At 53.4% G+C, this 140,888-nt stretch overlaps 1 protein-coding gene across 1 annotated transcript; it reads left to right on the forward strand.

Moving 5' to 3' along the window:
- The first annotated feature begins 7,356 nt into the window (after positions 1-7,356).
- On the forward strand, positions 7,357-92,044 carry GFRA2 (GDNF family receptor alpha 2). Its single transcript, XM_026519064.4, has 9 exons — positions 7,357-8,112; positions 13,282-13,596; positions 19,301-19,384; positions 39,059-39,413; positions 75,470-75,579; positions 76,340-76,480; positions 78,584-78,756; positions 88,179-88,232; positions 89,182-92,044. Exons 1-9 carry the CDS (start codon positions 8,073-8,075, stop codon positions 89,302-89,304), a joined length of 1,395 nt encoding a protein of 464 aa, XP_026374849.1. The 5' UTR covers positions 7,357-8,072; the 3' UTR covers positions 89,305-92,044.
- The last annotated feature ends 48,844 nt before the right edge of the window (positions 92,045-140,888 follow it).

Here is a 140,888-nt window from a genome sequence, read left to right on the forward strand (position 1 = left end):
GACCCCACTGAGTCCGGCAATAGTCCAGTAAAAGAAGGGCCTTGACCCAGGTCAGCGATCCCAGGTCGGAGCCTCTGTGCTGAACTTAAGTCAGGGAAGGGGCATCATTCATGCACTCATTCATTCATTCAACAAGCACTTACCTGAACACTGATTATGTGCCAGCCTCTGACCATATGGGGATGAAGAAGCTACAGGTCCAGTCTGCATAGAGCTTTGAGTGGAGCGAGGAGTAAAGACAAGAAAACGAGCATTTTCAGTCGAGTGTGGTAAGTGCTGAGCTTTGGAGGCCTTGGCTCTCCCATCTGTGAAAAGGGGATATTCCTCTTTACCACGGAGCTCCAAGCCACTGGAGCAGCCAGAGCTGTCCCAAGCAGTGCACCAGGTGTGGGGGACTCCTTCCTGAAGCAGATGCGGAAGGGGGGCCCCAGAACTCGCCATGGGGTGGCGGCTGCCCCAAAGCATAGTGACTGTTTCTGTGAAATTGTCTTAGTTCTTACAATTAAAAGATATTTTATTTTTATTTTACTGAAGTGTTTGAGCAGAGGCCACCTCACAAATAGGAAATTTGGAATCAGTTTGGTCTGGGTCCAAGTCCAAGGTCAGCAACTCACTATGTGATCATGGATAAGTCACTTGATGTCTTGATTTCAAGTTTTTTTTTAATCTGAGAAATGCCCACCTCAGAGGCTGTCTGGGAGAGCCCAAGGGAGATGAGTTTACAGAAAAGAATCTTTGTAAGCTGTTGAGGGCAATGCATTTGCTGGCTCTTTGGTCTTGTCCTGCAAGTTTCCTTCAATGCTGAGGGCCTGGGGGCTCATGATGATTGAAATTCTACCTTTAGTACTTCATTCTTTTGGGTTAAACAGGGCCCCTTCCCTTCAGACTTTCCTACTGGGGCGAGAGAGAGGGTAGTAAGAAAGCTTAGTGCACCAGGACAGTGGAGGTAAGGAAAGAACATTCTGGATGATGGGATGAGAGGTCAGGGTGAGGAAGTGGGCTGTAAAGGTAAATGTGCTCACCTGTCTAAACTCTAGGTTGGGTCTAGGAGAGGCATGTCTGCTCAGAGAGGGATATTCTGCTCTCCGTTTTCTGTCCAGAGCCCCTTGTGAGTTGCCTTCCAGCTCCCTGGAGACCTTCAAGTGACAGTCCATCTCAGACCTAGCTCTGGTGCTCCACCCACTTTGCCAGGCTTGGCTAAATAAAGACATAGTCCCTGTGGGGAGCTGCTGGGTCTGAGAGCTCTCCTGGGGGGCACCGGGCAGCAAGAGCTGGCTCCCCACAGCTTAGTAGAAGCAATCACTGCCCCCTCCCTGGATTCTGCCTCTGACCTTGGGCAACCTGGCAGATCGCCAGTGCCTGAGAGCTGGGGAGGGCATGCGTGCTCAGGGAAGGCTGTGGGGTTGTTCCAGGCAGCTGGGGTCTGCCGACCGGCGCTGGCACCAGCACAATGCTGGGGCGTGGACTGGATGGTGCCAGCACAGGCGGCGAGCTTCGTAGTCAGGGCCTTTGGGGAGGAGGCTCGACAGTGAGCTGGGATATTTTAAGCTGACAGTAGCTCAGAAGGGCCGTTTACCAGCTCAGCTCCTGCTGCCTTGGGGAGTTGTGTTGGGGCAGAGGAGAAATGGGTTTTACAGTTTTCTCAGGATATCTGTGACTTCGGGTGAAAGAAGAGTTCAGAGAAACAGTCCTTCTTAGACCTGTCCTGGATGAAAGAAAGGCACTGCCAAAAATTATTGGATGCCTTCTCCCTCTCCTCCATGATCTCCTATGTGGGAGAAAGCAGCGGAGAGGCCCGGTACCCTGGCAGGATGAATGCTTGGTTTCTGTGTTAGAAGGGGAAATCTCAGTAGACCAGAGCATGGGAGGACCTACTTTTGAGTCCTGGCTCTGCCACTTGCTGATTGCATTGTGACCTTGGCCACAGAGTGGGACATCTTCAAGCCTGAGTTGGTTCCCTTGGAAGGGAAGCTAATCCTGCCACACCCCCTTCTCAGAGATGCTGTAAGGGCTTCAAGATCAGGGAGGAGGAAGTGGGAAACTCTGAGGTGCTAGAGCCACAGAGGGTGGTTCTGAGCTCCCTGCAGGATTAACGTCCCATCTGCATTCCTGCATCCCTGGGCAGCAGCATCCTCCCCCTCTAATGGGCTATTCCCCCCCCCCCCCAAGACGATGATAAATCGCAGAGAACACTGACCGAAATCAATTAGAGAAAACAATGCCCCCAGTGCAGGATGCATTTCTTCCCTGCTAGCCTGGTCCCACCCACCCTGCCCAGCAGCCTTGTTCACTCTTGGGGATCAGATGGTTTGGTTGAATCCCTGCTGGTCCCCACTCCCAGACTAGTTCTCTCCTTCTAGGCTGGGCCTCAGGGATCGGGAGTGACCCTGTGGGGAGGGAATGTTGGTAAGGGTGTTCAGCCTGCCATTACAAGGGAGACAGAGGGCTGAGATAGGGCTGGGAAAGCCCATGGTTGAGCTGGGCGCTGTGCAGCTTCGTCGTGTTGGACAGGATCCTTGCTAGGCTCTCTACTCGAGCACCAAGGATGAGGCCAGACAAGGACCACAGGAAAAAGAAAAAAGAGATTTCAGTTTTTACAATGTCTTCACACTGGTTGCTAGGCAGAGCAGGGAGAAAGGGAGTATTTAAGATGCTCTGAATTGGGACATGAAAACTTACAGGCTGGAGAGCCATCACTTGCTTATTTATTTAGGGCACATAGGTTAGCAGGGAGGAACCCTGGATCCCAACTGCCAGAGTTCGAATCATGATTCTGCTACTTAAAATATGACTTCAGCAGAGTTAAATCACTTTTCTTGCCTCAGTTTTCTCACTTATAAATGGGGCTGTTAAGTACCTATCCCACAGAGTTACTGTAAGAATTAGAGACATAACAACATGTATCTTGCCATAAAGCTGGTTACTTTATTTTTTCCAATGACAAAGCCTGAGAAGTCAGGGCTGGTCATCTTATCCTGGCTTGACCACTGTCTGAGTAGAAGGCAATTTCCCCCCTCCCAGGCCTCTGTGATGAATCTGTCACCAATAGTCTGCAGGTTTATCTTGATATTGCCTCTGACACTTTTTCCTGTCCACGCCCACCACCACCTCCTTCTCCGTGCCCACCACCTCCTCCGGTTTTGGGCCCCTGTTACCTTGGGTGAGACTGTTATAACTGCCTCTTAACTGTTCTCCTGTCTCCATCCTTCACAGAGTTGTCAGATCAATCTTCCAAAAATACAATTTTCGTCCTGTCACTTGCCTGTTCAGAAACTTTTGGTGGCTTCTAGGGCAGCAAGACCGAAGCCTTCGCTAGCTTGGTCCTCCACTGTCCATCCCAATGGGACTTTTCAGATCTTCTTCCACTAGCCCGCCCCGAAGCTGTGCCGTGGTTCCTCACTCTCGGACTGTTTGTCAAACCTTTCCTACCGCTATGTTTTTACCTACGCTGCCCCCTTCCCAGAGCTCTCTCCTCTGTGTTCGGCCAAATTCTACCCATCCTTTCAGGTCCAGCTGGAATCCTGCCTCCCCAGCAAGTCCTGAAATCCAGTGGTACTCTTCTTTTCTCTTACTTGGCCCCAGTGTGCCTTTGGGTTGCTCACTCTTTTCATGGGTGCGTGCTCTAACTCTATCTGTAAATGTTTCCGTGGCAGGGGCAGTCCGATACTGTGCTGGCGACAAAGAAGGGGTCCAATAAGTCTGTTCTGGTTGATTGATTGCAAGAGACTCTGGGGTGGGCCACTGTCCCATGGTGGTTTCTGACACGTTAGCTGGCACCTTCTTTTTATTCCTGGTTGGTTTTTATCTCCAGGGCAAGGAAACACTCACTCAGCCTTCTTCCCTCCATTGAAGGAGAGGAAGGGATGAGATTCTGCTGGGGACAGTGCAGGTCTGGTCAGCTGAGCTCTGTAGCTAGTGCGTGTGTACACACGCCTGTGTGTGTGTAAGCATGCGTGTGTGTGGACATGCACATGTGTGTGTCCTGCACGTATGTGTACTTCAGTGGGGCTGCAACCCCCTCCCCCAGTCCTTCTTCCCTCTCTGCTACTGCTCTTGCTCTCCAGAGAATCCACTCCACAAGATGAGTAGGCCTAGAGAGATGAGGCAAAGGCAAGAAACTAAGGGCCTAAGTGTTCTCTTTCCCTCCCCTTTGCACAACGTAACTTCTGCATCTTTGATGATGGAGGGACAGGCAAGGTGGGTGGGTGGGCAGGAGGCTTACCGGCTGGTTAGCTCAGGATAGCTGGGATGGGCCCTTGAACCCCTGGGGCTTTTGTTCACATCTACTGACTCTCTCTCCCATGACTCCCCCTTGCAAGATCTCCTATCCTCATACTCTACAAAGTGGTTTTTGAATCCCCATAGCCTTTTATCTTCTCTTCTCATTTCTCAGTGAGTTTTATGCCTCGTCATAGGTTCCGAATCCTTTTTCTGGATCCCAGAGGTAAGGGGTGACATTTTGTGAACAACTTCCTATGAACCAGGCATTCAACTAGCTGCTCTGTGTACAGTATCTCATCTAATTTCTTAGAGGTTTTTTTTTTTATTCCCATTTCATAGAGTAAAGATTTTATCGATTCAGTTGCCTATGGTTAGTGTGTGTTCATCTGTATTTCCTCTGCAGATCCTGGCCGAGGGGAGTCCTACATACAGCACGTGTTCCGGAAATAATGGTATGGCACTTGGCCTCTGCCTTATGTAAGGGCAGCTCAGGTTGAGGGCTGGGGTCAGCAGAGGGTGGGCTGTAGTGGGAGAGGCTTATTTAGATAGGGAGGAAGAGAGGGTCCAAGGCCAGAGTGCCCCACAGCCACAACAAGCTGAATGTTGATCTGGCGGTGTTGTCCACCGTCCTTGTGAAGGCCTGGTGACCCCAAGTCCCTAAAGGGTCTCAGCCACTCACCTCTTGCTACAGATTCCACCCCCGCCAACAAGGTAAGCTAGGGGGAGCCACTCCTGGGTGTCCATCATTGCTTTCTCCGCCCCCTTCACCTGAAAGGGGGCCAGGCAAAACTTCCACATTTGTTTCAGAGTTGACTTTCATATACCCACGGGGGTTAAAAGACAGTTTAACAAATTTTTAGAGGAGAAAGAGGGATGTGCTGATTTGGGAGTCTGGAATAGAGCCGTTGGAAGAGGGAAAAGCTGCGACAGATACCATAGTGTGGGGATGGTGGAGGGTATTTGGGCGACCAGAAGGTCCTGAAGTGGGGGAGCTGAGCAAGCAAGTTGAGTTATAGTGGGCTCCCAACCTCTGGCTTCCAGTCCAAGACTCCCCAGCAGTATAATTCCTTTCAGTTGGTCATCCTTTCATCTATACTTTTCTGAAGCTGGTTCCTGAAGTTCCCGAATTTTGGAAGAGAAGCCCGGAGACCCTGTCAGATGTCAGAGAAGTCTTTCTCTAGAACTAGAGAGGCCCGGAGTAAAGGCAGGGAGGCCTTCCCGGAGGAGGCCTTCTCCAGCTCCAATCCCCAAGCTTTCTTGGCGCAGGTCTTCCGCGAACTGGTTAGGGCTGCGCCTCCATCGAGCATAATTCAGTGGCGTGGGGAGGGGATAGGGCTCATGCCAACGCGCCAGGATCAGCCAAACGAGAGAGGCATTCGGTGGAGACCCGCGCGCTGTGCTTCCAGGGCTGAGGAAGCCGAGTTCCCGCCTAAATCCGCAAGATGGAAGTTGCTCCCTCTAGCTTTTCCACTAGCGAAGGCTGCTGGTTTTGTGAGCGACCCCTCCCTTCGCGCCCAGGTCGATTTCTAACATTCACACTTTTCTAGAGTCTTGTTCATTTAAAAATGCATGGTAAAAGACACTACCAAATACACCGTAGATCCGGCCCAGACCCGATTTTGGGTAGCGCGGAAAGTTTCCAAGGCACTGGATGTACCCCACCCCAGCGCACGGGGTGCGCGCCGAGTTGAATGCAGGAATGTGTGCACCAACGCCGAGGGACTCAGGCAGCTCTAACGTTGCTGAGGATGTGTCGGGAGGGAGAGTGAAACTGGGGTGCCTGGCGTGCGTAGGCGTGTGCCCCCGCGTGTCCACGGCCGCGCCGCCTCGCCCCCTCTTGCCGAAACGTGCCAGCAACCTCAGCTCTCTTTCAGCCCTTTTCCAGCCAGACGCTTCCTTTTTGGTGCCTCTGGGCGTTTACTGTAAATTCCGTGACTAAAACACGCCGGTGAGCCCGGCCCATCGACAGATGGATCAATCGCCCCCTTCTCGGCTGGGGGAGGGGGACCCCACCCGGAGTCTCCGAAGCGGGTAGCTGCCGGCTGCCTTGGGAGAGCTCTCGGAGCCCAGACTACCGCCGAACGCGGGCCGCCGAGCTTGGCACGGAGCCCTGGGCCGGGTCGGTCTCGGGCGCTCCCGCCGGGGTGGGGTGCGAGCCCCCGACCGATCCCTCCAGTGCGGTTCGGGCAGGTCAGCCGGCCTCGGAGGAGGCGGTCAGGGCGCCCGGGCACCGCGGCCTTCCTCCCGCACCAGGGGAGGGGAGAGGAGTGGGGAAGGAGAGTCTCGAAGGGCTGCAACGCCGGGCGTGAGGGGGCCCGAGGGCGCCGGGGGCGTGTGGGGAAAGTTCTCGAGCTCCGTGTGGAGAGCACACGTGTATGCGTGCTAGGGGCGAGACCCGGCAGGCAGGCTGCGCGGGGACGCTGGGGGCTGGCGCTGGAGGGGGTCCTTCTTTTCTCTTGCGCCTTCGGGGAGAAGCTCTGCTTGGACTCCCCGGCCCAAGGACGGATCCGCCCAGTGAGGCCGGAGCCCCTCCCCAGACCCTGGCCCCCCAGCCGGGGATTTTCGAGCGCCCCTCCCCTCGTGCCCCCGGTATGGCTAGGGTATCCTGGACTCCACGCCCTTCGGCCTCAGCTGAGCCTCCCCAGGCCTTCGGGACCCGTGGGCCGAGGCCGCGGGGGCAGGGGCAGGGGCAGGGGCAGTGGGGATTGGAGGGCGCAGCCCGCCCGCGACGGCGGGGGGCGGTGGCGCGCTGAGAAGGGAGGAGGAGGGTGCGGAGGCTCTGGTGGGTTTGAGCCGTAGCTCGGAGAGCCGGTCAGTTTCCGGCCAAGGCAGTAGGTCAGTCCCGGGAAGGGCGGGCGGCAGAGCAGAGGGAATCAGCGGCGAAACACTCCTCTCGTCCAGCGTTCTCCGGCGCCACCGCCACCGCCGTGTCGCCGCCGCCGCTGCAGAGTGTCGCTGCTCCGCCGCGCTCCCGCGCCCCGCGCCGCCAGCCGCCTGGGAGCCTGAGCGCCGAGCCCCGGGCGGAGAAGAGGGGCGCGGGCGCGAGAGCCGCGGCGAGCGAGCCGCGAAGGGGGAAGGGGGCGGGCGGAGGGAGGAGCAGGGAGAGAGGGAGAAGGGGGAGGGAGAGAGGAGAGCGAGGGAGAGCTGGAGAGAGCGAGAGCAAAGAGCGAGAGCCAGGGAGAGGAGAGAGAGGGAGCGAAGAGAGACACACGCACGCAGAGACACTCGGTCACTGGAATTCCATTAGAAAAAAGTGAGACGAGCAAGGGTTAGCGGGAGAAGATTTTTTTTTTTTTAATCTTTTCTTCGTCTGGGTGCGAAAGAAGCGACTCCGGGCTCTCGTCTTCGAAGCTCCCACTGGATTGTTCCTTGGCGCTAACACCCGTCGGTGGATTTTTCTCCTATTTGCATTTTATTCTGACCCCCACCCTCGCTGCTTCCTTCCAGCCCTTCACTCTCAAATCGCCTCTTCCCCACCTCCCCAGTCCGCTCCTGGGAAGCGCAGGGGCATTAGACCCGCGGGGACTCGCGCCTTGCCGGACCGGCGGAGGGAGGACAGAGAGAGGACCAGGCTGTCGGCTTGTAAAGCAGATATACCCTCATTTACGTGTATATTTGATTTTAGTGGGCAAGGGGGGCGTCGAGAGGCGGCCCACCGCCCTCCTTCCCCCCCACCCCCTCCAGCCAGAGGCGAGAATCGCAGGACTCAGGATTTTCATCCGGTGGACTAGCTGGGATCTCCGCATTGGATTTGAGGCTGATTATCACTGCTTGGCTATTATTATTGTTGTTATTATTATTATTTTTTACCCAAGGGAGAAAGACACAAAAAACTGTGGGATTTATTTAACATGATCTTGGCAAACGTCTTCTGCCTCCTCTTCTTTTTAGGTGAGTACCTGCGGGCGGGGAGGGCAGCTAGTCCGCCGGAGCCTGGGGGGCCGCGCGGGACCGCGCGTTCGGTCGCCGGCGAGGAGCCGGGAACGCTGGGGGCGAGCGGGGCGCGGGCTGGAGACCGGCGGGGAGAGCGCGCCGCGGAGCGAGCCGGGCCCCGGCGCTGCCGAACCCAGCGGGGTCGGGCGGCGAGGCTGCGGGCGGAGGGACGCGAACCGCGGCTGGCTGGTTACGCTGGGGGCTCGGGAAGGAGACTTGGAACACCCAAACCATCTCCGCACACACGCACACTCGCTTACTCACACACAATGCTAGCACTCATTTCTCTCAAAATAATGGGTTCAAATTGCGGCAACTTAAGAAAAAAGAATCCCAACTCTTGATCTGGAAGAGAGGAGGGTGGGGAGAGGCTCTGTGTCGCGGAGAGAAAAATCACGCCAGTTCCATCTTTCTGGTCGGCTCCCGGATCGACTCGGGTGGACGGCATGGGTTTCTCCTGGATCTCCTGATTGGACATCGGTGGGGGCAGCGCTGCCAGCCATCCCCTCACCTGCCGATCAACCTTTGGGAAATGCATCCCTCTTCCCGCTCCCGAACCCCTTTCTAGTGGCCCCACTCCCTGGAACACTTTTCAAGTTTCTCCCCACCCTTTGCCCGCCCTCCCGCCCAGACCCAAGCCAGATGCGGGGGCAGGAGTGGAGGGTTGCGAGCAACCATTCACTACCTATCCTTCACCACCTCTGGCCGCCTGGGGACCCTGTAGCTTGTGGGAAGAGGAGGGAGGGAGGTCAAAGTTTGCTTCCTTGGGTGAAGAGGGAGAGGAGTGATGGAAAAAAACGGATCTGAACAAAGACCACTGCTCATTCTATAAGCCCTCTCCTCCAAGGGCAGGGAGGAAGGGCTGCCTAGTGCCCCTGAACCCTGGGCAGTCTCTTTCCCACCCAGAATTCCCAACCCCTCGCCCCCTTTCCTGCTATGTGACATCTCAGCTCCTTGGGAAATGGGTATAGAGAGAGCATTCTGGGAGTGGAGGTGAGGAAGAAGGTGTTTGGGAGGCCTGGTGCGGACCTGGAGCCCCTGGCAAGGCTGCTGCCCCTGGGTAGGTGCTGGGGGGGGGGGAGCTGGGTAATGAGTATGTTGAGGGTGTGCACATCTGCTTCGGTGTGGATGCTGTTCCTGCCACCCCGGGGCCTGCTGTTAGCCTGTGGTGAGCTAGGCGGCCTCCCTGTGTCAGAACTGTGCCCTTTCTCTCTTGGAGGAGGGGAGGGGGAAAGCCTGAGGGGGTAGGTGCCCATCACAGAAAGATGTGCGTGGTCTAGTAAGGGCCCTCCTGGCTTGAATAGGGCATTTGAGTCAATACTGGTTGGGCCCTAGACCCTTTGTCCACCCCCTGCCTCTACCCCCTCCCAGAAGCTCCAGTTCCCCAGGGTGCCTGCCCTGCTCTAGGGTGTGGCCTTCACAGGTCTTGCCCCCCTAAGCCAGAGGCAGCAGTCTCAGGGTAGGAGGGGCTGCGGGAGGAAGCTGGATAGGTGCCCCCGGCCCACTGTGAGCCTGCAGCCCTTCCTGGCAACCCACTGCAAGTGGACTCTCATTCTGGAGGGGTTGTTACAAAACCTGACCTTTTCTCCCACTGCTGGTTTGAAAACCCAGCTTTTGGGACCTAGAAGAAAAGAAAATTGTATTTCAGGAAAAGCAGCCAGATTGCCCGCTGCTGAGCTGTATGTATGCACCCCAGAGGTGCCTTCTGATACCCTGGGATGGAGAAGAGCAGTATGAGCCCCTTAGTCCTGTCTAGGCCCAGAACCCCATGTTGCAGGCAGGCTGTTTTCAGCTGAGAGGGGTGCGGAGTTGACTTTGTTCTCGATACAGGGGTACGTGTGTGTACGTGTGTGTCAGAGATGCACTCGGAGTCTGAGACCCTGGGGGCAGTGGTGAGAGGGGAGTAAGAGCAGGGGGTCAGCAGTCCTTTTGGTCAGAGCCCTTCAGTTCCCTTCCCTTGAGATGCCCCTTCCCAGAGCTGGGGGAGGGGTTAACTGAGTGACCACCAGATAGTAGAAGACTCTGGGTTAGGCCGGCCAAGGAGGAAGGGATAGGTTGGTATTAAGGAACCTTCAGCCTCAGGGCCACTTTCCTTGGCAAGGAGCCCCCCTTGGGAGTTGGTTGGAAATTCCACTTGGGGGGAGAGGCTTTCGTGGAGCGTGAGACTGGGTAAGCAGCTGCAGTGTGTGTGTGGGCCACGGTGAAGTGTGGTGTCAGGAGCGTGGGTCTTCAGCGTGCCCCCCCAAGGCTCTGAGTGAGGCCTGGAGGTAGAGAGGCCTTTCTGGCCCAGTCATCCTGACCTCCAGGGTTGACATACCCAGGGAGAGAGTGGGATGGGGCAAGTCACTTGGGGGGCACTTGCCACCGGCACGCTAGCGTGCGCTCTAGCTCTTGTGGGGATGTTTAGTGCGGGAGGGTGTCTGCAGCTCCGCGCAGTCTCTCAGTCCCCCTTGTCTCTAGGTGCTGCTCCACATGCCTTTTCGTGATGGATCTGAGTTAACCCTTCTGACCTTTACTCTTTTCCAATTCTCAGCCCAAGGCTCCCAGTTGCTATTTCTTTCTCTGGCTGGGCTTCATTGGTTCTGGGGGTCATGATGCCAACTAGAAAAGCCAAGGATGGGTGCAGCCAGGGAGTTTGGGGAGAGGGTACACTGGCTCTCGGCAGAGCATCTTCCTGCCAGCTGGCAGGATGGGGGAAGCCCTTGCTTTTGGCACAGGAGCCCAGGATTCTGTGAGGATTGTGCTGTGGGGCTCTAGACCCCACCTGTAGGGCAGGCAGGGTAAGTGCCCTTCTTGCCCCAATCCCCTAGGCCAATGTCCTGACCTTTAAGCCTGCCCAGGATGCTCCCCACTGTCTCAGACAGTGCACCCTCAGGCACAGTCAAAGTGGGACGGGAGAAGGCTGCTGGGATGCTGGGGGGAAGTCACTGGAAGTCCTGGGGCTGGGTCATTCTTGAGGCTCTAGCAGGCAGGCTGGCCGGCTGGCTAGGTGGGGTAGCAGGTGCAAGTGAGCTGGGTCAGCTCAGCTGCTCCTGGGTGGCCCAGACGCAGAGTCCTGCTCTTGGACCTAGGAATTTGCTGAAGCCAGGAAATAAAGCTGCTGCCTCAGCTTGGGCGGAGGACACCTCTCCAGTTGGTACCTGGGCAGATGCCCCACTGCTCGTGCCCACATCCCATGCTGGCTTCTTCTCTGGTCTTGTCTCCCCCTGGCCACAGCCCTCAGCTCTTCCTGTCCTGAGGCAGAGGTATGGTCAACGGGAGAAGGGAGATCTTTTGCTCTGGCCCTTAAGGCCTTCTCCACTCCAGGCCTAACCCTTGGTCTTCTACTTGCTCTTCTTGCGGGGTAGGTCTCCTCCGTCTTCAGTGGTGGAGTCCTTTCCCCTCCATAGCTGTCTGGAGGGACAGGCTCATGGTGCAGTGCTCTGCCTCTAGGTGTCGCTGTCTCCCTACGGTAGCTCCCCCCCTGAGCAGGGCCTCCGGGGGAAGGAGTGACAAGTGGCCATTCTGGGTAGGGATGGGCCGGCGGGGAGAGAGCAGATTCTATGGGATTCCGAGGAGTGGACTTCTGGCCTAGGATCTTAGTATGCTTTGGGCCGGATGAAATGGAGGGTGCCTCCCAGGTCACTCCTGGGTCTTGGAAAAGGCAGTCTTGGCTCTGGTGTATGGAAGGGCTTTTTCTGGGGCAGGATCTGGAGTGGACAGGAACACTGGGAGGATGTCTGTGTCTGGAGGAAACCATTTTGGGAGCTTGATTTTGACAGGACCAAGTGGGCTTCTCTCTGCCCTTCACTTCTGAATCTTTTTCCCCGAGCCCCTCCTTCAGAGGACTGAGGGTGATGGGTGAGAAGGGTGGCTGAATCCTGCTTGTTCACTTTTGGAGAGGTGAGGCTCCATGTACGAGGCCAGAGTCAGAGGAGGGAAGCTCTTTCCCTTTTGCAATTGGCTGCTTATTAGGCTTTTGGAAAGAAGAAAAAGAGGAGGGACCGAGAAGGAGAGGGTTTCAGAGAAGGGTGGAGAGGAGAGGGAAGAGAGGAGAAGTAGGAGGCGAGAGAGAGAAAGAGAGACAGAGACACAGAGAGAGAGGGCACAAGACTATTCAAAGAGCAAAGGTACTGGAGAAATAGACCTTAGAAGGAAGTCAGGGAAGTGTGAGAGAGGGATGAGAAAGACCCGTCTCGAGGTACACACACACACACATACACACAAGGAGGAAATCTGGGTGCTTATCAGGCTTGCCTGCAGCACTTTCTTTTGGCAGGGCTGGGGTACAGCTTGGCCACAGAAGGCATGTTTTCATGTCTCCAGCCAGGGTGCAGTTGGACTGGAAGGTGTGGAGGGCTGGGCTGAAAAGGGGTGGCTGCCCCCTTCTGGGCATGCCTCAGGCCGCAGATCAGGCTTGTCTCTCGGGGTCTTCTCTTAGAGTCTGGGAGCTCAGGATGGACAGGCCAGGAGTCTGAGGGGTCCTTTCAGTCCGTGCGTGACCTTGAGTTGCCATCTCCCTTCTTTAGGTCTCAGTTTCCCCAGGGTAAAATGGTGGGGTGGGGGGGCTGGATGCTGTGGTCTCTCAGGTCCTAACAGACTAGGAAAGTAAACTTCTTTCCTGCCGCTTTCCCAGTTTAACCCAGCAGGTTGGGTGGAGCTCTGGCTGGAACTGAGGTGGATGGAGGTTTGGGCAGCAGGAAAGCGAGAGTCCCCCTCTGCACATTTGGGCAGGCCCTGCAGCTCCCAGCTCTCTGCTGAGGCTGTGGCATTCTGCTCTGGCCTCCTGGCGTTTTCGACTGTCTGCGGTCTTGCTTGAGGGTCTTCCGGCCTTACTGTGCTTGGCTCCTGGGCCCAGGGCTGAGGGGTACGGAGTGGAATTGGAGGAGAATCTGGTTGAGCCAGGGCACAATGACAGCTCGAGGTCTCCTCTGGGTTTGAGGAGGGATGTTGGTGTCTTGGGATCCTTCCACGGCTCTTCCTCTGACCCTCTCTGTGGTGGGGAAGGCAGCGTGAAGACGGCCTTGGTGTGCTTTGGAGTCAGATGGGTGCGAAGTTCCCAGAAGGGCCCAAGCCCCCAGGCCTGCGTCTTGGGTCGGAGGTCGTGGTGGCCCTCATTCATGCTTGTCTTCCCTCCCCACCACCCAGACGAGACCCTCCGCTCTTTGGCCAGCCCTTCCTCCCTGCAGGGCCCCGAGCTCCACGGCTGGCGCCCCCCAGTGGACTGTGTCCGGGCCAATGAGCTGTGCGCGGCGGAATCCAACTGCAGCTCCCGCTACCGCACGCTGCGGCAGTGCCTGGCAGGCCGGGACCGCAACACCATGCTGGCCAACAAGGAGTGCCAGGCGGCCCTGGAGGTGCTGCAGGAGAGCCCGCTGTACGACTGCCGCTGCAAGCGCGGCATGAAGAAGGAGCTGCAGTGCTTGCAGATCTACTGGAGCATTCACCTGGGGCTGACCGACGGTAAGCAGCCTGCGCCTCCCGGGGACCGTGCGTGGGGGGCCTGGGTGCAGGGGAAACCCTGGTAGTGGAGGCAACCGGCCAGCTCTCTATTGCTCCCTGCCAGGGGAGCCTGGAACACAACGTAGCTGGCCCACCTAGGAGGGCGGCTGTTGGAGGAGGCCGGGGGAGGCGAAAGAGGAGGCAGAGTGGGAGGAGAGGGGGCCAGGTGGTGGGAGAAGGAGAGCAAGGCTGGAGAAAGGAGGGGAGTAGGGTCGGGAAGAGGATGGGGGGGTGGGTGGATGGACAGGCGGGCGGACTTGTGACGTGGTAACAGAGAAGGGGAGGCAGGAGGACCGAGGCAGGTGGGCTGGGTCAGTGCAGGCAGAGCTGGGCTTCCAAGCAAACCAGCCCCTGCCGCTCCTGGAAGCCCCGGGCTCTGAGCTGAGGGCAGTCCTAGTTTCACTCTTCCTGCGGCCGGGAGACCTGCTCTTCAGGAGGCGTCCTGACCCCGGGGCTGGCCGAGGGACCTTCTCCAGGGCTTGGAGCAGGTTGTGGGCAGCAGGTCCCCCCAGCTCCCATGGTGGACCCCATAACTGCCCCTCCCCTAACACCCCACTCCCCGATGTCGCCCCCTCCAGACTATAGTGCGTGGGATTTGCACACAGTGTGGGGGGGTCGGCCACCTTGGTCACACGTTCACTTACTGTTTCGACAGCTGTTCGTGGAGAGGTTATCATCTGCTAGGCATTGTGGGAACCCTTGAGAACAAGCTGGGGTAGCTTCTGCCTTCATGGAGCTCAGACTTGGGGGTTGCGGAGAAGTGAAGGGCTTTCTGTCATTTGGTGGCGGGAGTGCTGTGGGAGCCCCAAGGCAGCTTCTTACAGAATCTGAAGAGCCTTCCTGGAAGAGGCAGCCTCTGAGCCGAGACTGAGGAGTGAGCTGCAGTTACACCTGGAGGGACATGGGAAGAGTGTGGGAGGTGGAGGGGGAGCTTGGGCAAAGGCCCACAGGAGGGAGTTGAACTCACTTGCAGACTGACAAGTAACTCAGTGTAGTCAAGTGGGGAGCTGGAAGTGGGCATGGAGCGAGGAGCGGGGAGGGGTGCGGGCCCTGCTGGGCCTCAGGTTGCCTGCACGGGGAGGCCACGTGATCTCTGCTTCGGGAACGTGTTCATGTGGTGCCAGGGGAGAGAGCAGATTGGACGCTGCTGCTGTGATCCGGCCCAGGGGTCGTGGTGGCTGGCCGAGGACGGTGGCAGGAACGAGGGGTGGCCCACGGATGTAGAATCAACAGGTTTTGGTGAAGGGAGAGGAGTCAGGGAGGGCAGTTTTCTGTTTTGGGCAGCTAGGTGGATGATGGGGCCCCCTTCACGAGAGGCAGAGAAGTTTTCATGTGGGGGGAGGGCGGAGAGATGGTGCCTTAATTTGGGGGCATGCGGCTCTGGTTGGCCATGGCCTGCACACAGCCAGCCGTGTAGGGCTGGAGCCCAGGTGGGGAAGTGGCACTGCACATAGAGACTTAAGAGCCTCCGTCAGCCTGTAGGTGTAAGTGGGGCCAAGGCGGCGGGTGTGCGCATGCGGAGAGGAGGGTGGGGACAGAGCCCCTGGGACCACGGACATTTAAAGATGGGTGGGGGAGGCAGGGGCACCTGCAGGTGTGCCAGGAGAGAGGTGGGAGGGACAGCAGGGGCCTGCGGAAGGAAGAAGGGTCAACAGACTCCAGTACGTGGGGTCCAGTGGGAGAGAGCTGGCAGCGCGGCCCTGTGCCCTTGGGGTGAGCTCTGCAGGTGGCTGCTGTGAGCAGAAGCCTGGTTAAGGAGTGAATGGAAGCTGGGAATGGCGACTGTGGACCACTTCTAGAATTTTGGTGTGAAGAGGAGAGGACAAAGAATGACTCTTTTTAAGATGTGAGAGGGTGGCGCGGCTTGAATTCGAAGGTAGGCCCGTAGTGATGGAGGTGTTGAGGTGAAGAGAGGGGCACGCCGTGGAACCCTGCCCTGGCTTAGCCTGAGATGGAGGAGCAATGTGGCGTCGGGCGCAGGAGCAGAGGGAGGGAGGAGACCTGACTGGGCGTGGGGGCCGGAGAATGACGGACTGCTGACCAGGGGCCAGGATGGTTCCAGTATGCCCTGGATGTGGGAGTAAAGCAGGTGTGTCATCGTGAACAGTGTCACCACCGTGAATAGCAAAGTAATTCCTCTGAGTCTCCCGTTCCTAGCAACCTCAAGTCCTGGAGCTAGAGCTGCGCAAAGAGAGGGAAACAGTGCCCCGAAGCCCATGCCCCTATTCCCTGCGAGGTGAGGCGCAGTCTTCACTGGGGGGAGGCCTCTCTAGTGCCGGGAAACTGAGGTCCCTGAGCCCACAGCTGGGTTCTGTAGTTTCTTATCCACCCCCCCCCCCCGCCAGGCCTTCAGTTTCAACCCAGGGGAGGTGGGGCGGTAGCTTGGGGTGGGCTTGCTGAGGGCTGCAGGATGCAGGGGGGAGGGCACAGAAGAACTGCCAGCTGGAAGAGCCAGGTGGGCCACCTGAGAGCCTTGTCCCCCGGGCGGCTTCCTCGGGCATTACTTCGTCAGGGCGCCAAGGCCCTTGCTGGCGGGAGCCAGGCAGTGGGGTGATTGGATGACGATGGTATGCGTAATGGGCTTTATGCTGCGTACTGCCCTGTGGTCTTCAAGGTCCTTTCAACCCAGGAATGCCAGACTGGAGAGGTGAGAGCAGGCTTGCTGGTTCTCTTACTCAGCAAGCATCTATGAAGCCCTGACTGTGTGCTTCGGATGGGAAAGCGCTCATTCAGCCGTGGTCTCTGTGCCGGCCTGCGTAAGGGCTAGGAGAACCCTCCCCTGGGCCAGTACTACGAAAGTAGACCCCCTGCTTTCTCGTGCCTCAGAACCTACCCCGCCTGCATTCTTGGCTCTTGGGAGCCACAGGTCCTTTCTGCCTGGAGCCAGCCAGGGGAAGCTGAGAGGCCTTTAACAGCAGGTAATGTTCCTGTGAGTGACAGGATCCACCCGAGAGTTAATTATTCACGGTGTGGGATGAGTGGTCTCTCTGAGGGAGGCTGCAAGCACTTCCTCCCTATTCCTCAATAACACTTAATAACCTGGCTCGGGGCTGGGGCGGGTGGGGGGTTGTGGAGAGGAGAGATCTGTGCTGGTTTGGACTTTGATTGTGGCTTCTCCTTGGCCCCTGCTGGTCGGTGTGATGGCTCTGGAAGCTTGGCCCCACCTTCTCCCTCCACCTGAGGCGGAGCTGTGCATAGTGAGGACCTCAGCTGTGGACAGAGCTGGCGGTGCCAGGATTGTGGCCTCTGCTGAGCTCCTAGACAGTCCCAGCTGAAAGGACCTAGAGATCGCTCCGTCCCACTCCCACTTGGTTGGGGAAGCTGAGGTGCAGGGAGGAGGGTTGGTGGGACCAGAGCCCCCGACTCATTATCCAGGTCCCTTTCCAACTGCCCTGGGGAGATGCTGTGGCCTGGGGCTCGACTTTCCCTTCTGTCACCACCACCATAACCACCAGTATTTACATGGTGGCGCTGTCCCTGAGGGCTCCACGGGGCACTTGAGAACCAGGCTTCTTGCCTTCTCCAGAGGAGGCCCTGAAGTTCAGGGTCATTTTGGTCCTTCAGATGTGAGGAGCAAAGGTCTCTTCCACAGGCCTTGGCCGGGGAATCTGACACCCTAGATTTGGGTCAGTCTGGTGGCCAGGATGCCTGAGGGGCCAGGTCTCCGATCTCCCACTGGTGAATTCCGCCACTGGAGCAGGCAGTAGACTTAAATAGGATGGGCCTTTCCCAGCCAGCCCTGGAAGAAGCTGTTTTCCCCGACACTCCCCACCCTGCAGTCGGTCATACTAGCTGATCTGTACCCAGGGGCCTAGCTTGGCCAGGTACAGGAGGGAAGGACAGGCCCCGGGCTGGGGGAGCATTCCAGCCGGCATAAGACTGACCCTGTGAAAAGTCAAACATCAGCAGTACTTGTTTAAGAACAGTCTGGTTCAGTAACACTTTTAATTTTGGAGACTGTATTCGTCATGGTAAAGTCCTTGGATTCTGGAGCCAGCTGCCTGGGTTTGAAACCTGGCTCTGCCACTTACCAGCTGTGTGACCTTGGGCCAGTTACTTAACATCTCTGCACCATCTCAGGCCAGTAAGAGTTACTGTTCCAGCAGTAAAACATGGAGAGGAGTAATGCCTATCTCACAGAGAAATTAAGAGGATGAAGTGAGTTCGTACACCTAAAGCACTTTCAGTGGTGCCCACACATAGAGGGCTCAGTATAACATCATTTTTATTACAAAAACGCTTCCTAAACTCTCGTCTTATTTGGCTCTAACAAATAGCAGTGTCTGGTAATACCACCGCTGGGGGTTTCTTCAGTGTCTGTGGGTAGAGAGGACACTGAGATTGTACAGGCCTGGACAACACCGGGGGAAGGTGGGATTGGAGACTGGCCCGAAGGGATCAGTACCGTTTGGGTGTCAGTCAGCAGATGGCACTCGGGCCCTGCTGTGTGTTGCAGGGCGTGAGGGGTGCTCACTCCTGTGACGTGAAGTAAAGGGTGGGGCCAGTTCTCCAGGGGGAGAATGACATCTGGGGGTCTGTACCATTTTTGGGGGGTGTCTGCTAGCAGACAGATGTCTTGCTCTGTGAACCAGCAGAGGGCTGGATAAGCCTCGAGTGCTGGCCTCTGGGGGACCTCATGGGCCTGGCTGGATGAGCCCCTTACGGGCAGATTGCAAGTCCTCTCTTCTGGATGGCTGGCCCCTCCTGCAGGTGGCCCCGTGGATGCCACTGCACACGTGCTCTTCAGGGGCTGGACCCCGGGTGGATGGGAAATCAATGTGTGAGACTGTGGGTCATCACCTGTCTCCCCCGCCCCTTCAGCACACACACACAGTCTGAGTGATTATCCATTGATTTCTCCTCACAGTAACGTCTCAAGAGGATATTTCCTCTCCTGCCGAGGTGTTGGCGGAGGGACGGGAGTCCCGATGAGGAGGTGGTGGGTCTCCAGGGCATCCCTGTGCCATTTGTCTCCTGTCACTCACTTGCTCTTCCATTCACCAAGCCTCTGATGCACCCCAAAGCCTGGAGGAGAGGTCTGAGAAGCCAGCAGGTGGTGGGGAGGCCAGGCAGGGGTATAGAGGTGGGGAGTCGGTCAGACAAGCTGGGGGTCAGGCCTCCACTCAGCAGACCTTCAGCCTCTCCAGTCAGACTCTTCTGGGGACATGATGGGAAGCGAAGAGGAAGTTCTATGCCCTTAGGTGGCCCAGACAGAGCCAACCTGGAGTGATGGGGGAGAATGCCGGCGTGAGAGCCAGGGAACTGGTCTAGCTCTGCCACAAGGAGCTGTGTGATCTCAGTCAGGTAGCTTTGCCTCTCTGGGCCACCTCAGAGTCCTCTCTTGTGAAATGAGGAAGTTGTACTGAACAACCTTGGAGGGCCTTTGGCTTCAAATCCTTTGATTTATGCCTGGCCTTCCATAGGCTGTCCATCTCCCCAGTGCTTTCTTTCCGGAAGCATTTGGAAGTCCTTAGAAGAGGGCTAGACATGCAGGGAGGTCAGGAGAGGGAAGCGCGAGCAGTACTGACCTGCTGTGGGGGACTTCCACTCTAGTTGGAGAGTAAGGACTCACCGTATGAAATGCTCAACATCTCATGCATCACTCGCTGCTGTCTAGCACCGCGGCAGGGGTGAGCCTGTGCCTGACGCCCCTTCTGTCTTCCAGGTGAGGAGTTTTATGAAGCCTCACCCTATGAGCCAGTGACCTCCCGCCTCTCAGACATCTTCAGGCTTGCTTCAATCTTCTCAGGTAAGTGGGCTCGTGCTAGAGCCTCCCCAGTCCTCCTAGGCGCCCTGGCCTTCGGTCGGTTCTGCCTTCCACCAGCAAGCCCCTTCGTGTTTCTGAGCTTCGGGTCCTCATCTGTGAAAGAAGAAACCATAGCACTCGAGGTTGTGTGTGGAGTGGAGCACTTATGGGAATTGCTTAGAATGCACCTACCGTACAGTAGGTCTTGAATCGGAAACCTGGTGTCCCTGTCCTAGTTTGTCTTGCCCTGCGGGGTCCTTCTTTCCAGTCCCCAACTCTTGCACTTTGGAATTCTACTTCGGTCAAGTTGTTCAACTTTTCTGTGCCTCAGTTTCCTCACTGGTGCAGTGGGAGAGCACCTACCTTGGATTGTCGTGAAGTCTAAACAAGCCAGTGGTTGTAAAGGGCTCTGCGAGCACTGGGCTGCACAGCCCGGGCCCGAACAGGAACCATTAGCTGTGGCTGTTGGCAGTAGGGTCACCACTCTCCGCTCCACTCAGGGACTCCCTTCCCCTGGGGGCTCTTCTTGAGCGCCACCGAGAGGCCTCCGAGTCCCCGGCTTCTCCGGCCCTGGCCTGCCCTGGGAGGTGAGAGAACTGTGCGGAGCTCTAGCTTTGCTTGCCATGGTCCTTGTGTAGGAGTCCGATGAGTTTGTTGGTTCCTTCTTGGCCTGTTCCCTCTGGCGTTGGGGAGACCCGTGCGCCCAGGGCAGCCGCCCCTGCTCCGCCACTGGGGAGGGCCTTCCAGCGTTGGGAACCGCCCTGTGGGGGCTGCGGATGAGCTCCTCCCGAAGCTACCACTGGTGCTCAAAGGTGGCCAGGGGGGCTGTTACGGTACAGGGCCCCAGACTTCAGGTTTCTAGGAAGTTCTGTGGCAGTGTGTCTTCTGAAGTTTCTTTTGCTCTAAACCATGGGTTCCCAACAGCAGCACCGTCGGGGTCTTGACTTGGGTGGAGCTGTCCCACGCATTGTAGGGTGTTTAGCCATCCAACCGTTGGACGCCAGGAGCAACGCACTGAGTCGTGACAACCAAAAACGTCTCCAGACATTGCCAACTGTCTCTTGGGGGCACGGTGGCTACCAGCTGAGAAGCAGCTCTCTAAAACTGTGAAATGAAAGACTCTCCAGTGAGACACTAAACCCTTTCAAATGAATAAGTCTCTAGGAGACTGTTTCTCAAACTTTCTTTTTCCATTATCTGCGCCCCCTCCCCCAGCCCCTTAGCCGGGGAAAAAAGTCAATTCTCTGTAGAGAAATCCTGTCTTAGTCTGTTTGGGCTACCGTCACAAAATACTGTGCTGGGGAGCGTTAACAACAGAAATGTGTTATCGCGTCGAGGCTGGAAGTTGAAGATCAAGGTTTGGCAGGTTTGGTTTCTGGTGAGAGCTCTTTTCCTGGCTTGCAGTTAGCCTCCTCCTCACTGTGTCCTGGCAGGGTGGGGGGAGTGGTGGCAAGGAGAGAGGGAGAGAGGGAGAGAGGGAGAGAGGGAGAGTGAGAGAGCTCTTCCCCTTCTCCTTCTCCTTCTCCTTCTCCTTCTTTTTTAAGGACACCATTCCTGTTGGTTATGGCCCTAGCGTCTCACCTTTACGACCTCATTTAACTTAATTACCTCCTAAAGTTCTGTCTGGAAATACAGTCACGTTGGAGATTAGGACTTCAGCATAAGAATTTGGTGGGCACATTACAGTCCATAGCAAATACCAAGGAATACTTACTTTTTTTTTTTTGGCCTACCCAAGAGCCAATTTTTGCTGGTTTGGTCCCATTGGGAATGCATGGAATTGTATCTAAGGTATTGATAGGGGAGGATACATATGTACCTGGTGCGAGAAATCCTGGAACCCCATGAGAAAGGAAGCATTGGTCAAAGGGTGACCATCTGGATTTCCCTTGGGCCCTGGTGGTGGTTGGGGGTGGGGGTGAATGAAATGGAGACTTCAGAGATGATCCTGATTGGTTGTGGATAGAACTCCACTTTGGGCCATTCCTATGGAGACAGCCTGGGAGCTCAGATGCAGGTTCAGAATATTCTCAGCATGGGATGCTATAGTGGGCATGCCCTGCAGCCCTGGTGTACCCATTTCCCCCCCTGCCAGCTGAGTACTACTGGGGGGAGCCATTGGGTTTACCTCCAACAAAGAAATAGCTGAGGCTTGCTCCTGGAAGGGTGAAGGTCAGAGGTCTGCTTCCCGGACTCCCACTAAATATCCTTCTAGCAGAAAATCTTTATGTGATGGACTTGATGCTTCGCGAGATAAGGATATTGACAAGTGAGGAAGATATCGGGTCTCAGATCACTGAATCAGCTTCTTTTACCTGCTGCCCAGATGAAAATGGGTCCCACGTGACCCTGTGACAGCTCCCCCCTCATCGCTCCAGTTGACCCCACTCCACCCAGTGTAGCCCCAAAGTTGGTGTATGGGTGGCCCCATCTGGGAAGCGTGGGCATGGAGCTGGGTGGAGGGCCCTGGCCAGACCACCAAGAAACCGAGCAGGTCAGGGTGGGGCGCAGAGCCAAAACAAGGCTCGGTGCGGAGCTGGGGGCCCGAGCGAGTGCCAGGGCGTTCTCTGCCACAAATCAACTGAGGGGCTTTGGGCAGGTCGCTTCCCTGCTCCAGACCTTATGTTTCTTTTCTGAAGAAGGAGGACATAAGCTTAGAGCGGAGCTCCCCAATTTTTCCCCACCCGAGCACGCCGATAGTTCGGCCTCCTAGGGTGAAGAGAGCATCTTGGCGCTCAGGGGAACCTGGGCCTCTGTGTGGCTGCCCTGGGGGGTCAGTATCTGGGCACACATGTGGCTTGCCGGCTGGAAAGGCCTGGCCTGCGGGACCCAAGATCTGCACTGGCGCTTTAGGATGACGAGGCCGCCGCCCCGGAGAACGCCACTCGCGCACACCGAGCTGGCTGTGCGTTGCCTCCTCCGTCATCGCTGTGAGGAAAGGCTGTGGGTGGGGAGCATGGCATCTCTGTGGCCCTCCTCTAGGCTGCACCGTGCCCAGTCAGGGCCCTAGGGACTCGGAAAAGAATGCTCTTGTATCTTTGGGGTTCAGTGCTACTATCTCCTTCACATCTACTAAGAATTTGGGCCCCTGTTGTCGGGGCCTCCGGGAACACGTGTTCTTCTTTATCTCTGGCCTCCTCTCTCTGTTGGGGTTCTCTGAAAGTCCCACTGGGAATCTGTTGGCAAAAAAAGCTGCCAGGATTCCTCCAGCACTCTCTGATGCCAGAGGCCCTAGGGGAAGGACCAACCTCCCCTCCTCTCAGTCTAGTTCAAAGACGGGCCCTTGGGTCAGGGACTACGTCTGGGATTACTGGTGTCCCGTTAGGCCTGAGTCCAAGGCTGGGAGGAGAACGGGCTGGCTCTGCCCTGAACCGTGGTGCCAGTGATGTTGGAGGCGTCCAGCTGGGAAGGGAGCTCACAGGCAAGTGAGGTTCTTCCTGTTTCTAGCATTCAACTGCCCGTGCAAGCATGAAGCACAGTGGTTAGGCAGGCAGCCTAGTGCACTAGACGAGCATGGGCCTTAAGGCAGACAATCTAGGGTTTGAGTCCCAACCTTAGGGGTTGTGACTTTAGGCCACTTAGGGGACTGTGATCTTGGGCCTCGCTGGGCCTTCTCGAGCTGTGGGGCCTGTGTTTGCACAGTGGGAGTGTGATACCTACTGGGAGGGTTGCTGCAGAAGATTTACCGAGGAAGGATGTAGGCAGAGTAACAGAGTTAGTCATCCCCCCTGTGCCGAGGGTGCTCAGTAGGGGACAGGGGTTTGGGGAGCTAAAGTCGAGAGCCCCTCCACCACCAGGTGTCCGTGACCCCAGGAGTACTGTACCCCAGCTGGTCGCACGTGGGGAGGCAGGAGAGGATGGAACAGGCAAGGAGAAGAAGGCCTTCTTAGGGAAGGGAGAAACTGTTCAGGCTGTGCAAGGGTTCCATGCTCGGTCACGTGGAGCGTGGAGCGAGGCCATCAGTGCGAGGGTGAAGGGTCTGGGAGGCCCAGGCAACGGTTTCTCTCGTAGCCACGGGCATGCCTGGGGGACAGATGGCCTCGGCTGGGCTGTGCATTCTTGGTGAGGGGCGGGAGCCCCCAGGGCCTCTGCATCCCTGGAGGGCCTTACCAGATACGTGGGCAGGGAGCAGGTTTATGCAAACATGTCTTTTCTGTAGCTGGAAGGGAACTTAGAGATCACCTAGGCCCACCCCTTCTCCTGACAGAAAAAGAAATGGAGACCCTGAGAACAGGAACAGACTGGACTGGGATTCAAGTCCCTGTAACCACCCTGCCCAGGGTCTGCCTCAGGCAGGTGTCTCTAAGTCCTGGTTTCCTCTTACACGGCAAGGGACTGATAGAAGCACCTACCTTTTAGAGTTTTTGAGATACTGTAGGTAAGTGCTTGACTCAGTGCTGGGGCATATTGCACTAAAATATTTAGCTATTTAGAATTTATGACGGAGTGGGTTCTCTAGGGGCAGATGGCCGGCTGTGGCAGAGCTGGCCTGGAAGCTTGCAGCTGGGAAATGGTTGCAAGCTCTGTGGTGACATGAGGCTGCCTCCCACCCATGCTGGTGCTTGGTGGGGGCTGGAGTGGGAGGTGACTGGGCAATTTTCACAGGACAGTAAGACCTGGGGACTACTGCTGAGCCACCCTGGCCTTGGTGAGCCACACTGTGGAGGGGTGGGGACACACGGAGGCTGGTGAAATGTCTGGGCCTGAGGCCTTTTATGGGTGGGAGGAAGAAGCAGTGGGCAGTGTCTGCCTCAGTTGGCCAGTAAGCCTCTGGGGTGGGTGGGCCGTCTTGCCTGGATAGGGGCAGGAAAGGCCTAAGGATGTTTTGGGCTCCAGTGGGCCCCTTTCTGGGGGCTTAGGCGTGGAGGGAACTCTATCCCTGCCAAGAAGCCTGGCAGGTGGCCCTGACAGATGAATGCCACCCTTCTCCTTGGTGCCACAGCACTCTCATGCGTTGGGGGCACGTGCGTGCTTGTGGGCCGTGTCTGTGCACCCATGCCGCTCCGTGTTCCTGTGGGTGCCTCGCGCTGTGCTGTGCTCCCCGTAGGTATCCAAGGGAGATCCTGCAGTACTGGGAGGGCCTGCTAGGCCTCGTTGGGATCTCGGCCTTGCCCTACCAGCCGCGTGGGTCACGACCTCTCCGACCTGTCACATGGAGCAGCTGGGGCCTGCCCTGCAGGGATTGGTGGTGGTGCAGGCACAGCTCCTCACGTGGCGTGGGGGCACCCTGGGTGGAGGACGCGCGGCACTGCTGAGGGCGGGAGGAAGCTAAGGGCTTCGTGTGCGAGGGAAGGGGGCGAGGCGGTCCAAGCAAGTGTGAGGGGCCTGTGTGTGCTGCATCTTAGGGGTGTGTGAGGGTGAGGGAAGGGCGGGGTGCTCATGTGTGCTCGTGGGAGAGACGGGCCGGGCCGCCCTGTTCAGTAAACACCGAGCTTGCTGTATTCCCGATTCCACATCAGACACTGCTTTAGACTGAGGCCCACTCTCGCCCTCACTGTCTGTGGGGTAAGCAGACACCCCCTCAGACACCCACTAGGAGGCTTCTTGGTGGGGGAGCGGTGTAGACCAAGGGCTGCTCAAGAGTTCAAGGAGCCTGGGTAAATCAGGAGAGTCTTGGAAGGGGAGAGGGGTTCTGGGAATGCCCTTCCCGGCAGCGTCATGGCTGAGAGGCCTGGCCCAGCTGGGGTGACGGAGGAACCACACATCTTCTGGGCCTGGTGGGCTCCGAGAACTGTGAAGAGAGACCCTTGTGTCAGATGGGAGATGGGCCTCGCTGTGGTCTCTGTGCTTGGGACTACCTGTCTCCTCCAGGACAGGGCTCAGCAGGTCTGCCTGGCTAGGGGGCCTAGGTCCCTGGGGAGGGGCTGAGCTGCCCTCAGGCTGGGGAGAGGCTTAGGTCCCGGGCTCCAGAGCCAGGCCTCCGAGAAGGTCGCCTCAGTGGCCAGAGTGGTGGCCTGGCTCAGCTCCGCTAGGTGCCTAGGGAGCCCCTTCCTTCCCCTAGCTCCTCTGAGGGGGGCTGAGCCTTTGTTCCCGCAGCCCCTCCTCCCCTCAGGTTGCTTAGCAGAGGCTGGCGAGCACCGGCTTTACCGCCTCAGCCTCAGCTGGTTGGCTGGTGCCTCTCAGAAACCCCGTTCTGAGGCAGCCCCTGTGAGGACATGGTGGGGGAGGTTTGGGGATGGAGGGCAGGGGAGGAGCTGAGGAAGCAGGCAGCCTCTCTCCCTGCCCCCCTGCATGGTGGCTTAGGCGATAAACTGCTTATCCTCAGGTTGTCTCCCTGAGCCGAATGCAGAAGCGTGTTATTTAAATTTCAAAATCACATTCTTCTTCTAACAGCTGTCAGAGACTCTGAGTGTCAACGAAAATTGGGCTTTAGCTGCAGCTCTGTCACCTCTTACACCTCCCCTTTCCCCAAGAGCTCGTCTGATGGCCAGGGAGAGAGGATGTGGGGTGGGTGGGACGGGGACTGTGTGGACAGGGAAGGGAGGTGAGTGGGTAGATGGGGTCAGGTGCCTAGTGACTCTTGCCATGCTGGTCAGCAGTTGGGAGCAACTGCGAGGAGGCAGGCTGTGCCATCAAGGGGCACTGAGGTGTTTCCCCTTCTGTTTTCTTTCCTGTTCTCTCCTATCAGCGCGGGTAACCTCAGGCTCCTATCAGTGGGGGGAGGATTTGCTTGCCTAAGGTGTGAGCGGGGTGTTGGTGACATCATGTTTTGTTGCCTTTGTGTCCAAAGAAGAAATTGCTATGAGAAAAAAGAAAGGAAGGAAGAAGCAAAGAATAGGAGAAAACAAAGTTTAACCCCAAAGAAAGGCTTTTTAATGGTAAAATTTGAGATGTCATGGTTGGGGTGAGGTTTTTGGGGTGAAGACATTTTCTGGTACTTTTCTTAGGGGCGGAGGGGCAAAGGGACAGAGAGAGAGTCTTAAGCAGGCTCCACACCCAGTGCAGAGCCCGACGAGGGGGCTCGATCTCATGACCCTGAGATCACGACCCGGGCTGAAATCAAGAGTCAAACTCTTAACTGACTGAGCCACGCAGGGGCCCCTTATGGTACTTTTAAAATAGTATCTGCTAGGGGCACCTACTTGTTTCCCCTTGGGTAGGTAAGACGGGCTCTGCCAGTGGTGGCGGTTAGGGGGCAGTTCCGGGCTGGGTCTCTCTGCTCTTCAGAGGCTCCTGAGATGGCTCTGCAAGATTCCGCCACCCTGAGCATGCTCCTGGTTTAGCCAGGAACTGTACTCACCTTATTTACCCTGCTGTAAGGCAGGGTTTGGGTATCCGCCCTGGGAGTGCCCCTTCCAACCATATCTGTTGATAGACTCCTTTAAACCCACGGCTATGGAGGAGAGAAAGGAACAGGTCTGACTGGGGTCAGAGTGTGTGGAGGGTGGTGTGTGTGTGTGTGTGTGTGTGTGTGTGTGTGTATGTGAGCTGTGAGCATGTTATGTGTGTGTGGGATGGTGTGTGCGTGAGCTGGTGTGTGCATGTTATGTGTGTGTGTGGGGTGGTGTGTGTGTGTGTGCATGTGTGTGTGTGTGCATGTATGGTATGTGTGGAGGGTGGTGTGTGTGTGAGCTGTGAGCACATTATGTGTGTGTGTGGGGTGGTGTGTGTGTGAGGTGTGAGCATGTTATGTGTGTGTGTGGGGTGGTGTGTGTGTGTGGGGTGGTGTGTGTGTGTGTGTGTGTGTGCTGTGAGCACATTTTGTGTGTGTGTGAGGGCGGTAGGTGTGGTGTGTGTGGTGTGTGTGTGTGTGTGTGTGTGTGTGTGTGGAGTGGTACGTAAATGTGAGGGTGTGTGCATGTGGCGTGTATGGTATATGTGGAGGGTGGTGTGTGTGTGTGTGCTGTGAGCATGTTATGTGTGTGTGGGGGGGCGGTATGTGTGGTGTGTGTGTGTGTGTGCATGTGGCGTGTATGGTATATGTGGAGGGTGGTGTGTGTGTGTATGTGCTGTGAGCATGTTATGTGTGTGTGTGAGGGCGGTAGGTGTGGTGTGTGTGGTGTGTGTGTGTGTGTGTGGAGTGGTACGTAAACGTGAGGGTGTGTGCATGTGGCGTGTATGGTATATGTGGAGGGTGGTGTGTGTGTGTGTGCTGTGAGCATGTTATGTGTGTGTGTGGGGGCGGTATGTGTGGTGTGTGTGTGTGTGTGTGTGTGGAGTGGTACGTAAACGTGAGGGTGTGTGCATGTGGCGTATGCGTGCATGTGCGTGTGGCCTGAGCGGGAAGGTGGAGAGCGATGATGGGGCCCTTCCCTCAGTGGAACGATCACTACCTCAGCCCTCTTTTCTGCCTCCTAGGGAAACCCTGGGAACACTGGTCCGGGGGTGAATCCAGAGGGGCATTTGAAGATGGGAAGGCCATTTTCACGTCATCAACGAAAGTAATTAGTGGACTAAACGTTTATATGTGTGTTTTGGGGCTTCCTACAGTCTGAGGTTATATGGTTGAACTCTGGATGCTTACGCCCCGTCTCGCAGAAGCGCGGTGTGTGTGAGTTCACCCTTCCAACTCCAGGGACACCCTGCGTGTGCTGCGCCCTGTTCTAGGTGCTGGGGTCTGTGACAGCGAACAGGACAAGCGAGTTAGTTGCTCTTATGGTGCTTACTTCAATTAGCCCGAGACAGGGAAAACAGAAGACAAGCCAACAGAAGAGGGAACAGCAGCACCGACGAAGAGATAGTGACGAATGCCACGCGAGATTAAACAGGGGACAGGACCGAGGTGGCTGGTGGGTCTTCCAGATTGGGAGTGCCAAAATCGGACTCCCAGGAGGGATCCAGCCGTGAAGTCTGGGGAACAACAGAGGGCACATCTAGGGAAAGGTCCCCGGGACGGGACACCGTGAGGGAGGGTGGGGCGGGGGGAGGCCATGTGGCTGCAGCGCCCTGAGTGAGGTGGACGTGGTGGTTTGGGAGGTGGCACAGACACAGGCCGGGGCCAGATCCCTGGGTGCTGCCGGCAAGTTAGGGCTGGATTTCATTTTAAGAGTGATGAGAAACCTTTGGAGGATTTCAGCCACTTGAGTAGCACAGTGGATTTCTACTTTTGAGAAGCTTACGCCTGGGCTGTGGGAGAGTGGGTCGGGGGTGGGGAGGGGCACGGGCAGCAGTGGAAGCAGGGGAGCAGTCAGAGGCTGTTGCACTGGCTGGAGCCCGAAGACAGTAGCGGGTGGAGAGGGTGCATTATCTGGGCTCTGGCATGGGACGGACCTAAGGACAACTCTGGAAATTTAGGCTTGAAGAGCGATGGTACTGCCATATATTAGGATGGGGAAGAGTCAAGGAGAGGTAGGGGGGCAGTCATCCAGAGTTCTCTGTGGCCGCCGTAGGGTGGAGGTGCTAGTCAGACCTCCGCCGGAAAATGCCAAGTAGGCAGTTGGATGGAGGCCTGGAGTTCTGAGGAGAGGTCAGGGTTGATGTACAGATTGAAAGTCGTTAGCATATAGGTGGTATTTAAAGCCGTGCACCCATGAGGTCACCTAGCGGGAGTGTGTGGACAGAAAGAAAGGGAGGCTGGGCTCTCCATGCAGGGGACGAACAGCAAGCAAAGAAGCTGACATGAGGGCCAACGATGAAGGGGAAACCAAGTCAAGGGTGTAGGGGGGAAGCCAAGAGAAACACAGGTCTCAAGAGAGAGGAAGGGGTCAGCTATGCTAAATGTAGCCGAGAGGTCAAGTCAGAGAAGTTTAGAGACATGACCATTGCATTTGGCAGGACGGAGGTCACTAATGACCTTGACTGGACTGTCAGTGGGGCTGTGGGTTGGAAGCTTCATCTGGGGAGGATGGAAGAGAGGATGTGAGGTAGGAAGGTAAAAACAGCAACTGTAGGTGGTTTTTTGGAATTTCTTTGTGAAGAAGGACTTCTTATGGTGAGAAAAAGTGTATTTCATAATTAGTAAAAAAAATTTTAGCTTGTGGTTGGTGCTTCCGATTCTGCATCCATTCACCACAAATAAAAAATGCTGATGAAGGATTTAGGTGAATCACATCAATACAAAATGCTTCAGTTTTGGCTTTTAATTGTTACAAATACAAAATTAAAGCTAACATGCCATTGCAGGAATTGGTGTGAGTATGGTAAAAATCCTAGTTAAAATAAAACCCACCCAAACTACATTTAAAAAGACACAGAGCCCTCGAAAGTGGCTGAAAAAGTCCCTTCAAATGTGAACTAATGAGATTTTAATTTTTAATTGCTTAAAACACAAAATTAAGACTAATAAAGCCTTTTGAAGAATTGGAGAAAGAATTCTGACAGTGGTTAAGATTTAACAAAATATAAAATGATATTCAAGAGCAATCGATTTTTGGAATTGATTTTCAGTGAATTTGCCATTCATCAAATTGACTTTTGGTGTGTTGGTCTGCTTCCAAAAATACAGCTGACCCTGGAGGGTGCTGGGGTGGCTTCGTGTTGTGTGGGGCTGGAGGGGAGGGGAAGTCCCAGAGAAGGTTGAGGATACAAGGGAACCTGGGACTGCCGCTGGTTTGAGGAGGGCAGCACTCAGAGCAGCAGGGACAAAGGTTGTGGTCCCACCGATCTCTGGGCCTTGAGTGAGGAAGAGGACTGGTAGGTGAGGCATGCTGGGATTGGCAAGGTCATCTCTTGGGGGAGTTGAGGTACCACTTCGTGCAGCCGTATGGGGCTCCTGGCCACCACTCTGGTGGCGAGGAAGATTCTGGAGTTCCTGCTTTCTGACTGGGGACCCTTCTGTCTTTTGGGGTGTGGTGTGTGAGACTGGAGCAAGAGGTGCATGGGATGGGCCTCTTCCTGCAAGGTTATGTGACCATAGAGAGATGGGGGGGTGGGGAGGATCTTTCCAGGCGGGGGAACACATTCTTAAGGATTTATGGCGCATGTGCCATGTTCCGGAAACCTCAAGAGGCATGTTTATCTACGTTATCCTATCTAATCTTTAGCACCATCCTGTGTGCAGGCAGGCTGGGTGTTTTATCCTCATGTTGCAAGTGAGGAAAGTAAATGAGGCTCCGAGAGGTTGTGTAACCTGTGATGCTTGCTCTGCTACTTGGTGGCCCAGCTAGGCCCTCTGCCTCCCAGCTGGCGCAGAGTCCCTGCTCGTAATCACCAGTCCAGCCCTGAGCAGGGATGGGTAGGGCCGCTCGTGAAGCCTGCAGAGTGAGCCTCAGGCCAAGGGTGGGTTTCCATTTGTTACTTGCTTATAATGTCATTTACACTGGGATGTACGCTCCAGGAGGCAGGAGCCTTTGTCGCTTTTGTTCATTTCTCCAGCTGTGCTCCACACGGAGCGGGTGCTCAGGATGCAGGTGTTGGGAGAGTGAATGAATCTTGAGGGGCAGCCTGGTATGGGTGGCCCCATGAGGGTGAGGGGTGTGGAGGTGATGGTACAGGCGGCTGCAACCCAACAGGGAAGGTGGGCTCCCCCCAGCTCTCCACCTGTCCTGCCTTCCATCCAGCCCTAGTTAGAGTTTGTTTTGTCTACATCTCATTGTCGATCGCCTCTCTGCGCACCCTTATGTCCCTAATTATTTGGACTCAGTTGACTGACCTCTTTGAAGCTCCTGGCTTGGCTTCCAGGACACCTGACTTTCTGCCACCTCCTGGTCCACTCCTTCCCAGGGTCCGCTAAGTGATGGTGTCCGAAGCTCCGTCCTGAGCCCCTAATACCCCTAATAAAAGAAGAGGAAACTCTTCTTCATGGTCACTGTCCCCCTAGGCAACCTCAGTTAGTCCTATGGCGCTAAATAGCCTCCGTGTCAGGCATGCTGTTGTATGCCTCTAGCTCAGACCTACGTCCTGCACTGCAGACTCGTCGTCCTTCTGCCTTTTCAGCATCTCTACTTGGACATCGAGTAGGCTTCTCAAACTTCAGTGAAAACGGAATGATGTGTTTAGTTCTGCCCTCCTTCTCCCCTCCAGGTCTTTCCTGTTTCACAAAGTGATTTCACCATCCACCTGGGGCTCAGGCCTAGAACCTAAGAGTTTTCCTGGATTTCTCTTTCTTCCTATTCAGCATCCAACTCATCCTGTTGGTTTTATCTCTAAGTTATACGCAGAATGGGCCCAACTTTTGACATCTTTGTAGTCACTACTCCACCCAGGCCCGTGGCTTCTCTCTCTTACTTTTGCTTCATTAAAGAAACTTTAGCCACTTTACCCTTCCTTCGGCCTGTGAACACACCAACCTCATGTCTGTCTCAGGACCTTTGCACCTGCTTTTCCTTTTGCTTGCGATTCTCTTACCTTGGATTTTTCGCATGTTTCACTCCTCCTGCCCACCATTCTTTCTCAACTTGGATGTCACCTCCTAGGACAGCCCTCCCATCCCCCATTCACTCTCTCCTGAATTCCTTAGGCTTATTTTCTTCATAGCACTTATCAGCACTTTAAATTACCTTATTTATTTGTTCATATGTTTATTATCAGTCTTTCTTTAGATGGAAAGCCTCTGGAGAGAAGGGACTCTGTCTTTCCAGTTCACGGCTGGATTTCTAGGACATGTAGTTAATACTGAAAATATTTGTTGACTGATAGCTGTGTGACTGACTGCCAGCTGACAGGGACTTGGGGTCTGTGCACAGAGGAGGCAGGTGCGGCTGTGTGCCCTTGTATATATGAGTGTGTTTCTGTGTGTACAGAGTGGGTTTGCATGGGGCCAGAGTGGACTCCTTTAGCCTGTTTCTTTTTTTTTTTTAGAGATTTTATTTATTTATTTGACAGAGATAGAGACAGCCAGCGAGAGAGGGAACACAAGCAGGGGGAGTGGGAGAGGAAGAAGCAGGCTCATAGCGGAGGAGCCTGATGTGGGGCTCGATCCCATAATGCTGGGATCACTCCCTGAGCCGAAGGCAGACGCCCAACGACTGTGCCACCCAGGCGCCCCTCCTTTAGCCTGTTTCTAAAGGAGGTGGGATAGGAGCTTCCTCACTCCCTGCAGCCCTCAACATCTTACACGTGTGTGTGTATGTGTGTGTGTGTGTGTGTGTGTGTAGGGGGTGGGGGTAGGCAGGAGAATCACAAAATGTGGAAGACCATACAGTTCAAAATCTGTCATTTTTCCGGTGAGGGAGTAAGACCCCGAGAGGCCAGGCTTGTCTGGGGAGTGACACACTGGGAGATGCAGAGACAGAATCAGGCCTCCGACTCCCACTCTACTGGCAGAGCTGCAGAGTGTGGCCCAGGAGCCCAGGGTGGGCTTGGGGCTAGACATTGCAGCCGGAAATGAGATTAGGGGCAAGCGACCAGGCTGGCACTTTCCCGGAAGGCCAGAAGGGGAGCGGAAACACCCAGCGCCCCATTGGTTTGCAAGTCTCACAGAATGCGCTCCACACTCACTCTGATGATTTCTGCTCCCACAGGGAGAGGCTTGTTGGTGGTGGGAAAGTCTACCGTGATGAGCCTCCTGGCTGGTTTGGGGTGAAGCCCCCAGGGGGCATGCTCTGATGACCACAGAGGACCGTCACTTGCCTTCTGCCGAGGGTGGGTTTGGTAAATGTGTGCCGGATCCGGTGTGTGCATGTCTGAGGAGCGGCGCTGGCAGCCCAGCCTCCGCGCCAAGTCAGTCGTCCTGCAAGTTGGGAAGGCAGCCTCAGAATCATGGGGGAGCTGGCAAAATCCAGATTCTTAGGCCCCAGCCTCCTTGACGGGGAGGCTCGGGGCCTGTGCATTTGCGTGTAACAGGCACTTCACACGACTCACAAATGCACCGAAGTTGGAGAGTCTCAACCGTACACCGGTTACTTCCCTCCCACCGCACGCGCACGGCTGCTGGAATGGGGGATGGGCGTAGGAATAAATACTTTTATTTTAATAGCAGTGCATTTTAACACATTAGAAAAATTCACAACTACCATAGGTGTTATCATTTAGGATAAATCTGGGTAGGTATTAAAAAATTTAAAGGGGTGACTGGGTGGCTCAGTCAGTTTAGGGTCTGACTCTTGGTTTCTGCTCGAGTCATGATCTCTGGGTTCTGAGATCAAGCCTGGTGTTGGGCTCCAGGCTCAGGGTGGAGTTGGCTTCTCCCTCTGCCCCTCACTGCCCCCCCCTTGTACGTGCGCTCACTCGCTCTACAATAAATATATAAATCTTGAAAAAAAATTTAAAAAGTGAGTCAATTGAAGAAATTTAAACATTTCACTTAAGTATTAAGAGATTTATTTAAAGGAGAAGTTAATTAAATATTTGTACATGTGGTACTGGTAACATGGCTGAAATGATAAAGGTGGCCCTAGGTGACGGAAGGGTGGCATACCCGGCTCCATACAAGCGTCACACACTTATTTCAAGGATAGCAGTTTGAAGATCTCGGGACAGATGGTCATTGGCTCAGGGCAGCACCCCAGGAGGGAAGAGGGGAGGCTGGTGAGGCTTGGCTGGGGTGAGGGAGCCCCTCCACAGTTGTTTTCCTGGCCCTGCCTTCAGGGCGGACAGGGAGGGAAGATGTGAAGAAGCCAGGGTGTCCCCCCCTCCCCCCAGTCTATAGCCGGGAGGGGGGGTTCACTGAGGTTTTGGAAAGTAACAGGCCTGGTTCAAAACCTCTTCCCCGGGGCCGCTGTTTCCCTTTACTGCTTGGCCCATCTGGGCTCCTCTCAGCAGGCCTGGGAGACCCGTGTGGGGAGGAGCAGAGTGAGTGCGGAGAGCAGGCTGGCCCAGGCCTAAGTGACCTTCTAGCTCTGGAATCCTTCCTGTGTGGTCTCTGCCAGGGTTGGGTATGTGTGTGTATATGTGTGTGGGGGGGAGGGGTAGCAGGGGTGTCCCTCCCTGCCCTTTGGACATTTTAGTCAAGGGGCTGAGACCCCCACTGGGTGAGGCTGGTGTTTGCATTCAGGCACTTCCTCCTTCCTCCCCCAGTGGGGGCTCTGGAAGAGAAAACAAAGCCTTCTAGACCCAGGGGAGAGGGGCTCAGGGGTGAAAGAGAGGCAGTGCGTGTGGGAAGGGGCTGTCTGGTCGGCCTGCCTGCACGGGAACGTGCCTTCTTGCTAGGAAGGAAAGCCGAGCCCAGGCCAGCCGCTGGGGCTGTTCCCCACCAGGGCCGGTACCCACTCTGGGAGGGTTGGAAGGGGCCGTTCCCCACCAGCGTGGGCACCCGCTCCAGGAGGGTCGGAAGGGGGATTTTCCCTGAGACTAGGCAATTGCTGTTATTGTTGCCACATTTATTGTTTTTTCTAGGAAATTTACCAAGTTTTGGCCCAGGGGTTTACATTTCCCGCCCCCTAGCACAAGCTTTCACTATTCAAGCTCCAAATGGAAGGCACTGAGGCTGTAATTATGCCGGCATTAGCTCAGGAACACGCTGAGAGAAGCAGGAGCGGAGCACCTGGGGAACCTAAAAGCAGCCGCGGGCCCAAATTAGCTGCTGCTCCGTGTGCGGAGTCGCCCCACTCCTCTCGGGGGGCCCTAGCCCTCCTCGCTCCCCTCCACCTCCGCCCCAGGGTGCTTTGCTCGCTCTTCCCTTCTGCCCGCCAGCATCCTGACAGGTGCAAGGAAGTGGAAGCACAGCCCGGCTGGCCAGGGAGAAGCCTCTGGGGGGGGTGCCCCCAGAACAGCCTGTGTGCAGACGGGCATCCTTGGGTCCTGGCCCCAGGCAGGACGGTGTGGCCACAGCTCCGCGACTGCTTGGGCAGCCACACCCCACTGTGGACAAGCCGCTGTTTTGCTTTCCTGGGCTCCTCTTTCGCTCTCCATCTCCAGGCATCCTGAATTGCTGTCAGCTCCTCCCAGCTTTTGCCCCAGCTCTTTGTTGGCTCAGCCTGGGACCCGCTTTGTACTCTTTTTGCCTCCTCTGACCCATCCTGCAGGTTCTGCAAGATGCCACTGCTCCTATGACCCCAGGGCTGGGCACGATGCTTTCCTGTCTGCTGCCACAGCACCCTGACTTCCCTGATGCACAGTTCAGCTCCTTTGTTTCCAGCTGGGTCTCTGAGGAAGTGCTTGGCACACAGTAGGCCTTCCATAAAGATTTGTTTATCCAATGAGTGGGAAAACCGACCTTGATTCCCTTTCTGCCTTAATCCCCTTTTCGTTTTTACACGAAGAAGAGAGGGAACTTTTCTCTTTCTGCCTTTGTAGCGCTGTTGTTGGCAGACTGTCAGGGTGAGGCCCAGTCTTCGTCCATCGTCCCCTGACTTTCACATCTGAGCCCTTCCAGGCCACACTGATACTTGATTAGAGTGTTCTTGTATTGACCACTGTTGCTGGCTGTGTCAGTTTGTCTTCTTTAATACTATTAGCCAACAGCTTTTGAGTACTTGTTAGGAATTAAATATTGTTCTAAGTACATTTATTCTTTCACTCGTTAAATTTGTCTTCAATACCTACGATGCACCAGACACTGGGAAATATGGATACAGCGGTGAGTACAACCAATAAAGCCCCTGCTTTTATGGAGTTTATATTTGACACAAACAAATGACTAAGGAAGTGTATACTATGGTAGATGTTGATGAGTTGGGGGAAAAAGATATCAGAGTAGGGGTAATGGGAGTGACCTCTTACTATGCATAGTGTGGTGAGGAAGGATTCACAGATAAGGTAGCATTTGAACAGAGACCTGAAAGAAATGAGGAAAGGTAATGGGGGAGAGCGTTCCAGGAAGAGGAAGCAGCAAGTGCAAAGGCCCTGAGGTCAGGGCACAGTCCAGGAAGAGCAAGGAGGCCCTTCTGGCTGGAATGGAGGAAGTGACCAGGAGGAGTAGGAGGTGAGGTCTTATAGAGCAGTGCTGACTAACAGAAATATGAGTCACCTATATAATTCTAAGTTTTCCAGTAACCACATTAAAAAAGTAAAAAGAAGCAAGTAAAGTTAATTTTAACAATATATTTTAAAATATATTTCCATAATATTATTGCTTTAATATGTAATCAAACTAAAAAAATTATAAATGAAATGCTTTATATTATTTTTATTTTTTCTTAGCACATCTTCAAAATCTGGTGTATATTTTTGAAATCTGGTGTGGACATTTCACTTTGGGCTAGCCACATTTCAGGTTCAAGGGCCACATGTGGCCAGTGGCTACTGTATTGGACAGCACAGATATAGAGCCTTGAAGACCATACCCTGAGTGAGATGGGAAGCTACTGGAAGCTTTGGGGCCCAGGAGCATTATCTCTCTGCCTTGGGTTTTCACTCCAGCTGTGATGAGAGGATTTTTTTGAGGCAGGGGGTGGGGTGGGCGCCAGGACAGAGCAGGGAGACTAGGAACCCAGGCTCCTGGCAGCATGTGGTGACGATGGCTTGGACCGTGGTGGGAACAGTGGTGGTGGTGAGAACTGGTTGGATTCTGCATACAGTTCGGAGGTGGAACTGCCTGTTTTTTCTGATATGGTATGTGAGTGCGAGAGGAGTTACGGAAGTACCAAGATTTTTGGCCTGAGCTACTGGGAGGCTAAGTTGTTTTCAGAGGGATGAGGAGGACTGGGGCTGGGGAACAGCCTTGCGGGGAACATGTGGATTTGGTTAAGTTTGAGATGTGGGTGTCAGCCTTTCAGGTAGAGTGGGCAAGCAGGCAGTTGGACGTATGAATCTGGGGTTAAGGGGAGGTCTGGGTGGAGACAAGCCATGAGAGCCCCGGGGAGTGGATGCACAGAGAGAAGAGGGGGCTGAGCCCCGGAGAAGAAGGCGGAAGGCTGCTCAGGCGAGTGCAGGGTGGCCGCAGGAAGACCAGCGGAGAGGGGAAGGGCATGAGGAAAGGGGGCCAGAGGGGGCCACTGGCTGTGTCCAGTGTCCTGATGGGCTGAGGATGAGGAAGCCCCAGGATCCCTGACCACTGGTAAGAGGGGTGGCTACCCCATCCCACCAGGCTGCAGTGGGTCCAGGTGACACCAGGAAGGAAGAAAGAGACTGTTAGTAGGGACATCTCCTTTGAGGGGTTTTGCTTTCAAGGAAGCAGAAAAATAGGGTGGTACCTTAACAGTGGGTGTATGGTCATGAGGAGGCTTTTTTTCCTTAAAGATGGGTGGTGTAACAGCTGATGGGGATGATCTCGTAGACAGGGTAGTTATCACGCAGGAGAGAGAAAAAAGTGCGCGATCTCTTTCATGCTCACAACAATGCTGTGTGGGAGGTACTATTTTGCAGGTGGGGAAACTGAGGCAAAGGAAGATTCAGTCCCTTGTCCAAAGCCACACAGCAGGGCTGTGTCTAATGCGGATGGCTCAGTTCTAGAACACCCAGTCTTAATTGCTATGCTATTCTGTCTCTTGATTTCCTAGCTAGATTTGTGAGCTCTTCGAGAATTGGGACCAACTCTTACACATCTGTATCTGACATAGCATCTAGCAGAGAGGGCTGTGCGGAGCTGGGGTCTGATAGATCTTTAGTGACCCAGAGACCCAAACACCAGGAACAGTGCTGGAAATGCTTAGGCCCTTGTGCTGGCCACGGGAGGGGGGCATGGTGTCAGCCTCCCTCAGCCCACGTCATTCCCAACACCTTCCAGGACCTTGCGTGACGTGGGTAGTCCTCACCAAATATCAGCAAGCATTTACTGGGTGGATGAAGAATGAATGAAAAGGCTGTGGCTCATTTGTCCTAAAAGCTAAGCCGATGGTGTGCCCAGTGCTGGCACTACTGGGTCCGTGCTCTGGGTTACTACCAGTGCGCTGGGTGACCTGGGCAAACGCTTGCCCACCTAGCTCCTCGGTTTCCTCATCTGTAAAATCGAGAGGTAGGGTTAGGTGATCTCCCATCTGGCACTCACCAGTATGTGTCAGGGGGGCAGGTGCACACTGGGTTCCTGCCTCCCTCCTCTGTCTCAGCAGCATGGACAAGAGGCACTCTGTAGGTGGGGGCTCGCTGGCAGTGGAGGGTCAGGTGGTCGTTAGAAGAGCTGAGACCTGTGGGATGGGGTAGCCACCACAAAGGGAACCCGACAATCCCTGAGAACCCTGCTTCGTGTCCAAGACATTCCACTCCATGGGCAGCGATGCAAAACTCAAAGGCATGGCACTAACGCCAAAGTCAAAGTCACCATATCCGGCACATCTACCCTTCAGCTGGTTACGTGCTCAGCCCTGTTAGAGTCCGAGGCTGGCCATCAGCCTCTGCCGCATACCGCCGGGCTCCCACCTGCACCGGTCCTTTCTAGTGGTTCTCCGGACTGACTAGCCGCTGCAGCACCCCTGCCTTGGGGCACTCTGAAATGCGTAGGACAGCTTCAGCGGTCCGACTGTGGTGGGGGCGAGGGTGGTGGTAGTGGTGCTGTTTGTACTCCGGCTGCTGAAGGTCCCATGAGGAGAATGGTCCCTCCCTAAATGCCAGCAGGACCCTTGACCAGAAGCCTGCTCAAGTGTGCTGCTGGCTGGGTGCTCAGGGGCCTGGGGGCCCTGACTGCCTCAGCTGCCACTCAGCTGTATGATCTCGAGCCAGTCATTTTATTTCCCGTTACCCACGTTTGGGAACAGGTGTACGAACACCTAGCTGCTTGCCATTTTGGTTGTGATGAATTTTAAACAGGACTGAATTAACAGTCATCATCAGAGCTCCCCACAGGTCCAGTTTGCTCTGTGCGAGGCACTGTCCTCGTGGACCTGGTTATACACTCGTTTAATCCTAGCTGCCTGTTAGGCGTCCCCACTTCACAGGTGAGGAAACGGAGGCAAAGGGCATCATGAATGCTGGGAGGCGTCCCCAGGGAGGCTGTGGTCTTCCCAGCTGTGCAGGCCTGTGACCGGCTGTCTCCTTGCCCTCCAGGGACAGGGGCAGACCCGGCGGTCAGCGCCAAGAGCAACCACTGCCTGGACGCCGCCAAGGCCTGCAACCTGAACGACAACTGCAAGAAGCTGCGCTCCTCCTACATCTCCATCTGCAACCGCGAGATCTCGCCGGCCGAGCGCTGCAACCGCCGCAAGTGCCACAAGGCCCTGCGCCAGTTCTTCGACCGCGTGCCCAGCGAGTACACCTACCGCATGCTCTTCTGCTCCTGCCAAGACCAGGCGTGCGCCGAGCGCCGCCGCCAGACCATCCTGCCCAGCTGCTCCTACGAGGACAAGGAGAAGCCCAACTGCCTGGACCTGCGCGGCGTGTGCCGGACCGACCACCTGTGCCGGTAAGCGCGGCGCCGCAGCTCCCGCAGAGGGGGGCTCAGGCATGCGCAGACCCGGCTGCCGCCCACGTCGTGCATTCATTCACTCATTCATTCATTCGGCGCAGGGGTAAGGTTTGTCTGCCTACTCCGAGCTCGGCTCGTGCATAGCGCCGGGAAACCAAGGTGAGCAAGCCAAGGAGCATAGAGTTTCAAATCCTAGACCCCTAGAGTCTGGACTAAGGAGGGACCTTCAGTGAATTCGGTCCCCGTCTGAAGGAAGCCGCCACCTTGAGGAAGCCGTACCCTCATGTCTCGGGTAAATCACGGAGGTAGAGCCCTCCCCACTGCTGGCTGAGCCAGGCGGATGCTCGGGTGGAGTGCCGGTCGGAGTCGGACTGCCTGGGTTTGACTTTTCTGCTCACTAGCTGTGTGACTTGGAGCAAGTTGTAAAGATTTCTTGAGTCACATTCCTTCACGTGTAAACAGGAGTTAAAATGCCCACATCCGGGGTTATCATGAGGATCCTGATGTGATGTGTGCTCGAAGCTTAGCATAGAGCCTGGCTTAGAGGAAATGCTTAGTAAGCGTAGCCTAATTATTAGGAAGGCTTTTTGGGTTGTCATTACAGTGAGTTGAAATGTGCGTCCTTACCGTTCTTCTGTCTTCTCTGTTTTTTTGTGAAGCACTTATCTAGCCCATGTTGCACCCAGCACTCGGTTCTAAGGGTGTGCAGAGGTGAGCATTGCGCTCTGAGAGGAACAGACAGTCCAGAAGGGGAGCCAGACAAGGCAGCGATCCCAGGGCAGGGGGATGAGGGATGTGGGCTCTCAGATGAGGCAGCATGGGGGAGGGGCATCTGCCTCAGCCTGGGGGTCCAGCGAAAGGTGCCTTGAGCTGAACCATGAAAAATGAGAAGGAGAAAGCCAGGGAATGTTGTCAGCTGGAAAGGGTATGCAATGGGGAGGGTAGGAGAGAACCTGGCCTTATGGGGCGCTGCGGATGGTGGGTGCACGTGGTGAGGGCTGTGAGGTGGGGAGGCCACAGATGGGGCTGCTGGAGAGACAGAAGTCACAGTAGAGCAGATATTCGGAGATTGCTTGCTGTGTGCAGGATGCTAGTTTATTATGTGGTTTATCTGATTTAATTCTCACAGCAAAGCTACGAGGTATGTAACTATTATCATTTTTATCTGCCAAATGAGGAGATTGAGGTACAGAAGGTAGTTTGCCTAAGGTCGCACAGCTCATACATTGCGGAGCTGGGATCCATCTATCCTGCGGCTTTCCAGGGTAGCGTACTGGCCTGGCTTAAGACGGCAGCTGTAGGAGTGGAGAGAAGTATATCGTTTCAGATATGATTGGTAAGTAGACTTGACAGGACTGGGCAATTGGTTGAAAGTTCGTTCCCTGGAGGCAGAAGTCATTTCTGTTTGTTTACGCCACGCCTCGTCCTACACAGAGCCTGGCACATGGCGAGCACTCCACAAACATCACTTGAATGGATAAATGCACCGCTGTGTGTCCTAGTGAAGTAATTAGGGGACGAAGGAGCCGTTCAGTGTGTGTGGGGGGGTTTGGATGTGCAGCATTTCCAGTGCCTGAAGGGCCATTGCCATCCCCTTGACCATGTCTGGGGGCATGCCCAGTAAAGGGGCTGAAGTGGAGAAGTGGGTTTGGGAGTTGTTGGGCTCCTCGTTGGTGATTAAAGCGCCAGCAGTGAGTGGAATGGTGCAGGGTGGGTTGGTGGAGCCCAAGAGGGAGTCTAGGCTGGAGACGCCTGCAGATGTGGGCATCCCCAGTATTTTGGTGCTAGGAGAAGCTGTTGGTGTGGATAGTGGGGCAGAACTCTGCTGGAAACACCAGTTCTTCAGGGAGGGGCAGAGAAAGGGGGGCTTGTGACAAGGAGGCTCGGAGGTGGACAGACAGCCAGGACAGAGTGGGCCAAATCCAGAGAAGGGGGTTCCTGAGGGACGGAGTGACTGAGACATGGTGCCTCATGGTGTGTATGTGTGTGTATGTGTGTGTGTACATGGGAGGGGTGTGTGTGCGTGAGAGTATGAGCGTGAGGGTGTGGGAAACTGTATGTGTACAGTGTGTATGTGTGAGGGAGTGTGGGAATCCGTGTGACTGAGTGAGTGAGTGGAGGGTGATTGTTTCTTATGCTCCTGCAAGCCTGACTTACTGACCCATGGGCCCTTCCTCCATGTCCACGAGGAGCCCAGGAGGGGACGGGTGGCTGGAGGGGGTGTGTAGAGAAGAGGCAGCCCAAGCTTCATTCTCCACCATGCCCAGGAAGGAGTGCCCTCCCTTCCCTTGCTAGCACTGGATCCTTTTAGGTATCTGTCCTTTAGGGTGGGCACCACAGGTGGCAGTCTTTACTGTGAAATGGGAGAGCCCAGTGCTGGGGTGTTTGGATCAGGAAGTGGAGACCCCAAGCCTTCCTTTCCTGGATGCTTCAATGGACAAAGCTGGCTTTGATGGGGGTCATGGGCTCAGCGTCTCTGAGCTGGCTCTTTTAGGATGAGGCCCTCGCCTGCGGCGTCTCTCAGAGCCTGCCCCGTGCTCCAGTGCTATAGCACCCAGTCCTCGCTTTGCCAAGCCTGCCTGCCCTCTTCGCTTTGCTGCGAAGGAAAACGGGGGTGGGGGTGGGGGCGGGGGCGGGGTGGGGAGCAGGCCCAGCCATGCTTCTCCCTGAGTGAATCTTGGCCCAGCGTTCCTGGGGTGCAGCCCCTCCAGAGCCCACCTCGCCTGGCTCTACACTAAAGCAAGCCTGTTAGTCTGCTTTGGGGCAAACCCAGAGGCAGGCCTTGCCCATCCCCAGTGTGATAGTTAACAGGCTCTGCTGTGCTGTCTTGTGAAATGTCACTAAGCACAAGGTGCTAGCGTTTAAAGAAGCCTTTGGTTAAACAGGACATCTCCTTGCAGGGCGGGGGGTAATGGGAAACACGTCTGGGTCCTCCCCTGGCAATTTGGACCAGGATCAGCATGGAAGCTTCCTACGCTAGCCAAGGTTCCAACTGGCCCAGAAGTTGCGCATTCTGTCTCTAGCCTTTGTCTGGTTCATATCCCACGAACCTTTAGGGCCGTAAACTTAAGACCAGGAGAGGCTTTTCCCTTTAAAGTCTTCTGATACGGAGTCTGGAAAGCCTGGAGAATCTCTTGGAATGAATCCATGGAATTTGGCTCAATTCTCTCACCCCAGCCCTGCAATGGGCCATGACCTACTTTTTTTTTTTCTTTAAACACCATCTTTTGATTTCTCCTCTCTGCTTACACTCGTAAGGTTGGTGAGGATTGTGTGTATGTGCATGGGAGTGGGGTGTGTGTGACTGGGAAGTTGTGGGAAGATGACTCTGTTGTCCCGTAAGCTGTGTGCCTTTCAGGCCTTGTTTGGAAGAGGCTCTCTGAAATGCCCTGTTCCTCTTGGTCTACTGAGAGGACATAAATAACTCAGTGTTGGCCCCTTGCCATGTCCTGGGCTGTAATTTAACCTCTGGGTGATGAGGATGTGTATAAATAGATTCCGGCCTGGGGCTACCCTGGCTGCCTGGGTCTCTTCATGTGGTGGCCACTGTCCTTTTCCAGGAGGACTGCTGGGAAGGCCAAGGGGTTGGGGTCCCCTCCATCAAGGCTGTGCACAGGGAGCGGGGAGGAGTCCCTTCGGCAAGCTTGCCTTCTTGCTTAGCTTGGGGCATGTCTGGTGTCTGTAGGCAGTGTATATGGACAGGTCCAGATTTGATTCTTGGCTCCCTGGAGTGGTCCCTCAGGGTCCTTTGGACTCTTCGTAGAATCTGTTGACTGATGTTTTTAGTGGGTTATCTCCAAACAGCAGCAAATGATTATTTGCAGGGGGTGTGTGGGCTCTGGGGCTTCCAAGCCTTCACTTCTTTCAAAGGAGAGGGTCTTGAATATCTTGAAATCACATACAAAGTCTCGTGTGTATGTTCCAGAGAGAAATGCGTTGCTTTCATTAGATCTTCAAAGGGTTTCTTGACCTCTCAAAGCTTAAGAGCCTCTGCCTTCTCTAGGTGGCCGACTTGGATGGGCTGCCTGGAGGATTGTGGGTGATCGACTGAGGAGGCCTGCCATAGGCATTGGGGGGGAGGCAGAATGGGTGCCTGATGGACTCTAGCCAGTGCTCCTGGGCCCAGTGGGTCACCCGGAGCAGGAGGAACGTGGGGCTTAGGGACATTCCTTTGTTCATTTGACAGCTATCTGTTGATCCCCTACAGAGGGCCAGGTCTCGTACTGGGACTAGAGAGTAGTGAGGTAGGTGGACGGCCTTGCCCTCAGGGTGCTTACGGGTCCGTGCGGCACACTGCGTTTATTGCCTCTGCCCCGAGAAACTACATGATTGCATTTGCTCTCAGGTTCTCTTGCCATCACACTTCTGCTCTGCTACCTGCCAGGTCTTTCCTGGGCCACTTTGGTAACACTGAGAGCAGCCCTTGTGGAAAGGAGCCACACACACATGAACCTGGCTTAGGGGCCTGCCGGGTCTTGAGCAGAGCTAAGAGCCAAAAATTCCGGTCTTTCCCCAGAGCAAAGCTGTGCCCAGGAGTGCCCTGGAGTACACAAGTCACCGTCTTTCTTGCCAGTGGAGGGAGACTCTTCATGTGGGCAGCATTATGGGATCTTCAGCCTTGCCGGAGACCCCGAAACCCGTCTTCCCACCGGGGACCCCATGCTGGCTCCTGCGGCTGGCCTCAGTAGAGGTCCTCCTTGCCCTTGAGCTGTGGGCCAAAGATGCTCGAATGACTCCTCTTGGAATTTCCTGTGGTGCCTTGAGACCCAGCTGGAATGTTGAACATTATTTTGCTGAAGGGTCTGGGAAAATAAATAGGGCAGGAGGCTGCCACCTGCACATCTAGTTTACGTCTGCCGGCTCTGCCCACGGCAGGGGTATTAGCATGGCTGGGCAAAGAGTGCCTTTCACCTTTACCATCCAGGCTTGCTGTCTGGGCATCTGGCCTGCATAAGGCTCACAGCCCACAGAGATGTGGTGGCACACCCCTTGTCTAGCTGAGGCTCCCTCTTGAGTCCTGCACGGAACCCCTGCATTAGTGGATGATCAGAAGAAGGAATGACCCATTCGGGGGAGATGCCACTATGCAGGGAGAATCCTTTCAAGTCAGTAAGGTTTGGTCATTCCAGAGGCATCACCTCCAGTTGTGTGTTTGCTGACACAGGACCAGGGCACACTTTTGGCTGCCTGCATCTTGCACTGTTCACTGGGTGCCTTGGTTATTTCCACTTGCACTCACTGACGCAGGTGCTCTCCTGCTTTGCTAGTTAGTGTCTTAGTCCTACTGCTGCGAGAACGGAATACGATAGCCTGGGGGGGCTGACACAACACACAGCTCTTTCTCACGGTTCTGGAGGCTAGTAGTCTGAGATCAGGGTGCCAGCATGGTTAGGTTCTTGGAGAGGGCCCTCTTTGGGCTTATGTCCTCATGAGAGAGATGTGGTGTTCTTCCTTTTCATATAAAGGCACTTATTCTATCCTGGGGGTTCTACCCTCATGACCCAATCACCTCCAAATACCGTCATACTGGGATCAGGATTTTAACACATCAGTTTGGAGGGACATGAACGTTCAGTCTATGGCATGAAGACTTACCCTACATTCACAGCCTGTTTCGTCCTCATGTCCTGGCTCTGTCTTCTACTGAAGCTTTCTAGAACTTATCTCTATCCTTCATATGGCACCGATCACATGACTTTCCTTTAATACTTTATCTTCCCAGTGAGGTCTCTGGTTTTTTATATTCTTATTATTACCATTGTGTTGACTTGTTTATTTAACAAATATTTACTGGGGGCCAGGCGCTGTGCTAGACACTAGGTACTTACTGGAGAACATAGTCAAGATGGTCCCTGTCTCCCTGGAGCGTATAGCCTGATGGCAGAGATAGGAGCAAACATTTGCAAAATGAGCAGGACATAGAAATAGAGGATCATTGGGAAGGAAGGGGGGTGCTACTTGGACTGGGTCAGGAAAAGTTTATCTGAGGAGATGACATTTAAGCTGAGACCTGAAGCACGAAGCAGCCAGAGGTAAGACAGATGGGAGAGAACACTTCACACAGAGGGAATAGCATGTGTAGAAGTCTGGAGGGGGAGGGAGCTTGGCCTTGCTGGAGAAACGAAAGGAGGCCGGCGTGGCTAGAGCTGAGGGGACCCGGGAGAGAGGAACAGGGGCAGATGGGAGCCGGGAGGCGGGGCCGGGTCACACAGGGCCTTGCAGGCCACAGCAGGGAGTTTGGATTTTGTTGTAGATTGAAGCATAGTTGACATACAGTGTTACAGTAGCTTCAGGTACGCGACCGTGATTTGACAATTTATCTATTACGCAGCGTTCACTGCGGTAAGTGTAGTCACCCTCTGTCACCAAAGTTATTACAACATTATTGACTGTTCCCCATGCTGTACGTTACATCCCCGTGACATATTCGTTTTTTAACAAGGAATTTGGATTTTTTTCTGAGCACAATTAGAAAGAAGCTTTGAAGCCAACTAGTGACATTATTAAAATCATGATATGAAAAGATTACTTGGGCTACTGTGTGGGGAGCCAAGGAAAGAGGCAAGAATGGCCTCATAGAGCCCGGGAAGAGGTATATAGTATCTAGTATCACAGACCAGAGGTGCTGGCCGCTCAGGCCAGGGGGTGGCCGTGTGCAGGGAGATAAGTGGGCAAGTGTGAGATATTTTGGAGATGGAAATGATATACCTTGATGTGAGAGTGAGGAGATGAAGGAATTCAAGGATAACCTGCTGCCTTCTGGCTTCAGCAGCTTGCTGTGTGATCGTGCCATTTTCTGAGATGGTGAAGGCTTGGACAGGAAGATAAATCAGGGATTCCATTTCGGGCATGTTAATTTTGAGATGCCTTTGAGCCATTCCTATCTGGAGCTTGACGGGGGTTATAAATTCTGGGGGTCATTAGCATATTTCTGGTATTCAAGGCGAGGGCAATGGGCAGGGTCTCCCAGGGAGAGGCTGGCCTGAGCAGAGGCATTGAGAATGTGCCTGTCACCTTTAAGGGCCTGGTAAAGTGTTGGTGGTGGTATTATGGTGTCAGGAGGAGACTTTTGAGAAAGAGGGAGTGGACAGCTGTACCAGATGCTGTTGAAAGGTCCAGAAAGATGAGGACACACAGCTAATCATTGGATTTGGGAAAGTGGAAGGCACTGGTGACTTCTTCCAGCAGTTTGGCTGAAGAGGTGATTGCGGAAGCCTGATCAGAGCTAAAGAAGTTTGTCGGTTGGTTGGACAGAGCTTCCTGGAAAGGTCCTCAAGGAAAGGAAGCACGTGCAGCATGGAGAAGTTGTTCATCTGTTCAGTGGAGAAATGGCCAAGGGGAACGTATCCACTGGCTTGGCTTTGAGAAGTGTAGGGTGGGGGTCACCGCCCCCATGGGTACTCTCAGGCGCTCCACCATGGCGCTCTGCAGGGCCTGGGGCCACACCCTTGGCCAGGGGGAGTCTGTGATTCTGAGGCTGCTCAGCCCTGGGGAGAGCCCATGGTGTGGGCCCCATTTTCCTGACGATCTCTGATGGTGACCCATACACTGCAGTATGAGTAGAGCCCTGAACATCACCGCCTTCCGTGTCCTCCCTGGGCTCTGAGGGCTGTGACATGGCTGCCACTGACTCAGCTTTTCTAGCTATGACCAAAAGGGTCCTTAAAATGTGAGAAGAGACCTTTCTTTAAGCCCCATGCTCTTCTGGTCAACCTACACGATGCACCCTCCCAGAGAAGACAGCCTGGGGCAGCCCAAGGAGCCTTGCTTTTTCAGCTTTCTGCAGCAGAGAGCCACACACTACAACACTGAGGAGTGTTTGAGAGGTGCCCCCCGGGCTACCTGCACTGGCATTCCTCTCCGTGGTGTTCAGGGGGTGGGACGTGACTTTTCCCATGGTCAGCCAGGATTTGTTCTTTGTCCTCTTGGGGTGGTATCCACAGTGGGGAGGCAGCCCTGTTCCCCTTCTTCCTGGTGTCCTGGAGCTGGCTGACCCCTCAGGGCCCATTTGGAGGCTCTTGTGGAAGACTTACAGCCCTCATGTGGGCGGCCCTGTTATGCCAGGGTCTCTGAGGTGAGGAAGCACATGAGCACTGGTGCCCTCACCTAGAGTAGAAGCAGGACGCTGAGTTGTGCATGAAGAGTGGGGTACTCAGTCTTCAGTATGGAGCAGTAGGGAATTGGGGGTAGCTGTTCACAGCCCGCCTTGCCCAGGGCACCTTGCTTTAGTCCGGCAGGGGTCCTTCCGGCGTGTGACTTCTCCACCACTCAGCCCATGGCGGGGGCTCTCTGAGCACGGTGACTCGCTCAAGCAAAGACTCCCCAGATGTATTCTTCATAGGGCGGAATGAAGCGGCTGGAGTCCCAGTCCGGGCTTCAGATCCCCACCCTGGCAGTTGTGTGAGCTCGGGCGGCTTCTTTAACATCGTGGAGCCTCTGTGTTCCCTGTCAGAACAAGGGCAGTAACGTAATGATGCCACACTGAAGCGTGGTCACCGTCTGATGGGACTCCGGTGGGTGCTGAGCCCGGGATGCTTAGGTAGACCCCAGGCCTTCCCCACCGAGGCCCACTGCCGGGGGCCGTGGCAGAAGGCAGCTTCGGGGGCTATCTGAGCTGAGTTCGAGGGGGGAGTAGGCCCACACAAGGAGGCGGCGTCTGGTCCTCACAGAGGGAATGTGTGTGTTGTTACGTGGGGCCCGATGCAAACGCGGGAGAACCAGTTTGATTTCCTCCAGAAGACAGTGGGAAATCATGAAGTCTTTTAAGCAAGAGAATGACATGATCCTGTCGGTGTTTTGGGAGGATTTCTTGTGCTGCTGTATACACATTGGTCTGGGGAGAGTGAGGCTGGAGACAGAGGGCCCCGCCGGGACCGCATTGCGATGGGGCCTGAGGTCAGGCGGAGGCAGAGGGCTAGTGCAGAGGGGCCGGGTCAGAGACACACTTTGGAGACCTTCAGAGGTCACTTCCGGGGGACTTACAGGATTGGGACTGGGGGGGGGAGTCCAGATTGATGCCATGGTCTCTGGCCTGGTGGTCTGCTGACTGCTGAAGCCATCACCTGAGAGTCGAGAGGAAGAGGTGGAGGTCTAGGCACAGAAGAAAGATGTCAGGGTTTCAGACCTGTTGCTGGAAGCAAGTGGAAATCCAGTGAAGTGTTGGTGTATGTGGGAGTTCTGGAGAGAGACCGGGCCTTGGGATCAAGATTATGGGATTAAGGGAAGTAATTCAGCAAGAGCAGTGAGCGTGGGGCCTGGCACATAGGCACGAGGTAAACATTAGTTCCTTCAAAGAGCGTATAAGCTCATTTGGGGAGACAAGGCTCACACATGTGAAAACATTAAACACGAAGAGGAGGCCCCAATTAATTAAATGTTGTAAGGATGAAACTGCTTGCCGTAGGCATTCAGAGAAGGGGAGACCTGTGGCTCGAAGAGCCACGGAAGGCGGTGTGGAGTCAGGGTCCTGTGGCTGGAGTGGGAGGGAGGGCAGGCACCAAGGGGGCAGAGGCTTCCAGGGGAGGGGGACAGGAGGGAGAAGCAGGACCGGGCATGGCTTGTTCTAGGCAGGGGGAAATGTCCTGCTTGGAGCAGAGGGTGCCACAGGTGGAGGGGGGAGAGTGTGCGTGCATGTGTGTGCGTGTCTGTGTGCGAGTCTGTGTGTGTGTGTGTGAGGTTGGAGCTTTGAGATGCCCTGGGGAGACACAGAGCAGAGAGGGGCTCCCCGCCCCTCCCAGGCCTCCCACTGTTGGTCCCAATTCCAGCTGACGCAGGGGTTTCCAAACTTGTTGCTTAGTTAGAGGAAGAAACAGAATTGGGTGAGAAGGGTCCTGGATTAGGAGTTATACTAAATCCTAATACTGCTCCAGGCCTAGTTCTACCCTTTGCCGGTACTAGACTGTGTTCTTGCTGGAAACTGGGATGGGTTGCGTTTTTAGGAGTGAGTTCCCCGTCCTCAGTGGTACCAAGCAGAGGCTTGAGGGCCCTCACCAGGCCTCAGATGAGTGTCAGGTTGGATGGGTTTTGTAACTTCCTTCTGAGCAGGTGTGACACAGATCTCCTGTCTCTTGGGGTCCAGTGAAGAGAATGGGTGTGATCTAGGAGACTCCCTTCCCTCACCTTTCCATCTTTCTTTTTTTCCCCTCATTTTTAAAATGGAATTCACTTTACCATTTTTACTCATTATAAAAGTGATGGGCACTCACTATAACACATCGTTCAGGCAAGATAGGCATACTAAAGAAAGTAGAAATCATCTTCAAGTCTAACACTCTGAAATAAGCCAATAAGCCATGGCAAACATTTTGGAGAAAATACACTTCCAGACTTCTCAAATGTGCATATACATATTTTAACAAAAATGATGTCATGCAGTACGTGCTGTTTTGTAAGCTATTTTTTTCTCTAAATATATTGTTAACATTCAGCCTTTGTCACCATCTCCATACGTACAGGTTTCCCGGATTTTGATGGAGGTTTGGTCTTCCTTACGGGTTTGTGTCCCTGGGGATGACAAGCCCCACTCATTCTTCATACACCTGTGCATTCACTCTTCTCACTGGAGTACCTTGTGTCCAGGTCCAAGCCTGCAGGATGGTAGGGGACAGCACATTCTAGGCCCTCGGAGGGCAGGGGGTACCAGGCAGCAAGATCCCCAGAGAACTCTCGGGTGCCTGACTCAGGACTTCCTCAAGGTGGAGGGGAGGACGGGACTAGAATGGAGCAGGGTCTCCACAGTGGGTGTGTGTGCTTGTGGCTAGTTTCTCTTTGCGGGTTTGGGTTGCTCTCAGCTGGAAGAGGTCACTAAGGAGAGTGTGGTCTGTTTCCTCTAACTTCTGAGAGGCAGTGTGCAGGGAGAGGTCTGTAATGGAGCCAGTGAATTTTAGAATCGAATATACGGAGGCCTCTTTAGCAGCTATCCAAACACGGAAAGATGATGCCCAACCTGGAAAATTTTAGGAATCGGTATGTGTATTGGCACCATTAAAAAATAAGCTGGCTGGTGGTGTTGAGAGAAAGGGGCTGTGGGGCCCATCGGAGAGGCCTGGCCTGGAGAGTCCTGGCAGGCTGAGCCTGGAAGGAAGGTCTGGGGCAGTGGTGTATTTTCTCCACTTGGTTTTCCTAAGTGCTTTGCTTCTCTGGGGGAGTTTTAAGTAAACTAAGCAAGGATCATTGCCTGCTGCTTGCTAATCCTCCCCTAGTTCCAGCAGGGATGATTGGAAATCCCTGAGAAATCAACTAGTAGCTACTGAGTGGTAACCAGTGAGCTCAGAAGACCTGGGGGCCGCCGCCGCTGGGGCAGTTAAGCCGCCAGCTCTCCCTGCTAATGGACCGAGGTGTAGAGCTGTGCTTGGAGCAGAAGTGGGCTCTCATCTCCCAGGAGGTAGCCAGGGTGGGAAGAAACCTGGGCAGGTGACCAGGTCTGGGGGACCCCTGTGTCCTCCTTCCCCCACTGCTGGGAATATGTTCCCAGAAGCTCCGGGGAGGAGGAGGCACTTGGGCCACCTCTTCTGCCTGTTCCTGCCTTTGTATTCTAGTTGCTTTAATTAAGGCCTGTGTCTTTAAGGAGGTGGGTTGGTAGAGGGGTCCTCGGAGGGAGAACCAACCTAAGCACCTTAATTGGCCCAAAGGTGGGAAGGGAGAGCCCTGGAGGTCCCTGTCCACTGGCCTGAGCACCCTCCTCTCTTCTGTGCTGCCCGAAGGAAGGGTGGCTTGGAGGACCCTGGTGTGATGGTGTATAACAAGGGGGACCGGCAGGGGTAGGGCCTTGGTTTCTGTGTCTTTAGTGTTCCTCAGCCTTATTCACGATGGGAGAACTACGGGAAGAACAAGACATTGTGCCTGAAATGTGTCTGGGTGGACCTCCAGGGATCTAGGAGTTCAGTTCACTTGGAAACAGATCTTCAGGAGATCTTGAAAGAAAATTTCATTTATAGATGAAGATGCCTCGGTCCAGGTAATGAAATTACCTGCCCAAAGCCACATAGCTAGGGAGTGGCAGACCCCAGGCAGAAGGTCAAGTCTAACCTCCCCAGACAGTGCAAGGCATGTTGGCCTGGCAGTGGGTGCACTGGACAGGGAGTCAGAGACTGGGGTCCCACCCTTGGGGCACGGAACATTTCTGAGCCTCCGGTCCTTATTGACGAGAGTGTGCAGATTCAAACCTGCCCTGCCCACCTTACACGGCTGCTGTAGAAAACAAGAGGCCAGTGAAGGTGCTTGTGATGCCGCAGAGAAGCCGCCCCGGTACCCCCCCCCATGTTTAAAGTGGTGATGGGGGCACCTGTGTGGCACAGGCGTTTGAGCCACCGTCTCTTGGTTTCAGGTTGGGTCATGATCTCAGGTTCCGGAGATCGAGCCAGAGTCAGGCTCCGTGCTCAGCAGAGTCTGCTTAAGACTCTCTCCCTCTCCCTCTGCCCCCCACGCACACGTGGGTGCACTCTTTCTCTCTCTAATAGATACATCTTAAAAAAAGCCTAAAAGAGGCGTGATGTGTTCACCCTCACCCCCAGACAGAGCCCTGGTTCGTAACCTGGAGAGGAAGGTGGGCCGTGATGGGGCTACTGGGCGGATCCCCTCCGACCTGGGAAGGGGCAGAATGTCAGGGAAGGTTGCTGCTTGAGCACTCGCAGAGCCCTGGAATGGCTTTTGGCTTCTGGCCGTGGACAGAAGGTCGAAGACCAGTTGGATCACGGGCTAGACCAGACTTCTGCTTCCTTTCCTTTCCTTCCAGTTCTTTCCCAGGGAGCCCATCAGACAGTCCGGAGCCCCTGTAGTCCGGCCAGAAGCCCAGCCAGTCCATGGTGGACTACAGGCTGGGCAAGAAGGGGTGGGGGCGGGGGTGTCCATCCGTCAGCGCCCCCCTCGCCTTCCCTTTCTTCATAAGGGCTCACGCCTACGTTGCTCTCGTCCCCCGCTCGTCTTTCCCCTTTGGATCAACCTCCCAGAGGTCAATGGCAGAGAGGAGGGGGGAGAAACAGAAATGATGATGACTTTGATTTTTTTCTTCTGTCGGAGCCTGGGGAGGGTGGTTGTTTTGCTTCCTGGACCTCAGTGGAGAATTCTCTGCCAGACAATCATCTCGGCGCTTTCATTGCTTTCTGACGCTCCTCTAACTGCACAGGGTCGGCTATTAAATGGTCATCAAACCTCAGCCTCTATCCCATCAATAGTCATAAAGTTGGGGAGATAAAAGCCATCAGTTTTCCATTATAGCTGAAAGCAATGCTGTAGATAGCTATTTTCTGAATGCTGCGGATAGATGTATTTTAACTAGAGCAGGGTTTCCAGTGGCCCCCAGCTCTGCCGTGGGCCCTGCTGGGCCTGGGATAACCTGCCAGGTGACTAGATTGGGGGGTATGTGGGGGGGGGAAGACAGGGCGTTCTCTCCCTTGTCTCTTTCCTCCTTGGAGAATCGAAAGGGCACATCTTCAGGTGTGGGGTGCTGGGCAGAGGCCGCAGCGGTGGGACTGTGGGCTTCAACCATCCATTCTAACCACATACTGTGGATAAATACAAGGGTTGTAATCTGCTCATTCTAATTAGGAATGACCCTCCTGAGCGTGGGCTGTGGGCAGGCCAGGTGGCTGGCGATTTGTGGGGATTCTGGGGGCAGGAGGGGTCGGGGCAGGCTGGGTGGGTGCGGAGCAGGAGCGGCCGCAGCCTGAGGAAGCTGGGAGGCGGGATGGGACGTGGAACCTTGGGAGGACAGCTGCTCCGGATATATACTCCTTGTAGCTTCGCATAGGCGAGCAGGCCATTTGAAAATGGATTTTGCAATCAAACACCTTGGCAGTGAGCAGCCATCAGATAAGTCCTCAGAATGAACTTTTCAAAGCACTCAAACCCTGGGGCCCTCCTGCCTCAGGTTCCTGAAGAGCCTGGGATTTGAGCCCTCTGCCTCGGACCCTGTCTGTAGCCCCCTTTCCCAGCACTCCTTCCAGGCGCCTGTGCTCAAAGCTCCCTGGGCCCGTAACTTGTCCTTGGGATCTGGCAGGGACAGGCCCCCCTACAGGGGATGTTTCCCTGCAAAATGGAAAGTGCCCGCCCATTGATCTTAGAAGACCCTCGGTGGTCATCACCTCTTTGAAGCTCCTCTGTCTTCCGGGAAGCCATGTTCTGTTGCCTGTGCTTCAACACGACTTTGTCCCAACCCGTCAGGGCTATTCTTAGGATGCATTGTACTTGTAAATTGTGGGGATTTTACTCCGCAACACTCTGGGGTCAGATCACATTTCCTGATATTTCTAAACCAGCTACAGCTCCCCGCTCCCCATCCTGGCCAGCAGAAAAGGCGATCCCAGTTAATGGAGCTGCCCCTGTCTGTGGCAGCCGGAGTCCAGGCTCAGGTGGGGAAGCCTGAAAGGGTGGGGGAGGCTGGTGCTCAGCCTGTGGCAGGGTTCTTCCTGCCAGCCGGCTGCACGGTGGGCCTGCGGCCTTCAGCGTCTGCTGGGCACCCCTGTGCCCCCGTGGCTGTAAACTCTGCTGACTCCGGACTTACCCAGAGGCACTTCCCTCCAGGCCATGGAGCTCCCTGTTCAGCTGCTCCCAGTGGTCCCTCAGCTGGGCCCCAGGGCAGTGGCCCCAGGTTTTGTCCAGCCCGGGGGAAGTGGCCTTCTCTTCTGCCCTGCTCGCCAAGCCCTAGGCAGCTCTGGCTCTCAGCCTGCTTTCACGAGCTGTCTGGAAATCAGGCCTCCCAGCCTTACAATCCTGCTCGCCTTCTAGAAGGGGCACATGGGTGTGCAGGGGAGAAAGGAAAACACCTTTCATCATCTTTTTTTTTTTTTTGAAGATTTTATTTATTTATTCGACAGAGATAGAGACAGCCAGGGAGAGAGGGAACATAAGCAGGGGGAGTGGGAGAGGAAGAAGCAGGGTCATAGCAGAGGAGCCTGATGTGGGGCTCGATCCCATAACGCCGGGATCACGCCCTGAGCCGAAGGCAGACGCTCAACCGCTGTGCCACTCAGGCGCCCCCACCTTTCATCATCTTAATTCGTGTTCTGTTGCACCTTGAGGCACACGAGACACCGCTGTCTTTTCCACCGCGTGCGGTGTGCGGTGCCCAGCTCGCACCGGGGCTTGTTCCGTACTCCTGCGTCTAGCCCAGGGCCTGGCACAGTGCAAGGGGCAAGGAGTACTTGAGTTCTTGAATGCTCTTTGTCTCCTTGAGCAGAGACTGTAGAAGGTAGCTTAACCTTCTCTTGACGACGCAGTGCTCTCCGTGACTGCCGGTTACGTCGCGCAGATGGCACGCAGTGATGCCTTCAGGTGCTCCTGACTTCGAGAGAACTGTTTGCCCCTGCACTAATTAGCCCCAGATACTGTGGATTTTGAGTCACTGTGTTTTGCTTTTCTTGTCGTTCTGTCTTCTTCTTCATGTTTGCTGTCATTTCCTTCTAAAGGCTCTGTCTGCCCCTGGGAGGTTCCTTCTGTCACCCTTCCTCGTTCTTGGGTTTTCCGTGGAACAGAAAACCAGATCACCTATGTATTAGAATTATGTATGCACCAGAAGCCATTAGACTCTAAGTGAAGAGATAAAGGATTTTCGTAGGAGTAAAGTATCTGTTTCAGTGTGCAAACTTTATGCTCCATGCTAGCGGTTTCTTTGTTCCTGGCAGGCTGCCCGACGAGTGACCTACAGAAGTGCTGTTGTGCTGGAGCCCTTTCAGATTAAAAATACGTATTGTGAGATGACTTTGGAAAAGGGACAAGAGAGCATATTAAGACCTTTTGGAATTAGAGTTGGCTATTGAGATGGATAAGGATAAGCAAACTCTGTTTTCTCCACAAAAAAAAGTGACCAAATCCTCATCGTCCTGTTTTCCCTGATGACCTTGGGTAACAGCACAGTTTTATCCTGTCTTTTTGTCACTGACTGCGGGCCCAGGGATTGGGATGAGGGCAGTTTTGGTCTCTGGGAGCGTTGGGCACCCACGCAGGCATCCTGGCGCCGTCGCTTCCCCACCCTGTGATGGTGACAGTAATGCCCGTCCTAGGCAGGGGTGCCGCGAGGACCAGATGGAAATAAGGCATGGGGAGGGCTTCGGTTCACATATGAGGCAGTGCGAGTAGGTTGGTGTCGGTGGCTTATTGGAAGAGACAAGGCCTGGACCAGAGCTCCTGAGTCCTACCCCTGCATCAGCCCTTCTTGCTGGGAAACCTTGGGGATGTTATGTAACCTGTCGGGGTTTGCTCCTTTATCTGAAAACAGAGGCCCTGAATGAAATGACACTTATCCCAGCTTCTGTGTTTCATAAATAGGTATGCATTATTTCTGGAATTGGGGGCAGGGACAGAGGGAGTATGTGATCTGAGGAGAACCCTGGGCTCAGGGCATTAGTCAAGTTTCTGCCATCCAGGGAGGTTAAAAACAAACAAACAAACAAACAAACAAACAAACAAAAAACAGCTGAGGGTTTGTACTGACATCTGTCTTAGGATTCCTTGAGTTTGCGTGAGAAGAGGTGGTGGTTAGTGTTCATGGGCGTTTACGGGTGTGCGCATGCGTGGACGTGTGAGGCGCGCGCGTGGGCGTGTGAGGCGCGCGCGGGGACGTGTGAGGCGCGCGCGTGGGCGTGTGAGGCGCGCGCGTGGACGTGTGAGGTGTGGGGGGCAGGGAGATCCAGGGGCTGTGAGACTGTGCTGGAGCTGCTGAGCCTTAGGAGAGGGACTTGAACTTTGCACTGCTCTACGAGGCTCAAGCTTTCTCCATGCTGGCCCCCACGCAGGAGCTGAAAGAGGGGCCTTGGGTCAGTTGCTTACCCCTCTGGGCAACAGCTCATGTCTGGAGTGAGGGGAGTGGGCTCACTGATCTCTGTGGTCCCTCTTCTGCCACAACACTGACAACCCAAGTAAAGGCCTTCACAATCCCTCCTGCTCCTGCCCAGGGAGGTTTTGCCTGTGGGCCCATCCCTTCCTCAAGTCCTTTGGGCGGCGTGGCCCATGACAGCTCCTCTCTCCAGGGCCTCGTGGGGGCTGCCTGTCTGAGTCTGGGTTTTCCAGGTATGAACACATGTCTGTGGGCCCGTAGGCTGGTCTTGGTAGTGTTTGGGTGTCCCAGACTCAGAAACATGGGGGCCAGGCAGGGCAGGGTGGGAGGTGGCCTTCAAATTCTCGGAAGAGCACACTGGAGAGAGTCATTCCCTGGTGACTCTGCCCAGGTCACGACGCCCTTCAGGGGTGGCAGTGGGAGGGAAGGAGACTCTGCATGTTCTCCGGGGAGGAGTATGTAGTCACATGAGGTGCGTGAGGGAATGAGTGTGTCTGTACGTGGTCAAGAAGAATTCCTTCTGTGAGTGGGTCTGTGTGTTGTCTGTGGATTTTGTCAGTGTGCTCCTCCAAACTGTTTCTGAACCACAGGGGCCACTTCTGTACAGAATTGCCTTCCTCTTTAGCCGTAATGAAACCCATGCTCTCCACAGTTGTGAAGTGGGAACTCTGCAATGCCAGAAGGAAAGGCAGGTGGGCCTCTAGGACCCACCCTTGTCTCCCAGGGCCCTTTCCCTGGGGGATCTTCCATGGATGCCACCACACCTCCCTCTGCGTGAAGGGGCTGGGCAGCACGCAGGCTCTGGTGGGAGCGCCTCTCCACCTGCTGGTACCCCCAGCGGGGATCAAGCTAAGATGCTCACGGACACTGAATAAAGCCTCAGGGAGGCAAAGGAAGATAGGCATGGGGGGTGAGCTGTATCTGAGTTCCCTGCTTTTTGGGCCTGGCATGCTCTCTGGGGCTAGCCTGGGCCCTGCTCTGGTCTTGCTCTGCCCCATGTGCTGGACACCACTTGGGATCTACTCCCTGGGCACAGGCCGAAGTGCCCGACCCCGCTGTGCAGACCCCAGAGAGCGAGGCTGCCAGAGGGGACCTGTCCCTTCCCCTTGTAGTTGATGCTGGATTGTCACCCCTTCAGGGAGGCAGACGTGGCCTTCCAAGGCAGGTGACTCTGACGGCGCTCTTGTGTGTTAGACACCGTGTCTCTGTATTAGGAATTTTCATGCCCAGCCTCACGTGCTTCGGACCCTTTGAGGCAGGCAGTGTTACTATTTCTCTCTGCTCGGGTAAGGACACCCAGACCAGAGATTTTCAGTGACTTTGCCCAAGACCACACAGCTAATAAGGTGAGCGGAAGCCTGCAGCGGGCTGGCTCCCAGCGCTGTGTTTTCACTGTTATTCTGCACTGTCTCTCCAGATGGGGCCCCTGTTGCAAGCAGCTGTGGTGAAAACACTGATTCCCGGGTCCCTCCTAAAACCTATTAAAACAGAATTCCTGGGTTTGGGGCCCAGAAATCCATTTTCGTCTGGCTCCCTGGATGATTGTCCTCACAGTGAGGGTTAAGAACTGATGTGTGCAGGCACGCCGTGCCCGTGGTCAGTGCCGTATGGGGGCCTCTAGAGAAGGTCCTGGGACGTGCAGTCTGATGAATCTACTTCCTGGATCTGCCTGCGAGGGGCCTTTTGTGTGCCCATGTCATCACCTTCTCTGCGTTCTCTAGAGCGGTCTTCCAATGGCAGATGGAGTCAGCCGGGGGGCGGGGAGTGGCCCGGATGTATCTGCTGTTTACTTGTGTGGAGCATCCAAAAACGTTTGTTTTAATATCCAGCTGGCATTTTTACTATTTTTTTTAAAGATTTTATTTATTTATTAGACAGAGATAGAGACAGCCAGCGAGAGAGGGAACACAAGCAGGGGGAGTGGGAGAGGAAGAAGCAGGCTCATAGCGGAGGAGCCTGACGTGGGGCTCGATCCCAGAACGCCGGGATCACGCCCTGAGCCGAAGGCAGACGCTTAACTGCTGTGCCACCCAGGCGCCCCTGGCATTTTTACTATTAAAATGACCTCTGCTTGTTTATCCTTTGGAAAACATCAAAGTGTTTGCCATGAGCCCAGAGAGTCATTGGAAATGGGACGTCAGTGCAGAGAGACACCGTGGTGTGAGTGGGACAGATGGATGGGCCTGAGCCTCAGGACTGAGCTAGGCCCACTGTGGAGACTAGAGCTTGTGTCAGACAGAGTGGTGACGCTCCTGCATGGGTCTCGCTGGCCCGTTACAGCAAGTTGGTGGTCAAAGGGCATCCTGAATGGCTCCTCTAACTGCCGTGCTGGGGTGCACCCGGCCCTCAGGGGACATACGATTGGGGTCTAAATGCCTGCAGGAAGTGAGGCTAAGGCCTGTAGCTGTCTTTCCCTGACAGGATCCAGGGAATGGGGAGAGCACAGTGAGAATTCTCCCCTGGGGCATTGCTGCAGCATGTGGGTCCTGGGGACCTGGTCCTGGAGGGGTTCCAACCCCCAGGGCAGCTCCCAGAGATGGCCCCCAGCTGGGGCAGGGGAGCTGGCCATCCCTGGGTGGGCAGCAGAGTCTGAGATCCCGGAGAGTAAAAGCTGCCCTTGGAGGGGTGGTCAGCCAGGCCGGGCACACACTGGGGTCTCAGCCTGCATCTGAACAGAGCTGGGGGGCGGTGGGAGGGGAGATCAACACCTGCTGCAAGGGGAAGTGATTGGTGAGTGTACGCGGGTTGAACAGCATCCCAAAAGTTCTTGTCCATTTGGAACTGGAATGTGGCCTTGTTTGAATAGGGTCTTTGCAGATTAATTAGTTGAGGCCGCACTGGATTAGGGTGTCCTTACGACAAGGGGAAAGCAACCGTAAAGGCATGCTGGGAAGAAGCCAGTGAAGGCAGGCTGGAGAGATGGGGCTACAAGCCAAGGAACACAAGGACTGCTGGGAGCCACCAGCCTCTGCAAGAGCGGAGGAAGCCTCCGCCTCTGGAGGCAGCACAGTGCCGGCCTTTGACCTCAGACGGCTAGCTAGCCTCCAGAACCGTGAGGTAATTAATTAGTATAAGCCACACGGTTTGCGGTGATTTGTTCGGGTGCCTGGGATGCTAATACACTGAGGCAGGGTCTCCCACACTTCTCCAGGGTGGTCATTAACCAGGGAAGGGCTGTCTTGCTGCTGTCACTGTGACCTCCAAGGCCGGGGGGCTCTGGCAAAGGTCATGACAGTTCATATTCCATGAGAGGCAGGCAGGAGAGGGCTCAGATGGGCAGGTGCTGTTCAAGGAAGACTGTGAAATTCTGAGGGGGGCTTTCCGAGGAAAGGGAGGGGGAGTGAGATGGTGGGTGCCAAGATGTTGGCTGGGACAGCATGGGCTGGGGTCTGTTTTGGGGTGAGGTGTTACTGTGACTTCTAGGCAGAGAGGGGAGCTGGAGAAAGACCAGGATTTTGAGGACAGCGACCAGGAGCAGGCACGCTGTAGTCCTGTGAGGGACGCGCCTTCCTTCTGGCAGCAAGCCCCGCACCCTCTGGGCGGAGCCTGGGAGTGACTCTCAGGGGAAAGGGGGCAGTACTGGCTCTGCCCTTGTGACCCGCAGCCTACCCTAGGGCCTCGGCTCGGATTCTATTGCCACTATGGTAGCCAACCCCTGAGGGCAATGTCCACACCACACGGGAGCAGCAGCCCAAACCCTGAGAGGACCAGCAGCCTTGGGCTCGCCTGGGTTCGAGTCCCAGCCCTGGCGCTTCCCAGCCATGCCTCGAGTCATTTCGCATCTCCAGGGCCGGGTTTCCTTCTCTGGAAAGTGGGGGATGTCGTGGTCCCCGTCTCGGGGTGTTCGTGAGGGGTAAACAAGGTAATGCTTTCAGAGGTGCTCGGTGCACATGTGGTGAACGCTCCCGATGGTTAGCTGTTGCTATTTAGTATTAGTTTTGTAGCCTCGGTAAATGCAAAGGCAAGACTGAGAGGAAGTAGTTACAGAAAACAGAAACACCTTAAAAATATAGGTTTCCAAGGTACAGGTTTCAGATCCTGAGGGCCTGGGCTGCCTCAGCTCCCCTATGTCTCCCTCTCCCTGGGCTGGGTGCTGGGCTTCTGGGACGTGGTCTTGCACTCTGGCCCCTGACCTGGAAGCCTTCAGCCTCTTCAGGCCCCTGTTGCTGGTGGCAGCAGCCCATACCCATGGAGGGGGGGCAGGGCTGCTGCAGGTCTAGTTCCTTGTCAGGCACTGTATTCGAGGGACCCAGCTCTGAGGTCTCAATTTTGGGAGAAACTCAGAAATCTCCTTTGGGATGAACTAACTAGTATTCACTCTTGACTCTTCACTTCCGCAATCTGGCTGGCTCTGCTCTGAAAATGGAAGCTGGGCTGGCATCTTGTTTTCTCTTGTGCCTGTTTCTGTCCCCCTCTGCTCCCTTTCAGAGCAGGAGGGGTCAGAAAGGATGGGTTTTGAGAAGGTCTGCTGTAGGAAGGTGAGTGGGAGCAACTCCTGGCCTGGAAGCCTGGTGTCCAGAGATTACGTGTGGGCCGCGGCTCCGTTGCGACTGGCCATTGCAGCCTTGTCAAGATGCTGAATGTGTCCCACAGGGACTTCTCCCAGGAGTGACACTCTGTGTGATGCCATTAGATACGCTACCTGTTTCTGAGCCTAGAGGTGGGTCAGGAGGCTAAGGAGACTGTTGCATCCTGTGAACTCTTGAGTGCCTCCTGGGCTATGATTATTTTTTATTTCATTTATATTCAGTTCTGTGCACATCAGCTTACCATTGTTTGGAGGTCCTGGACACCTTCATTAAGATAGCAGCTTTCCCCCTTTGCAGATCCTTTGCCTACAGACCATCAGCCACCTGATCTCAAATTGCCATTCCCAGTTTACCTCTTGGTTTTTTTTTTTTTTTTTAAAGATTTTATTTATTTATGTGACAGAGATAGAGACAGCCAGCGAGAGAGGGAACACAAGCAGGGGGAGTAGGAGAGGAAGAAGCAGGCTCATAGCGGAGGAGCCTAATGTGGGGCTCGAACCCATAACGCCGGGATCACGCCGTGAGCCGAAGGCAGACACTTAGCCGCTGTGCCACCCAGGCGCCCCTACCTCCTGGTTTGAGAAGGCTCTGTTTAAGGCCTTCAGTAGCCTGGGTATCTACCCACTAGTTGCAGACCCACTATTACAGAGGAGCACATCAACTGGGTATTTAAAGAAAAACTGTCCTGTCAGCTATACAACTGGTCTACCTCCCTCATTACCATAGATTCATGCATATCAACTCATTGTACCCATTCCAGTGCAACAGTAGATTCTACTCCTTCTTTCCTTTGAATACCGACATCACCACCAGCAATATCCAAGGGACAGCAAGCAAGAACACCACGAAACACCGTGCCCCCTGGAAGACCATCTGTGGGTGGACACATCAGGCTTTCCTGCTGGGATGTGCTTCCTGCCAGTGCAGGAAGCTGGAGGACTGCTCCTTGGAGCCTGGGGTCGGATGTATCAGCCTGATTGACTTTGGTCCCTGTGGTGTAGTTCTCTTGTGGCTCTCTTCGAGCAGAACCTGACTGCCCCCTGGCCCCTCTTGTTTCCTGGTGGGTCTGGGTGGTGGTTTGTGATTTTTCACCCACTGTGCCCCACCATCCTAGTGCTATCACGTTGGGGGTTAAGTTTCAACATACACAGTTTTTGATGGCACAAACATTCAGTCTGTAGCAGACCCCTCAGGGGCTTTTGTCTGCTTGGGCTGGAGCACAGGTGTTCTAGAAAGCCCTCTGTTGCATCCAGACTCTGTGACATTGCTCTAGACTCGACCTCGAGAATGCACTCATTCACACTCATTGCTGGACCTGCTTCCTACTCCACATCCCACCATTGGCTGTGATGGCCTTCCCTTTCTTCCTGGGTCTGCCCTTCCTTATGTCTCATTTATGACTCAGGCTTTTCTTTCCTTTGTATTTTGTAGTCATGTGCCTTGTTCCTCATCCTTTGAACCTCAGCCTTGGCAGAGCCCTGCAGGGTATGTGTGAGAGCCTCAGTAGAAGCAGTGAGGAACTTGACTGGGCCCCAGAGTCTGCTTATTCTAAGATAAGTTCATTTAAATGCTTGACGGGCTCACGAAGGGTCTTCTCACTCCTCACCTGGAGTTGCATCTTCACATAGGAATCACCATCTTTTTTTCGTCACATGGGCATGTCTGTCTGCCTACCTTGTCTTCTCCTCAGATGAAACCAGAGGCTTCAGTTCAAATTTTCAGAAGCTCCAGGGTCTTGATGTTTCATCGACTTACAGTAGAGGTTTTCAGGGGGCTAGTGACTAGCCCAGTGGGACCCAATGGCCATCTGCTTCCCTGAGTGGTTTTCTGTGTCCCCTCTGATTTCCATCCCACCCACTCCCCGTGGGAGGCCCTGATTCGTGCTGACCTGTTGCAAGACTGCAGCTCCCTGTGATCAGTGCCGCTGCTCGGTGCACATACCGCCCACACGGGAGGGGCATGGCTCCCGGCTCTCTGATGTCAGACGGGAGCTTGAAGTTGTCACTTGCTTTGGGATTGGAGGGTAGCAACAGGGAGGACCCACGCAAGTCAGGGCATAGGGGAAGGGCCTGTGGCTTGGAGGGTGTGGGGCGAGTGTCTGTCAGGGTGGCAGGGCCCTCACATGGGCATGCATGTTGTGACGTGTGTGCCTAAGTGTCCCGCTAGCGGGTGAACCAAACGGCCCATGTTCTCTGCTCTCTGGATGCTGCATTCTGTGTGCTTGACCTTAAGCTGACAGGTGGGAACCCCCTTGTTTATAGATTTTATTTTTTTAAAGCCCTTTTTGTAAAACACTAACCTCAGCGAAGGAGAAAGAAGGAAGAAAAAGCAGAAAAAGCTGAGTTCAGCACCTGCAGTTTGCTGTATTTTTCATCTTGCCTCAGCAAGTTGGCACCACAAATAATCTGGTCTTCTATGCTTCAGTGACGCTGCTGCCCAAGACCGCGCTCTCCTCCTAAGGCAGGGTGTTCCTGGGAGCCGGCATCGCTCCCCTTCCCCAGCCTGCGGGCTCAGGTGGTCGCACGGATGTGTGTGGCCAGGGCAGGGGATCCAGGTGGGAGGCGGAGCACGGAGGGAGCACTGACCAGCAAGAGGGTAGGTCATTAATTTCAGAATGATTTCTGGAATCAGCTAAACATTTCCTTTTAACCAGTTTCCCCAACCTCACATTCTTTGTTAGTTCAGGAAAAATGTCATTTATAATGGATGTTGCCTTGATAAATTGCTCCCGAGAAGCGTAGCATTCTCATTAGTCTATATAATGAGAAAGACTTAGTGGTGACGTAGCTGCCCAGATATTCGCCTGATTGGAAGAATATTTGCCTATGCAGTCTGCTCTGGAAGGCCTGGGTAAAGGGCAGTGGGGAAGGGGCAAAGGGCTCAGGCCGCCTGCAGGCTCTGTGGCTCCAAGGGTGTGATCTCCCAGCATGCTGTAAGAGCAGACCCCAACCCCATGGGGTCCTTTCTGCTTCCTGGTGGACACAGGCTGTCGTGTGCTATGGCTTCTTACCTATGCTGCCACTCCAGCCCTCTCCTGTCCCCAGTCTGGCTGCCTGCATGGATTGGGACCTTAGAGTCAGCTGAAGAAGAGAATTTGGGTGCTATAGTCCTGCCTTGTTCTTTTTTTTTTATTATTCCAAAAGAAAAAGAAGAGTATACATATATAGAGTGAATTCTGTTTTGCAAAGTACTTTTGCATATGTGGTTTCATTCCAATCACTCTTCCGTGTAGGTATCAGAGCCGCTTAGGTACTGAGAGATGCAGTGGTAGTTCTAGGGTTTATGGCTTGTAAGCAGTGGCATTTTGACCCAAATACTCGGCCCCATTGCAGATTCCTTTTGCCCTTCTGCTTGTTTGAGAATGGACAGTTTACCCAGCCTTTCTCCACAGGGGCCCATTGTGTTTTTCTCTCTAGGGCCCAAGGCACTTCTTCATGTTAAGAGTAGTGCTTAAGGATGTGTGTTAATTCTTGCAGGCCACTGGGGCCTCCTTTAGCAGATGGTTATTACCAGGCATAGTGAAGATACTTTTCCAAATTCCTAATAACCACCAGGCAGGATTGCTGGAGGAGGAACGCAGACCCACCAAAGGGCTGTCTTTCTTGGTGCCTAAGTTAATGCAATGTTGACACATTTTGCTGTGCTGTCAGCTAGAAATCTGAAGTAATTTTATTTTTCAAGAGAAGGTAATAGAGTTCTTGGCTCTCCTCCTGCTTTAAGGAAAGTTTCCTAGTCCTCCAGAATAGTTCCCATTCATCCATCCATCCATCTACCCACCCACCCACCCACTCATCCATTCACCCATCTAACCATCCATCTGTCCACCCAACCATCCATCCATCCATCCATCCATCCATCCATCCATCCATCCATCCATCCACCTACCCATTCATCCACCCACGCACATAACCATTCATTCATTCATTCATTCATTCATTCATTCATTCATTCATCTTTTCTTCCCTCCTTCCCTTCCTCCTTCCATCCAGTGGCTGTTGAGTCCCTATTTGGTACTACTCTGGAGATTGAAGATTCCAACATGAATAAGATTGTTTCTGTTCTGAAAGAACTCATAGTTTACTGGGAGAATAAGATATGAAAAGTACAAATTATGATATGGTTGGTGGTGCAAGTTCAGTAATTAGAGTTTATGAAACATGTTCAGAGTTGGAGCAGAACATTCACAGCAAGGGTTCTGGAAGACCTGGCACCTGAGCTGGGTTTAGAAGGGTGAATTGCAAGAAGTTGAAGGAGGACATGGCTGGGGGATGGCCTTCCTGGTAGAAGCAGCTCCACAGGAGAAGGATCTGTGAAGCATCATGGTTGGGGAATGTGTGTGCTCTTCGATATTGCTGTGAGGTTTGGGGTGGGAGAGAGGAGGAGTGTGAGGAGAGATGAGATAGACATTAGTGGAGTCCAGATTATGGGGGGCATCAGTGGAGCTGTAGTCACCAGGTCAGATGGACCCTTCATAAAAGCCAAGGCTAGCCTACTAGCACGCAGGGCATAGCCCTAAGGTGTTATATGGGAATCTCTGTTACTTTCTCCGAAATGACTAGACCTTTTTTATGGATTAGGATGCTCACAGAGGGGTGAGTATTTACCCAAGATTGTACCCCTTGTAATTTGCAGAGTTGGGGTTTGAAGGTGATTTTGCTCTTAGCCACGATGCTGATCTCCCTCTTCTGTTGCTCTGAAGTTTAAGCTAAGCATCTACCCCTGGATTTTCCTCATATGTTATGTTTCAGGAAATGTTATTTGATGTAAGAATCTATCTGAATCTCTATAACAATATGCCACGGAATAATAGGGTTTGGATGGATTGCAAAGGCCGAGAAACACATTCTGTGGAGGTTGAAGGGAGGGGAAATGCTGAGAATAACAAAGATGGGGAGGGATCTGGGTCTTTGAGTAGGAGGTCCTCATCGTCAGGAAGGGGAAAGATGAATGTGGGAACTGCTAGAACAGAGAACAGGGGAAACAAGCTAATGGGACTTCAGGTGTCAGCATCTCAGGACTAATTCCTCGGGTAAGGAAGACCCTGTGAGTGGCCGGCCACTGAGAACGGGGACCTTGCCTGCTCCCTGGCCCTGCAGGATTGCCTGCTACCCCCAACTGGAAGGAGGTGGACCTGGAGCTCTTTGCTCTGGAGCAGGAGGGAGGGGAGTGGTGGGGAGAGAGAGAGGGGAGAAACCTAACCTCATACCACCACCAAGAACCGTATCAGCATTCAGAGAAAGTTGAAAGAAATCTTTCAGCTGGCTGGCTACCTAGCTCAAGGCTAACCACACTCTTAACACAATAATAAGTCAATCCTCACTGAATAATTAAATAGAGAGCCTTCATAAGTATTGACTTAATGTGACAGCAAGTCTATAGTGACTCGGGGTTTGCTTATGTAAACACAATCTCTTGTTCAGCTTACTTAGCAGTTCAATGAAATAGAACAGTCCTTCAATTAAAATCAAATGATGCATATGTTTAATTCTTTTCTCTTCTTACTGGGTAATAATAGGTTTGGAACATAGGTGAAGGGATTAGGGAAAAATGGAGAAAAGGCTATCTGCCCATCTGCTTGTGTTTTCAGAGGCCGTGAAGGAGTATATCCAGAGGTGGCCTTGGGAAGATGGATATGGTCTTGGCCTCCATCTCTGGGCCCTGGGTAGGAGACCCATCTAGACCCTCCAGATCCTCTCCCAAAGCAGGCTTGGCTTGGCCACAGTGGTCGGTGTGGCTGTCTCTTGATGGTGGCCTGAGTCTAACTGATTGCTTCCGGTCCACTGGGGGTGCAGCGGTTCCAACCACAGCACTCTCCAGGCCATTTCTTACGGATGCCCTCGTGCCTCACCTGGAGGGGAGAAGGGGATGCTGTGGCATCTCCAGGCTGGATGGCGAGGGGGGCCAAGGAGCAAGGGGGCATGCCACTGGTTCCCTTGGGTGACACCAGAGGAGAAATAAATCTTCCTCGTTCTGTGGCTTCAGAATGCTGGGAGAAGGGGGGGGGGCTGGGAAAAAGATGGAGGGTGAGGGGCAGGCCGGATGGTGGAAGGGAAAACCCATCGGCTTCGGAGCTAAGATTTGAAGCTCAGTCTTCTGGTCTTGCTGCTGAGATAGTAACTGAGTTAATTAACCTCTCTAGGTCTTTGTTTCCTTATCTGTAAAGCAGAGGTAATAATGCCAGCTTCAGAGAATTGTTGTCAGAGTAAAATGTAGGGATGTTAGGAGAACTACTTTGTGTGACATTGCACAAATGCAGATGATGCTTGTTAATACATCAGAGATGTTATGTGCCTGGGCTGAGCCTAAAGGGAGAGGGCGCATGCCTTCTGCACCATGTTGCATGCTCAGGAGTGGGCAGTGGGTCTTCTGATCTCAGCAGCGGTGGCAGCAAGCAGGGCCAGGGCATCTGCTATGTACCAGGCACCATCCAAGTACTTACGTACATTTGCTCATTGGACATCTCATTCAGTCCTCGCCATGACCACACGAGGTAAATACTATCATTACCTCAATTTTCTAGTGAGAAATTGAGACTTGGAGAGGTTTAATGACCTACTCAAGGTTACGAAGTTAGTGAGCAGCTAAAGCCAAGCCTCAAACCCAGTCAGCAGACGAGATGTCAGAAAACGGACTTTACGGTGAGCTTCTGGCTGGGGCGGAGGGGAGAGGGGCTCTCGCAGAGTTCAGGACCTACTGTGGGAGGAGAGCCAACGTTTCCACCTGTGGCAGCCTGCGCTGGGGTCGTGTTCACGTCCAGAAGGGCCTGGTCTGCTTTTCCCAGCCCGGCACCAGGTTCTGTCTCCAACCTGTAAGCTCCTGGGTATTGGAGCTGCCCTGGAGCGAGGAGCCGGTTCCCTGAGACGGTAGCTTTTCTCTCTCAGCCTCTTTGGCTTGGGACAGAGGGTCAGTTAAATTTGCTGATGCTCCTGGAACCAGTAACACTTTTCCTAAATGAAGGCTTAGAAAAATCATTGTTTATAATAACTCAGGATTCCTGAAGCCTCATTCAATTAAACTTGAAGAAATAATTACAATGTTAAAGCAACTTTATTAAAAGAGAACATAACAAGCAGTGTATTCTATTAGCATCTTTGAAATGTACTTCTGGATCTCCTTAGTTTATAAATTTACCATTTTTTCCCTGTTTGCAACCAGGGTGCGCACACCGTATTGTCTCCTGATTTTTAATCCCTTCACATGATTTCATGTTTGACTTTTCATACATTGGCACAATCTACATCCTTGTCATTTTTAACAGCAAGGCAGCTTTCTGTGCCTCGTCCGTCTGAGCCATTCCCCTCTAGTGAAGCTGGGGAAAGAATCCGAGGCCGGGGCCATCCTCCTTCGTGAATTCTATTAGCCTCTGTTTTCCAAAGCTCTCACTAAGGTGTTCCTGCAATGCTGGCGCTTTCACACGGGTTCGTCAGACCCTTCGTGGGTTTGGTTTTTGATCTGTGTCCTTTTTGGTGTATGCCTTTTTTGGTTGCTTTGAACTTGGACAGAGAAGATCATATAAAATCAGAGAGTAAAGCTAAACATTAGTCAAGAGTTTTTCTGTTTTAAGGGTCAGAGTCCCAACTAGCTTAAGAAAACTAGAAAGGAATTTATCGGCTTCCAATCAAATATAGAAAGGGTAGGAGCATATTGCAGGACTCGGATACAAATAGGCCTGTCCCTGTGCCTCCTTGTCTCTTGTTTCTGCCCCTCTCTGGAGGTTAGTGGCGTGCTTATTCTTACTGTGACCATGAGGCTGGAACCATCGTCCTGATTTATCTGGGCTCACATCTGTGGTGTCTCATAATCAGAGAGAAAAGAATGTTCTTCCTTGCCATCTCCATTAGGAAAACCTCAGGGAGGGACCCTGTTTAGCCTCGCTTGTGTTACTTCCTTATCCCTAAACCACTAGTCAGGGTGGCCGGGGACACAGTTGTAGGGTTGGCCCAGCCTGGGTCCTGTGTCCATCTTTGGCCCAGGACGGTAGAGTGCCATGGTTGACAGCCTTCACTACAACTACCTGGCTGGACGAGGAGGTCCCTTCCCTCAGTCCACCCCCAGGGGAGCTGCTATTCTGGGCAGATAGAATAAATATTCACTGCACACTTGAAGAATACACAGAAGGGAAGGAAGCCAGGTTGGAACTTGAGTTCATGAAATCCGTGGTGGCAGTGTCCTGGAAAGGACGAAGGATCAGGCTGTCCGCGGTTAGCCCTGCAGGTGTCAGAAAGCGGCCACGTGGGTGAAATCCATTTTCCCCTTTCTCAGTGTCACATAACATTGAACCCACTTAACCAGGCCCTGCACTGCTGGAGGGGACCTCAGAAAGCCATTCCAGAGGCACTTGGGTCTATTAAAGCCATTTTCTCTGCATTCCCATAAATTGTCTATGAGGCCTATCATGAGTAATTTGCACTTTTCGGGAGCCCCCTTTCCCCTCCATGAAATATTCAAGTGCCCTGTTCGTTTGCATGAGGCAGCGCTGGCGGCTGCCTCTGGAATCATCGTCCGCCGTGGTGGATCATGACAGCAGAGCGGGAGGAAAGACCGTGTCCTTGTTCGCAGGTGCCTGGTCTTGGTGCGCTGGCTGTCGGTCATATGGCTGTGTGGTCTGCCTCTCAGAGCGGCTGTTTCCTTGCTGGGGAATATGTCTACTTTGTGGGATTGTTCAGAAAATTAAATGAGGTCACAGTGTCGGGCACATAATAGGTTCTCAATAAATATTAGCTTCCTTTTTTCCTTCTCCACTTCTATAGAAGACCAAGAGAGACCCATTGGTTTCCATGGCAGCAGCATAACAGGTATAATCTGATAAATGGGAACTTTGGGAAGCTGACAAGAACTTCAGACCAAAATGCCACATACTGGTCGGCATTGGAATGCTCTGGGGTTCTGTGGAGTGATTCACCTTTTATTGTTTTAGGGGAGACAGACTGGAGATCGGGAAGGTAATTATAATTGAGACCAAGGGCAGTATAGGTGCTTGTACTTTTGCTTGGCTAAGACCCAAGCATAGAACTGAGAAGAGTGTGTCCAAGTGTAAGTGCCTGTGTGTGTGTGTGTGTGTGTGTGTGTAAACACAAGTGCTCTTTGCCTGGGGACCAAGAGCCTTCTCAGGTCATGGCCTGAAGTGTTACTTTCTTCCCTGACTGGGTCATAAAGTGGGACTGTTTAAAGCTGAGACCGGGGAGTGGGGTCTCCAGGGTCCCCAGAAGCCCCCTCTGCAGCCCATGCAGATTGGCACATCCCCAAACCTTGGTGTGCCTCAGCATCCCCTGGAGGGAGTGTGAAAGCACAGACGGCTGGCCCCGGCCCCCAGAATTTCAGATCTTGTATGTCCGGGGTGGGCCTGGAGAGCTTGCATTTCTGACAAGGTCCCAGTTGATGGTAGTGCTGTTGCTCTGTAGACCACACTGAGAACCGCTAACCTACAGGAAGTCTACCTGGCCTCTCCGGCCTGGGCGAGCTCCGCTTGTGTGGGTGGACCTCTGCACGTCCAGCCCTGCCTCCTTTTCCCTCCGCAGGAGCACACCTGCCTGTCAAATAGGGTTGCCAGATCTAACAAATAAATATTCAGGATTTGAATTCCAGATGAACAATGAAAAACCACTTAGTATTAGTTATGTTTAGCTTAACGTTAGTATGTCCCAGATATTGCATGGGATATACTTACACTAAAAAAATGCATTGTTTACCTGAAATTCAAATTAAACGGACATCCTGTATTTAATCTGGCAACTGTTTCATCAGATTGGGGGTCAAGTGTCTCTCCGTGGCTCTCCTGCCGCTTGCCTGTGATTGAATAGGCTACAGCTGCTGGTAAAACCAGCCTTTGGGTTTGTGTTTTTTGGACAGAGCCACCTGCTGCCCCTGAGCTCATTTGGCAGTCTCCACTTGGTCTCCCTGGGATGGACTTGGCTTGTGTTCATATTGGTTCTCTTGCTGGCTCTCTGTGCTTTTCTTTGTCTGTCTCTCTTTCTCTCGTGCTTTCTTTTATGCCATCTTTCTTATGCGGATTCTTAAAAGACAGAAATATGCAAAGTGATGGGGGTGGGCCAAGGTAAAAGTCTCTTCCTTGCAGTGAGAACAGAGTCCACAGAGCTGACCTCACGGTGTCTGCAGGGAAGAGCAGTGGCTGCCTGAGGATGGCGCGGGGAGCCCCACTGGCTGGCCGTGCATTGCGAAAAGGATAACATTGACCTTGGAGAATGCATCTCCCAGGGCTGGGCTGGGAGCGTTCATGGGGCTGGTTCACATGGGGGCTGGAGTCCAGCGTGTTGCCGGCTAGCAGGAAACTGACACTGCTTGGTCTCTGATGCGGACAGAGGGAGCCGGCTGCCGTGGACTTCAGCCTGTCTTGAGGGGCAGACGGTCTGAGCAATCAGAGGCCTTCTGGAGACTTGGACACGGCATCCTCCTAACTGGCCCCATTTGGCCCTCTCTCTTGCCAAGGCCACTTTGACTCTGAGAATGGGGAAATGGAGGAACAGAAGGCCCAACCGCGGCCCTTCCCTTTACCCACCCGTTTGCTGGCTTCTGGGCCCGGGCCTACCTCCTCTCTTCCCTGTGCTCTGAACAGAGCCGAGGGGCCTGCTTATAGGAAGTAGGCCATGGCCTTCGAGGGGTCTGGCAAAGGAGCCTTGTGCATGTTGCCTGGCTTTGGGGGCCTGTGTTCCTCTTCCTGTGTCCTCGGAGTGACGTGGAGAGTAACAGTGGGTAGGGAGGCCATCGTGCACCTGGGGCCAGTGTGGTGAGGGACAGGGTGAGGGGCCATCTCTCCCGGCTTGCCCTGTGTGGGACGCAGACCGACCTTAGCAGGTCGAACAGGTATTTCTCCTTCTATACCGGACACAGGAAATGCTGTTCCCTGTTTGCCCTTGCCGGTGCTTGGCAGGCACAGTGCTGGGGACAAGATGTCTGCTCGAAGTGCCCCAGCTAGCTAACATAGCCCCGTGAGGAAGACAGGCGGGCACGACTCACCCAGTTGAAAAACTGGGGACTCTGTGCTCAGAGACATGACAGGCCTGCCCAAGGTCACACAGCTAGTGAGTGATAGAGAATGGCCATGGAACAGACACTTTCTCCTCTCCCAGCAGCTGGATCTGCCCTTCCCCCCACCCTTACTTGGGGGTCCTTCACCTTCCAGTTCCCGGCTTCCTTTTCTCTCATCTCTTGTCCAGTGGCCTTGTCTCTCTTTGTGGACATTCTCCTTGCTCGTGCTTTGCACCTTCTCTAGCCTGTGGGCCCCAGTGACATTTTGAGAGGCCTTGTGGATGCTGGGGCCAGGGAACATCCTTGAGGTTCCTGGTGCCAGTGAGTGGAGAACTCACCTCGCAGAAGGGAAGGAGGCCCCGTGTGCCCTTTGGGGAATGGAGCTGCCTGGGAGGCTCCCCTAAAGTCTGCGGCAGTGGGCAGTGTGCTTCTCCTCAAGCCCTGGGTCCTGGCCTGGTGGCCATTCTACCCTGACCCCATCAGCTGGGATTTCTTTCTGACATTGCACTGACATGCGTACCCTTCCCATCCTTAGTCTGTCAGTCATGTGGCAGGGACTCAGTACGTGTTTAGAGGAAGGATGAGGAAAATCAGTAAGGTCTGCCACTCGGGGAACATACGTCCCAGTTCCAGAGACCAAGTAGGGCGGTGTCAGTAGGTCTCTCTACAGTTACGTATGAATTGCAGGCTCCAGACTCTCGGTGTGGCTGGAGTACCGGAGATGGGAGAAATCCACACAGCAGGGGTGGTCAGAAAGGGCTTGGTGGCGAAGGGCTGCAGGTGGGCCTTGGGGAGGCACTGAGAGGGAGCCCGGCCTTAGTGTGATCAGGTGGGATAGGAACGCCCTCCTGTTTTTGGGCTAAGAGATGACTTGAACGCCTCTGGGGGAGGAGATGGAAACTAGGGCTTCGCCTGTCACTGGTAGCTTCCTTGCTCACAACCCGCAGGAGCTCCGTCTGGCTTCATGCTGCCCAGCTGCAGGGCTCCTTAGCGTTGGCCTGACCATGCGCCCCCGGCTCCTTCTGGAGGGAGGTACTTGGCCAAAGTGAACAGTGAAGTCCCTGAAGGGGCTGTATGAGTTTCCTGTGGCCGCTGTCACAAAGTCCTACAAGCTGGGAGGCTTAAAAGAGAAATTTAATGTCTCACAGCTCTGGAGGCCAGTGGTCTCAAATCGAGGTGTCGGCAGGGCCGAGCTCCCTTGAAAGGCTCCAAGAAGAATGAGCCCCACGCCTCTCTCTCAGCCGCTGCTCTTGCCTGCAATCCTTGCCTTCCTGGGTTTGCAGGTGCGTCCCTCTCGTCTCTGCCTCCGTCTTTACACACCTTCTCACTATGGCTGTGTCCCTCTCCCCCTTCTTATAAGGACAGCTGTCATTGGCTCGAGGGCCCACCCTCATCCGCTAGGCCCTCATCTCCGTCAGGCTGCAAGGAGCTCATTCGGAGTAAGGTCCCGTCACAGGTGCTGGGAGTCAGGACGCACTTCAGCCCACAGCACATGCCTAGAGCTGTTGTTTCACTTGCCTCCAAATCCCCTCTACCTAGTAAAGTCCCTGCCCCCACCCCAGGTCTCTGGGGGACTGGGGTGGGGGCAGAGGCCACCCCACTCACACTGTCAGAGGGCCTTCGCGCACGTGCAGGGCTCACAGTAGGACAGACGCTGTTCTTGCTGTTCAAGACCAGGTCTTACTCTGCAGGACTTGAAGACTTGGTTAGAAATGCTGTTAGAAGCCCGGGTTAGAAAAGCCCCTGTTTTGGGGCTGGGTAGTGAGGAATAGAGTGTTTCTGGGCAGGAGTGAGATGGAAAACAACTGCAGATTTCCTTTTCTCAGGGATGCAGAATGTTGGTTGTGGAAGGACCCTTCAAGGAATTCTGCGTGGCAGCAGTGAGACCTGCCAGAAAGGCCCCCACCCCGTCCTTAGTTCTGGGGCAGAGCCCTGGCTCCACTGCTCAGGAGCTCCATGATCTTGGGCAAGTAGCTTCTCTGAGTCTCGGCTTCCTCCTCTGTCACTGGGATAGTAACAACAATTGCTTGTCACATCTCAAAGAGTTCAGGTCTCAGTGTTTGTTGAGGATTGAATGATAAATGGCTGAATGTGGAAGTATCTTTTCTTAAGTCATTTTTTTATGGTGGTAAATTTATACATTACGTAAAACTTACATTTCAACCACTTTTGAGTGTGCGGCTCAGTGGCATTAAGTATAGTCACGTTGTTGTGCAACCAACACCACCATCCCTCTCCAGAACTTTCTCATCTGCCCAGACTGTGAAAATGTCCTTTGCGAAGAGCACTTTCTATTCACTTGGTGAATAAGGAAACCGAGTCCTGGAGAAGTCAGAGCTTGCCTGAGTCACCCTGTGAATCAGGGGCTGAAGCGAGAATGCTGGTCCCCGGCCACTTAGCGTGGTGCTCTCCTTCTGTCTCCCACGCCTCTGTGGGCTGCAGGGTCTGGGGACACGTAGGCATCCTTGGGGTTGAATTCCCCCGGAGAGCTTCCTCTCCGCAATCTGTACGCCCCGGGACAAACCAGAATGTGTCCCGTGGTGGGACACACCCAGCTGTCTGCTCTGAGGGTCTTCCTCTCAACCTCTTGTCTCTCTCTTCCGCTCCTTTCTCAGACAGAACAGAGCCCCAGTGGATGCCCAGGGCAGCTGAATTTGGGGCAGCCTTTGGGATGGCTTTGCGAGGTACCTTATAGCGTGGAGAGAGCGGGGGCAGCGAGCCGAGGGCTGGGTTCTGGCCCTTCTGTAGCTACCACAGCGTTCTCACGGAGCATGTATTTCTTGAGGTCCTAGTGTGTGCCCTTTGGGAAAACACCAGGGAACAAGACTATTCCTCCCTGTTTGGAGCTGTCGTGAGGCACAAACGGTATGGTACATGAGGACCTCACAGCAAAGGGTACTCGCCTGTAGGAAGTGATGACGGGATGGGGGTAGAGGTGACATGGCCACCCCCAGCCCAAGCTGATGGGAGCCAGGGTGCTGGGCAGGTTAGACTTGGGTGCCTTGGGCTCCGTGGGACCTTCCACATCAGGTGCTGGAGACAGACCCCCCGTCAGAGAGCATCTGCCTTCAGGCGGCTCATAGTCACGGAGGGAGGCGCCCAGGTAATTATGAAGCAGTGTCATGGGTGCAACAGAGGGAAGGGGTCACGGCAGGTTATGTCACCAGGGCAAGAAAGGGCTGATTCTGCCCTCGTGGGACAGGGAAGCAGGAGGAGGGCCAGCAGGGGAGGCTTTGCTCCAACCTGATTCAGAAGAGGCCAGTCAAGAAAGCCCGGGTTTCTCACCCTGGGAAGACTCTTCTTTACCTGCTTGAGGGCTGGCTCCCGTGACCCTCAGAAGGACCCTGTGAGGTGGTGGGGCAGGGATTATTGTGCAGATTTGCAGGCAGGCAGAGTGATGTGTTGAAGGCCTTGGGCAAGGTCACCCAGGAGTGTTGGCCCAGCAGAGAGCAGAGCCCACTTTCCTGCCTTGGTCCCAGGCATTCTTGGAAAACCCAGCCCAGGTTCGGTCTGTGTTCCTCTGACGGAAAGATCCATTCATAGCCCGCCGGGCTTCAACTGTGTTCCTGGCTTTCCAGGAAGTCTTGTCCTCAGGAGCTCCCAGCCTGAAGCCCCCCACAGGCTTGGGTCCCCCCATGTTCGTCCTCTCCATCTTCCTAGCTTCCACCCACCCTGGGAACCTGGGGGAGGAGCTGCTCTGCCACAGAAAAGGTGGGAAGGTGGCCAGACTAAACCGTTCTCTCTGTTGGGTCTTCTCCTGACACCAGGTCCCGGCTGGCAGACTTCCACGCCAATTGTCGTGCCTCCTACCAGACGCTCACCAGCTGCCCTGCCGACAATTACCAGGCGTGTCTGGGCTCCTACGCCGGCATGATTGGTAAGCCGCCCCCGTGCACCTGGGCTCGAGGTGGCTCGTGGCTGCCCGCTCCCCACAGGCAGGGGCCCGGCTCAGGGCCAGAGGATGGACGGCCTGAGCTTGCTCTTCTCTGCAGTGGGAAACCAGAGCAGAGGCCAGCCCTTTATCGTGGAGGGAGGAGGGCCCTGGGGGTCTTATAAAGCTTTTGAAATGAGAAGGTAACATTTATTTCCTGGTTCGGACATTCCAGGTACTGCGCTGAGCGGTATACACAGACGGTTTTATTTTAGTTCTCACGACAGTGCTTACTAGGGAGGGGTTGGTGTCTCCATTCTATAGATGGGGAAGCTGAGGCTTAGAGAGGTCGAGTAACTTGTGCAGATTCGCCTAGCCAGTAAATGTTGGCTCTGGGATCTAAACCCAGGATGTGCGCCTTAGTCTCCGTGGCTCTAGAAAGCACGCGGTGCTTGCTGGCGGAGAAGGCACGGGCCCGTGCTCCAGGAAGCAGGGAGCGGGGTGGCGGCTCCTGGATACCTCCTCTGCTGGCTCGCTCTGTCCTCCGTGTCCACGCCCCTCTGCCACCTGTGGCATGGCCCCTCGGTCACTGGGTTAGTCATGCTGAGAGTGTGTTTGTGAGTTGGGATGTATATGTGTTTGAGGGGGCAGGTGGGAGGGAGAGGGGGGGTTCCCAAGCTGCTTCTCTGTTGTGTCTGGGGCCTGGGGCCCGAAGAGAAGGCCTGACCATTCCTCTCTCCTTTGCTTTCCCTTTCTCCCTGCCCAGGGTTTGATATGACACCCAACTACGTGGACTCCAGCCCCACTGGCATCGTGGTGTCCCCCTGGTGCAGTTGTCGTGGGAGTGGGAACATGGAGGAGGAGTGTGAGAAGTTCCTCAGGGACTTCACTGAGAACCCGTGCCTCCGTAAGTCCTACCAGGTCCTCCCGGTGCCCCTCACGTCCCGGAGGAGCCCTGCATGGCTGCCGTGGCCACCCCCTTCTTTCTCTGCTGGGATGCTCAGTGTGATCCGTGGGGCTTTCCCAGCAACTACAGAGACCTGGGGGTGTGTGCTCTTGGAGACTGCTCCTGCTGAATGGTCAGTAGGCCAGCCTCAGTCTACTACTGGAGGCCTTGAAGCTATGTCACGTCAAGGTCAAAAGTTTCTAGTCTGTTATCCTGAGAGCTTCAGCCAGGTTCCTTCTCAGCATCTGTCACTTGTCTCTTTAAGGATCCATTCCCGCTTGGAATTGGTGACTTTCTTTTCAAGTCATGAGACTGCTGTTGAAAAGACTAGAGAGAGAAGTTAGCCACACGCCCTGCCTGCTTTAATCTGCTCAGGCTGACACCCATGCCTTCCACCCACTTGAAAATCTCCGCCCCCCATCCTTTCTTGCTTCCCTCCATCAATCCATCCTCCTTCTTTATAGCATTGGGGATTCAGAGAAGTGAATCTCAGTGCCTGTCATTGAGAAGCTCACAGTCTCAGGAAGGCACACCATCATGGGGTCACTGTGATCACAGTATGGGGCGAATGATGCTGGGGTGGAGGTCTGTGCTGGGCTCTTCAGGAGCCCAGACTGGCAATACCAGTCAGCCTGGAGAAAAGGCCCTGGGAGCTTCTCAGAGGCCGGCGCATTGAGGGACACTGGGCATCTGTCAGCTGACGAGGCAGGGAGGGCATGCCAGTGCACCTTGGGCAGAAGCAGCCTGTAGGAGCTGCAGACGCTTGGTGTTGCCAGAGAGCACCTGGACGGGGAGGGAGAGTCCTCCTCGTGAAGGGCCTTGCAGTCCTGAAGATGTTAGGATCTTGTGGTCCTGCGGGTGGTGGAGGTGGTGGTGAGGCCACTGAAGGGGCATCGGCAGGTGGCATTGTACCAGACCCACATTGCAGAAGGCCCACTCTCTGGTTCTGGTGCGGAGGGGTGGGGATGTGGTTTTGACAGGTGGCCCAACACAAGTCTGCTCAGAGAGCGGAGAAGCTGCTCACAGACAGAACAGTGTGATTGACCCGGAGCAGTGGCGGGGAGGGGAGAGGAGAGATGGAGTGGACAGGTCTTTAGGAGGTAGGCCTTACTGGTGGCAAGTGGGCAGTTGGGGAGGCATAGTGGGGGACTGGTGGGAGAGTGCACCCCTCCAAGACTGGAAACATGGCCAGAAAGCAGTGATGCAACAGGAGGGAGCGATGCCTAGTTGGGACATAGACGTGATGACCTTGAGGTGTGTCTGGGACTTGGAGGTAAAGATGTTTGTGGGCACTTTGTTCCAGGGTCAAGTCTTGGGGACAGTTTTGTTCAAGAGGTCATTATTCAGTCCTCAGTGCATTGGTGTAATGATATGGGGGTGGGTGAGGCCACCCCGGGAGGAGGGCTGAGTCGGGGGCTCCTGGAATGCCAGCAGCAGGACCTGGAGCCAGGAGAACCTGTGCTGGGGAGGGGGGGTTTGGGAGGTGGGGGGGGATTGGGGGGACAAGTGGTCTTCAGCAGCGGATACCCTGGAGAAGCCGGTGCTCACTGCCGCGGGCCCGGCTTGCTGCCTCCTTCCAGGCTCCCCACACCCACTTCCTGTTCCCTTCCTCTTCCACATTTCTTTCTCTTGCGGTTTCTTTGTCTTTTCCAACCTCCCTCTTGCTGTTTTCTCCTCTATGTGTAAGATGTCAGTAGTGTCTGGAAAGGAGCTCCGGAGAAGTTAAGTTTGGACAAGCCACAGCCTGTCCCCAGCTCTGGGTTGTTCCAGAGAAGGCAGCTTTATTTTTTTATTTTTTATTTTTTTAAAGATTTTATTTATTTATTTGACAGAGATAGCCAGTGAGAGAGGGAACACAAGCAGGGGGAGTGGGAGAGGAAGAAGCAGGCTCATAGCAGAGGAGCCTGATGTGGGGCTCGATCCCACAACGCCGGGATCACGCCCTGAGCCGAAGGCAGACGCCTAACCGCTGTGCCACCCAGGCGCCCCTAGAGAGAAGGCAGCTTTAGGATGTGAGGGGCAGTGTCCGGTTTCTCTGCACCTACCTGCTCTCTCCCCCCACAGGGAATGCCATCCAGGCCTTTGGTAACGGCACAGATGTGAATCTGTCCCCAAAGAGCCCCTCATTCCAGGCCACGCAGGCCCCTCGGGTGGAGAAAACACCTTCTTTGCCAGATGACCTCAGTGATAGCACCAGCCTGGGGACCAGCGTCATCACCACTTGCACATCTGTCCAGGTGAGGGGCCGTGGCTCTGCAGCTGGGGAAAAGGAGCGGGGGGCAGGTCGAGGGCCTTAGAGAAGCACCTTGACACCCGAAGGAGGGGTGGGACATTAGCGAACTGGGGGCCAGGGATGGGCGCATGAGTTCCTTCCTTTGGATCAGGACCCAAGAGCAGGGAAGAGCTGTTGGGGCTAGTTTTTTGTGCAGACATTCCCTAGGCATTCACCTTACAAGCAGGAAGCACCTGTCCTATCAGAGGATTGTGCTAGATGCCATGGGGCTCCAGAAAAATGTAAGGGTTACCATCACGAACCATCTGCTAATTACCAGGTATTGTGCTCGCAGATTCTCTACCGATTTCATTGCATTTTTACACAGTGAGGTGTTTTATGCATGGGAAACTGGCCCAGGAGGGTTAGGCAGCATACCCAAGGTCACACAGCTGGTTAGTGGTAGAATGAGATTTCAAACCAATGTCATACTCCAGAACCCATGGTGTTCATTTGTCTGTCTGTCCATCCATCCATCCCCCGGCGTGTGTTATGTGTGCGTTGTGCTCCAGGACTAACATGAGATGCAAGGGAGACATTGGTGAATGAAACGGACACATCCTGGGTTTCGTAGCCCTTATGGTCCAGTCTGGGGTCAAACAAATCAACGAGCATCGGGCGTGGACTGTGGTCAGTGCCATAACAGGGGACACAGATGGCACCGTGCGGGCACGTCATAGGGCTCCCCGCTCAGGCTTTCTCTCTGCTGTTGACTGCCCTCAGGCCTGATGACAGTGGTTCCAGGAGATTCTTTGCTTAGGAGGTTGGTTCTAGTCACAGCGCGCGCACACACACACACACACACACACACAGCGCTCTTACACTCACATAACACACACATACATGCTCACGGACACTCACACAGCACAACCACACACTCTCTCACACACATTCTCAGACACTCAACTCACATAGACACGTTCTCTCCCACGTGCTCATACACACATACGCTTTCTCTCTCTCTCTCTCTCTCTCTCACACACACACACACCCAGAGCAGAGTATAAAAGAGGACCTCGTGCAGAATATCAGAGCAAAGACTTGAGTGAGATTGAGGGTGGTGGGGTACGGTGGGGCAGTTGGGCCCGCAGTTGCCAAGAAGGTTCGGGGGCTCTGAAGTACAGTCGGGGGGTGGGGAGAGCAAGGCCCGGCTGTGTGCGAGGTGGTGAGGACGCGGGTCTGAGTGGGGCGGCAGGCTCACGGCACCCCCAGGGGGCATACAGCTGTGGAACTGTAGCTGACACTGTCGAACTGTGTCCTGGAAATATGCTGAGAGTAAACCTCAGCTGTTCTCACCACAGAAAGGGAAAGAGAAGGCAAATGGTAAAGATGTGAAATGATGGATATGTCAATAGGCTTATGAATATTTCACGGTATATGTATACGTGTCTTGGGTCATCATGTCGTACACTTGAAGTACACACAATTTTTGATGGTCAGTTCTAACCTCAGGAAAGCTGGAAACCCCTCAGTGCCAGGACGAGGACTTGATCAGGGACAGGGCCCGGGGGAGTGTTCGGTGCCCTGGGACCCGTTGTACTGCGGGAGCGGGTGCGGGTGCCCATCCTGGCTGCGAAGCCCACCCCCCTTCCCTCCTGGTGGGCTTCTCTGTGCTGCGGTAGCTGACCTCCAAGTACCCTTGTGTCGGACTCAGCGTGGGCCCTTCCGGGCCCTGCACCCCTCCCTTAGGTCACCCCTGCAGATCCGGGCTGAGGTGTTCGTGTCACCCTTGGGCAGCTCCTAATTACACTAGCCATGCTTGAGTGGCTGCCGGCGGGGGCTCGGGGCCTGCCGCGCAGGCACCGCTCAATTTCATGCCAGAGTGGCGGGCAGCCCGCCGTTCAGGGCTGTGCCACCTGGCTACCGTGTCCAAGGGGCACCACCGGCCTCCCTGAGCCCCTCAGGGCTGGCTTACACGGGGAGATGCTGACTCGGCGGCAGCAGCTGACCTTTCCCAGGACGCTTACTGTGACTTGCCGTGAACGTAGAGGAGTTCGAGGCCGTGGCCTGTTGCCCCCACTGCAGCCCGCCCAGGGCCTGATGGCTCGGACTCCTTTCCACCCCCCCCACCCCCCATTGTCGCTCAGCAGTTTGCTAAACTGTGGCCTGGTTTCTTTTAGCCTCAGCCTGGTTTTCTGCAGACTCACCATCTGGGGGCTGGTCTTACGCTTGGCTTGATTCCAGTGGAGTTAAGACACAATCTGCAAGTGAGCTGATGTCTGGGGAGGTGCCTGCGAACAGAGCAGGGCTCTGTGCGTGCTAGGTGTTATGGATGCGGGGGGGGGTGCGGGCTGGGCAGGCTGACTCGCAGGGGTCCCCAGGCCTGGACCCCGTGACTGCCCACTCACAGTCTAGTGACTGAGTCCCTGCGGGTGGGACAGCTGAGAACGGCCATTCCAGGAGAAAAGGAAGAGATCCAGACCCTCGGAGGGGCGGGGGGCACCAACCATCATGCCTGGCTCCTTCTCACTGAACCTGGGAGGGCCCCTGATCTGTATTCATCACAGTGTTCAGTGAGCACCTACTACTCTGTGCCAGGTGTGGGAGTGCAGAGTGAGTAAGCCCTCCTCCCTGCCCTCCGTCCTGCTGGAGGCTGGTGTGGGTGGTTTGTCCCCTCCCCAGCTCGTACCCGCCCCCTCGGCTCTGCTGGCTTGGAAGGGCTCCATGGTGGCCTTTGTGGGACCTTTGGGAGTGACAGCCACCCATATCTACAAAACGGGGTCCCTGAGTGAGGACAGAGACAGGAGGCTGAGGCCAGGGTGGGAGGGAGGGTGGGGGGGCTGTGTACCCCACACACCCCTGGAGAGGGAGAGGCAAGGTCCCTTTACTTATTTCTGCCTCCTCCCCATCAATAGGCCCAGGCCCTTGGAGAAGCCTTAGAGACCCCCTTCACTGACCCAGAGATGGCAGCCAGTTGGGGACCCCACATAAGTGATTGGACATTAGGACCAGAGGGCCTTCTGAGATCTCCTTCTCAAACCCCAAAGGAGGGAAGCTCGGGGAGGACAGTAACTTGTCCGGAGCCCCAGCCCACAGCTCCTGGACAGTGGGATCCTCCTCCTGATCTTCTGCCCTGGGGGGCTTTGCCATGGTGGGGGACGGGGTCTGCAGCCGGAGGAGCTCTTGCCCGCTCACGGGGCTGCTGGAGGGGCTCCACAGAGGTGCCAGGAGCTCGGCCCTGTGTCTAGGCACCCTCGATGCTGTTTTGAGTCCTGTGCTCCTGTGCTTCCACTCCTGGCTGTGGTCCCTGCTCCAGGCAGCCCTGCCTGCCTGGAACTCTCTGAAACTGGGAGAAAGCATGGCAGGATCTGCAAAACGGTCTCTCCCCCTCCCTTCTGGCCTTGCCTATATGTGTGTACACATACAACCCTCTGTGTGAATTCCCTCCCTGCTCTGTAGGCGGCAGGTCCGACTTGGACTCTGAAGCCCAGCCAGCCAGTCCCCTGGGGTCAGCGTGAGGGCTGGGGTGAGAAAGATGCCGGCCCGTGCCCTTGTCCGTCCCTCGGAGCGAAGTGCCTGTCCTTCCTCTCTCTGCCCAGTGAGTCCTGCTTGGATTCACCTTTCGGGGTGTTCCCCACCTGACTCTGTTCCTGCCTCGCCTTAGTTGAGCCCCCATCATGATGTGTTCCGCTGCCTTTCCCAGGTGCGTGTCCCTAAGGGACAGGGGCTGCCTCTCATCCTCTCCGTTGCCCTGCGTACCCCGGTGCTCAGTGCGTGGCACTGAGTGGGTGCTCCAGAGAGGTTGAAGGAAAGAACCCAGAGCCCCCGGTTCAGTGGGTTTATTGGAACTTGTCGCTCTCCATTCTAGAACAGGTCTGTGTGCTTCCTTGCTTGTACGCAACTCTGATCAGCTTACCTCCTCCTCGTAGCTGCTGTCTGCGTGCCCGCCATGAGGGTAGGGAGGTGAAGAAGTCTTTCTATGGAGGGTCCATGAAGCTTGCTTAGAAGGCTCTTCTGTCACATGATGGGGCCTGGACCAGGGCGGTGCCGTGGATGGGGGAGGCGGGGAGATCAGCAGCGGGCTCTTGCTTTCTCTGCTCATGGTTTGTTTCCAGTGTCCTTGGTGTTCCCTGTGCTTTTCTCTGGGCCAGTTTGCAAGGACCCCCTGGAGTCCTGCCTTTCCCTGGGCTGCAGGGCCCTGGCAACACAGTCTCCTTTGCTCTTTTTGTCTCTACCAGCCAGTTTTTGCTCTTACTCTTGGTACTTCCCATCACATGCGGGGGCATTAGAAATGTATTTGGAGGGGTTGATGCAAGCCCCCCTCACCACACACCTACAAGAGGCTCAGCAGCCCATGGATGCTTTTGTCCCTCCTCATGCTGCCTGCTGTCGGGATGGATCTCTGACCTTGTGCCCAGGCCCGTGGGCATCAGAGTGGGGGGCCCAAGAGGCCTGGCTGTGTGTCCGTACAGTTCTGATGTGTGAGTATGGCTCGTTTCCAAGCTTTGAAAGACCTGACTGCATTCCTTCTTTTCTTTCCTTGCTCTAGTTCCCCCTGTAGTCGTTTATTTATTTGTCCATCAGGACCTTTCTTCATTTATTCCACATAGATCCTTACTGCACGTTACTCTGTTCCAGGCTCTGAGGCTGACCAGCTCAGTAGGCCAGCACCTTGTCCCACACTGGTAGGATGGGCAGAAGGCATGCTCAGATAATGGGGGGAGGAAGCCATTGGCACACCAGGAAGACTGATAAGGTGACGGATCCAGAGGAGAGAGGGCTGCTTTGGACTGGGAGTGGAAGCAGAGGACTCAAGGGCCACACTGTTAACCCCGCTGCTGGGCCTGGAAGACGAGGGAGGGCTGAGTATGTGGTGACGTGGAATTGGAGTGGAGTGGGTGAGGGTGTCCAGGCAGAGGGGCAAGTGGGAGCAAGGGCACGCAGTCAGCATAGCACAGAACAGGTCCGGTAGGGACCTGCCATCTGTTTGGGTAAGTCAAGTTTTATGGGAACAGAGCCACACCCCATTGTTTACATATTATCCATGTGCTACAGGCAGAGTTGCCTAAAATACGTACTAACCAGGGCCTTTGCAGAAGATGTTTGCCCACCCCCTGGTCTAGAGGAGTGACAGGCCCTGGGCTGGGTGAGAACACAGGGTACCCACATGGGAAGGACGGGTGGGAATACAATCTGATGAGCAGGCTGAAGTGGGGGTTTGGGGGGCCACCAAAGGCTTTGACAGGGAGTGTGGTGGTGGGAAGATGGGCTCTATGATCTGGGAGGATCTCTGCCTGGGACCGCAGGTGGACACTGGCTGGCAAGGGAGACACGCCGGCAGACCTGTTTGATCTTTGTCATAGTTGATAGTCACAGGTAGGCAAAATAGGAGGGCTGGATGAGGGGGTGGCAGGGAGTGGAGGGGAAGAGGAGTGAGTTACTAGGTGGGCCAGTCAGGAGGAAGGTGGCTAAGGACACTGAGACCTGGGGCTGGGGCCAGAAACAGAAGCCGGGGATGCAGTGTTCCCACGGATGCCAACTGGCAGGGCCCCGGGACTGCCAGACCCAACTTTGGAAGTGGGGACAGAGGTGGGCAAGGAAGAGGAGGAAGACAATAATTCCTCCCAACTGCCTGGGCAAACCCCCCCCCCCCCCGGGAGAAATTTCTAGAAGGATGAACTTTGCCTTTGCTGCCATTTTCCCTCTGTGTCTGTGCCCCTTCCCCCATTCAGGTCCCCCAGTGCCACCGGCTGCTTCCATCCTTCTGGAGGCAACCTGCAGGACAGCCAAGGGCACAAAGTCTCTGTCAGAGGGATTTACTATTAAAGGCTCTGCCCCCTGCCATCCTTGCAGCCCAGACCTGAGCCCTTTGGGACCCGGTAGCCCCACAGCCCTTCAGCTGGCCTTGAGGGGGAAAGAGGCTCAGAGTTGGGAGGGGGGTGGGGCAGGGGTTGGAGCAGCTCAGCTCTGTTCCCCTAAACTTGTTCCGTTGGAGTCCAGGAGAGCTGGGTGAGATGGGCATCACGGGCAGCCTTCGGGGCACGGCCTCAGAGGGCAGCGGGCAGCCTGGCGGATTTGGCGAGGGACACTGCCTCTCCTGCTCCTGTTTTCTTAACTGGCGCTGAGGTGGCTGTGGATGTTTATTTCCCTCACTAGGGTGTGAGCAGGGCTGTGACTCATTCGTCTTTGGAACCCCTTGTGGGAGCTGTGGGGGAGGGTTAATGGTGAGGGAGGGTTAATGGTGGGCGAGACAGGCAGTGGATTGAGCCACCGGTGGTTTTGCCATGAGGTAGTGGAACCTTCTCTCTGCACCTCGCCCACAGGCTGCTTTCAGAGAAGGTCAGCTGGTGGGCACCCCCCCCCCCCCCCGCACTGCTCTGTGTGGCCAGGGCTGGGTGAGGGTCTTAGGTGGCCCCTGGGGAGATGACTGCAGCCTTCACTGTCTGCTCTGCGTCTGCGGGAAGGCAGGCACTCCCATCCACCAGGGGCAGAGACTGCTCCCCACTTCGCCTCTCAGGCGGTCAGGTGGGGCGGAGTAGCCCCAGGGCTTTCACCTCACAGCCCCTTCCTGGGCCTGCTGCATTTCTCACAGGCCCCGCCTTGGCAGGCACAACTTAGTTCGGCTCAGCTTCAGGCCTTGTGGGGTTAAGGGGCCCTTGCAGGTGCGCAGAGCCTTGCTGTGCCGTATGCCCTGTCTCATGTAGTTGTCACAGTGGGTCAGTGAGGTACGTTGGTCTATCGCTATTTTATAGATGACAAACCTGATGTTACAGGAGGTGAAGTGACTTGGCCGGGTCACTGGCTGAACAAGACTCGAGCCCAGGGTTCTGGCCTCTCAGGCTCTTCCTTCCTCAGACGCAGGAGTGGTCCTGTGGGGATGGACACCAAGGATTAGGACCCTTTGGTTTAAAAGGGAAAGGCTGGTTGGGTCTGTGAGGATAAAAGTCTGTGAGCTAGGTTTCCGAGCACGTGAAGGAAGTACTTTAGGGGAGCAAGAGGAAGCTGCAGATGTCACCGACGAGACCTGGGGGTTCAGCACACGGTCAGTATATGGCCGACGGCACGGAGCCTACTGGACTGACTTGTCGTTGGCTCAGAAGGACTTGGGTCAGTGCTGTGGATGATGGATACACAGTGGGTGACATGGGGCAGGGGACGGGTCCTAGCCGTGGTCTTCATGGAGGCCAGTCCTTCTCTCCCAAAGTCCCTGTGGCACTTGTCAGAGACCCCCTGGGGTTGGATTGCCTTGGGGCTGGCCCAGGGAGCTGTGTCACTTTTTCATGTCAACATGGGTCTGATGAGAGGACGGAGACTCGCCCTCCGCAGCTTCCTCTCCCTCTCTCTCACCCTCCTCCTCCGTGCCCTCCCTTCCTCTCAGTTCCTTGTCCCCTTCCCCCTTCTGTCCCCCTCTGCTCCTGCCCGCTCCTCCCTATCACCCCCCACCCTCCCTGACGTTTGCTCCTTGGCTCCTGGGGTATGCCTCTCCTTCTTCTCTCTTCTCTGTTCCTCTCTTACTTACTTCTTTCTCCCCGCCTTCCTTTTTCCTCAAATACTTGTTACCAGCCCCCTCTCCTGTGTGCTCTTAAAAGGAGCCTGTCAAGTCCTCCCAGCCTGGGGGGCAAGTCCAGCCACGGGCCGGCGGCTGCAGGGTGGCCACATCCAGATTGCACCTCCTCCCCACTGGCTGAGCCCTTGGCCCTGGTGCTCGGTGGGCTTCTCCCCGCATGGGGTGACCTGGGGTGCAGGCCTCCAGACCCAGCATTGGCCCCTGTGCCGAGGGCCCTGAGAGCTGGCGTCCCATCACGGAAGCTTGTACTGCCAGGCCTTAGAGGTCACTGAGTTTAGCTGTCTTCTCAAACCTTATTTTTTGTGAAGCAGTAGACTATTTTTAAAAATCATTTTTGTGTATAACTCTAACTTATAAAATCAAAACAGACTTGCTTTGGTTGGCGTGGGGGTAAGGACGTTGATCTGGACTGATTCTACGCAGGTTACATAGTTAGTGACACTGGGGGGGAAGGGGCGCACCGGAAGAGGACCCGTGCTGGAGGGGAAAGAGGCCTGCCAGACCTGGAGCCAGGGACAGCGGGAAAGAATGCCGGGAGGAGCGGGGCTGGGCCACGTGGTGCAGGGTGGTTCAGGTGCTGCGAGTTGCACAGGGGTGCCTGAGGGTGGATTGCTGAAGAGGAGGGTGGTTGGATGGAAGACATGGTGACAGCACAGCCCCAGGGGGGGAGTGGCGCAGGGTGGGTGGGCTCTGTCCCGCGGTGGCCTCCCACCGCCCTGGCTGGAGCTGTGGGTTCCAGTGGGCCCTTCTGCGGGGACAAACATGGGTGGCTTGGCTGGGCTGGACCTTGGCACCTGAAGTCACTGGCACTGTAGTCTTGAACAAGATCTTCCTGGGTCAGGTCCCTGGTTCCATCCCCGTCATGCTCCTCCTCGCCGTGCTCACGTCCCCAGCATTGGTAGAGGCTTTGATTTTGGCTGGCCTCTGTGTGACAGTTGGGCCTTGTTTAGCTGACCAGATGCCCTGGGTGGTAGAGTGCCTGTGATGTGTGAGGGATTATCGATACTTCTGGCCAAGAGCAGCGATTTAGGAATAATTTCTTGGGCTTCCCGGTGCTTTTGGTGGCCAGCTTGCCTACAAGTGCCTTGGGAACCAAGCTGTTCGAAGCCAGGGTAGAAACACCATGTCCCCCAGCTGGTTCCCATGGATCATTATTATGATGGTAGCAAAGGACGGTTTCTCACACACACCCTCTGGTCCTGTGTCCAAGTGGTTATGCCAGGAGTAGAGAACCCTGGAATCATCAGCAAGCCAGCCTTCCTTTCTCATTCCTTGCCTTGGCCGCCATGCTCCTAGGTGCCACACATCTGTTTAGGGTGGAATGGCCAACACCTGGCCCTATTGCCAGATGTCTTCCTAATACGCACCAGTGGCAGACATCACTAATCAATTACAGTTCTCTTCCCCACCAGCCCAGATAAGGGTTGATGAGGTTTCTGGAGCTGGCCCTTGGATCCCCGTTTTGATCTATGACGTTCTTTCACTGATTCACCCTTATACGCACCTAGCAGAGCATTTACTGAGTCGGTGTTATGATCCAGACACTGCCCAATGCAAGGAAAAGAAGCCGTGGTCCCTGCCTCGTGGCATAGTCGATGGACACGCAAATGGCGTATTACTACATAATGCCTGAAGTTGGGGAGCAGAGTTAGGAATCTCTTCTCCAGGAGCCCAGGGGAGACAGGACCTAAGTGCCGATGGTGTGAGAAAGGGACAAGGGTCTTTTTGCTGCTTGGGATTCAGCCGGCATCTTCTCATGCACTCTGTGCTTAATGGGGGCAGGGCCACAGAATATTTGGTCTCATTCAAGTCATGGCACAAAGCTCGGCCAGAGAGCCAGCTTTGGTGGCCCGTCCTTACTAGCATCTTCTCTTCCACAGGAACAGGGGCTGAAGGCCAATAACTCCAAAGAGTTAAGCATGTGCTTCACAGAGGTGAGTGAGGGGCAGAGCGAGGGGTGGGTGCAGGGGCCAGAAGGGGGTGTTTTCCAGGTGAGTCTCGGACTTGGGGCCCCCAGATCCCATTGCACGGGCCGGGCTAGTTGAGCTCCTGGCCCGCCTACACTGGGGTGGGCGCTCACCGTGCTGGGGGTGCAGGCGAGGCAGCGGACGGTGCCCTTGGCCGTCTCCTTGGGTGAGACACAGGAGCTGCTCTGAGCAGAGGCCCTCTCAAGCCTTCCTGACTAGGACACGTGTCCTGAGCACCTTCTCTATGCTGGTTTTGTGATACTGAAGAGCTTGAGAGATGGAAAAAGACACAGTCCCTTCCTTGAAGGAGGTTCAACCCAGGAGTGTGTCTTTGCGTCTGTAGCATGTGTGGAGGTATTTGCATATGTATAAAAAAGAAAGGAAGCATAAGCTTCTGAGGAGGAGAGAGTCAGAGATGGGCAAGGAAGCTTCATGGAGCAGAGGGATTCAAAGAAATTTGGGAGCAGGAAGAACAAAGCTTCTCCCTCCTCCCCTCCCCTCCCCTCCCCTCCCCTCCCCTCCCCTCCCCTCCCCTCCCCTCCCCTCCCCTCCCCTCCCCTCTAAGAAGCAGGTGCTTGTGGACCATGAGAGTTGCTGCTTGAGATCTTGGTACCATGCCCCTCCTCTCTGGTGTGTGTCCATAGACCCTCTTCCTTACTTGGTAGCATCAGCCCATTTGCCTGGGGACTGCTGCCCTGGCTCCTGGAGCCCAGGGCTCAGCTCCGCTCCATGGAAGCCCGGCTCCGTCTCCAGGCGAGCACAAAGCTGGGTCCCCTGGGTGGACCCGGAGGGCGGGGGCTCAAGGACTCCACTTCTCGAGTCCTTCTCTTTGCTTGATCCCAGGCCTGCTGACTCATTTGGTCTTCTGTCTTTCTTTGTGTCTTTGCTTCTGTCTCCCCTTGTGCCGTGGCTGCAGCTCACGACCAATATCATCCCAGGGAGTAACAAGGTGATCAGACCTAACTCAGGCCCCCGCAGAGCCACGCCGTCGGCTGCCTTGACCGCTGTCTCCTTCCTGATGCTGAAGCTGGCCTTGTAGGCTCTGGGAACCATGTCGGGAGATTTCCGGAAACTACACAGATGAGAACACCCGCCTGGCAAATGGAAACACACACACACACACCTTGCAAAAAAATTTATTTCCCCACCTTGTCTCTGAACCTGTCTCCTCCCAGGTTTCTTCTCTGGAGAAGTTTTTCTAAACTAAACAGACAAGCAGGCGGGCAGCCTGAGAGCTGGCCCAGAGGTCCCTCAGCAAGGGAAACCCAGCGCCGAGGAAGAGCGTGAGGGTCTAGAAATGCCCTTCACTTTCTCCTGGGGTTTTCCTCTCTGGATCCTGCTGACGTAAGAGACCAAGATGACACCCCTGCAGCCCAAGGGACTTGTGGCTGTGCTGATGCGAACTGGGGGCAGGGTGGCTACTCTTCTCAAGCTACCCACTCTAGGGACCTGCGAGGGGCTTGGCAGAGGGCATCGGGCAGCAGGGCAGCAAGGCTGGCTGCTGGGGGTCCAGCTGGGTACCTCAGGACCCCCACCTGGCTTCGAGGATGGAGTTTATTTCATTCTCTCTTGTCTGCGGGTTGAGTGGATCTGCGTCTGACCTGGGAACCCCGAGTGATGCCTGTGGAGGGGATGGCTCCGGGCTCCCCGACTGTGGCCTGGAGGGGGTGCCGGGGCCAGCTCCAGGGGGCTTGGGAGCTCAGCCCTCTTGGGACGTCCCCGTGGGCAGAGGGAGCAAAGCTTGGGCACCAGCTCAAGGCTGCTGCTTCCTCCTTGGTGGCAGGAATTTTGAAATCAAGGAGAAATGATCCTTTGTTGGCTCCTTTGGTTTCTTGTGGGTCCATTCAGTGGGTCTCTCCCCCCTCCCCCAGGGAAAGGGGTCCCCAAGAGGGGCAGAGAAGAGCATGGTGGGACGCCTGCCGGCACCGTGCCCTGGTGGCTGCAGCTCTCTCTCCTCTCGGCTCCCCGTTCCTCTTCTCCACATTCTCTCCTCATTCCCCAGACAAACGCCCACTGTCTGTACAGAACACGACTCCTTTCTTAACATATATGTATATACACATCCATATACATATATCGTGTGGTTTCCCCTTTTTTTCCTTTTTTTAAGAAGCAAAACTATGGAAATAATACCCCAACAGATGAGCGAAAATGTATTATTGTAAAGTTTATTTTTTTTAATAATGTTGTCTATAATGGGAAAAAATGGAGATTGACTCCCTGTGTCTCTGCCCCCGTCGGGCTGACTGGGCTGTGGAGGGGGTTCCTGATCCGTATTCATACGTAGCCGAGGCTCCAATAAACATACTAGGAAGCAGTTTGCCTTCTGCTCACTCTGGGCGTGCCTTCTCCCCCTATTTTGTTCTTGGCTCATTGCCCCCTCTTGGTCACTTACCTGGGCTCTTGGCGGGCCTTGGGGAGAGTGTGTGTGTGCACGCGTGCACACGTCTCCGTCCATCATGTGTCTTCGGTGTGGGTGATAAGCTCCTTTAGGAGATGGTTGTCCACTAGGTGGATCTCTGCGTCCTGGCTGTGCCGAGCCCGCTGGGCCCTTAAAGCAGCGGTGGGGACGGAGGGCCGGAGACAGCTTAAAACCTTGACGCCTCGGGTCTGTTTGGGTTTTAAGGCTGCCAGGGTGGTCCTAGAAGTGGCCCTGGTGGTGTTACGTAGAGTGAGGTGGTTATCTTCCCACTGGGACTCCTGGTTTATTTAAGCTGTGTGATGGTGAAGGCGGGGACCTGGCCTTCTGGGTCCCACTAGAGGACAAAGACGATGGCGGTCCATCCCTTCTTCTCTTTTTCTCTAGTTACCACCCAGGCTCCACCTGGACCCTGGGCCTGCCATATTCTCCTGGAGAGGTTCTTCATGGAGAAGGCTGGGAGGATGCCTGCTGGCTCAGTGTGCGTGCGCACACCCACGTGCAGGCTTGTGAGTGTTCGCATGCACATATGAGTGTGTGCACACGGCGGGAGGGGGAGGGAGACGGCCATGTGGGGGTGTTCCCACTGTCAGGGCTGCATGTGATCCCATCCCGTTGCCACTGGGAGAGGAGATGCTGTTTGGCAGTCTCCCGATCCTGGGTCCCCCCCAATGGCTCTTGTTGCCAGTTGTAGAGCCGTTGGCCACATGGGCCCCTGGTGTACAGGTCCCAGCCTGAGTGTGGAGGGACGGTGGGCCAGCCGGCTGTCTTCCGCAGCCACCACCGGCCTTACTCTGGGTGGAGGTGGCTGCGGAGTTTACTTGGGGATCCATGTTCTTTGTGAGCAGCGAGGACTGGTTAACTTAAGAGGCTTTGGGGGGAAAAGGCTCACAGAATCAGTGGAAGGTTGGGGGGACCAGGGGAGGCTGGGGCAGGAACCAAGAGACATCTGAAGGGACAGAAGGCATGATCCACAGGGTCAGCGTGCTGCTGCCTCTGGGAGGAATGACGGCCAACTGTCGTGCAACTGGCTGCACTGGGGCCTGTGCCGACCTCCTGCCATACTTTGGTGGGAGAGGAGACTACGTCATGTCTGACGTGCCTGATGTGATATAAGCCCTTGGCTTGTGTAATGAAGGAGAGGAAATTTCCCAAAAGGAAATGGAGGTGCCATTAGGAAAGAGGAATGGATGCAGGGCAACTTTACTCTGCCTTAAAACCTCTCCCTATCCGGGTATCACGTAGCAGAAATTTTACTATTAAATATTCATTCCTTTGATTGAGATGATTCCTGTTCCCTGTGATCCTCTCAAGATATGTAAATAAACCTGGGAAGAATAAAATGTTACTACTTAAATGCTAATTAGTTAATGGTTTCAATGAATCTTAGTTAACATTAAGACATTTGGGCCTAGACATTGAGACTGGGCTTGGGGGCAGTTAAGTGAAGAGGAGCAGGAATGGAATCAGAAGAATAGTAGGGGCTCCAGAGAGAGCCGAAATTATTTTAGGGTTCTTCTGGGGAGAGTCAGGCTGCCTGAAGTATAGGCTCATTGTGCCTTTACCCCAGTCATCTTAGTCTGTACAACGTGCTTTCTCTGCCACTAGCCCCTTGCAGGTTCCTGATCTGGGGCATGCGGCTATCACGCCCCAGTACCTTGTTAAGACTGAAACCACATAGGAATGCTTTCCCCTCCCTGGGGAAGCTTCCAGCCTGGGACAGTTTTGCTCAGTCAAGAACCCAGACATCTGCTTCCTGCCTGGCTCATGCCCTGCTGCCCTCTTCTCACTAACGTAGCTAGGACTACTGGCACTGGGCTAAGGCCCAGTGGAGACCTGTGATGGTGGTGAATCCAAGAAGGCCGGTTCAGGATCGCAGAGGACTCCGCATCAAGTGAGCTGCGCCCTGGTCCTCAGCTGACCTCGGTGGCAGGCTGCATAGCTGGACCTCTGCCCTGTTTTGAGACCAGATGCAGGGTCGTTATCAGTTCCCTGCCTCCCACACCCTACCTTCATTACCTGCTTGCCAACACGGGTTTCGCGGGACTGAGTCTAACCCTGCTCTCTTGAGTCCTTCTAAGACACAAGCCCTGACTCCATCCTCAGGCCCTAGCTGGGAACTGCTGTCTCCACCAGACCTTCCGATGCCAAGCTTCTCCAGGGCTGCCAGCCGTCACCTGTGTCCTGGCTCCCGCCCAGCTAGGATCCCTGCGTTAGCCTCCCCTGTGCTGGTTAACTGCTGTCTCTGGGCTCCCAGGGTCTGACGGTCCACCTACAACGGCTTAACTTCATGCCCAAGGGCCTCATGGGGGGTGGTGTGCACGCACACCTCTGTGTGTGTGTGTGCCTGTGCCTAGTTCCCAGCCCTGTCCTAGGGACTGCCCAATGCCTGTATAAGACAGAGACTTGTCTTTCCTCCCATAAGCGCAAAGCCCCAGTGTTGCCTGCTGCGGGGGAAATTCTGTGCCAGTCTTTTCTAACTTGTGAACTGAGTTGAAGCTGGGTCTTCCTCTCTTGTAGGCTAGGATACCAGGGGATAAAACTGGCCACACACTCCATGTTAAAACAAGTAAATGTATTCATAGACTGTTGCCCATTCTTTTAAAGTCTCAGTGGGGAGTAGATCTTTATCTTTTAGAAATAGATTTAATTTTTTGAGGAAAAACCAAAGTCATTTGGAGCCCAAACTTGTAAAAAGTTGATATCACATTGGTGGACTTTGGACTTAAAAAGGCTGGTTACTATCATCTTGTTCAACCTTGGTTCTCTCATCTACAAAGTTCTGTTACATGATCTGAAGGCCCTTCTCAACTCTGCACCGGGCTGGAGGGGGAGAGAGACACACGGACAGACAGAGGCCCACACCCACGGGCTTTTTCTGCCCGGGTAGCCGCCTGTGTTCTGAGCAAGGCGGGGCCAGCTCCATCTGCCCACGTGGCCATTTGGAATTTCTGAACTCAGGTGTGTTTTCTAAAAGCCCAGCCATACGACTTCATTGTTCCACTCCTATCTTAAAACAAGCGAGTGAATGGAAAGAGCTTTGAAATCCTCACCAAGATGTGGTTTGTAAAATCAGGGCTGTGCAGAGAAGCGGCCGTTAATCAGAACGTGATTTGCCGCACTCCACTTCTGGACTCAAGTGCTGTACCTTCCAGAGCAGAGAAAGGGCGGTGAACATTTTAGGAGGATTTTAACAGCATTACTCAAAATGGAAACGAAATGTGGGTATTTAAAAATCTGTCTACATAAGATTTAACTAATGCTTACATAGCCCCCACCGTGGGCCAGACACGGTTCCAAAATGGCATGAACATCCACTCATTTCATTCCCACGGGGACGCAGCGAGCTGGCTCCGTTTCCCTGTTCTGCAGACGAGCAGACTGAAGCACAGGCAAGGGGAGATCCCACCCCAGACTGTACCGAGGGCCGGCGGCCGCGCTCAGACGCCAGCGCAGGTGGGCTGCCTTGTGGGTCTGGGCTCAAACCGCCAGGACAGGCGCTGCCCCAGCCGAGCTGCCACGTTTGCCCCTGCGCCGGGCTGGCCTGCAGCCGGCCTGACCGGGGCAGTCCCTTCCCTGGGGGTTCCAGTGAATCTGGGCTCCCTCGCTGTGCTGCCCTTCCCCCTCCAGCCTACAGGGCACACGGTGAGGGAGTTGTGTAAGTGAAGCTCGTTCAATCCAGTACAGTATGGACTCAAAAAGGGGGAGAAGCGCAAGGAACGTGCTCACTGGACATGGCTGCTCCGGACGTGGCTCACCCCAGGTCTTCCTGGGCGGGAGCGTTCCACCTCCGTGTGTGCTGGGATGGGTGTGGACCTCGTGGGGACGCAGCTTTGGCAGGAAGAGGGCCTCTTGAGGAAGGAGCCTCACCACCTCGGAACCTGCTCATTCGACGATGAACTGCTCTTGCCTCGGGAACACCATGGTGCGGAGGAAAGAGGATACATATGGGGGTCAGGCGGACCTGGTGTGAACCATAGGTCCCCGCTGACCAGCTGGCTGATCGTGTCCAGCATGAGCTCCAGGCTTCTCGTCGGTAAAATGGGGCTGCTGTGCCTGCCTCATAACAACACTCATCAGGATAAAAGCCCCAGGGCCTGGCACACAGGGGGCAGCGCTCAGCCAGGCCCCTCCCTTCACTAGTGGGCACGCCACCCTGGACCTCCACAGATTCTCGGCACCTGCCCGGCCCGCCAGGGCTCCTCCTCTTAGCAGCCGGATTCCTTGTGGCAAACACAAGAACATATGGTCATTAGGCCCCCAGACTGAACTCTTTGAACCATTGCCAAGTGGGGTTGAGAGGGCAGGAGGGGTGGAGAGAGGAAAAAAGGGAAACTTCTTCGTTGTTTGTAAGGCAGAGTTGACTTGATCCGAGAGTCACTGGGGACAGTGGCTACGGAAGGGCCAAATGTCATGCTCTCTGGAGTTCTTTTGATTGGCCACCCCCTCTGCGGGCATGAAGCAGAGGACGTGGCACTGCAGTGACAGCTCAGCTGAAGGACACCAGGGCAACTGCATCTCAGGTCACCGGCCCCAAATGAAGAGCAGGAAGCATTGGTCGGCGGGGTCCTCAGGGCAATGTCAGTACCCACGGGCGACAGGCTGGTGTGGGATCCTGGTAGGCCCAAGGCAAGGGCAGAGTGACTTAGCTACCATGGGTTCTTGGGAACTACCTGTGGGGAGGGAGCCCGGGCTCCTCTTTTGAGATGAATTCTGTGTCACCTCAATGCTTTCTGAGCAGAACTGGCTGTCCTCTGCGATTTCCCTGTAGAAACAAGGCTGGCAATGAAGCGTGAGTCTCGGCATATTCAAGCTCATAGGCTCTCCTCAAGAAGTGTAGGGTCCACCTGGGTGGGTGTCAGGAGCCTGCATGCAAAGTCTGGGGGACCATCCACCAGCTAAGTCACTGAACTTCTCTGAGCTTCAGCAAGGTTGCTCGAGATCAGAGATCAGCGAACTCTTCTGTAAAGGGCCCGATAGTATCATAGGCTTGGCGCGTCATGCCATCGTGGCTGCCGCTGCCCAACTTGGCCTTTCATAGGCAATATGTAAATCATGGGGCCTGACTGTGTTCCAAGAAAACTGTATTTACAAAAGCAGACGCAGGCTGAACTTGGCCTAGGGGTCGTGGTTTGCCACTCCTTGCTCTAATTAATCTGTATGACCAAGCTCTCAGTCCCCACTGAGCTTTGGTGGTGGGAGTGCTGATGGGTGGCAGGGCTGGAATCATCCCAGAGTTGGAGGAAGAGAGAGGGCAGTCCACCACTCTGACGAAGGAGGTGAAATTGGTGGGAGAGGGCACCAGAAGGAAGGGCCAGGCGCTGGGCGGGAAAAGGGAGAGAAACCGGGTACCCTGTGGGCTGTGCTCACAGCGGCGTGGTCTGGAGGGTGGGGGCTGCGGTCGTGCTCTGTGCAGGGGCTTTGGGCCGGGCGGGCAGATGGGGCTGACATTCAGCTGCACTCACCTCACCATCTGTAGGCCCACCCTGGGCCTGAGGAGGGGGCACCGCTTGCCGGTTTGCACGAGGGCTCTTGAATGTGCTGCAGCAGGGCCTGCGGCCAACAGCAAGGGAAGCTGAGGTCCCAGGGCTGGGGAAGGAGAAGAGTCACAGGCGCACACAGAGGCGGGGTGTGGCAGCAGGGTCCCTGAGAGCCCCAGCATGGCTGTCGGCAAGTCACTTAACCTGGCCGGGCCTCCCTTTCCTCATCTACAAAGGGAAGGGTCAGAGGCACTGCTCTCCAAGGTTCCTTTCCACAAATGGGATTCTGTGATTTTATGACTGCCAGCTATTTCTGAGCTCACCAGCCCGGCACAGAATGACTTGGAAGGAGACGGAATTCATCTCTCTTTCAATAAACACGGCCACCCGCTTGGTTGCTCCAATTTTTCACCAAGTGTCTTGTGCAGAGCTTCGGACGGCTGCCGTGGGGCTCATTCTGGGTCTGGCTACGGTGCCCGCCCCCCCCCCCCCCCAGCCCCGCTCTGCTCCATTTCTTCTCCTTTCAAGGCAGCGTTTCCCAGAAAGTCGACACCTGCTGGGGCCACATGGAGCTATGCCTACCATGTCCTGCCTCCTCTTCCCGGGGAGGCCACGCTCGAGTCCCCATCTACCCTGGATGCTACTCGGCAGCCAGAGGTCATGGAGCTGCTTATGTTTGGACCACCCAGGCCCGAAGTGACTACTCCTCACCGAATCTCTCTGCAGGAGGAGTTTGCCCAGCCACCACGGCCGGCATGATTTGGGGGTGCGGAAGCTCTTGCAGCTGTGGAAACCTCCTCGGTGATTTTCCCTGGGCGCACAGGGGACTCCCCTTCTCTCCTCCTTGCCCAGGCTCATGCAGGAGCTTGACAATTTAAAATAAAGGCTGCAGCTCTCACTCTACTTCATTTAAAAACCAGAGTCTAGCCTGGCGGGCCGAACAAATCCTTGTGGGATGACACTTCTGGCCCGGTCCATCCTTCACTTTTATCCTCTGTGGAAGATGGAAGGCCTTTTTTTCAGGGGCCTCCACAACCTGAAATCACTCTTAATTCTCATTGTGTTAGAAAGCCGGGTGAGAGTGAGGCCACAGGACACGAAGGACTCTAAAATGCTGCGTCTCAGAAGTTTGTTTATAGTATCTCAACCTGGGAGCTGCTGAGACAACCTTCCCTTCCAAATGAGGAGGCAACTTTATTGGCTACTGGAAATGGTCCAGAGGGGCTGTTGTCCAGTGACGGGGTGACCCGTCAGCAGCCCCTCAAACCTGCCCAGGCCCATGCATCTCAGTGTCTGGGGCCTGAGCAGCCGTGGAGAGGACAGGGCTAGAAAGACCGCCGGGCAGTGGGAGGAGTGCTGGCGGGAGCAGCCACAACTGCTGGGTCCCTGTCATGGGTGGGGTGGGGCTGAGCTCATGCTGTGGCCCTCATTCCTCTGTGAGCGTTCCCTCCATGCACCCTGGCACCTGCCTTCAAGTCTGCTGGGCAAAGACCCCACGCACCTGGGGAGCAATTCAGCCTGGTCCTGGGCATCTCCATGTGGACTCAGGAATTCACGGATCTGGCATGACGTCTGATGGCGTCAGGACAGTGGCAGGGCTGGGGATGGGTATTGCCTCCTTCTGAATGGGGCTGTGGTGCCGAGAGCAGAAGAGGGGGGCTCCCTGGGATCCCTCCAACTTCCACCCTGGGGGCTGCTGTCCCAGAGACCCTCCCCTTTTCACTTCATCCTCTGCCCTCAGGCAAGGGCTGTGGCCTTGGACACTTCCTTCTGTTGGAGCCACTCCAGAGTCTATACCCAGCCAAGCAAATGCAAATGTGGGTTCTGACTCTGTGGGGCTCAGCAGATGAGCGGACTCTGGGGTGCTGTGCGGCACCAGGAATTCAGGCGTACTGTCACTGTCATTCTCTTCCTTTCCATTGTCGTCTGCCGGGCTGGTTTTCTCTGGCATCACCTCCTCATGCAGGAGTGTTTGTTCAGCCTCTGTAGGCCCTGCAGAGGTGAGGCTTTCCTCCTCTGAGTCCTCTCCTTCACGTCAGGTTGCTCTTCCTCTCAGCGGCTGGGCCCACCCGAGCGGCATCGTGGGGGATGTGTCCCCACAAAGTCCTTGAACTAGCTGCTCTCTGCTTCCATCTCCGTTATCCCATCCGCGCTGCCCCCACCGTCTGGTCCCGCCCCTTGGCTGCATCCTCTCCGTGGGCTGCAGAGTTGAGAGCAGAAACTACGGGGCTCCCATCAGCATGGTAGGCAGCCTCCCTCCACCCACGTGGTTCGCCCTAGGAGCGCCATCTCCCCCACTAGGAGCCTCTTCAAATTTTCCTGCACATTTTCTTGCATCCCTGCATCCCTCCATCAGCTGGGGCCAAACTCTGCTTGTTTGAATGAAATGGGAGGTCAACGGAGACTCATCTAAATGGATAAAACAAATCTGAACTTTAGAATCTTGCTTAATAAGTAATACGATCTCTCTGTAGTAGGCCAAACCCTCGTAATGGCCTGTGAGACCCATGGGATCTGGCTGGCTGCCTTCCTACCTCCCTCCCAACTGCTCTCCCCAGCTCACTTGCTCCAGCCAGCTGCCTCCTTGCTGCTCTTTGAACATGCCCGGCGGCCTCCTGCCTCAGGGCCTGTGCAGGGGCTGTTCCATCTGTCTAGAGTTTTCTTCTTCTAATCATCATAGCTACCTTCCCTGCTCCCTACTTCAAGTCCCTGCTCACACGTCATCCAGTTAATGAGTCCTTCCTTGTCCATGACACCGCTCAGCCCCCTCCTTCATGACTTCCCGTTCCTAAACACTTCTCTTCTCCAAAGCACGTGTCACCTTCTGACAGAGTGGACATACACATGGATGTCCATGTGTGTTTGGGGTGTGCGTGTGTGTGTGTGTGTGTGTGTATCTGGTATTTACGAGCTATCTCCTTCCACTACAACGTAAACTCCAAGAGGGCAGGATCTCCATCTGTTGTTTTTCCATCACCATCTCCAGGCACCTGCAACAGTGCCTGGCAGAGAGGGGCCTCAACAAAGATTTGTTTGATGGACTGAAAGAAAGTAGATAAGTAGTTTCAGTGGGTCTCAGGAGAATGTTCAGGTGGCACATGGAGAGAAAACTGGGTGTGAGAGGAACAGAGAGAATCTTGAATTAGCATAGAAGCAGAAGCCCAGAGAGTGCTGGCCTGGGACGGCTTTTCCTTATTGCTAAAACTGGGGCGCCTGGGTGGCTCAGTTGGTTAAGTGTCTGCCTTTGGCTCAGGTCATGATCCCAGGGTCCTGGGATCGAGCCCCACATCGGGCTCCCTGCTCAGCAGGGAGTCTGCTTCTCCCTCTGCCCCTCTCCCTGCTCGTGCTCTTTTCCTCTCTCTGACAAATAAACAAATAAAATCTTAAGAAAAGACAAGAAAAGAAACAAGTCCAGAACGTGTATTCTCTCCCAGGCCACACAGCCTGTCCTGACCAGCAGGGCCGAGCCTAGAACTCAGGACTCCGTCGTTAGTCTGAGCCTCCTCCTGCCACCCTGAGCAATGGTTTCTTCTCTCAGGTGGTTGCCTACATACCCTGCGATCTCATTTAAAAGAATGAATTTGCTTAGCAAACTCTTCTGGTGGGCAGGACAAAGGGCACTTTCCGTGGAGCCAGTGAAGCCCCGGGGTTTATGCCTGGTCAGATTTGGTGAGGGCGTCTAAAGAAAACCCTTGACCAAGGATGGCAACTCGAACATCTGTTTTAAGCAAATTCAGCGGAGTTCCTCTGCAGGAAGTCTTTTGTAATCAAGCTTGCACGCGTCTGGATTGCTCCATGCCGTCCCTCCAAATCACTGTGGGTCCTGGTTTACCCAGCCCCACCCTCCTAGCTAAAAATTGGGAGATTAGCACCCGGTGTACCAGCCTGAGCTGGGAAAGGTTAAAGAGGGGCCCTGAATGGAGAGGCAGAAGAAGGGGGCAAGGGGCTTATTCACTCTGTGGAGCTACCAACAATAAAAGGGGAAAGTTAAGTCTTGCTTGTTCAGGTATGTGATTGAGAAAGGCCAACAGCAGAGGGACGAGAAGCTTGTTAGAAATCACTAGGCCATTACAGCCGAGATCAGCAGCTGGCTCTTGAAATGGGGAGGACATAGATACAATCTCAGGAAGGCGATGAGATGGAAAGGTTCCAGTGCGCCCCGGCGAACACACAGAACCTCAGATGAAGTCTATTTCGGTGAGCAGCCTCCTTGTCATCATTACCGCCCAGCCCTTGGTGATAGGGTGTGACAGGCACTGGTCAGGGGCCAGAGTCAGAGGTCAGAGGCAAAGTTCCTGGACCTCCCGTCGGGGTCACAAAGCTGCTGACTTTTCAAGACAAAGGAGAAGTCGGGGACCAGGAATGGCAAACCCTGGGTCTTAAGTTTTTGACATTTACTGACAATCTTCTGCTTAAAAAACTGCTTCGTGTGCATGACACGGGGCTCTCCTTTCCGTGGAGGGCGAGTCAGGAAGGGCTGCACGCGCACGGCCTGCTGGAGCCCCGTGGCAGCCACGCTCTCTCTTTCCCGTGCTCCCGTTCTGCTGTGAGCGGGGGCCGGGTACGTGTGCAGCAGTGGGTATCTATATGCATACATGCACGTCCACATTTCTTCTTGGCAGAACAATGAGGGTGGGTGGCATTGTTCCCTCTGATGATTCTCTGAACCAAACCTGAATTCCTTTGTGGGAAGCTGACTGACTGACTAGTCGAAGGGCAGTGGGCTGAGACAGGGCGGGAGCATGGAGACCCATCTCTTCGGCCCAGCCCTGCAGCCACCCAGCTGCTTGTGGTCTCAGGTGACCAGGGGGACCATGGCTGGGTCTGGCAGCAGGCTGGAGGGGAGCCCACGTTGCAGGGGGGTCCTGCTGCCTGTCCACCTGCCTTCCTGTCTCAAATACGACAGAGAGCCTGTCAGTCCAGGGCGCTTCGTCAATGGCCCCTGTGATGGCACTCTTCCTGTGATAATTTGCAACTGTGAAGAATTTTGCTAAACCCTTCATTTGGCTTTTAAAAATGTCATTAACTATTTGCACACGAAGTCAGAGAGAAATCGAAAGAAGAGTGGACGAGGAGAAAAGCATCCACAGGGAAGGCTGTAGAGGGATTGCCCCTCTCACTTTAATTGGCTTCCCGTATATGGGGGAGATTGCCTCGTAATAAAAGACGGGTAGGATTCTGACACTGGATCCCTTTGGGTGGGGTCACCCTTTGGGGAATTCTGCACATGGCCCTCAGGGCTGTACTGAAGTGGTGGTGTCCTTGAGATGGACAACAGGCCAAGGAGGGTACTAGCAAGTTCCTCACCACTGAGGGTGGTCATTGGTGGGGGCTTTTTTTTCTTTAAAGATTTATTCATTTGAGAGAGAGAGAGAGAGAGAGAGAGAGAGCATGAGCAGGAGGCCCAGAAGGGGACAGAGAGAGAATCTCAAGCAGACTCCGCACTGAGCATGGAGTCGGACGCCGGGCTGGATCTCAGACCATGAGATCACGACTGAGCCAAAACCAAGAACTGGACGCTCAGCCGACGGCACCACCCAGGCACGCCAGATGGGAGCTCTTGACTGTGCTCCACTGGGATGGGCGAGGCCTTTGCTGGGCCTGGAGGAAACGCATGAGGGAGGCGGTTATCTGTCTGGGCATCAGAAAAGCAAGGCTGTGGTCCCTGTCCTGGTCCAGAGGACCTCCTTGTGTCTGCCTCGATTTCCCCTTCTGTCAGTGAATGCTTTGGAGCAGGTGCTCAGGCGATCTAGAGTGAGTGGAATGGGTGAGAGCTGGGGGTGGTCCGTCTCAGTGTGGGCCAGTTACACTTCCAGCTCCTTCAATGACAAGCTCCCGCTAAGTGACCTTGGGAAGCCGCCAAACCTCTGTAAGTCTCCATTTATCACCTGTAAAGGGTGACTCTTATTTTGACGAGTGGGGAGTATCGAATGAGCTAATGTGAATGTAGTGCAGGGCCTGGCACGTAGTAGGCTCTTCACAGAATAGGTTGCCTTCTCGTGTCCCTGAGAAGGCAACCTCACTGCCCACATCCCAGTCTTTCCCACTTGCGTGCTGCAGCAGGTTGGGGAATGGGAAAGCCGGGTACGGCCACTGTGTGAGTCTGATCCCCTGCATAAACAGGGGCCCCGGAGGGCACGCTAGCACACTACGCCTGGCTCTCTTGGGGGGTCGCTGGGAGTCACAGCCGCTTGAGGAAGGGTTGCTTTGTCTGTGAGCCCATTCTGGAAGACACTGCCCGTTATAGGCAATGTCCCTGGAATACACGATCTTAGATTTTAGTACAGGAAAAAGGAAGTCCTCCTTGAGGTTAGACCAGTTCGAGCAGACCATATTTCCCGTTTTGGCCTTGGTTGCCAGAAAACGCAGTTAACTTGTGTGCTTAGGAGCTATGATACTTGAACCGCTTGTGTCACCTAACCTCTCACATCATCAGGGAAGCCTCTGACTCCCCACGTCTGGGAAAAAGGCCCACCTTAGTGCATCCGGTGTTCACGCTTTCCTCCGACAGAACACTGTCAGGCTGGTGTGCTTCCTCCCTTTCTCTCAATGCACACACACACGCACAACATGGTCAACACATACACGGACACACACGTGTGCACGCCCACACCTACATACACGCGTACTCACCCCACCCCCAGCTGTAAGTTCCCTGAGGCCAGAGGATGTCTCTCAGCTCAGTACATCAGCACAGAACACCTGGCCTCTGACATCTGTGAGGTACCCCGTTAGCGCTCATCGACTAGAGGTGAATGAACGAACAAGTGGTTATAGAAAACTCTTCAGTTCGGGTACCAGACGTAATCATCTTTCCTATTCAACGGGGTTTGATCTTTTGCATTTCCATCTTTTACAATGACTGTGCACCTTTCATGGTAAACACAGCTCTAAAGCTTTTGGAATTACGTGGGGTTAGGGATGTAAATAACTGAACAAATGAATAACCGACTTTCTCGGCCACAAGACCCCCTGTGCCAGCTCCAGCCTGCGAGCGCCCTGTGCTCCAGACCGTAGACTCTGGAGGAGAGCAGGACGGGTGTTTTCTGGGCTCTGTCACTTAACCGCTGTGTGCACTTGGGCAAGCTGCTCTGCCTTTCCGACCTCCTCTTGTCTTATTTATCAAAATGGAGGTAAAGAAATTTCCTTTAGAGGGTAGCGGGAGACTAAACAGACCCCAAGGGTGGTGTGTCTATTTGGCCCATAGGGAGCACTCAGCAAATGTTTACGATGAAAGAGCCCAGCACGGTGATGTGCTGTGCCACATGCGTCCTGCCGTTCTAACTTCGCTTGACATTCCTCGAGGCCGGTACTTCGCCTGACGCTCCTTTGCTGTAAGCTTGACTGCCTGGCTGCACACGCTGGCTCTGCAAATCCCCAGATAAACTTCTGAACACCACTGGAGACACTGTCCAGACAAGTAATTGGTCTGGCTCACGGACTTGCCGCTCATGGAGCTGGGAGGGGCCCGTGAGGTCAGGGGTCTGCCTCTCATTTTATGTGGGAGGAACTGGGGTCTAGGCAGGTACTCCAGGCCACACTGCTGGATGCACGGCCTGGGCCAGGGTGGCCCTGACATCGGGCGAGAACACCTTCCCCTCCGTTGGGCCCCTGGCCAGGACGGACTGTACTTGCCCCAGAGCATTGGCCCTCTTAGTTCATGGCTTCAGGACAATTACCCGTAGTGCAGGCTTGGAGCTTTATGTTTCCAAAGTGCTATTACACAGCTGTGATCTCATTTCATCCTCGCAGGGACTATGTGAAGCAGGCTGGCAGGTGTTTTCATCTGGATTCTCTGAGAGAAGCTTAAGGCCCAGAAAGGTCAAGGGATGGGGTGGAAATCCCCCAGCTGGCTAGCGGCCCAGCTGGAGTAGAAAGGGCCGCTGGGACCCTGGTTCAGGGCTCTTTGCCCTGTGCCTGGTGGGAGTGCCTCCAGGGGCTGGGTCTAGCAGCTGGCACAGTCTCTGAAGTTTGCTCTGAAGAAGGTCAGAGCCTGAGTCCCAACCAGTCCAGCCTGCAGAAGCTCTGGAGGGCCTTCTGGTAAGGCCGCCTCTGCCCATGGCTTACATGGGATGATGGCGTCAGGGAAGACAAAGGGCTTAGCTTTGAAGGCCTTGATTTGTCTCTGGGGCTGGGTTCAAAGTCAAAAGCTCTGACAGGCAGCGTTGCCAAAGACAGTATTAATGTGGCAGGGGCTGGGGGGAGGGCGGAGTGGGGAGTGAAGGCTCTGAAGTCGGCCTCTGAAGCTGTATCACGTATACACACGGGCCTCCGTTTGGAGTGGCCACCCAGACACACGCATGGATTGGCATTTAGCAACTTTCCAAATTTGAAATGCAGTATAAAATTAAATCCACATTTAAGGGCTTTTAAAGCATAGCCTATTTATTCAGTGGCTCTTTATGAAGCCCTCACCGATTTATAATCTATGCGGTAACTCACTCCACATTGCTGAGAGCTGGGTGCTAACGCTTACCTGGGAGAACCCTCTCTCCCCAGACAGAGCCAGTCTCAGTAACCCGGGCCTGCAAGACGATGGAGGGGTTTCTGCTCCCTCAGGTTGGCAGATGGACACCTGGCAGGGGGAGGTGATCTGTGTGCACCCTCCCCCTTGCCCTGATGACCTACTTCTTCTCCTGGTCCTCTGGAAATCCCTGCAGGCCTGGAGCCGGAGATGCAGAAAAATTTATTCGTTCAACACCATTTATCTAGAGCCCGCTCTGTGTTGACCACGGGGGAGCCCAAGGAGGACATGGACCTGCCAGCAGGGTGGGCTTCCCCTTCGCATGCATGGCCGACTGGTGCCATGAACTCTTCCCCCAGCCCCCCCCCCCACCTTCCCGGGGAGTGAAGAAAGACGTGGCAGCCCCCCAGGAAGATCCCCAGGCCTTGGCCTAGCTCCTTCAGGTGGGCAGCCAAAGGTTTTCAATTAAGTCTGTCCTGGGGAGGAAAATCCTTTTGTGATACTTGGGCTAATGCAAGCGACTTTCTCTGCGGTGTCCTTCTGGAGAACGACTCGGGCCTTAGGGGGTGTTTCTTCCACTTCTGTTGGGAGGTATTTGTGCTAATAATTTGCAGTCTCAGTTACATAACCGGGCCTTTGTCAGCGGTTTTCCGATGGGACCTTCTGTGAAGTTGGGGTTGGTTGTTCAGTAAGCATTTCTGAGGAATGCTCCAGAAAGCCCATGGCGCTGTAATTGTGCTTCTGTCCTGCTGGGCTCCACGTGCCACTGGGGCTCTAAGTCAGGCTTTCGAACCTTCATGGTGCTCTCTGCCCCTGGGGCAGCTGCTCCTGAGCACGCTCGGTCCCCGAAACCCCCTGAGCGCGTCTGCATTGGCAGGCCCAGCACACCTAGCTCTCGCCTCAGCGGGAGCAGGGGCCATTACGGCAAGGGGCAAGGGTGTGGGAGAAAGAGCTCTCCTACAGGAAATGGGAGCCCAAGCCAGCCCTGAAGCCTCTTGTTAGATGTAAAGCTCCAACTGCAGATCTCATTATCTAAGATCTCATTAATGGCAACGACAGTAACTAACATTAACTGAGTGCCTTTTAGGCATTTAAATGCCTAATCTTATTTAATCCTATTCACGTTCCTATGAGGAGTTGGTATCATTCTCTCCATCTTGCAAGCATGGAAACTGAGGCTAACAGGTTTAATACCTTGTCCAGAGTCACTTAGTTGTAAACATTGGTGACGGATGGCTGGGATTTGAAGCTGGGGCCTCCTGCTTGTTGCTTTGTTAGCTTGTCCATTGGTACACGCACAGACCGGATGTTTTCTGTAACTCCAGCTCTGAAATAGACATGAAGTCCTTGCCCTGGAGAAGCTCAGAATCTAAGGGGGAAGGCCTTCCTTGAAGCGCTCTGTGTGGGCACAGCTGAGGGGAAAGTGCTCAGGAGAGGGTGTGCAGAGCGCACAGCCCTGGAGGGCCCCAGAAGCGTAGGCTAAGCATCAGCGACTGTTGGCATCCAGGAAAGGCTCCGGCTCCACGGAAGCAGGGGGTGCTTGAGCCGAGTCTGGAAGCGTGGGCAGGAGATGCCAGGCAGCCCCGGGGAAAAGGGCCCCCAGCAGAAGGAACAGCCTGCGTGGACACACAGAAGGATGAGAGCTAGCGCTGCCGCTGAGCACCTTGAGTTGTTTGGTGTGGCTGGACGAGGACAGGCCCAGGACTAACGACAGGCTCATACGTCTGGAGGAAGTCTCATATGGATGGAATGAAGGGCCTACGTGGAAAGACAAGGGGAAAGTTAAGTCCATGGATCTCAACATCGTGCCGAGGCCCATCTCTGCTGTCCATCAACACCTTTCTCTTTCACCTTAAAAACTGAAAACCCATTTTGCACATGGTCCCCTTCGGTGTCAGTGTTGTGGGCTCCCACCCCATGCGTCAAGCCGTTGCAAGCTGCTGAACCCAGCTACAGCGTCTGGGAATCTCTCCCTCCTTGTAAAACCTCCCCCGCAGTCTGAGCACATGGGAAGCACCTACGAAACTTGTAACTTGTCTCCCTCAGTCCTCCCCCCGCCCGCCAACCACTACAGTGACACTGAGCAGTCCTGACCCGGAAGGTGATGAAATTCGTGTCCTACTAACCTTCTTCAGTGTCTTTCATGTCCTCTCAGAAAGTCCCTAGTAACAGGAGTGAACTAGGAACAGTTGGGGTAAACGTTGGCTACAAACATTAGCATAGCAGGATGCCGGGGGAGGGGGCAGGGGACATGGTCACTTCAGGCTTCACACTCACCACGCTTATCTCCCTATTCCACACCGGCCTCCGGACCCCGAAGCTGAATCTCATTCTCCCTGACCCCAGCCCCACCTGTGTTCTTGGATGGGAAGATTCCATATCATGAAAAGGCCAGTACTCCCTGGGTTACAGTATATATTTAATATAATTCCAATAACTTACCAATGGGTTTTGTTTCCCCCCTGGAACTAGACAAGGTATTCTAACGTTTATATGGAAATTTAAACAAGCAAAAAAACCTGAGAAATAACTTAAAAAAAAAAAAAAAGAAAAGAGCAGGGAGTGGACACCAGCCCTACCAGACAACTTGCAAACACTATACAGCCTCAGTAATTGGAATGATGTGGCGGCTGCATAGAAAAACAGACCAAAGGGACAGAACGCTCCCAAGATAGGCCCAGAACATATATGAGAAATTAGTAAATGATACAGGAGAACTCCCAAATCGATATGGTAAAGATCAATTTTAAATAAAGGATACGGGGACCACAAAATAGCCATTTTTGGAAAAAGATTAATTTGGTTCTGTGCCTCATACCGTGCATTGGGAAAATCTCCAGGTGGAACAAAGATTTAAATGTTAAACACACACATAAAAATGCTGTATGGAAACATGGAGATCACCTTGGATGAGGACAGCCTTTCTAACTATGATTCAAAATCTAGAAGCCAAGGAAAAGATGGGCAAATTTATTATGTAAAAATAAAGAAGTTTATGCATGTCCGAAACACCGTAAGTAGAGTCAAAAGGCAAATGACAAACTGAGAAAAGGTATTTGCAATGCATATCACAAAGAGCTAATCCTTCTAACACGAAAAGAATGAGAAATCTGGAAGATCGTAACCCAGTACGAAAATGGACAAGGGATACGAACACCGAGTTCACAAAACAGAAATGCAAATGGTCTTTTCCTCTTCCAACAGATGCACACCCTGTTCCTAATGGGAGGGATGCAAATGAAGACAACACCGGAGATACCAGTTTTCACCTCTCAGCTCTGGCAAAAATCCCAAATCTTGACCAAACACAGTGCTGGCTTAAATTGTGGGGAAGCACGCGGCCTCCGCCACCGCTGGTGGGGTGTAAAGCAGAGCACGTCCCTGGGTGAGACCCTGGTGATGTCTCCCCGCATCACAAATGCATCCACCCTTCTGCCCCGCCATCCCACTTGTGGGGGTCTATCCTACAGACACAGCTGCACAGGTATGACGTCACAGAGGTACAAAGCCGTTGGTGACGTCACTGCTGCCGACAGAGCACTGGGAACACCCCCATGCCCGGCAACAGGGGCAGGGATGAATACACCATGGTACATCTACGCAGTGGGCAACTGCAGCGGGGAGAAAGGGGGAACTCTCCATGTAGGAACACGTGGAGATCTCCAGGGTATTTTTGTTAAAGTGAAGAAAGCTAGGTAGAGAATATGTAAACAGTATCATATCTTTTGTGGAAAAATGGGAAGAAATATTTGCATGAAGAAACATTGCGGGGATAACAAGGATTGGATCAAAGGGCTCTCTGTGGTGGGGGACTGGGGAGGTATGGAGCAAGGCTTCTCTGGGTTTCTTTTTTTATTTAGTTTCGGCTTTTGATGAATACATTTTTTATCTGAATTGTCCTGGAAGTCCATATGTTCTAACCTAGCTTGACCATAAGAATCATTTGGGTTACTTGTTAAAATTAATCCAGATCCCAGGCCCCTGTCTGCGATGGGCCCTGGGAATGTGTGTTTTCCCGTGAGTGCCAGTTTACCCTGCGAGGGGGAAGCTAGGGGAGGGGCCACAGGAGCCAGGCGGATAAGACCAACCCTGTGTCACACCCCAGGTCCTGGAATTCTTGCTCTTCCCCTGACGATCCTTCTCTGCTCCCCGCAGGGCTCGTCTTCCCATCCCACAGCGAACCACCGCCGGTACGTGCTTTTCTCCAGCAATCGAAAGCATGTTGGATTTCATTTTCCATAGTTTTGCATTAGGAAAAAGACATAAATTAATTTTTGTTTTTAAATACGAAATATCATACACTTGAAAATACTTTTTCAAATTACCCCTACCGTGGCCTGTTTCCCAGGGAATTCTGAAAGCTCCAATGGATAACCCTATCCACACACCCAGCAATATCCCTCTCCTATCCACAAATCTCTCTCAAGGAAACTGATGGAAGATGCTTCAAGAGATCCCTCTGGTCCTTCCTTTCCCTCCAGGAAGCACTGCAGGGGATAATGCAGAGGGAGCCCCTCGTCCTGAGAGGCAGGCAATGGGTCACTGTGGCAGCCCAGTGGCCCTGGGGGGATCTCTGGGCACCAGGCCATCTTCCCTTTCTCTCCTTCTGGAGCTCTCCTCCCTGTCCCACAGGCTGTGTGTCCCACAGGCCTTGTTCCCATGGGCCATGTGTCCCACAGGCAGCTCACCTCTGCTGCCTCACCCCTTTGCTGACAAGGCACATAAGCCCCCCCCCCTTTTTAAAAAGGGTTTTAATAATTAATTAACTAACTAACTAACTTATTTTTTAGCGAGAGAGAGTGTGCAAGTGGGAGGTGGGGGCCACAGGGAGAGGGAGAGAGAGAATCCTTAAGCAGGCTCCATGCCCAGCGTAAAGCTTGGTGTGGGGCTTGATCTCACAACCCTGAGATCATGATCTGAGCTGAAATCAAGAGTCGGATGCTTAACTGAGCCACCCAAGTGCCCCCTTTGTAAGGGTTTTATTGGTAATCTTTATGGGGGAGCAGTAAGCAGTAACCCAAGTAATGACCATGCAGGAGGTATCATGGTCATGGTCCTCAGACATCAGTTCTGAGGCCCTCTTTGGGATGCGCTCTAGAAGTTAGGGAGATGTTCGTGGAGACCCCATGTGAAGTGTCGGCCCTGTAAGCCCCTCAGCTGCTGAGGACGTGCCAGGAGGACCTGGAGGGGCTCTGGCAGAGCGGTGTCCAGTGAGGGGTCGCTGTGGGCCCACAGCCAAAGGGGCAAGACAAGGAAAGGAACGTGGGCTTTGTGCTGTGGAGGCCAGTGGTCCCCAAGGACGGTGGTGGTTCTCGGCAGCCTGGCCCTTTGCCCCACCCTCTCTTGGCTGCTCTTGCAGCCTGGTTGTTTTTGTGTTTTTGTGTGTGCGTTTTTTGTTTTTGTTTTGTTGGTGTCAGGAGGAAAAAGTCTGTTTCCTTTCTGTTTTTCTCTGAAGTCCCCAAGGACTAATGAGAGTATGTCCTGGAAAAACTTGGGTTTTCCAAAATGTGCTAACAGCAAGGAATTGTGAGCCAGAGATTACTTTTCCCAAACCCGGCCTGTGGTAGGCGTTGGGTGTGTGATGTTGGCAAGAGCAGCTCCCCCTCTCGCCAGCACCCTACCCGGCCTGGATTCCACCTGTGACCCCTGGCACCCAGTTGGCAGAATATCTTCTCGGAGTAGGGAGAAGAAGTAGCTGTGAGACTGGGAGCATGCCCCTTCTCCTCTGCAGGACTCAGTTTCCTCCCCAGTGAAATGGGGGGCTGCTCTAGGTCCCTGTCCAGAGCCCCTGCCAGCCGGCGTTCCTGCGAGGCGCCTGCTGTCCAGCAGCACCTCTCTGCAGCAAACATTTGGGGTAAAGGGAAGCCCCTTTGAGAGGCAGCATCTCTCAGCCCCTTGCCCTAGAGGACAGAGCAGGTTTGACTGGACTTCCTGCTATGGCCAGAGCAAAGCATGGACAGGCAGGCTCCAAGAGGGGGGATGCTGGGCCAGCTGTTCCCAGGCTGACAGTGCATGCATGCCGGGGGGGGGGGCGGTGGCCCGGCTGCCCACCCACCTCTCACTGGTTTGTTCTCTGTGTGGCTTTGAAACTTCGACAGCGAGGGAGGATAAACAATGTGTCAAACTTCAACCCCATCTGGAAACAGACACTTTGTTCCACTAGTCTCTTCACATTTTGCCAGAGTTCAGGCTCGGTTTCCTGCCACGCTCCTCACGCTCTCTTGGCTGGATGGAGAGCAGCCCATTCTCCCAGGTTCTGGAGCCAAAGCATCAGGGGGACATCCAGGCTGATGGCCCCAGCTTGGTTCTCCGAGGGCCAGGGAGGGAAGTCTGGAGAAGCTCCCGAGACTGGAGCTCTTGGGAACATTCTCATAGTTGCAGGCCCCGAGGGCTCTGACATAAACAAGCAGACTGGCATGTGTGCAAGGTGTTTGGCGGGAACTGCTGCCCGCAGAGACGTTTTGTGGCAGCCAGGGATGTCTTTGGAATATTCCCACTTTCCTTTGTGTCCTTCTCCCAACCTCTTCGGGTGTCCCCTGTCTTGTTGAGCCTGTCTTTACCTCTCACACTGGCTGACGCGGCCTGTTTCCGAGGTCCCCACCACGGAGCTCTGCTCCCTGTGTCTTGTACTCGTTGATTCGTTCAGCACACGTTGGTGGGCGCCTGTGCGTAAGGGCTGGGCACGCCGGGGACGTGGCAGCCCTGCCTCTGAGGGACTGATGGTCAGGCAGAGCCCGAGTGCTGCGTGGCCTGCCCCCAGTCCACGGCGCTCAGCAGAGGCTACTCATTCCTTTCCTTCCGCCGAGTTCATGTGCCCGCAGCACCCTCATGTTTCTAGGGGAGCAAATAAATGGAAAAAATGCACGCTGAGACGTGAAGTCCCCATTAGTTCTCGCTGGGATTCCTTCCACCTCCCACAGGGGAGCCGAGAATTGCCCGTCCTGGAGGGAAGGACACTTTCTCGTGGCTCTGGCTCCTCTAGGTTCGGCCCCGAAACTCTACAAATCGCGTTCCTGCTGAAAAGCGGCCAGAATGCCATGTAGATGATCAACATATGGTGTGCATGCCTGTGTGTTTGAACACTAGTTTTGGAAAGAGGCCGGTGCCAGGAGTCCAGAAACCTGGATTAAGATCGCTGTTAATTAGCTTTGTGACCTGGGGTGATTCATCACACCTATCCGGACCTCGCTTTATAAAGAAGGTAAAGCTATCTGCCCTGTTCACTTCATGAAACGTGATCCTGGGAGCGGATCAGAGAGCGTCTGCAGATGTTCACCGGCGCTTGACAAGGTGGCTTCTGCATACTAGGGATCACCCTTGCTTACCCTGGCGTGCTCCGTAATGCTGGTCTCGTGCCATTTGGCAGCCTGGAGCTGATTAACAGCTGGGGTTCCCTCTGACCACAGCCCCGCAGACACCCACTCTGTGAATGTTTCTGTGAGTCCCTTCCTGGCTCCAGTGAGCTTCCAACACCTGCCCTCACGAGGGTAGCCCTGGGGGTTTGGGAACTGCTTCCCCAAGCTCCAGGAACCACACCTCCTCGCGCCCTTGCTCTGGGCTCTTTTCCCGGGACCGGGGAGTACGGGAGCATAAGGATAACTCCCGGCCTCACCATCAGGACATCTCGGACGTGTCATGGACCCTGAGGACCCTGCTGAGGTTACCTTCCTGGGCCTGGCCGAAACGGCCCTCACCCTGGCTCTTTCTTCCTTCCAGATTTCTCTGGGGAGCGTGGCCTTGGGAAGGCACTCCCACCTGAATCCTGGTTCGGAATGCTGGGGTCTGTTTCTAGGGAGCTCAACCTGGGCGGGGGGAGCTTTCTGGAGATAATGAGCTGTTCTATTGTAGCAGAGAAGGAAGAGGGAAGAGGAAGGGGATGTGGTTGACTAGTTAAGCAGCAGCTCCATGCCAGGCACTGTGTAAATGTCTAATATGTCACTTGATCCTCAAAAAATAATCTGTATGATTGCTACCCTTTCCATTTTATAGTTGAAGAAGCTGAAGCTCAGAGAGTTTAATGCTCACCCAGGTAACGAGGTTAGCAAGTGACACTTGGAACTTGGGTTCCACACTCTGCTTCATTCTGTTGCCTCTCTGGTCTGCCGTGATTTTGGGGTGCCCAGGGCTGGTTGTGGGGTCACCTGTGAGCAAGGCTTCTCCTTGGGCTGGACTGGGCCCGAGTATAGCTCGCCTATAGTCATATCCTTGAATGTGGGACACCCTTGGGAACCTTTTGTTTCTCTTCTAGAAAATAATGTGTGTGGGGGTGTGCGTGCATGCGCACGTGTGCACGCATGGGCTTGTGTGTGTGTGAGTGTGCGCGTGCGTGTGTGTGTGGAGGGTGGGGCTGGGGTGAAGGGCATCCTTTAATCCTGGTCATGAGGTTTGATTACCCGCTGCCTTTCAAGGGCTTTGTGATAAGCGGGGGAGACGAGCTGGTTTCTAATCTCATCTGTCATAACCCGCTCTCACGCCAATCAGATGTCTTTTGTCTCCCCGTCTTCACCGTTTACAGCGAGTTCTGTCTTTCAACCAGGGGCTGACACACTGCTGCATCTCCTGCAAGTGGGAGGGCGTTGGGGGGCAGCCTTTTCTCCTTGCCCTTTCTCAAGAAAGAAGACGTGGATGTCCTCCTAGGGTGCAGAACAGATGATGAACAAAAAGCTTTGTGACCTTGAGCCACTCTGACCATCTCTTTCGGGGCCTCTGTTTATTCACCTGTAAAATGGACATGGTCCCAGCAGCCTGGCCTGCTTCACGGAATTGGTTGAAGAAAGAGTGAAAAAGCAGGCGGAGAAGTGCTGGCCGGGAGACAGGCCACAGAGAGTCGGGTGCTCCCTCCGCACCTCTACCTTTCTGCACCAATGTGAGAGCAGTGGGCCCTGCCTGGAGTTGCCCGTGGGGTGGGGATCACATGCCATGCTGCGGGGGGGGATCCTCCACAGGGCAGGCACCCCCAGATGCTATGCAGTCTGGTCTGTAACTGAAGTGTCCCCTGCACGCCCCTCCCCGAACAGCCCTGTAAATTGCCTGGGCTGAATTCTGCACACACCTCAGTGGAAGGGGAATTATTTGCCACATATACACAGTGTCCGCGAGAAGGGCCTCTTATGAGTCAGTGTTCAAATATGTTACCGGCTCAATAAACAGAGGTTTGTTGTAAATTAAGGAATGGAAGCGAGGTGCCTGCGACAGCCCTTGTTCATCTACTGCTTTCTATTAGCAACACTTTCCCCTTAAGTAGTGTGTAATTCCCTGGTTGCTGCTGGGCAGGCAGCTTAGAAGGGGGGATGTAATGACATCGCAGTTGTTAGGTAGTTAGACCTACACAATAAGGTCAAGAGAGGAACAGGGGCAGCCCCTGGGGGTCTTGGCTGGGCTCCCCAGACAGGAACATGAGTTGCCCAAGGGCCTTCGAGCTAAATTCAGGCTGGGGTGGTGAGGGGCAGTACAGGCTGGTGGGGGCAGGAGCAGCCCGGGAGACAAAGCTCTAACTCTCATCGCTGGGACGAGGTGGGGTTGCGAGGCTCATGGTCCCCGGGGGAACCCTGTGCCGGTTGATTGGCAGGCTGCTGGCAAGGTGTAGCTGTGGCTGGCAGAGACAGCGGGTTGGCACCGAGGCTGCCGAGAAACAGGGTTCAGGCTGGATGAATGAGGCCTGCTGGGAGGAGGGAGAGGGTCTAAGGAAAGGAATGCTGTGGGGTGAGGGGAACCTGGGCGAAAATCCAACCAGGCTGTGGTTGCCTCAGAGGGAGCTCTCCAGGGAGCTGGCTGGCTGGTGAGTCTCACCCTGGGAGGCATTTTCTGGCATGTTCCACTCTCCAGCCCTTTCTGGGCAGGCCCTCTAGGGCCCCATCCCACCCACAGCCCTAGATTCTGAGCCAACCCTGCCCGAGGCAGGAAGGAGTTAGATGTTCCAGCCATCCTCTCCCCCCCCTGCTCCCCAGCCACATGGGATGCCTCAAGCTAGGCATCCTGGGCCCTCGTAATGTATGTCAAACTCGGGGGCGTGGGTGGCCCCTCTAGTCCTTGACGTAACTGCCCATGCAGGCGTGCGCCGGGATGTCACCATCCCAGCTGTCCCGATGCAACGGCCCACAAGGTAGCTGCCCGGACATCCCTGCTCCCTTTCAGATGTCGACCGCCTCTTCCCTGTCAGGACTGCGGGAAGGTTATTTAGAAAGAGGGGAGGGCATCCTCAACCCCCCAGTCATTTAAGCAGACCCTGGAGTACTCTTGGTGACGTAGGGACGCAAGATTTTGACACTCTAGAGGCAGGAGGAGGCTCCAGGGAGATGTGTTTGTCCTCTTCCTGAGGCAATGGTTAAGGAAAGACCTAGCTGCCTGGGCGGGGGTGGGGAGGAGAGCAAAGAGTAAATGGAAAAGTGTGTTGATAACATACAAAATTTCCCCACTGTAATCGAGAATGTCAGAATTAACAGGGACCTTGGTCAGCTTCTATTCTGTCCCTTAGTTTATAGATGGAAGTCTGAAGCCCGCAGTTTGATAGCTTCTTAGTGGCCAAGGGTGCCTTCTTCTGGCAGAAGAGTTTGCACAATACCAGAATGTGCCTGGCATGTGGAAGGCGACTAATACATTCTAATTGTTATGAATGAATGAATGAATGAATGAGTGGTGGGTGACATCTAGTGACAGGTGAGGGAGGAGGAGATTCGATTAGAGCTCTACAGCTCGCGTCCTTTTTCCTCCTCCCCCCCTCTCTTGCAGGCTCACGGCACGCACGGACAATGAGAACGGCAGTAGTGTGTCTAGAATAAACGCTGGAGGCTATTTGCACCCAGAGGCCAGTCCCTGCCCAGGTGCCACTAGGGCTTCAGGGCTCCGTGTCGTATGTTGTAACCCCCTCTTGCCCCACCGTTGTGCCGCTGCAGGTGGGCTGGGAAGCTCTGGCTGCTGCCTTGCACGCCAGGGCTATGGAGCAGGCTGGAAGCACATGCAGGCCTCAGGGCTGGGGTCCCTGGCTGAAGCAGAAGAGAGACTGGTAATTTCTATTCCAGGCTTCAAGGGAGAGAAGGGCTCCTTTGGCTTGTTCGTTCCATCACTGATCATGGTTACAGCTCCGCATTAGAGCAGCTCAGAGACTGAGGGCCAGGCCGGGCCTTACTGGAGCACCGGCACTGCATGCTTGGGGTGGGGTCGGGGCTTATCAATGTTGTCCGGCCCTCCTAGGTCCCCTGCCCCCTCCCCTGCTCTAAAGTACCCATTAGCTGAACAGTGTCTGTTCCACTGTTCTGAGTACAAGAATGTCCTCAAGACGGTAGGTATGAAAGGCATTCCCAGGTTTATGAGATTGGATGAGACCTCACCTCAGTTCAGCTGGGGGTGAGGGGAGGGCTTTTTTGAAAATTCTTTGGTCTAGAGGCTTCTCTGTCCAACATCCAGTCTTATCTTCCCAGGCTTGATTGGAAGCCTGCATTCCCTCTGTGGCTCTTTTCTATATACCCTCTTATTTAGCTAAGTCTTCTCTACACTCCTTGAGCCCAAGGAAATGGCTTCTTGTATAGGACCTCAATGTCACTCCACTCCAGGGAGAACCAGTAGCACCCCATTGTAGAGCTATGAGCACGGGCCCGTCCCCAAGATGGTTCTCTAGGCCTGCTCTGTCACTTAGCAGCAAGCCTATATAGTCCATAACTAGACTTCTCCAGAAGTCACTCACTTTTACTCTTCTCCCACTCCGGGGCTCATTCGGTGTGGGCCATAGGATATGGTGGGAAGATCATGGGCCTAGACACAAACAACCCATTTGAAGCCTGGCTCTGTGGTAAGATCTTGGGCAACTCAACCTCTCTGTGTTTATTTTTGCCAAATTTAAACTAGATAATGGGTAAGGATTATATGATAATCTGTTTGTGAAGGCATTTTGCACATTCTAAACCACTATGCAAGTATTGGTTATGATTGTTTAGTTGGACCTGGGATCATCCTCACTGAGCATGTAGCTAGTTAGCCAACTTGTCAGAAGAACCAGCCTGTAAAGACAGATTCACCTCCTTTATTACAAACCCCAGCTGAGGGAGTGTTGAGGTGGGGTTTGGGTGCGGGCTCTAAGAAGAATGCCAATGACTTGCACTTGGCCTTCATTAGACATGCATTTCACAGACACTTACCGAACACCTGTTATAAGTGGCACTTGGGTACAGCAGTGGACAAAACAGACACAGTCCAGGTCCAGCAAGGAAATGTCACAGTGGGATCAATTTCCTGCGGAATGGATGAGGAAAGGCATGGAGAGCCGTCACACTGTGATACAGAGCAGATAACCTGCAGAAGGAGAGGGAAGGAAGGAGGCTTGGTGTGGAAAGAGGACTGGTTCCAGGACTGGTTTGGCCTGGCAGGTGGGAGTCCTTAAACCCAGTTTGGCTGTCGGAGGACTGTTGCATTCTGCTGGATTGGGCCTGCCTTCCTGCCTGCTGTGCTCAGCTGCTGAGCATGGTGGTGGATCCCAAAGGGCAGAGGTCAGACTGTTGGTCAATTACGCTTCTTGCGCAGAGATCTGAAGACGGACAATTCCCCGTAGACATAAGAAACGAACTAACAATGCAGGTCTGTGAGCACTGTGCAAAAATGGGGTGGTATAAAGGAGATCGGAAGTGCCAGGGTGGGCAATGTTACAACTTAACTAGGATGGGCTGAGCAGGTCTCCTCCTCAAGTCCTGAAGCCAAGCCCCGAACAAGTGAGGGAGTAGTTAGGTGGATATGTGGGGAAGAGTGTGTTCTGAAGAGGGAAGAGCCAGGGCAAAGACCCTGAGGTAGGAGCACACCCGGCAACTCTGAAGAACAGGCAGGAGGCTGACATGTGCAGAGTGGAGTGAGCCAAGAGGAGATTGATGGAAGAGGGCGTCTGAGATGGGGAGGCCTGGTGACCCCTGTAAAGATGCGGCTTTTACTCTGAGTGATGTGAGAGACTTTGGCGGGTTTGAGGAGGGGAGTGGCACGCACTTCCGTCTTAAAATGATTGATCTGTCCCTGCGTGGAGAGTAGGCTCTAGGCAGCCAAGATAGGAGACTGGAGACCAGCTGGGAAGTGACGCCGTTAATTCAGACGAGAGACAGTGGTGACTTGGAGCAACGTGGTGTCAGTGGAGTCGGTGGGAAGTAAGGGGGCAGGTTCTGGACATATTTTGAAGGAAGAAGCAATGCGATAGCCTGATGAGTTGGTGAGAGAAAGAGGGGACTCAAGCATGATGCCATTTTTGGCACGAACAACTCGAGGAACTTGGTGCCAGAACCATAAAAATAGAATGTAGAGCTTTTAAACTAGCAGAGGAAAATTTTATCTATCCGGCGGGAAAGAGGAAGGAGGAAGGAAAGAGTAAGGAAAATAGAAAACGTGAAACAAAATGGCAAACCCAATTCTTAATATAACATCCATTTACAATGGTATAGACGGATTCAACTCATAATCTAAAATATGGAGACTCTTAAATTGGATTGAAAAACACAGGATTTAGGAATACGCTTTTCATAGGAGACACGACAAGAAGGTGGAAATAAAGGTGTAGAAGAAGATATAGTAAGCAAATAGGAATGAAAGAAAATTTATGAGAAAATAAAAAGAGGAGTATTCAGTAAGGAATGGAAGATCATGAAACTGTAACAATAATGAAAAGTATATCCCCGTCTACAATACACCCTCAAACGTGCGTGTGTACTCACACATGCACGCACATGTAAAGATAGCCGCAGTAACACAGGGAAAATAGGTAAGCCAGTATTTTAGTCGAATACTTCAACATGTTTCTCCAAAAGTGGATAAAGCAGGCAGACAAAATCTGTGAAATACCTAGAAGCATGGAACAACTTATTATTAAGCTCATGCTTAAATATGTGTGTCTAGCCACACACACATATAACTGCACTTAAACAGAACACACACATGATTTGGATTATGGGCAGAACATTCTCATTCATCATAAATCAGGGCACAAAGGCAACCTCAGTAAATTCCACAGGACTGATGTCACACAGGTGATGCTCTCTGACCATAATATGATGAAGCTTGAAATCAGTAAAAAACCCAAAAACATGTATGTTTGGAGACTAAAAAATGGCACTATTAAGAAGTCTGCAGATTAGGGGCGCCTGGGCGGCACAGCGGTTAAGCGTCTGCCTTCAGCTCAGGGCGTGATCCCGGCGTTATGGGATCGAGCCCCACATCAGGCTCCTCTGCTATGAGCCTGCTTCTTCCTCTCCCACTCCCCCTGCTTGTGTTCCCTCTCTCGCTGGCTGTCTCTGTCTCTGTCTCTGTCAAATAAATAAATAAAATCTTTAAAAAAAAAAGAAGTCTGCAGATTAAAGAAGAAATAAAGGCAGCTACAAAATATTTAGAGCTCAGTGAATAAGCCACATGGCAAAATCTGCGGGCAAAGGTAAAACAGCATGTGGGGGGACATGGGTAGCCCTACGTCCATTTAGTAGAAGGCTGAAAACGAACGACGTAAGCACTCGTCTCTGGGGCTGAGGAGGTAGTGGCGAGCGAGCCTCCAGACACCGGAGGGAATGCTGGGTGTAGAGGCACAGACACACGAAGAGCAGACTGCAGTGAAAAAGCACAGAAATCGCGTTACAAATACATGAAGCACCAATGAATTTGAACAATTAGATGAACTGGATAGCTCTCTGGGAAAATGAGAAGTGCCAAAATTGGCAAAGAGCAAAAAGGAAGCTCAAACAGACCAGCAATGAGTAAAGAAATTACAATCATGACGACCCGCTCCCTTTAAAGCAGGAGCCCAGACAGCGTTGCAGTGGAGTTCTACAGAACATTCCCGGAGAAATAGCCCCCATCTTACAGAAGCTGTCCTAGAAAACAGAAGAAGAGAAACAAAAGCTGTCTGATTCATTTAACGAAGTTGTTGAATTGTTCCTCTTAAACCAGACAAGCACAGGAGAAAAAAATTGTAGGCACATTTCATTTGTAAAAATAGATGAAAACAATAGTAAATAAAACATTAGCTAACGGAAGCTGGTAATATACGTATTAAAAACAATCGCTGCAATTATGTTGGGTTTATGTGAAAAATATAGGGATGGTTTAACAGCAGAAAGTGTAGCAATTCACCACATTAATGGGCCAGAGGAGAAAAAAAAAATCATATGATTAGCTCAAGATTTACAAAAAAGCATTTGATAAAGTTCAATATGCATTTTTAACAATAATCATCAATCTGACAAATTTCTCAGGAAACCAGGAATGGAACGGAACTTCCCTGACTCCGGAAAGGCTGCTTACCCCAAACCTCCGGCAGCGTCCCCCTGAACGGAGAAACATGAGCTCCGTTGTTTTATTTTTTAAGCTGACATGTTGCATCCATGTCTGTTTGGCCCCAAATCTCATGCTGTTTCCCATGGGTGGGGCAAAGGCCGAGGCACGGCCACCTTTCCGGGATTTTTTTTGGAGCAAGGCCCTTTTGAAGTTGATTGTAACAGAAAATCACTTAGCTCAGTTCTGTAAGCAGTGGGGACTTGATCACAGACAGCTGTGACAGGGACACAAGTGTTGAGTTACACATCTTCCAGGCGGTCACGGACCTTGTGCAGGTCCTGTAAGCAGCACCCGCTCACTCTGCGGGGCCGTGGATGAGTCATGAACGGGGCAGCGAGGGCAGAGAGGGTGGTGGCTTCCACAGCAGAGAGGGCGTCCTGCTGCTCGGATGCCTTCTGGAAGTGTTTGGTAGAGGTGAAGGAGGAAGGGCTGGACAGGTCTGAGCAGCAACGCCGACGCGGAACACTCAGAAGGGAAGTCCTGAAACGCATGTTGAAAAATTGCACTGGTACCGTTAGGCAGAGCCTGCTTTTCCCTCAGTCCTCAAGACCTTTAGTCAGGAGCTAGGGTTCATTTGGGGCCTTTCGGTGTTTAGATATGCGAGTTTGTCCCCCCCTCCCATGTGTCCTCATAATAAAACAGGAGCCAAAAAATGCTAAATTGTATTTGGGCAGCCTGGGGAGGGAGGATCTCAGGAACGCCGGCCCCTGGAACAGGGTCCAGGCTCTGCGCCTCTGGGGCCTCACGTCCTGTCGTGTGCGTCCTGCCTCATGCTCGGCCTCTCCGCTCTCCTTCTCCTTCTTGCTCTTGTTCTTTTCTGCCCCCAGATCCATGAGGATTTGGGGATTGTGAAGCAAAGACCCGGTGCAAAGCGTGTGGAAATTTCACTTTCTTATTTCAAAGGACCAACAGAGCCTGGCTGGGGCCTCTTTGATTTTCAAAGTTCAATTTCTTAGAGGAAGGCAATCGGATTGCCCCAGTGGGGTCACTGTCCACCTCATTGCAACCTGTGTGGCCAGAGGTGGGAGAGTGGGAAGGGGTGGAACAGGGTCGCTGGCACGAGCACCCCTGGGGGGGGTCCATCCCGGTGGATGGGAGGTGGAGCTCAGAAAAGGGGGCTGCGGGTTGGCTGGATTCCTCCAGTTCACTCTGCACCAGTCTTAAAAGACAAAAAGGGCCCAATTACAAGGCAGAGTTTGGCTGAGGAGGGTGGCATGTGACTGTACTTGTGAGGGGGTCCCCGGGCGGCTCTGGCTAAGAAACGGACTATCGAGTAGCAATGTCCAGTTGTCTGCCTGGTGATTTCTGAGGACACAGAGCTGGCTCTAACTAGCAAGAGGAAACGTATAAACAAAATTCATAACAGCTTGACACCCTCCAGGCTGAACCCAGCGATTTTATTTTTAGTTGCTCAGGAGGGGGAAAAAGTCATTGCTAATCCCACAATCACTTCATTCCGGAATACTTGTGAAAAATGACTTCAAGTGTAAAATATTGTCTACTAAAGAATTAACTTAATAGATAATTTGGATTCAATTATTGGCGCAATACTAAAAATTGCTGGGAAAAGTGAAGGCAATATTTTATGACTATCACATGATGCAGCGATTGTGAAATTCGTTATTAATAGCTTATGAGGGAGACACTTAAAAAAAGTCAACCGGGGAAGAAAATACATCACTTAGGCTTTTATAGGGCAGTGAAGATGGGGATTCTTCCTCCTCCATTTCCCAAGTGATTCCAGTTTTGCTGACGGAACCTCTTGCCTTGGCTTCTGTCCTTCCTCTCCCCATGTGTGTAATTTGGAGCTTGAATCATACGTGAATTCTTTGGGAGCAATTAGAAGCTGAAGGTTGCTGCCATCCATCACGGTGAGGGGGATGCCGTCTCCACCTGCCCTGAGAGCTGGGGGCGACCTCTCACTTCGGCTCCACACTGCTGATTATCTCCGGCCAGCGGTGTGTGAGCACTGGGGGTACTTTTAAAACCAGAATGAACCGCAGGCAGTTTATTACCATTACTGTCCACCTATAACTTGCTTGCTCGTCAAAGGGGAAATTTTGTTGAAGTCCCCTGTGTTCTCTTTGGGGGTGAAGATGATTTACCTTCATTCGGTCTTTTAAAGTTAGTGCAGAAGCTACCTTCTAAATTAAACTTAAATGACATTTGTTCATCCTTCCCACTAGTCCTTATTGGGCTCCTGCTCCGTGCCCAGCACTGTGGGGAGTAAAAGAGATGTCTAAAATGTGCTCCACGCTCTTCTAGAGCCTGGGACCTAAGGGGTGACCCATGAAAGGCCACTTTTCAGGATGGGGAAACTGTTAAACTGAATGGCTGACACCAAGCGGAAGCCCAATGCAACATGTGGCCTCTAGGGTGGGAATCCAGAGACGGGGTGGTGGCGGGGTGGGGGTGGGGGCTCCTCGCCAGCGGAGCAGCGTGGGAGGGCCAGATTCTGTGCTGCCTCCCAGGAACACTGCGAGGGGGAGGCTCACGCATTCCACAAGTACTGTGTTAGGTCCACCATGTGCCCGAAGAACTCCATATGGATCTAGGTGCTAGAGATACAAAGCAGACCAATGTCTTGTGCAATTCGTGTGTGTGGGGGGGAGGGGCAGAGAAGAGGACAGTAATCCATAAAGCATTGCCCTCGGCCAGTGGAAGGCCCTGCACCTGGGAAGCTACATCTTGTCCTCTCCCAGCTGATGACTGACTGGTGCTGGGGACAAAAGGCCGGTCCCCTTGCCGCACAGTGAGACCAGATTTGTGGTGCAGTTCTTGCCCAGCATTCCCTGTGGACCCTGCTGGAGCCAGTGCCCCACTGAGAGCACCTCCTGGCTCAGCTCTTTCTCTGCTCTGCCTCCTTTCTTCAAGCTCCTCCTGTTTACCACCCCCCTTTCTTCTTCCCTTTCTTCTCCTACTGTTCTAAAACAAAAAAAGATCCTTAAGAAAGTGAAAGGCAATCTTGAGTGGGAAGTGGTATTTACACTGTATGTAATCAAAAAAGGATTGGGGCGCCTGGGTGGCTCAGTCGGCTAGGCAGCTGTCTTTGGCTCAGGTCATGATCTCGGGATCCTGGGATTGAGTCCCAAGTCGGGCTCCCCACTCAGCAGGGAGTTTGCTTCTCCCTCTCTCTTTGCCCCTCCCCACTGCTTATGCTCTCTTTCTCTCAAATAAATAAATAAATAAATAAATAAATAAATAAATAAATAAAATCTTTAAAAAATAAAAAACCGCCTCCTCCATAAACCGCTTACACAGGGGCCCCACCTCAGGCTTTACTTCTAAGGACCCTGAATGAAGCCGATAAACTGTGGCCAAGTGACACATCCACGTAAGCACCATCCGCATCCAGACATTGCCCACTGCCAGCACCGCATCCAGACATTGCCCACCGCCAGCACCGCATCCAGACATTGCCCACTGTCAGCACCGCATCCAGACATTGCCCACCGTCAGCACCGCATCCAGACATTGCCCACTGTCAGCCGCATCCAGACATTGCCCACTGTCAGCACCGCATCCGGACATTGCCCACCGTCAGCACCGCATCCGGACATTGCCCACCGCCAGCACCGCATCCAGACATTGCCCACCGCCAGCACCGCATCCAGACATTGCCCACCGCCAGCACCGCATCCAGACATTGCCCACTGTCAGCCGCATCCAGACATTGCCCACTGTCAGCCGCATCCAGACATTGCCCACTGCCAGCACCGCATCCAGACATTGCCCACTGTCAGCACCGCATCCAGACATTGCCCACTGCCAGCACCGCATCCAGACATTGCCCACTGTCAGCCGCATCCAGACATTGCCCACTGCCAGCACCGCATCCAGACATTGCCCACTGCCAGCACCGCATCCAGACATTGCCCACCGTCAGCACCGCATCCAGACATTGCCCACCGCCAGCACCGCATCCAGACATTGCCCACCGTCAGCACCGCATCCAGACATTGCCCACCGTCAGCACCGCATCCAGACATTGCCCACTGTCAGCCGCATCCAGACATTGCCCACTGCCAGCACCGCATCCAGACATTGCCCACTGCCAGCACCGCATCCAGACATTGCCCACTGTCAGCACCGCATCCGGACATTGCCCACTGTCAGCACCGCATCCAGACATTGCCCACTGTCAGCCGCATCCAGACATTGCCCACTGTCAGCACCGCATCCAGACATTGCCCACTGCCAGCACCGCATCCGAACATTGCCCACTGTCAGCACCGCATCCGGACATTGCCCACTGTCAGCACCGCATCCGGACATTGCCCACTGTCAGCACCGCATCCAGACATTGCCCACTGCCAGCACCGCATCCAGACATTGCCCACCGTCAGCACCGCATCCAGACATTGCCCACCGCCAGCACCGCATCCAGACATTGCCCACTGTCAGCACTCCTTTGAAGGGATCTCATGCCCCTTCCCAAAGGTTGCCATAAATCTGAATTATAACACCATAAATTAATTTTGTCTTCTTTAGAAGTTTATATAAATGCAATCACATGGAATATACTTTTTGTCTGATGTCATCTCTTGAAATTATGACATTTATTCATGATGTTGCAGGTAGTGATAATTTGCTCTCCCTCATTGCATTGTGAAACTGTACCACAATTTCTTATCCTATCTAATCTTGATGGACGTTTTGGACTGTTTCTGGGTTTTTGCTATTACAAATAAGGATGCTATGAATATTCTTGTACATGACTTTTGCTGCTGCATGTGTAGGCATTTTTGCCGAGTATATATTAAAGCATGGAATTTCTAGGTCGCAGGATATACAAATATAGTTTTAAGATATTGCTAAGCAGTTTTACAGTGTTTGTACCAGCTTACTCCCCTACCAGCAACGTCTGCGTGTTCCAGTCTTACTGCATCATTATTCACATTTGGCATTGTCTGTGTTTTTCCGCTTTAGCAATTCTGCTGTTTGTACAGCAAAGTCTCATTGTGGTTTTAATTTGCATTTCGCTGATGACTAACAAAATTGAACAGGTTTTTATGTATTTATTGTCCATTTGGCTATGTTTATTTTTGTAAAACGCTTGTATGTGTCTTTTGCCCATTTAAAAAAATGGGTGGCCTGTCTTTCTCTTCTTGACATTGGGGAAGTCTTTTTTTTTTTTTTTTTTTAATGTATTCTGGGCACAAGTCTTTTTTATTTTTTAAAGATTTTATTTATTTATTTATTTATTTATTTGAGAGAAAGAGAGCTTAAGCAGTGGGGAGGGGCAAAGGGAGAGGGAGAAGCAAACTCCCTGCTGAGTGGGGAGCCCGACTTGGGACTCAATCCCAGGATCCCGAGATCATGACCTGAGCCAAAGACAGCTGCCTAGCCGACTGAGCCACCCAGGCGCCCCAATCCTTTTTTGATTACATACAATGTAAATACCACTTCCCACTCAAGATTGCCTTTCACTTTCTTAAGGATTTTTTTTTGTTTTAGAACAGTAGGAGAAGAAAGGGAAGAAGAAAGGGGGGTGGGTAAACAGAAGGGGGAATGAACCATGAGAGACTATGGACTCTGGGAAACAAACTGAGGGCTTCGCGGGGGTGGGGGGTGGGGAATGGGATAGGCTGGTGATGGGTATTAAGGAGGGCATGAATTGCATGGTGCACTGGGTGTTATACGCAAGTAATGAATCATGGAACTTTACATCAAAAACTAGGGATGTACTGTATGGTGACTAACATAATATAATAAAAAATTATTATTTAAAAAAAAAGAACAGAAGGTCTTATTTGTAATGTTACTGGTATTTCCTTTATGGTTAGTACATTTTGTAACCTGTTTAAGAGACCTTTGCCTAACCCAGAATCCTGAAATTTCTCCACTATATTTCCTTCTAGAAGGTTTTGACCCAAGCCATGGGAAGGATGGAGTTTCTAATAATTAAGATGGGGAAGACCACAGGTAATGGGCTCCTGAGGCGTGGGGGAAAGATGGAGAGTACAGTTTTGGATATGTGAAATTTGAGATGAGTATTAGATATCCAAGTGGAATTTCACATAGGCCCTCATGTATTTGGATATATGAGTGAGAGTTCAGGTGTGAAGTCATCAGAAAGACATTATTAAAACCTTAGAAAATAGACCAAGTACTGAGGCCTAAGGCACGACCACACTGAGAGTTCTGGGTGAGGAGGAATCAGAAAAGGAGGTCGAGTGAGGATCCAGAAGAACGGGAGGACTACCAAGGAGAGGGTATCCTAGAGGGCTGGTGAGGATGTGGATCAGGGATGGGTGTGGTCAGCGTTGTGTTGGATGCTGCTGACGAGCGCTGGAAAGTGACCCTTGGATTGAGCAATGGGGAGGTCATTGGTGACATCGATGAGCACCGTTTTGGAGGAAGTGGGGATGAAAGCTTGATCGGAGAGGGTTCAGATGAGGAAGACCTGGATCAAGTAGAGGACCACCGCTGGCAGCCCCCACATGTGGCCCAGATATGAGAGAACCCAGGCCAGGCATCACTGGTAATCTGGAAGCAAGGGAGGTACAGGGAAATCGCTGTCAGGGCGGCCGACTCAGTATGACCCATTAATCCTACCAGATGCAGAGCTGTTTCTCTTGAGCCAGGCCCAAGACCATGCTCTTGGGCAGACCAGTGGGGACTGGGGAAGGAGAGACAGCTTGGTGGAGGTCCTGGGCCATACCCAGCTCTTCCACACAGCTCTCCACACCACGTTCTTTACTACTTGGTCTTTGTTTGACTCTCCAACCTCATTCTTTCCTTTGACCCTTTCCTCCTGGGGTGTCCTGTAGCTTCCGCTGCCCATACTCCAGCTTTCATTGAGTGTGTTCCCTCTCTAAGAGTCTCTCCCACTCCCTCTGCCTGACCAATTCCTATATGGCCTTCTAGACTCAGCTCAGACACCACCTCTTCCAGGAAGCCCTCCCTGAACATTTAGGATCCAGCATCTATCTCCTTCACAGCACCCTCCTCATTGGGTTCAAAATGATCTCTTCATCTGTGTGTCTGCTGCACTGGATGCTGAGCTCCTTGTGGGCAGTCAGTGTGGGCCTTGTCCATTTCTGTCCCTGGTGCACAGTGCTGTCCCAGAGCAGGCCCTCACATGGTTTGGGCTGGGAACTGCTGAGCCACTTCCAGCGGGGGAAGGGTGTGCATTGGCAGACGGGAGGGGGCATGGCATTCCAAGCAGAGCGGTGTGAATGTACACCACAGAGCAGGGAGCCTGCTGTGTGTGAGCCTGAGAGTGGACCCGGCTGAGGGGCTGAGTTATGAAAGTCAGGGATGGTGACAGCTCAGTGGGTGCCGACCACATCCGAGGAGACAGCAGGTGTGTGTGTGTGCGTGTGCGTGTGGCTGCTGAGGAGAGCAATTACGAACATCAAATCAAGCTAATTTACATGGGTAAGTGCAGCCAGTGAGGCTTGGCTTGCGGGGTCTGATTTATTTTGGGCAGGAGGGGACCTGGCAGGGAGCTCCCTTCAGGTGAGTGAGCAGCAGTGTGGCCACGGGTATGAATAATCCTGCTGTCAGCCCAAGTTAAAGCCTCGGTTACTCTGTCCCATGCCCAAAGAGGAAGCATCCCGGCCATTTCAGGGCGCTTTTAGATGGAGCCCGTTTTCCCTTTTCCTCTTCCCGAACACAGGAGGACTACTCTTTCATAAATAAGCTTGACTGCTTTAAATTTCTAATTACAAAGGTGGGATGTGGTCACTGTATTACATTTGAAAAATGCAGAACAGTTTGTTTTTAATTTTTATTTCTTATTATGATATGTTAGTCACCATAGAGTATATCCTTCATTTTTGATGTAGTGTTCCATGATTCACTGTTTGCGTATAACACCCAGTGCTCCATGCAACACGTGCCGTCCTTAACACCCATCACCGGGCTAACCCATCCCCCCCCCGAAACCCTCAGTTTGTTTCCCGTAGTCCATAGTCTCTCGTGGTTCATCTCCCCCTCTGATTCTCCCCCTGTTCATTTTTTCCTTCCTTCTCCTAATGCTCACCATGCTATTCCTTATGTTCCACATATAAGTGAAATCATATGATAATTGTCTTTCTCTGCTTGACTTATTTTGCTTAGCATTATCTCCTCCAGTCCCGTCCATGTTGCTGCAAATGTTGGGTAATCATTCTTTCTGATGGCTGAGTAATATTCCATTGTATATATGCTCCACATCTTCTTTATCCATTCATCTGCTGAAGGGGATCTCAGCTCCTTCCACAATTTGGCTATTGTGGACACTGCTGCTATGAACATTGGGGTGCATGTGCCCCTTCTTTTCACTTCATCTGTATCTTTGGGGTAAATATCCAGTAGTGCAATTGCTGGGGCATAGGGTAGCTCTATTTTTAACTTTTTGAGGAACTTCCACACTGTTTTCCAAAGTGGCTGTACCAGCTTGCATTCCCACCAACGGTGTAAGAGGGTTCCCCTTTCTCCACATCCTCTCCAACATTTGCTATTTCCTGCCTTGTCAATTTTTGCCATTCTAACTGGTGTAGGGTGGTATCTCAATGTGGTTTTGATTTGAATTTCCCTGATGGCTAATGATGTTGAACATTTTTTCATGTGTCTGTTAGCCATTCGTATGTCTTCTTTGGAGAAGTTTCTCTTCATGTCTTCTGCCCATTTTTTGACTTGATTATTTGTTTTTTGGGTGTTGAGTTTGAGAAGTTCTTTATAGATCTTGGATACCAGCCCTTTATCTGTAGTGTCATTTGCAAAAATATCTTCTCCCAGTCCGTGGGCTGCCTCTTTGTTTTGTTGACTGTTTCCTTTGCTGTGCAGAAGCTTTTTATCTTGGTGAAGTTAATTGGCAAAGAAGAAGTCAAACTCTCTCTCTTCACAGATGACATGATACTTTATGTGGAAAACCCAGAAGACTCCACCCCCAAATTACTAGAACTCATACAGCAATTCAGTAATGTGGCAGGATACAAAATCAATGCACAGAAATCAGTTGCTTTTCTATACACTAACAAAGTAATTGTAGAAAGAGAAATTAGGGAATCGTTTCCATTTACAATAGCACCAAAAACCATAAGATACCTTGTAATAAACCTAACCAAAGAGGTAAAGGATCTATACTCTAGAAAGTACAGAACGGTTATGAAAGAAATTAAAGAAGACACAAAAATACGGAAAAACATTCCATGCTCATGGATTGGAAGAATAATCATAGTTAAAATGTTGATGCTACCCAGAGCAATCTATACTTTCAACGCCATCCCGATTAAAATACCATTTTTCAAAGAGCTACAAGAAACAATCCTAAAATTTGTATGGAACCAGAAAAGACCTCGAATCACCAAGGAAATGTTGAAAAAGAAAAACAAAGCTGGGACATCACGTTGCCTGATTTCAAGCTATATTTCAAACCTGTGATCACCAAGACAGCATGGTACTGGCACAAAAACAGACACATAGACCAATGGAACAGAATACAGACTCGAGAAATGGACACTTGACTCTATGGTCAGCTAATCTTTGACAAAGCAGGAATAAAGACAGTCTCTTCAATAAATGGTGCTGGGAATATTGGACAGCTACATGCAAAAGAATGAAACTTGACCACTCTCTCACACCATACACAAAGATAAACTCCAAATGGATGAAAGACCTCGATGTGAGACAGGAATCCATCCAAATTCTAGAGGAGAACATAGGCTGTAACCTCTTCAACATCGGCACCCGCAACTTCTTTCAAGACACATCTCCAAAGGCAAGGAAAACAAAAGCGAAAATGCATAACAGTTTAAAGACAAAAAGTGAAATTACTGCAATTCTACCAACCCAGAGATAACCACTGTTAACATTTGAAAGAATTCCTTCCACTGCTTTTTTCTATGTATATATTGCTTTTTTAAAAAATTCACAAAACTCCTTACTTACCGCTTTTCCAGTCTGCTTTGATTTTTAAAAATTTAAGATTATATTTTGAGATTTCTCCCAGGACATTGATCTTAAGTCATCCACCTTGTAGGCTCATGATGTGTTTTTAAACCAGTCCCTAGTTAGGGAACTTTCAGAATATTTTTAATTTTTTGTTCTTGTAATATTTCAATAAAGACATTGCTCCTAAGTATCTCTGATTATGTAGGAAACGGTCTTAGAAGGAAGGTTCTTGTTCTATACTGCTTGCTCACTTTCCTGAGTATTTATGTGTGTGTGTGTGTTCTTTTTTGTTTTGCTTTAATCAGTTTATGCTCCTATCAGCAGTGATTGAGAATGGTCATTTTATGGCACTAAATATAATTATTAAAACTGTTTAATAGCCATTTTTAATTTTACATAGTGATCTACATCCTTTGCCTATTTTTAACTGGTTGTTTTTCTTTTTCTTTTTAAATATGAGTTCTATAAATAATGTAAAAAAGATTGTTTAATTATATCCTTATCTTATTTTATTCTAATGTGTCATTTGCTTCTCTGTTTATAACGGGGATTGTGACATGCACAAATTTTAGTTTTGCACGTGGAACATTTTCTCAGTCATTCTCTTTATGCTTGGATAGTCTTCTCCACCCCAAGGCAAATTAAATTTTCACCTATATTTTCCTACTTATTTTATGATTTTATTACGATTTTTAGGTTACAAAATTAATCCATCAATTAATTTTAATGAAAAATTTCAATTATTAACCAAATAATTAACCAAATGTCCCAAATGACACTTTTCTGACAGACTGAAGACGGCATCTACTCGTAAATTACGTTCTTACATGTGAGCGCGTCACGTGCTTCGTTACACACGTGGGTTTTCTGCGAACCGTGCGTGGATCCTTCCACCAGTTCCACCGCATTTGATCTCTGTCATTATGGCCAGTTTTTAATACTTGCCACAGCTCATTCCTCTTATCACTCCTATTTTTTGTAATGTTTTTTGGAAATTAACGCATGCTTATTTTGACAGAGGACCAGCTTTAAAGAAAAAAAATTCCGTTGGACTTTTGGTTGGAGTTGCACTAAGTTCATCAATGAGTATGTGAAGAACTGAGCTTTCCCAGCCATGGATCTACCATTCTTACTCAGGTGTTCTTTCAATAGGATACTGTTCCATTTATACAGGATAGGATGGCCGTCCTGGCTCACCAGGAGGACGGGAGCAGGAGACGGAGGTGTTGGAGGCAGAGAGAGGCCCGATGCAGCTTGTTATCTTCTACCCTCAGTTTGACCCCGCGCCCTCTCTCCGCGGCCCCACGTGGGTGCTGTCTGATGGTGGGGGGCACCTGCATCTGCCTGGAGGCCCAGGGCTGCTCATCCCTGATCTGGGAACCTCTATTTCGAGATCTTGTTTTCTTTCCTGCTCATGTCTTACTTCCACTCTTCATTTCTGATGATTTATCCGGCTCTGGATTTATAGCTGGCACAGCTCCGGGCAGATGGGCGCTTAGCAGGTGCTTCACCCGTTTTATTATAGACGAGCGCCACTGCAGGTATGAGGCTGCATATGGTACGCGGTCCATCTGAAGTTGGCAAAACACGGGCTCTGATTGCTCCAAGTGATGCCCAGCTGTGATTTCCTGGCTCTCAGTGTCCATAGTAAGTCACTAAATTAAGAAGCCAGCTTATTCCTTGACCATTGCCTGCTGTCTAACTTGTTAGTCTTGTTAGTCTATCTTGTCCGTCTCTCTCTTTCATCTCCAGATAAAGCCAAAGTTGTACCTCGGAGCTCGTGTGCGTGCACGTGTGTGTTTCTTAGAAAACTCTGAGCCTGCATAGCCTCTGGTCCCTGTTCTTTATCGGGAGCACCCTTAGCGCCCTGGCTCCTCTCTGAGGTGTCTTTGAGTAGAGAGGCCAGTCTCGCTGGGGCCAAGGGCTTGTATTGGAAACAGGTGCAATAGTGTGGACAAGTTGGGTGAGGAGATCATTCTGGTCCTGGAGGTTGTCTAGAGACAGAAGATGGTCTGAGGGAGCACCCAGGCATCAAAACTGTCCTGGAATGTCAAATTGACAAGACCTTAAGTTAGATTAAACCCAGATCACCAAACCCTTATGCTCTAGGCATCTTCACTCTCTTGACTTGGGTGAGGAGGGATTTCCCTGGATTGCTCACAGCAGAGAGATGTGCCCTCATTCCACGGCCAGCTCCATTCTCCAGTCCGCCTTAATCAGCCCTCAACTGCTCACCCTCACCCCTGCTCACTTTGGGATGGTGGCTGGAATGCCTGTCACTGCTGGTTGTTTCCTCTCCTCAGGGTTTCCCGGCCTTGGCCAGAGGGAATTGTTGCAGGAGGAGGGCAAAAGCAGAGCGAAATGCTCCAGGCTAGCTGCTCAAAGTTCTAATTGCTTTCGACAAGTTCTTCTCAAAAGGGTTTGTCCCTTTGAGAAGTAGAAGGAAAGAACTTCTATAGGTAGAAGGAGAGGGATGAGAAAGGAAGGAGGAGTCCATTGCTCTGTATTTCCATTCTTTTTTTCTTTTTTTAAATATTTTATTTATTTATTTGACAGAGATAGAGACAGCCAGCGAGAGAGGGAACACAAGCAGGAGGAGTGGGAGAGGAAGCAGCAGGCTCCCAGCGGAGGAGCCTGATGTGGGGCTCGATCCCAGAACGTCGGGATCACGCCCTGAGCCGAAGGCAGACGCCCAACGACTACACCACCCAGGCGCCCCTGTATTTCCAGTCTTATCTATAATTTAAATTTCTGGTTTTGGTGTGAATTTCTTTTGTGGAGAGGCATACTTCTTTAAACCCTCTGTCCCCCCATCTTGGACCTTTCTCAGGCATTCCTGGCTGTGGCTTGTCAACCGTCCTCAGATCCTCAGATCTCGCCTTTCATCTTCCTGCTCTTCTCTTGCCATGTCCCCCCACACCTGCCGGGCACCCCCACCTCTCTCCCATTTCTCCTAAGAGTTGGCTCTGTGTCAGAGTCATCCAGAATTGTCTAATTATAACAGATTAATCCATTAGGATTTATGCTTTTCTATTTACTGGCTGGAACTATCCATTTCACAGCTGTGGCTCCCACATCTAACCAGCTAGCAGGCAATTTAAATATAGAAAGCAATTTAACCTAGTTGGATACCGAGGCATCTTGCTTAATGTAGTGCATAAATTTTGGAGCTCTTTGCTCTCAGCCCTCAAAAGGGCAGCCAACAGTTTCATGTCCTGAAAAGATCTAGATTTTCAGGGAATTTACCCCCAAGAAGGGATCCTGGGTATCAGACTGAAAAAAAAAAAGGAATCTTTAAATGAGGTCAGGGGTTGTTTTCAGGTCGATTCGGTTTTCCCTCTTCTCCCTCTTTGGGGACAATAATCTTCTGCTTAACTGAGGTTTTGGGGAGTGTGATGTCAATTGGAGGGTATCTGATTTTTTTCTCTCTGTAACTTTCATTTACTGCCTGTTTGGGTAAAGAGTTTTGGTTTTTGTTTGTTTCTTTTTTTCCCCCACACTATACCAACAATCCAGGTCCCCCTGCCTGCTAAGAGCTTGCAGTCTGAATGATATGATGTCCTAACCCCTTGGTACTCGCGGTCCCTGCCAGTGCCTACTTTATAATAGACTCTCACCAAATGTGAGCCAGGCTGGGAAAGGAGGTGGGGCAGTGGCCGTGTGACCAGACGAACCCAAGCCTGAGCCCCAAACCAAGAGAAATAGGAATCGAGACACATGGGCTAAGTAAAATTCTTCCATTATGTGTGAACACGTGACCACTTCTCTTTTAGGGAGGAGGTGAGTAGGAAGACATGTTTTGCCGAGAAAAGAGAAGACTAAGGGGGACATACACAGTCTTCAAGAACTGGAAGAGCTTCCAAGAAGTTGTGGGATTGGATTTTTCCTTTTCTTTTCCACATGGCACCCGAGAGCAGAAATATTAGGCTAAGGAATGAGTTATGGGAAGAAAGAGCTGGATTTCTGTATAGGAAGAAATTGGCATTGATCAAAGTTTGTTGTTTTCAATGAAATCTTTTTTCTTTAATTAAAAAAATTATTTATTTATTTATTTGAGAGAGAGAGAGAGAGAGAGAGAGAGCATGTGAGCACAAGCAGGGGGAGTGGCAGGCAGAGGGAGAAGCAGGCTCCCCGTTGAGCAGGGAGCCGGACACGGGGCTCCATCCCAGGACCCTGAGATCGTGACCTGAGCTTAAGGCAGAAGCTTAACCGACTGAGCCACAGAGGCACCCCTTTACTGAAATCTTCAACTTAAAGAGGTAATAAGTTTTGTGTTTAGCAGCTATCCGTGCTTAAGCAAAGGCTGAACAGCCGTGGGCAAGGAGGCCGAAGTGGATGTTAGAACCAGACGGGAGCAGGGACTGAAGATGCTGCCTGCCCGAGCTCTTACGCCTGGCCACCCTGCCTCTGTCTTCAGGAACGGTGGACCTGAAGTGCGGACTTTCTCCACTCTTCCTCGCCAATGGGAGATGTAGACCACGGGTCTTAGCTTGCAGTCCCTGGGTCGAGAGAGTGCATGCGGGTTCTGTTGCCGCCCTCCCGCCTTGGCTTGGGCCAGGCGCCCCCTCAGGGCAGGACGGCAGTGGAGGTGGTGCACATGGGGTGTTTCAGTTTCCCAGGGCCGCCTAACAAAGCACCACAGCCTGAGCGGCCACAAGGACAGAGATTTCCCGTTTCACACTTAGGGAGGCTGCAGGTCTGAGGTCAAGGCGTCAGCACCTCTGTGCTCCCTCTGCAGGCGCTGGGAGGGATGCACTTCAGGCCACTGTCCTGGCTTCAGGCGGCTTCTCGGCTTGGGGCCTCCTAACTCCACCCCTCACGTGGTCCTCTCCCTGTGTGAGTGTCCGTGTCCAAATTTCCGCCTTGTAAGGGACACCAGTCACACCAGTACAGGGATCCCCCCTCCTCCAGTATGACCTCACCTGAACTAATTTATATCTGGAAAGACTTTATTTTCAAATAAGTTCACATTACGGCCATTAAAACTTTGACATACAAATTTTGAAGGGATGCTATTCAACCCATAATGGGTGAGAGGGGTGGACTATAAAATAGTTGGTTTGATCGCAGGACTCAGTGGGGGCTTCGGCTGGTTTTTTGATGGGTGTGAAATAGCTCTAGAGGGTTCCAGGCTGACCACTGCCTAAACCCAACCATCTGTTTCACACAAAGCCCCAAGTGGGTGTTTCCTCTTTTTTGAACTCTGACAGCACACAGAGTGGGCATCACAGTTTAGCCTCAAGTCTGTCCTTATCCTATTTTTTGGTTCATGTAAAGAAACAATTGTTGAGTACCTACTATATATATGAGGCAAGTGATATACATAATATCTCAATCATGACCCTGTGAAATAGATATTATTAATCTCATTTCAGTGAGATTAAGTGAAGAAGTAGATGCTGAGAGGGTGTTCTGAAACTTGCTTAAGGCCATCTAGCTCGTACATGGCAGAGCTGGGATCTGAGCCCCTGCCGATTTAAGTCTAAAGTTCCATTTCTCTCTATTTCACCACGTAACTCCCAAACTCGTTTGTAAGCTCAAGTGAGCAGAATTCTCATACATTCTTCTCACTACCCAGCTTGATTAGAATTCATTGTAGACATCCCTTCCAGTTCTCTGTGACGGAATGCCCAGGCTTTCCTAGACAATCTCAAAGGTGTTGCAGCTCTTCCACCCCACGGGGAATGATCCCCTTCGACTGCTGCTCTGGTTTACTTTGCACTGGGAGTTGTGTGATTATTCACGGAGTTGGTGCGTGACACGGTGGTACGGACAGGGGAGTGGGTCAGCGCTGAGCAGCCTGCCCCCTGGGTAACAATGGGCAGCCCAGGGCCTCTGTTTTGAGGTCAGGAGCTCTGCATGCTCCTTTCTCCAGGGGGGCATTAGGCCTTGGCAAATTGATTTACACTCACGCAGCTCACAGAAGTCTTGATAAGCCAGAATTCTGATTTATTACCGTACAATGAGATACAGTTGCCAAGAAGACTGAATAGTTGTGGCACCTGGACAGCACATGTTCCTCTCACTCTTTGAGAAGCAATTTACTAACCTAAAGTTAGCAAACAGGGAAAGAGACCGATGGGATCAAGGTGGGTGTGAGGGTTTATTATCAAGCTGCCGTAACCTGACCCGATCCTTTCCTCTGAGTTCTGCCTACCAAGCAGCCAGTCTATTCAGGTCAGTAGGTCAGGACACCTTCCCGGGGGATGCTCGTGCGTTCACTCTCCAGCCCAGTGGGGACACTACCTGATGGGATTCATTGCAACCTGCCCTTCCTTATGTAGTCGATTTCATCACAGGGAGGACATGGGTTTCACCTTGGGTTGTCTGCCTCCGCTGACCAGTATTTACTGACTAGTGGGTGCTGGGCTCTGCATGGGTGGGGGTCAGAGAGACGGTGTGCAAAGAGATGTTACTATACTATGGTGAAGAACACGTGGGATGGACACTGGATTTTATGGGAGCCCCTGGAGGGCTGGAGCTTCAGGAAGGCCTCCAAGAAAAGATGGTGCTGGAGTTGGCTCGTGAAGAGTGGAGAAGAGTAGTCAGGACCAAACAAAGAAAACCCTCCAACCAACCAACCAACCAAACCGAACACTGCCAGGGCAGGGGGAAAGTCTACATAGAACCATGCATGCTTAAAACATGTGTGTGTGTTTGTGTGTGTGAATATGTGTGTGTGAGAGTGTGTGCGAGTGTGTGACTGTGCGTCTAACAGCATCTTGGAATTAGAGGTCAAAATGCTGGCCGATGAGGTGAAGTAGCCAACAAATCCTGGAGAGCCGTCCACACGAGGTCAAGGGTGGCGGCCTTCACTAGCTCTGCAGTGGCAGAATCACTGAAATGTTTCAACCACAGTGAGGAGGGTTGTGGTCAGACTGGTGCTCTCTGGGGAACCGGCTGTGCGGAGGGGTCCCGATGAAGTTCCTGGGAGCTCTGATCTCCACGCGCATTGTCCACGCAGTCATTCCCAGAGATGCAGCTCTGCTGGCATCCAGGAACCGCAGTGCCGGGGAGGCGCTCCTGACCCAGCACCGAGTCTCCAGGTTCATTGTTTTCTGGAGTTTAGAGTTCTCTACTCCTGAGCACCTTGGGGACAGCTGGGAGCTGTGACAGGGTAGGAGAACTGAGGTGTGTGTGCGCACCTGTGCACATATGTGATGGTCCGTAACGTGAGCTTGGCATTAACCAATCAATACCTGAGTTGTTCTCTCCTCTCTGCTCACTTAGCATCTACTCTAGCACTGATTTCATTGACTTTATCATCCTTTACTGTCTCCTCTACTGGGCAGAGGACAGAAACCGTCTTCATCATCTCAGAAGTCATCCCTGACTGTAATAGCTGTTCAATGAATGCTCGTCAAACGAACAAGTGGAAGAATGAGGGTTTGTGTGCTCTGTGCCTGGGGTTGGCAGAAGAGGCCGAGGAAGGCAGCACGACCTGCCCTGTGGCTGGGCCAGGCAGGGTACCAAGGGCACTAAGTGGTCTTAAGTAGAGGGTAAGGTCTTTGATTAGTATAGTAACTGAGAGGGAGACTATGCTTGCGGCACCTAAAGGAAGGTCACATGTCAAGAAGGCCCCAAGTTGCATCCCCGAGCAAGGTCACCAGGCTCCTGGACTGCTGGACATTTCAGAGAAATCACAGGCAGAAGGGTGAGACAGGCGTCTCTGGGCCCGTGTTTTCCCCTGGAGGCTAGCCTTCCAAGAACGGAGCACGCTCTATCTGATTTAACAGGTTCGGGTAGCTGGTGACTCCAGAAAGACCGCCGAAGCAGGGTATTGTGGCAAAAGAGGGATGTACGCCTCAGAAGCATTTTGTTTTAATTTGAAAAATCTAAATGTGCACTTATTTGCCCATGAAGGGTCAAGGCTTATTCTTTGAATGCGGTTCTGGTAATTAGAGCTCCCCTCCCCTTACGGGTATCAGCCACACCCGTGATGCACCAGGCGAGTCTAGTTTGGGTTTCATGAAAGTAGCGCACGAACCTCAAGACCCATGCAAAACAACATAAACGCAGAATTCTAGATTTTTATGACTACTCTCACCACCTCCCTGCTCTGCTCCCCAAACCCCACTCTTCGTAGTGGGCTCAGCCCCACCTTATTAAACAACATTTTGAACGCCACGCCTCATCGAGGGGCACTCAGTATGCTGCACTTGGAATCACCAGCTTCCTGTTCTCATTTCTAGTTTATTACTTCGCATAATCTTTAATCCAGCTGCGTAATCAATAGTAATAAGTACAACTGGCAACAGCTCCAGGTAAAGAGACGATCACCACCAGGAGAGGGGCCCCAGGGATCACTGGTGTTCAGTGGGCCATGGGCCCCCGTCACTGGAGTTAAGGGAGCCCCTACCCCCTGTCCTCTTGTCCTGGGGACTTCAGCACCAGCCCTCTTTGCTGTCCCCTTCTCTAGTCTGTTAGCCGGTCACAGGTGGGGGCTTGGGTCCAGTGCTTTCTGATCTCCCTGTGTTCTAGTTCGGGCTTCTTCCAATCACCCAGACTCCTCCTGGGGGTCCCCATACACCTTTCTCCCCATGCACCCAGAGCTCTGTTGGTTTCTTATTAGTCAGATAGATATGGAATGGATTCCCAGCTCTATCGCTTAATGGGGTATAAACTTGACCAACATGGTTAGCTTCTTTCTGCTTATCAGAGTGGGTTGTTTGGGACTAAATTCAATCAGGCAAATGTGTCGTAACAATAACTAATGTTACAGAACACATACTGTGAACCAGGCAGAGTTTGAATGTGGATTATTTCATTTCATTTTGGCAAAACCCAGCTCACTGATCCCAAGTCACAGCAGGGGAAACTGAGATTCGGGGAGCTCATGCCTCAGTTAGCAAGCAGGCAGCCCGGCTCCCGCACCCACGCTTCGTCTTCAGGAAACGCTACCATCTGTGCTGACGTCCTATCACGTGGTCGATGAGCCATAAATGCACAACATGCCTAAATGCATGGTGGATGCGTCCGTCTACCCCGAAATCCCAGCCTACCCCGAAATCCCAGCCTACTCCCATGCCAGTGGGGCAGGGCCAATTCTCCTGCCCGTTTATGCAAGACGACACCAAATACAGCACGGCAGAGATGGATGTTTCTACGAGATTCACCCTCCCCTTCCACAGTTTAGTGTCGTTGCAGGGTGGCAGCCACCCAGCCAGAAGCCACGTTTGCCAGGTCATCTATCAGCGCCACACTCGGCTCCTCCCAACCTCCCACGTGAGCTCCCCACTCTCCCCCTTCCTCTCTCTGGCTGGACATCAATGATCAGGGCGGCACACTGAAGATGAAGGCCCCTCTGTTGACTTGTGTCCCTAAATGGGCCCTGTCGAGTCCCCCATCCCACCTGCCAACTGGACTTTTGAGAAAAAAAGAACAAAGCCCCTGAGATGTGGGGGTTTGTCTGTTACAGCTGCTGGCGCGATCTCAACTCAAGTGCATGCTGGGGGCATCTTTGAACTTGTTGGAAAGAGACCACTGGCGAACCCCCTTAAAATGACCTCCGCGGCTCACCACATTTTTGGTGTAGGAGAGTGTGTTCTAGTGTGGATGTTGTTAGACACCATATCCCTAATTTATAGAAGCCAAAATTGCAAGTAAAACTATATTTGCCACAGCAGGGTGTAGTGACAAAAGGTACCGTGTGAGCAGGAAGAGCTCAGCTCAGAGTCCAGCCCTGCCCTTTCCAGCTACAGCAACTTGAACAGAGTAATTCCTCCGCTCCAGGCTCCTTGGATCAGGCAAAATCACACGCCCTGAAAGGGGCAGAATAATGTCTACCTGGGAGGCTTGTTGCGGGATTCGGAGAAAGCGATGGTGCGTGGCACACAGCGGGCCATCCGCTAACGGCATCTTGCTTTAAGTCAGCCATTTGAAAAGGGCTGGACGAAACCTGTGATGTACCCCGAACTCTCAAGGTGCTGGGGACACAGGGCCTACCTGTAGGAGATGGCCCTGTGACTGGGAAATGTGCTTGACACCCCTGAAGTGGCCGAGTGCCATTGTCAGGAGACATGGGCCATGAGCGGTGAGCGGGACGTCCCCAGAGCAGTTCTGAGGAAGCTGTCCTGGGGCCCACAGACCCTTCCCTGCAGAGGTGGGCCCTGGAGGTGAAGGCAAACCACAGTGACTGCCCAGGACAGGGTCCCTCTGGCCTGCTGGTCCCCTTTGCTGCTGTGGTCTGCGAGACCAGAGTACTGAAGAGATTTGGAGGAGGTTGGTTGGCCTCTGGAAAGCCGTGCCCTTGACCGCATCTTGCGTGCCAGACCAGGAGGAGGTCACAGTGCTGTGGTGGTGTCCGCCTCCCCGCAGGGCCCAGGGAGAGCATCTTCTGTGCCAGGCTAGCATTGCGCCAGGATCAGCCAGCCCCTTCGCCCAGACGGGGAATCGCTTCCCCATGGTGCTCACGCAGGGATTCCAGCGATGCACAGGCAGCCAGCTCTTCCCTCGCCAAAATGTAGAGCACGGCCACATGCCTGTGCCTTTGTTAAGGCCCACGAACAAGGCTGGTGACACAAACGGATGCTCATTTCTGGGCAAATTTCCAGTTCTGCTACCACTTCCACCGGACCCTTTCTGAGACAGCCTCCACTGCAGGGACCCCCGAACAACCTGCATTTTCAGCCAGGAGGACAGAACACTCCTCCAGGAGCTGCTGGCTAGCATCGTGTCATCCCTGTCTGGGGACAATTGGGGTTTGCTGTGAAGAGGCTCTTCATTGGTGACACAGGCCAACAGCCTCCCTCTGCTCTGGGCTTTAGTTTCCCTGGATGATTGTCTCGTTGCCACAGATCCCTTTGTGCTCAGTGTTTTCCAGGTTAATTAATCCTATTATTATTGTCACTGGAGTCTATAATTAGGCACACGATACAATTATATCATCCATTCTACATTATTGATGTGCGACTCACCAGCCAAAGATGATTATTAATTATTACCCTATTGCGTTGTTTTGTACGCAAACACGACGCACCCTTGATCCTGAGGCCGGGGTGCCTGGCTGGTATTTGGGGCTCCCTGCTCGGGTCTGGGCTAGCTGTAGCATCACAGGGCCTTCCAGGGAGCATGAGTGGCCCAAGCCGCTG

This window comes from Ursus arctos, unplaced genomic scaffold (assembly GCF_023065955.2).
Source record: "Ursus arctos isolate Adak ecotype North America unplaced genomic scaffold, UrsArc2.0 scaffold_11, whole genome shotgun sequence".
Taxonomy (NCBI): Eukaryota; Metazoa; Chordata; class Mammalia; order Carnivora; family Ursidae; genus Ursus; species Ursus arctos.

Bases quoted from the DNA above. Each gene is read 5' to 3' on its own strand.
- GFRA2 (XM_026519064.4), top strand. From the start codon at position 8,073: ATGATCTTGGCAAACGTCTTCTGCCTCCTCTTCTTTTTAG. The intron at 13,597-19,300 runs GTAAGCAGCCTG...TCTGTCTTCCAG, and splicing joins TCACCTGGGGCTGACCGACG to GTGAGGAGTTTTATGAAGCC. The intron at 88,233-89,181 runs GTGAGTGAGGGG...CCGTGGCTGCAG, and splicing joins TAAGCATGTGCTTCACAGAG to CTCACGACCAATATCATCCC.